Source organism: Eretmochelys imbricata, chromosome 10 (genome assembly GCF_965152235.1).
Source record: "Eretmochelys imbricata isolate rEreImb1 chromosome 10, rEreImb1.hap1, whole genome shotgun sequence".
In the NCBI taxonomy this organism is placed as follows: domain Eukaryota; kingdom Metazoa; phylum Chordata; order Testudines; family Cheloniidae; genus Eretmochelys; species Eretmochelys imbricata.
This window is the reverse complement of record NC_135581.1, coordinates 70,072,499-70,187,152: the sequence shown is the minus strand read 5'-3', so window position 1 is coordinate 70,187,152 and position 114,654 is coordinate 70,072,499. Positions and strand designations below refer to the sequence as shown.

The window sequence follows — 114,654 nt, the reverse complement described above, 5'->3', positions numbered from 1 at the left end:
TCTTCTCAAGACAGTTCACTTGTCCCACCTCAGATCTTCTCGACGTGAGGAAACCTAGGAACTCTGCAGCTCCACTAGTGGCAGCAAGGACGACAGGGACCAATAGTGAAAATGCCCAAGTCTCATCTACACTACAGCTTCCCTCCCAAAGCAGGGGGAAAGAATTGGCGCGGGGCGGGGGAGATCATTCTGAAGAGCAGCCTGTTTTGGGCAGCTTCCATTTTCATTAGAAAGATTATGCTACATTTCTCTTTTTCTTATTCTCCATACCATACTTATAGGCTGTATCGTAATATCCCGATTGAAACATTTCCCCATATTTCTGAAGGGAGCTGCTGACCAAGACATTAATAGATTCCCCTTTTCCCTTCACAGCCATCTAGAAGCCTTTGTATTATTGCTCTGCCCTCACTTGTGTCTCCAACTCCCCCCAGTTCAATATCGCTGCAAATTCCATGCATTCCTTGTCTTCCCAATTGCTGATTGAAGTGAAATGGACCCAGCTGTAGCACTGACTCCCTGGTGAACCCTCTCTACACAACTCAGTAATGGCTATTTATCCAGACAGTCCTTCTCTAGTAAAGTCAGCATGTCTGACCTGGAGCCATACAGGAAACAGATACTGGGAATGAGATGGTGCTGGTTTCACAGTTACTTTTCAGGCCCTCACAGCACTTGATATGAATAGCTTTGTTGATCATTCTGTCAGTGGCTATTTTTTTGGTGCCAAATTCCTGGACAGTATTTGTTTCTTCTTTTGCCCTTTAATGACATGGGGCCAACGTTAAAACACGGGAAGCAGCGTTCCCTCTAGGCGTCTTCTGGGAATGTGAGAGCAGCAAGGAAGCGTCTTAGGCACCGGTTGAACTCCCACTGGACACTGACTCATTTAGCCCCACCACATTCCAAAACGTTTCAGAGCACTTAGCAGGGGACAGGGGAAAGAACCTGATTCATTACAGGGGGGTCTGGTAAGCTAGGAACATACACATTTGGTTGCTTGCTTCCAGGGTTTGGCGTCCCACCTATTTTTTAGTGGAAAAAATGCTGCGGGTCACCCACATCTGGACCTGTTATGATTCATATCAATTCAATAAGACTTCGTTGGCATGACAAGCTATATGAGTGCTCCTAAGTGTAAGGCAAGGACAGAGCTCTCAGATATCCATCAGAGGTGAATATGACCCACCCTGGACAGAGTTACATATTGTAGTTACGGTTTGATCCCTTCTGTCCATACCTGATCTGCTGTCAGATTCCTACTTAGCATAAGGCCATCAGAGCTGTATCTCTCCTTCCTCCCAGGATCCGCTCATCACTTTTAGCCGAGACATAGAATCATAGAAGGTTAGGGTTGGAAGGGACCTCAGGAGGTCATCTAGTCCAACCCCCTGCTTGAAGCAGGACCAATCCCCAATTTTTGCCCCTAAATGGCCCCCTCAAGGATTGAACTCACAACACTGGGTTTAGCAGGCCAATGCTCAAACCACTGAGCTATCATCTTTTATGATGCCTAATCACTGGAAGAACTATCTTTTTTGCACATTCCTTGTACTACAGACATTTATTTCTGTTCTCTCTGTCTCTCGTCCCGCGCTCCCTGGCTTTGTCTGTGTGTTAGTCTCTCATCTGTCCTCTCTGCTAGGCCTGGCAGACTCCAAAACTAGTCACATCTGATATTGGGAAAGCAGGATTCATCCGATGAAGTGAGCTGTAGCTCACGAAAGCTTATGCTCAAATAAATTGGTTAGTCTCTAAGGTGCCACAAGTCCTCCTTTTTTTTTGTGGATACAGACTAACACGGCTGCTACTCTGAAACCAGGATTCAGAAAAAAAGGACAAACCAACAAGAGGGCCTTGCCATTTGCAGCTGGAGTTGTAGAGAAATCACCCTTTAACATGGCCACAGCCCTTAATTGCTGTACAATAGCTAATGAAACCTTCTTCATTTCTGTCTTTTCTTTATTCTCTATTTTCTCTCCTCTCTTATCTTCTTTGTCTTCTCTCTGTTTTCCTTTCTTCACTCTCTTTCCCCTTGTTTCGCTTCCTGTCTCCCCTTTTTATGTCTTTCCACGTCTTTTTTGCTAGTTTTTTTTCTTCTTTTGCTTCTCCCCCTGCTGTTTCCTGTCTCTCCTGCTAATCCCTGGTTGCTTCCTCTCTTGTTTCCTGCAGTTCCTCCCCACTCCATGTGCAAGACAGAGCAGGAAAGTGACAGTAACACCCTCCAATCACTGAAATGTGGGCATCACTTTGGACATCTTACCAATTTTGCTTTGCTGCTCCACTCGCACCTGGAGCAGAGGAGAGAAAATGTCTCTGGCATGCTGTGCTATTGTTTGTATCACTGTACCTTTCATGTTTCAGAGAAGCAGCTGTGTTAGTCTGTATTTGCAAAAGGAAAAGGAGTACTTGTGGCACCTTAGAGACTAACAAATTTATTTGAGCATAAGCTTTTGTGAGCTACTAGCTCACGAAAGCTTATGCTCAAATAAATTTGTTAGTCTCTAAGGTGCCACAAGTACTCCTTTTCTTTGTACCTTTCATGCACCTCAACGGTACCTATCGCTCCTCTAGTAAAGGGTGCCCTGTGAGCAGTCCAGCATTGAGGATGGTAACAAAAAAGCAGGATAAGATTGGTTTGGGCTCACAATGTGTAAGGATTACAGAATTTGGCCTGGATACTGGGGTTAAGATCCCAACTCTTGTAAAAGGCGCCAGGAGATCTTAAATGACTACAGTTGGCTAGAACTTTGGTTTTCCATCTCATCTCAAAGACAGCATCTCCAGGAGCCCCTTATTACTGCCTTGGAGCCTTAGCTCAATTCTGTCTCAAGAGAGAAGAGTGCAATTAATTGAGTCACCATCACCATTTCCTGCAGCATAGCACCCCCTAGCACTTGCTCTTTGCTAACTCAGAAGAGCTCCACCTACTGAGTCACTAATTCTGATATTTCCTGCAGTACTTTGCTTTTTCCTGAAGGGCTCTTATCCAAGTGCCAACCTGGTCAACCCTGCTTAGCTTATAAACTCTCTGATGATCAAAGTGAAACCTGGGGCGCGAATTCCACATAGATCACAAATAGGAAAATGTTCCCATAATCCTTGTGAGGTGGTAATTTCACATGGATTTCTGTGCTTGAACTGCCAAGCTTTTCAGATTCCTCAGTTTCATACAGACCTTTGCATGAGAATTGCCAAATTTCACAAGGACCCCTCTGTTTGAACCACTCCGTTTCACACAGACTCCTGCACGTGAACCATTGAGTTTTGCATTACTGCAATAATTATTATTTTAATATTATTCTAATAGGAATGTCTAAGGTGCCCATACTCATGATAACTGGGCAAGTTACACACGTTAAGATGAACATCAGTTCCATCCTGGAACAGGAACAAAATCCTCCATCCTCAATGAATGAAGTTGCTTAATAAGAGGAATTAGTAGATGATTAATCTCCTTGTGCATCTCATCTTTTAGGAGAAGGATCCCCAAAGATGATGAAGCTGGCATCATGTCCTAAATATAGTGAAACTTGGGTTCAGGTTCATGTCTGCTAGGAATAAATTCCAAACCTAATGTACCTCCACTGAGAGGATCCTGTTTGTAAGATGAAGTGAACTGTAGCTCACGAAAGCTTATGCTCAAATAAATTGGTTAGTTTCTAAGGTGCCACAAGTCCTCCTTTTCTTTTTGCGAATACAGACTAACACGGCTGCTACTCTGAAACCTGTTTGTAGGATCAGGATCTTAAAAAGAGCTTGGTATTGTTCTGGGCAGCTGTATGTTAAATCAGTTACAATTTCCAAATGATTTTCAGGGTTAGCCTTGCAAAATGGAGCATAACCCTGGCAGAGTCAGGTTCGCACTAAAATCAGTTTGCTACGGAGTCAGCTCCATTACTTATTTCTTCTGATTGCTGTATTAATTTGACCCAGTGGCAACATAGGCATCTGACAAAGTTTGCAAAAGGGTAACTATTACTCATGCAAATACAGATAGGGCTAGCTCCAGTCCTGTTGCATATTTCTGCAGCTACTCCATTGTACAGAGCATGGTGTGATTTCCTGGGATGATCGTTCTGCCCCCTGCTGGGATTTTGTGGAATTGCTTCAGTGAAAGAACAGGAAAGTTCCCTGGTATATTTATTATGGAAGATTTGGTAACACCTCCATAGTTCAGGCTGCACTGAGCTTTTCACTTAAGCAGGATTGAAATCCCTGTTTCACTCTCCACATTTACCACTATTCATATGGCAACTTTTCTAGAGACAATATTGACAAAAATCAATCAATTCAAAAATTTGGCACTGACAGTCCCACTCGTTTGGCTTCCTGTAGCTAGACAATCATAGTCATCCCAAACTCCCAACTTCATAGAAACACAGAACTATGTCAGCTAGGCCACTCAGAAGTAAGCAGAAGATAAATGGTGTGAGCGGTTCCATTTGGGTTTAGATGGAGCCTATCCCTCCTGTAAAGGCCAATCCTTCCCCAAAAGGTTCCCTGGTTCCTAATAAACTGAAATCCCTCCTTGCTACACGATTGACTCATCCATGCATTGAGACCTTGCAGTTCTGCCTGTCTTATCGGTGCTGCACATGGGGGAACCAGAAGTATTGTAGAAAATGCTACCATGGCTCGACTAGATACTTCTTTTTTCCACACACAATCCTATCTGTGAACACAGACTTTTTCATGTACAAATAGCACATTATACGCTTTGCACCCAGGCCTCTGTCTACAGGGCACACATCTTTATCTATCTGAGTAAGGATGTGCAGTGCTTGTGAAGAACTAGCCATGTGCGTTGCGTGTGGTTCTCTGCTGGAATGGTAAATGAGGCTGCTGAGGAATCTGGCTTGTGTGTCTGGGTGGTAGGGCCCACGAGCTGAGGTCGATGTGGAGTGGGGTGTTGGCTGAACGGATGTTTCCCTGGCTGTTGTAGTGGTTGCATTGCTAGGAAATACACCTGAGCAGAATGCTTGCTAGGTCAATGCTGGTTTTGGTGTGGCTTATCTCAGGGAAGGGCTGGGAGCAAACACCTCTCTTATTGGCAATGAAAGAGAGTCCTGGAAATAAACCAAACACTGTCACCCCAACACATTTGACTTATTAGTGCCACAGAGGCACCAGGCATTAGTAATTATTATGATGGATTTGTTCGGCTGCCAGGAGCACCAGAAAGCAGAAGCCAAGTGCATCACGGACACAGGAATTTGGAGGCTGCTGGTCCCGTGCCTATCTCTCCCACCCAGAAACACTGCTGAAGGCCACAGCAGAACCAGGGTGGGACTAGCCCTCTAAGAAGCTCATGCACACCCACCCACCTACCTTCCCTCCCACTTCCTCTACTTCCCCCAAAAAGGACTCAGCAGCAGTTGCTGCCAGGAGGACCTGGGAGTTGGGCCTTTCCTAGCTTGAGAGTCAGGAATCTGTGCCGGGGCGGAGTACTGACTTGCTGGCTCAGTGAAGCAAGGTCTGACACTCAACTGGATGGCATTTCTGTCTGTCTGTAACACAGTAACTTTTGAACGCAGCAGCCAATCAATTCTTAAATGTCAAAGAACATTCTGTGGCTCAGTGGGCAGAATCCTATTCATTCTGGGCTAAATCAGAAAAACGGAATGGGAGAAATGCGGAGCACAGGGAGCCATTGGCATCTGGTTAGCAGAGGCAGCAGCTTCAACTGTCTCCAGCATAGTGAGGAGAAGGGGAACCCCGGTCTGGGGGGCAGGAGGGATTGGGGGTCACACAGGGCCCTGGCACAGGTGAGGAAACTGAGGAATGTGGAGTGTCACGTTGTCTGGAGTTGGTTCTCAACCGAGAGTGCCAACCTCAGGACAGACTGTCAAGAAGCAGCACAGAGACCCCAAACTGGTTGTGTTTGTGTGTTCCATAATTAGATCTCACCCACCCCAAAACAAACGTGATTTCCTAAAGCACTATGACAGTCTTACCATAGAGTCACAGACAGTCCTCTTGGCCATTCCAGTCTGTCTTGCCCCCCCAGGCAAAACAGACTTAGTGTTAGTTGGTTGCTATACACCAAATATCACAAAATAATCAGGTTGCTTCCAGTCCCAAGAGACCAGTCACTTACCCCAGGTTAATTTGTACCTCAGATCTCACACCAAAGAAAATGCTGGTAACCACTCCTGTAATAAACTAACTCAAGGTTTATTAACTAGGAAAAAGAAATGAGTGAGTTATTACAAGGTTAAAGCAGGCAGACCTATATACACAAATGAGTTACAGGCTATGGTTTTAAAAGGTTCTAGTAATCTGTCAGCTCTGAATGACTTTTAGGGCTAACCCAGGTTGACCCTCGGGATCTCTGATTCTGTTTTGTAACTCCAGCCCTAGGAGAGTCCAAACAGCAAAAAAGAGATGAAAAATTTTCTTGTCACCTATTTTTATTTCCTTTTTCCAGAATTCAAGCTAATGGGACAAGCCCTTTTGCACATAGGCTCTTCATGGGTGTGAAGGGGCAATTAACAGTCTTTGTATTGTGATGGCCTACAATGGCCCATTTATTTCTATAGGCCTTCTTGATGGTTAGAAGATGAGCCCTCCTGACTGGGTTTACTGTTTCAGAGCAAACATTTTTACAGTCATAAAGCAAAAACTTAAATGTCACCTTATAGAATGTGATAACGATATTATAAGTGAGATTAATGCATGCAGCAACTTACAAGCATTTCGTATAGACTAAACACATTGTTGTAAGTCCAATATCCATCTTAACGATCCTAACACACAGGGGAAACAGACTGGTTTCCAGCAATGAATTTGTCAGTGCTCATCTGAGGTCTAAAGCCTGGTCAAGAGCTGCCAGCGTCCCGGGGAGATTGGGTGACACACACCTCTGGCATGAGGAAGTGGGATGGGGGAACGTTATACGGAGTTCCTGAAACAGAGGGGAATAGGAGAGTGCCACACAAGTTTCTTGTGGAGGGAATGGTGGAATGGAAGGAATCCCTGGTGTGTGCAATGAGCTCAGCCTACAGAAGCTACAAGGTATGTGACTCCCTAGTGAGGGAGACATGGGAAAGAGGACAGTAACTGAGTAGAAAGTTAGCTAATGGGTAATATAGCGAAGGGGATTTCTTCTGTGTTAAATCATGGGTTGGACTGGGGCGGAAGTGGGGTGACAGGGTTGGAACCTGGCAATGAGGAACTGGGTGAGGAGTGGTGAGAAACCATAGAATGGAGTCAACAGTGAGCAGGGGTGGAAATGGAAGAGGGAAAAGCACTAGCGAATGGGCCAAGAGCCACCGCATTGGCTGGTTTGTATGTTGCATCCCTTCTCCCATCCCTGGTCTGTGTCTGCAGACCGTACGCTCTTTGGAACAGGGACCTGTCTATTTATAGATCTCCAAAGTGCCCAGGAGCCTTTTGGGCTCTGTTTTAAAAAAAATGTGTACAGAACACAAAGAGCCCTGTGCATCAGCAGTCATATAGCTCACGATCCTCAGGGCTGTTTCACACTCGGCTCCCTAGCTGGGGAGCAGATATCCATTTCCCATGGCAAAGCAGGAAGAGTTGCAAGAAGGAAGAATCATTTCCTTTGAATAGCTCACCATTTTCATAGCTTTCTTTTTTTCGCATGTCACTGACCAGCACTAAATTTGCTGCCATTTGGCAACCAGGTTCCTGTCACAAGAGATTTTTCTTTTTCTGTTCTACTCTTGCCACATGTGTAGAGGTCTACCTCTCAGCACTCCTGCCAAAGGTGTGATGGGCTCCCAGAGTGAGGTACTCAATCAGTGGGCAGACCTGATGATTAGGAGAGAGACTGAAAAAAGCATAAAGAAAAGGAGTACTTGTGGCACCTTAGATACTAACAAATTTATTTGAGCATAAGCTTTCGTGAGCTACAGCTCACTTCATTGGATGCAAAAAGCATGGGACCTTTGTGCAAAGCAAGGTCATGGCTAAGAAGGAATAAAAATCCCCCATGGCGACAATAGCAGCCAAAGGAAAGAAGGAGGAGGTGAAAAATTAAAGATAAAGGTCCTCAAATCCTTACTTAGCTCTGTTCCCCTGGCTGTGCAGCTTCGGGCCTGATTCTCGCTGCTTTGCACCATGTGTCAACATGTACACTGGTGCATCATGGGTCTAAGGTGAACAATTCTGAACTGCAAACCTCTTTTCAGCCACTTCGCACAGGGGTAAAGGACCACACAAGATGCAAGACAATGAGAATCAGGCTGTGTGTTTTTTCTGTCTGTACAGCTCCTAGCACATTTGGGTTCTTCTGAAATATAAATAATTAACCAATAAGGCTCCCTCCATCCAAAGCATTTAAGCAAGAGAATTCTAGTAATAGCCACACATATCATACTGCCCCTCTGGAGGGAAGTCAGAAGCATGGAGCTGCTGGCATAGGGCAGCCAAACCCTTTCCAAGTAGGAAGGCTGCCTGGAAATCAGATACCTCACTCTCACTCTTCATTTATGAGATTCTTTTAGGCTGCTGCTCAGATGGCATTTCCTGAGAGCTGCACAGACTCAGCCTAGGCTCCTGGCCAGGCAGCTCCACCCGCCTGTACCACACTGCTTGTCAAAACACAGACAGGAGTAGTGCTGTGCTAATCAACACAAGGGTTTGACCTTAGCAACGTTGGCTCATGCCACGCATGGGGCAGAGGGGGCAATTTCCCCAACACACATGAGCTGTGGGGCCATTTTAACATCCTGCAGGCTCATTTATGGTCACACACCTGTTGCCTCCCTCCCACCATATCCTTGTTCCTGAACTGTGCCTGTCCCCTTGGAAAGCCATAGCAAACTCCCATTGACTTCAATAGGAGCAGGAGCAGGCTAATAATGCCCCTTCTCTGGGAGCATCCCTTCTCCTGCAGCAGAAGCACAGCGACCAGCTCCGCTCCTCCTGTTCTATAGATTGGGTCTTGACAACCTGCCATCTGTCAATATCAGGGTTTGTAGAGCTGGCTATTCCCATCTCTTCTTTATAGATTCCTACACTGTGCTCATCACTGTAATATCGGAGCACCTTCCAGCGGCAGTAGCTCCCAAACAATTTGGACCACGCTTTGGAAAGTTGCAGTACTGCATTAAGCAGTGTGATTAACAGGTCTCACACATTTGTTCTCTTATCCTCTCCCCTGGGGAAGAAATGTGTGTGGTGGGGTGTTTTGCTATATGTTTACGTTAGAGAAGATATCACCGTAGTATCTGGGCAGCTCTCACAGGTCAGCAATAACATAGATTCTTATAGTTAATGTTGAGAAGCCCTTTTTGTTTAAAGGCTGACTCTTCTTAGTACCCTAAAATCTGCACACTTACTCCGGTTGCCTTGAAATTTCATGTGCCTCATGGGGCACAGGATATGGGTAGTGATCCAAATTTGAGGTCATACGACCTGTGGGTTCCCAAGACAGCCTGCCGAAGTAAACAGCTTTTCGAAAGGTATATTCTGGCACAGGTTTTTTCTTTTCTTTTCTTTTTTTCTCCCAGATCTAGAGATCAAACCATGGCTTTGATCATGGCACAACAGTCTCACTCATTTGAGGGGTACCCCAAGGGAGTGCATGACACCCCCTAACCCTTTGGGGGAGCAAAATTCAGAACCTTATTCGCAAGAGTTTGGCTCTCCAGTTAGGCTCTTGAGGAAGGGTCAAACACCAGATAGATTACTCTTACCATGTGCAGAGAGTGAAGCCAAGAGGATCTGCAGGGGAAAAGATTTCACTACAGCTGGATAGCTTGCGGGGAGCAGCAATAAGCCTTTGATCCTGATGTTACGTAGTTTGAGTCCCACCTTGGGCACAGATCTGGAAAAGTCTGCAAGGCATATTGCTAAAATCTGTCCCTCTCTCATTGTTTCCCCCCACTTTGGAGAATGTAATAATAAAAATGCGTTGTTTTAGGAGTGATGGGAACAGGGTTAATAGGGGTTTGGGGCTGCATTGAAGGGAAGTGAGAACTGGGGGGGATAAATGAGGATGAGTAGTAGGGGAGGTCAGAAGCTCAGGGGAGGGACACTGGAAAGGGAAAATAGGCTGAATGACAGATGGGACTGGGGGAGAATGGGGGCAGCCCCACATTCTCCCCTTCTCTGTGTGTGCCAGGATTTGGGCAGCTCCTACCGCTCTAGGGGAGTCTGAACCCCTGTTCCTGTCCCCCACACTCATGTGAGCTGGGATATGGAGGTCCTCGCCTCTCCAGGGGTGTCTGTACCTCACTCCGACCCCCTGTGTGAGTGTGTGTATGTCAAATTCAAGGCAACTGCAACTGTATTCCCCCTCCATTGTTTCAGCAAGGGCACCCACCCTAGGCTTCCAGCTCCCCAACCACCACCTCTCTGCGGTAGAAATATGCGTCTCTCTCTCCCTCCTGACTGGCATATTTCCAGGCTGGGCAGTTCCTTGCCTACACTGTGAGTTCCCCAGCAAGTCGAACTGACTGAGCAGGCCTGCTATGCTTTTCTCCTCAGAGGCTATAAACAATGTAATTGCCCCCGGTTTTAAGCTACCACACAGCTTTTTTCTAAGCAAGCACATTTATTCATACGGTAAAAGCATTACAGAGAAAACATACCAAAAACAACAAAAGAACGGACGCATATGTTAATAAGCTTACCAGAGATCACTCCCCCCATCTCCACAAGAGCTCAGGTCAGTGTCAGTCCTTCCAACCCTTCCCTAAGGACTGGGGCCCTCCCCTTGGATAGAATGTCCTGTCCATTTGCTGGATCAGAAAGAAGACCTTGAGTCAGTTTAAACTCAGGCTGTTTATCCAAATGTCCTCTCTTTGACTGTTAAATTCTTTAATGAAAGCCTGAGTCACACTGGTAATCACAAACATTCTGAGATGTATGTATGGAAAATTGTGAAGCATTATGTATATATACTAAAAATTATGTGAAAGGTGATCCATGTAGTCCTGACAGGCAAAGGAGAAGACACTCACTCTGGCTGGTCACATGCAAACTGAGTATTTTTTTTACAAAGGATGCCCATTTATTGTCTGAGCAAAATGATAATCAAAAGATTTTTGGGGCTGGAGGAAAAAACAAAAACAGCAGGGGTTATTCTGTTTAGGAGTAAGACAATGAATTGTTTAAACTATATCTGGGGTACAGAAGAACCCCTAGTTATTCCTTCAGTCTGTGAGGACAAGCCACCAGCAGACTTGAGCTTATGTGATGGGGATGCATCTACAGGGGAATCTCAAGAAGGAGTAGAGAGGTTATTTTATCTCTATTTGGTACTTGTGTGACCATTGCTAGAATAATGTGTCCAGTTCTTTTGCCCGCAATTCAAGAAGGATGTTGATAAATTGGAGAGGATTCAGAGAAGAGCCACAAGAATGATTAAAGGATTAGAAAACATGCCTTATAATGATAGACACAAGGAACTCAATCTATTATTTAGTTTATCAGAGAGAATGTAACTTGACTACAGTCTATGAGCATCTGCATGAGGAGCAAATATTTAATGGGCTTGTGACAGGGTGCAGGCACTGGATGGGAAAGGATTAACTCCTTATTTTGGGCTGAAGAAGCCACATCCCCACTGGACATGCCTCAGGTGCAGCACTAGTATAAAAGGGAGCAGCCCAGCTCAGTCTGGGCTGACTGCTGAAGAAGAAGGATGTATGGTGGAGGCTCCAGCCCTTGCCTGTGGGAGCCAGAGATCCTGAGAACCACACTGAAGACCTGTAGCCTACAACTGACTGACTGGAATTGGAGTCCCAGGGATTTACCTGTGTCAAGGAACCTGGAGACCCCCGAAGCTATATGGACTATGACTTCAGGAAACAGGGTAAGAAGCGGCTTGTGGGGAGCGAGTTGTAAATCCCCACAAGAGCAGAATCAATGTGTTGTGGATTATGTGTTGTGGTAGGATTCCCCACTGACTACGTGGCAGACATGCTTGCCAGTGGCAGGGCCCTGGGCTGGGACACAGTGGAGCAGGGAGCACCCTGGATCCTCCTATCCTGGCCATCACCCCCTGAGATGGTGGCCCCTGACTCTGACTGTTGGGCCATGCAACCCTGAGGGAGAGGGCATCCATATCCACCCTAGCCATTTGGCCTTGCCGCCCTGAGGTAGATGGTGGCTCAGAGGATGGGGTTCGCTCACCCTGCCCCGGACGGGGTTCCCCTACCCATCACAGTGCATTTCAATCTAGCAGAGAAAGGTATCACGTGATCCAATGGCTGGAAGTTGAAACTAGACTAATTCAGCCTGGAAATAAAGTAATTTTTGTTAAGAGTAATTAACCATTGGAACAATTTACATTGTTGTGGTGGATTCTCCATCACTGACAATTTTTAAATGGTTTTTCTGAAAGTTCTGCTCTAGGAATTACTTAGGGGAAGTTCCAGGGCCTGTGTTATGCAGGAGGTCAGACTACATGATCACAATGGTCCCCTCTGGCCTTGGAATTTATGAATCTATGAAAAAACACTGGAAAAGGACTTGGCGTAAACAATCTTGTAGGAGATTGGGGAATGCTCATTAGTTAAGTCTAGGCTCTAGAAAGCATGTTACGATTTTATTTTATATTTAACCGATTGTTTCCAATATCCTCATTCTCTAGCACTTGAATCTCTGTTTTTAATAATAAACTTATTGTTTTCACTCTACATCTATCGAAGTGCTGTATGGTAAGTAGAGTGGTGATCCTGAGTTGAACCTTACAAGCTAATGTAGTGTGTCCTATTCCTTTCAGAATAATGAATCTGAGAGTTCAGTGGAACAGGGGCTGAGCACTCCAGAGGGACCATTGGAGGATGGTGGTTGGTGTGTGCCTATCGTTAACCCATACAGAGAGAGTGAGGCCTGCAGAAACTTGCATTGCCAGAGACTGGGGGTTTCAGGGAGCTGATCCCTGGCAGGCACAGCAAGACTTCCTCATGCTAAGGGCAGGTGGTGGCGAGGTGCCTCACAAGCCTGGCAAACTCTGGTAAGTGTCACGACTTGCCTTTCGGGGGTGGGAGTGTCTGAACTCCACTCCTTATCCCCTCGTGTTATCTGGGATATGGGGGGGGGCTTACCTCTCTGAGGGTGTTTGAGCCCCATACCCTCACCCCTCTATGTGTGCCAGGATCTGGGGCTTCCTGCCCAGCTACGAGGTCTGACTCCTCTCCATTCCTCCTATCATGTGAGCTAAATTTGGGAGAGACTTGCCTTTCAGGGGACATCTGAGCCCATCTCCCTACCTCACCCCACCCCCCTCACATGAGCTGGACTCTGCCATCCCTTGTTGAGGGGCATTATCAGAGAGCAGAGTTACGGTTATGTGGGCATTTACCTTAACTTGTTGTTTCCTAATTTTCCAAAGTTTGAGTTTGCTGAACTCTACATTTTGGAAGGGCATGAGCAGTCACTGGGCAACCTTGACTCTGTGTTAAGGTTTAATAGAGTATAAGGTGGGCAGGGACCACTGATCATCTAGTCTGCCCTCCTGTATGACACCAGCCATAGCACTTTACGGACTCCTGGCTCCTTTTTTCCTTTGGTGCTACAGAAAGCACTACTTAAGGACTCAGCTATGCTTTTCTAAAATAGTTGTCAAGCAGTTTGCCCTGTGTCCAGTGACTCACCAAACCATGCTTGAAATTGATTTGGCTGGAATCACATTTAACCAGGGAGGGTACAAACTCTGTTTTCAAACCTGTTTAAGGCTATGTCTACACTACACAGCTTGTAGCGACACAGCTGTGCTGCTACAGCTGTGCTGCTAAAAGGCACGCAGTGCAGCCGCTGTTTGTCGTCGGCAGGAGAGAGCTCTCCTGCCAACAAAAAAAATCTTCCACCCCCAACAAGCAGCATTAGAATTCTCGGCAGGAGAGCACTCCTGCCAACAAAGAGCTGTTTACTCCAGTTCTTGTCCTTGGCAAAATTTTTGTCTTTCGGGGTGTGTGTGTAGTTTTTTTTTTTTTTTTTTAAACACCTCTGAACGACAAAAGTTTTGTCTTTCAATTGCCAGTGTAGACAAAGCCTAAAACACCAGCACAGACAATATCTTAAGCCCATTTTTTAGCTTGGTTGTAAATATAATTTGACCACATCCCTACAAACCAGGCCAATTCAAAACTAACTCTGTTATAGGTTTCAGAGTAACAGCCGTGTTAGTCTGTATTCGCAAAAAGAAATGGAGTACTTGTGGCACCTTACAGACTAACCAATTTATTTGAGCATGACTCTGTTATAATCCACTTTGGCCACATCTGAGTTTAACCACCATTAGAGAGACAAGGTGGGTGAGGGAATATCTTTTATTGGACCAACTTCTGTTGGTGTGAGAGAGAAGCTTTCGAGCTACACAGCTCTTTTTCAGGTCTGGGAAAAATAACTCCCAGCATCACAGCAAAATGCAAGGTGGAACAGATTGTTTAGCATACATAATAAGGGCCCGTTCAAGGTAGAGTGGCCCGTTAACATCTCAGCAGTTATAGGACAAAAGGAGGGGTTAGTGGCTTACAGTGTCACATTTTGCCATGAGTTCCTTTCCCAGACCTGAAGCAGAGCTCTGTGTGGCTCAAAAGCTTGTCTCTGTCACTCACAGAGGTTGGTCCAGTAAAAGATATCACCTCACCTACCTTGTCTCTCTGGTATCCTGGGACTGACATAGCTACAATTACATGGCATTTAACCACCATTTTTTTCAGCGTGTAGGTAGATGCTTAAGAGAAGATGATAGGGACCCCAGAGACCACAGATCAATGGCTGATTTTCCAAAGTAAGTAGTGCAGGATTGGACTGTTAGCAAGGAATCCAGAGCTCATCACTGGCAAGGAGAAACCTCAGAGCCATAGTTAGGACTGCGGTTGGTTTTATGCTGAATTTTTTTCAATTGAGCAATTCCCTTTTTATCTGGTTCCAGAGCTATCTTCTTCAGGATGAGTCAGTTCTTACGAGTTAGTCATCCCTCCGGATACACACATCTTCGGAAAATTTGACTTGTTTCTTGAGCTTACTCTATGTGGGGAGTTTAAACTGTAAGTAAACAAAGGAAGAAAAATGTCTGAAATCAGGATTTTTTTCTAACTAATTTTGTAAAGTGACCATGATATTAACATAGCTGGAAGCAGAGGCTGTTAGGAATCTAATATTGTCATGCAATGGGGCCCTTTTGTGATGTTATAATCAGAAAAGTGGCATTGTAAACTTCATATTGTGGGCTCTTTATTTGTTTTCTCCCCTTGGCTTCCCGATCCTGTGGGCTCCCTTTATCTATCAAAAGCAGATTTTGCTAACAAGTTCCACCTGGCATCAGAAAACAAGGTCTCTTTCTGCCTCCTGTGTCATTGCCAGGGATAAAGATCCTACAGTCAGAACTCAGCTGTCAATTCTGTTGGTGATGCCTGAGACAGAATAGATCCCAGGTTGTTGTCCCATAGCTAGACTTTCAGTGCTACCAAGAGTAGACATTTGTGTGACAGTAATACAGTGAGTAGGTATGACTCACTTGTGAGAATACATGACTCAAAGACACATACAGGGACTGGTGCGTTGAATAAGCAGATGCCATTTTGACAGTCTCTATTCTGCCTACAGTACACTCAATCTCATTTTATGGGCTAGTAATATATAGCATTTACAACTTGTCTAGGGAATGTATATATCTAGTTTAAACCACACTGCAAACATTAATAAACCAATCCACTCTCACATCCCCCCAAATTAGTAAATTTTATCCTTGCTTTAAAGCTGGGGAAATTGAGACACAAGGGCTCTGCGGCTACATGAGTGAATTTCAGAAAATCCTCCATCTATTGCATCCCCATAGGTCGGGGTGGCCAACCTGCGGCTCTGGAGCTGCATGCGGCTCTTCAGAAGTTAATATGCGACTCCTTGTATAGGCACTGACTCTGGGGCTGGAGCTACAGGACCCAACTTTCCAATGTGCTGGGGGGTGCTCACTGCTCAAGCCCTGGCTCTGCCACAGACCCTGTCCCTACTTCACCCCTTCCCCCAAGGTCCCTGCTCCTTCCTGCCCCCTTCCCTGAGCCTGCCATGCCTTCGCTCCTCCCTCTCCCCCCAGAGTATCCCGCATGCCGCAGAAGGCATGGGGAAGAAGGGGGAGACACTGATCAGCAGGGCTGTTGGCAGGCAGGGGGGGGCTGATGGGGGGGCTGCTGATGTATTACTGTGGCTCTCTGGAAATGTACATAGGTAAATTCTGGCTCCTTCTCAGGCGCAGGTTGGCCACCCCTGCCATAGGTGGCAGCAACATTAGGAGCATTAATGTAGACATGCTGCCAGTCACATGATCACACTGGTTAAAATGCAAAGCCAGCAACAGTCAGTGTCTTATCTACACTGGGTACACTCACTTACTTCCACTGGTGGGATTGTACTCATGCTAGAACAGTGGTGAGTACAATTTGCCTAAAGTGTAAGGGGCTGTAAAAATGGGGGGCGGGGGGGGGGGAAGAGCTCCCTTTTGTGGATACTCAGCCAGCCAGTTAGGGATAAAATTCCTTAGTAGCTGTTCTCTACTTGCTTTACCTGTAAAGGGTTAACAAGCCCACAGGTAAAAGGAAAGGAGTGGGCACCTGACCAAAAGAGCCAATAGGAGGGCTAGAGGTTTTTTAAATATGGGGAGGGAAGGGAAGCTTCCCATTGTCTGTGTGGTGTTCTTCTCTGGGGACGAGGGGAACCGAGAGCAGTTATGCTATAAGAAGCTAAGCCGGGTATGATCCTAGATCATAAGATCGTACCTAGAACTACTTATTTGAAACCCCCAAATTTGTAGGTAGATAAGAAATCTTTGTAAAGATGTGATTAGGGTTATTTCTTATTGGCTTGTGGACTCCTCTCTTCTAACCCCAAATGTTTTTGTTTTGCTTGTAACCTTTAAGCTGAACCTCAAGAGAGCTATCCTGATGCTTTAATTTTTGTAATTGTTGTTTTAAGATCTAGCAAAAAGCCTAAGTTCCAAATGTATTTCCTTTTTGGGTTTAATAAAAATTACCTTTTTTAGAACAGGATTGGATTTTTGTGTCCTAAGAGGTTTGTGCACTTTAATTAGCTGGTGGCAACAGCTAATTTCCTTCTTTCTCAGCTCTCCCCCGGAGGGGGTGAAAGGACTTGAGGGTACCCCACAGGAAGGAATTCTCAAGTATGCCTTTTGGAGTCCCAAGGGGTTTGCATTTGGGTGGTGGCAGCATTTACCAAGCCAAGGTTTGAGGAAAAACTTCCAAGATTACAGCTTAATACAAGCCTGGAGTAGCAAGTATTAATTTTTAAAATCCTTGAGGGCCCCCACCTTCTGCACTTGAAGTGCCAGAGTGGGGAATCAGCCTTGACAGGGGCACTGCTCAAATCTACTTAGACTTGAATAGTCTTAACATTACAATTCAGATGTAACATTGCATTCAATTCAGATGTAAACTAAAAGATTCATTATCAGACAAGAACTGAATTCATTGCTCTGTTTCTCCAAAGCAGCTCATTGGAAGAACTTGTGCCCCAAAAGAACAGGATCAAGAGCAAGATACGCATTCTGTTCCCTAGCTGCCACTGACTCCCTGGTTGAGTTAGGCAAGTCACTTTGCCTGTCTGTGCCTCAGTTTCCCTCTCTGTGGATGGGGGACAACAATCATGACCATCTCCTGTAGGTAGCATGAGGATTAATCAGTGTTTCCACAGGCCTGCATCCACAAAGGCATTTAGGCTTCCAATTTCCACTGAAATCAGTTGAAGTTAGGAAATTAAATACCTCTGAGGATCTGAGCCAGAGAGCTTTGTGATCTTCAGATGAAGATAGCTTTGGAAATACAAAGCATTAATATTATTTAGTTTAAAAAATAGTATCAGAGGGAGAGAGCAATGAGAGGCACAGGCCAAGGAGGAAAAAAAGCTGAACTGAGCTGGAGGATCACTACGAAGAGGAAACGCCCAGGGAGGGAGTCTGTTCTGAACTTTCAGAGCTGCAGAAGGAGAAATGATCCTCACCTCATTCCCAGCTCCCTTCTGAGCTGTTTGTTGTTATGGTTCTCATTTGGAATCATTTTGGTCTGGGATGACGAGTGTTACATACTAAGTTCTGGGATTCACAGACAGGAATACAGGATGCCTGTTTTGGGGAGCCTGTAGCTTGTCTCCTCTAAGCACAGAGAATAAAAGTACCTCTGCCAAGTGCATCTGGATTCTGCTCACAGTAGCCACTTCCCTCACTGGAAGATCTCTGCAGGCTCACGTGTCTCTTCATTGGGATGAATAATCAAGCTGCTTGTCACTCACTGCTCTTTTCCCCACCTCACCCTGCAGCACATGGACTCTCTGTGCACAGAGGGGAGGAGACTGACTCCCATTGGACAGAACCCTTTCCCGCAGCACATGAGCTGCCACCTGCAAGAACTGAGCAGCTGCACTTAAAGGGGCAGAGCACAAACTGACCCGGGGAAACCCAATGTTCTAAGACATTGAAGAGGGGCCCGAGGGGAAAGTCCATGCTGATTCCTGAACCAAGCCCCTTGTCTGGGACCCCTCAGGCTGAAGTCCAATGCCAAACTCTGCAGACTAATGGGCTGACAGCAAACTGTTGTACTCTACGGGGACCCTGCAATCCAAAAGCTGATAGTAAACCAGGGCTCTTATCTGCAGGCTAAGGGCCTGATGCCAAAGCAGGATCCCTACATGGGATTGAGTGGGGTAAAGGATTGCCCCTCCATCATGACAGAGGGTGACCAGGCCAAAGCTGAACGGGTGGCATGGCGACCTGTTGCCTGGTCTGGCAGCACCACTCAGATCCGACAGGGCGGCTGTGCCGTCAGGAAGCGTAGCCAGACCACACATGAGCGGTGCTGCGATCCCTCACATCAAGTCGCCATGCCCAGAGCGGGAGGCTGGGCCCAGCTCTGCAGGACTGGGGGCGAGCGTGGGATGGGCTCGCTCTCCAGCCTCCACCCTGGGCCTCCCATCTGCAGCAGGCCCCTAAGCCAAAGGGGAAACCCTGGATTTAGGGTCAGACTAAGGGCCTGGCACTGAGCTGGGGCCCTCATGGGGGCTGGGCAGGCTGCAGAGCAGTGGGGAGCCAGGCCCCTGGGCTCTCAGCAGCCAGGTACATGGGGCCTGGCAGGGGGCAGCCCCGCCCGCAGGAAAGGCAGGGCGTGCCAAGTGACTCAAGAAGAGACCAGCTCCCCTGGCCTCTGCCCCTCCCTCTCGTCACGCACCCTGTCATAAAGCCACTGGCAGTCACCGCCCACCCCTGACTGACAGGTACTGAAAGCCAATGGAAGCCAAGGATCCTGCGCTACTGAGCCACAAGCTGAGCAGCTATAGGGTGCAAGCGTTTTCCCACCCCCACGCCGGCCCACTGGCCAACCTCAAGCCGCTTTGAGGGGAGAGTGGCGTGGCCAGTCCCCAATCGAATTGCACGGGAGGTTGCTAAGGGGTAGTTGGTAGCAGGGCCGGCTCGGCTGCGGATCGATGGGAACTGGTGCCGGAAGAGTCGAGAACAGCGACCGGGCTGGGCCTACAGGTGAGGCGGGCAGGGGCGGAGACCCCACCCCAAACAGCCCGGGGGCAGGGCGGGGAGATGGGTAGCGATCGGTTGCTCTCCCTTCTTCCCGCCCCCCCCCCCCCCGCCGCCGTCTCGTGAGGGGAGTGGGCGCCGGGCAGGGACCGAGTGTCCCCCACCCCACACCCACGGGCGGGAGAAGAGCCGGGCAGGGATCCAGTGTCCGCCCCCCTCACCCTGGCCCCGCATCCATGGGGGAGGGGAAGAGCCGGGCAGGGATCGAGCCCCTCCCCCGGTTCCATGATGCGGGGGAAGAGCTGGGCATGGATCGAGTGTCATTCCCCCTCCCCCATGATGGGGGGCGGGGGGAGAGCTGCGCAGGGACTGAGGTCCCCACTCCACATCCGTCTACTGGTGGGGAGCCAGGCAGGGATATGGTGTTTTTCTCATCCCTCCTTGCATCCATCTGTGGGGTGGGGGACTTGGGCAGGAATCAAGGACCATCTTCTTTTTCCCCCATCCGTTTGGCCCTCTCCTTCCCCTATGGATGATAAGCCCTTGCCTCCCACATCAGAGAAAGGGTACCCTCATTGCACACATTGACTGGTGCTCTGTGCAGCCCTGTTCAAAATTACCCCAATGTCACAGGCTTTCACCTGTATTTTACAGAGCCCATGCCTCATGTGGGTGCATCTGACCTCCAGAATGTTCTCTGGCATTCATTATCTGCTTTCTCCCTTTCTTAACGTGCTCTTCCTCCCCCATCCCCACGACAAAAAATTCTCACCCTTCCTGAGGCTTTACGCGCTCTGGATATTTGCAACCTGTTCTCATGTCTTGCCCTCTTCCCTTCCCCTGTTTCCATTTAGCTATGCTGTTTAGTTCTTTCTTTGTAGTTCAATCCCCCCAGTTTATGAGCACTTTTATTACTTCTGTTCATCAGCATCTGTCTGTGCAGTCTACCAGGTGCAATTATTTCAGTTCTATATAAAGGGACAGTTGCCTCCGAGTTTGGTGATCAGATGCCTCTGTATGTGCAGTCCAAAATTGCATTAGTCTCTATTGCACCCATATCACATTGCAAACTCATGTTTCGTTTGGTGTCCACTGTCACCCCTAAGTCTCTTTCAGCTGTTCCTACTTTCCAAGTGTCACCTTCCCATTAGAGAAAAAGGATTATTTGCCTTAGTCTATAAATTATAGCTATCTAAGTTGTATTTCCATTTTCCTGCTTATTCCGTTAATCTCTTGTTTTCCTTGTATTATTACTTTGTTCTCACTGGTGTCTGAAGTACCCTTCTAATTTGGGATCAGCAAATTTAATAAGCCATAATCTGCCTTTCCATGTCATTTAATAAAGATCCTAAATAAAAATGTGCATAATATTAAATGCTGCACCCCTCCCATCCTCCTGTCCCCAATAATATTTGGCATTGTTAGATCACCTCCTCATCCAGGGATCTCAAAGTGCTCTGCAAAGCTGGGGTAGTTTTGCTATCTGCATTTTACAGCTTGGAAACTGAGACATAGAGGTGAAATGACTTGGGTTGCAAGTTGGTGGTGGTAGACCTGGGAACTAAAACTCAGGTCTAACTTCAGTCTGTTATTCTATCTACTGGATACCTTTCCCTCTGCTACCTCCTTCCCTGGCCAACTCCTAGCACCTGATATATTTTTGAGGCAAGGTGGGTGAGGTAATGTCTTTGATTATGCACTGAATGAGGTACACCACGTGTTGTGGTAGGCATGGGTAAATTGTGGTGTGTGTGTGGGGTTCTTCTTTAAGTTTTTATTGTAGGTGGTATCAGAGTTGTCAGTTGGTCTCATTCACATAGTCACCACAGTTGAGGATTACGATGGCACCCTCTCTTTCTGCTGATTTGATCACTAGCTAGTGGTTAGATTTCAGGGACTATATAGCAATTTTCTTGGCAGTTTAGAGATTATGATGTTTTTAAGGACTTCACAGTCAATTTGGGGGGGGTCCAATACAAGATATTACCTCACCAACCTTGTCTCTCTAATAGCCTTGGGCCAGCGCTGCCATATTTCTGGCATTCTGTAACCAACTCTAGATGTCCTTTGACTACCACTTGCGGTCTGCTCAGTTCTCAGTCTGAGAGACAGTGCTCTATCTGAGTCAGTTTGGGTTTTCCAGGTAAGATTTCATGTTTTACACTGTCAAATATTGTACTGCCGTTCATGTGTTACAACTGTTATATTTCTTTCATCAACTGATGTAACTTATTTTTTTAAAAGCTCTTCCTTGTCTGTAGTGACTAGTTCTTTATTAAACCAACAGCTATACATACATAGTTCCCGGTTTCTTTAACCTCTAGATAACTACTTGTTTTGGTTTTGATTGAAGTTATAGTTGTCCTATTGTCATGGTAAGTACCAGGATTGCTATTTCTTTTTTTTTTTTCTTTTTTTTTTTTTTAAATATATAAAAGATGACTGCCATGCTTCCTTTCTCTCACGACTGCTGGTCTAGAAATGCCTGTGAGCCGGGCTTATTAATCGAATCAACTGACTGGTACAAAGTGTTCAGTTTTTCATTTTATTCCTTTTTAACAATAGCTGTTTTATTAAGCTAAATAGCTGTTACTGCTTAATTGTCGTAACTCAGTTTCATTGAGATGGGCTGTAAAAAGGAGCTCAGCCATTTTAGAATTCTCACTGTACCCTTCCTCATTTTATTAGACCTACTTTCTTTTGTATTTGGTTGCCACTTCTAACAGCTGGACTTTGGCTAGACCTACATTCTGCACGGTTTTTTGTTTGTTTGGTTTTTTTGGTCCCCTTCTCTCCATATTTTTTTTTTTTTTCCCTTTGCCAAACCTTAACTCCTGTCAGCATAGGTATTCCACCTCTCTGAGTGGCAATAGCTAACGGGAGAAGCTCTCCTGTCAGTATAGAAGGTACTGCACTGGGGGTAGGTCGGTATAACTACGTTGCTTGGAGATGTGGATTTTCCACACCCCTGAGAGACATAGTTATGCTGAAATAAGTTGTCATGTAGACTGAGTCTCAGTGGGGGATGGAAGTTGACCCAGGCTTTACTGGTGCTGGAGAGGGATAAGCTCTCCCTGTTTCCCCTGGTCATGAAGTAGCTTCTTACAGGAAGGGCTGTGGCTGTATATCCCTTCTGTCACCATCCCCCACTGTAAAACACAGCTTCTTCTGGATGGAGCTTTGGCTTTTGAGTGAACTTTTTCTAACCCTCTTTTTCTCTTCAGGTCTGGGCTTCCTATTTAGTGAGCTAATCCAAGATGCTATCAGGTTAGCATTGCTATAAAGCATCCATAGGTGCGAGAAACACTTGTGTGACATGTAAAGACGCACCCTCAAAGATGCTTCCCTATCCTGAAGGGCACACCATCTAAAATATCAACACTGTTGTGGGTGGAGGTAATCGTTGAGGTGGATGAAGTGATGAAGGAATAACCAGAAAAACACTCTGGATTTGCTTGGCAGGTACAAGTCAAGTTGGTTCCAAGTAGAAAAGATGGGGTTTAGGTGTCTGGCCCTCAGGTGCGGTGGAGACAGCTGTGAACAAAGCAGTTAGAAATTAGTAAGTACAAAATCAGTTCCTCTCTGGATTGGGATTTGTAGCATCCATTGGCTACCTGGGCTGCTTTGTATTTAACAATTGTAAGTAAAAAGTTTGCTAATTGCAGTAATGACTCCCTTGGCCTTTCTGTTCCTCTTTTGTGTTTACAAAAGATTGCCAATTAATTTTAGTGGTGGCATTAGGATTTTATAATAAACACTTTCAGTGGCCAGTAATACTGCCAGTAATACTTACCCAGGATATATCTTGACATACAAGGTCTCAGCCTGGGCACAAACTAGCTTTTAACCAAATTTTGCTTTAGGTGGCAGGTCTAGTGGTTTCACCTGCTCATGTGCCAATATGTTGTATGGAATATTAAGGTTTTCTGAAGTTCTGTTAGTGTTTTAGAGTTATTTTCAGTTATTGTTTTGGATTTGTTCTAAAGATTATTCAGCATTACATAAAAGTTAAAAGAAAAGGAGTACTTGTGGCACCTTAGAGACAAGTACTCCTTTTCTTTTTGCGAATACAGACTAACACGGCTGTTACTCTGAAACCTGTCATAAAAGTTAAAATAAACCTCACCTGCTGCTGTTAGTCTAAAATATGCATTAACTGTTTTAATATCTCCAAAAGTTTGAAATCTGATCATCTGCACAAACAAACATTCCCCACTCTTTCTTTAAAAGCCAAATCTGGTTAAAGGTTCATCTGATGGATAAGTTAATCGTGTATTTAAAAGGGTTGATGAACTTCAGTACCAGACAACCGATTTCAATGTCAACATGCAAGGAGGGAAACAGCCGTTTAAACTAAGCTCTTTGCTTTATTAAAAAAAAAAAGCAGCCACCGTTGTCGCTGGTACATCTCCAGGGGTAGCAATGATGGGAATGCTAATGGAAAGAGGGGTGCAGGCAGTTGGCAGCATTTTAAGCACAATTTAACACTACCCAAAGGACTTCTGTACAACATGGTGCTTACAATTCTGGTACTTGCTCCAGGGTAGCACTCCCATTGCTAACATAAATTCAGTGCTGCTAGTGCTAGCAGCCGTGGTAGGAAACAAACCCAATATGTCCTATGGTAGAGAAGGCTGTATTTTTCCCCTGTGTCATTGCATACATGCAACAGTAGAACAGCTGCCTGGTACTGAAGTTGCATCACACCATTAAGATATTTCTGTTTCAGCATCTGCATCACTTCAGTTAAACAGCATGAAAATAGGTAGTCGGAAGTGGAATCACGGGGAGATCTGTCCAGGGCATTGGCATTCTTTGTCACTTTAGATTGAGCTCTCAGGAATGCTAGACTCTTCAATAATGCCTCTTTAAAAGAGCTTTTGTTGTCACTTAAATAAGGTGTTTTTACATCTTTCAGATTTGTAAGACTGAGGAAAATTAAATCTAACCAATGTATCGCAATTTCAGTTGTTTGCTTTTTACAGTTTCAGGTTGTCTGCTCAAAAAATCCCAATAATCTTTAATAGCTGGAATCTAGTTGATTTCACTTTCTGCTTCTAAAGCATTAGCTCAGTACAGCAGATTCAGATGCAATCTTTCCACGGGAATAAATTCCAAACACATTTGTGTGTACTGGAAGTAAAAATAAACATGGAAACATTCTTAGAATTGTGACAAAACTCTGCCTTAAAAAAACTAATTTGGGGGTTGAGCTTGCACCATATAATGTCTATGGAAGGCATTATGTGTGTCAAAATAACTAAATGTAATGCACACCAGTACACTGACAGTGCAAACTATTTAATTCTAATGTATACTTAATCTACAATCATAAGCTACATACTGGATGTGTGCTAAACCTCACATGTTGTATAGTACCAGCTGATGCCTCTGACCTGGCTGGAGTCTGGGGTCCCCTGGCAATATGGTATGAATGTGCCCTTCTGTAGGCAAATTGTGGCAAGAATTGGTTGGGTCATGGGATGTGGCAGTGATATTTATCCTTTGATTCATACGTAGTAGGGACAGGGTTTCAGGTTCTGCCTGGCAAGGAAAGCCATTTTAATGAACTAGAAATGCAGAGTTTAGACTTATTAAATTTGTATTGTGGTATGACCTGGTAATCCTAGTGAGAATCCCATTTTTCTAGTTGCTGTTCAGACATGCATTAATATCTGAAGTGCATATACTGTGAGAAATATGCATGATTAGTTAGGCAGAACTAAGTTAAAAGTATTAAAGTGAACTAATTTTGGGGAGGAAAATAGGCACCTAAGAACCTTTCCAGGTTACAGTACTCACTGAGTTTCACTGGGAGTTTGGCATCTCACTGCCCTTTGTGCCTTTGCAAAGATTTTTGGGGGGGGGAATGAGAGGGTGTGGAGGGTGACATTTTCTAGAAACCCAAAGATCAATGGATGGAGCTCTCGACTGAGTTGAAGGCTTTACATATCTTGCATTCCTGGTCAGTCCTCACCAGAAGCTAAGAATTGCATGTGCCAGAAGCATTCTGTGTACTGTTCTTAACTAGCTGACTATGTGTTGGGCTTCTTTAAAGTGGTCCTTGTACTTCTGCTCCTCTCAGTCTTGAAATGATGTTGCCTTGCTTTTAGTTTTTGAATTTATGAATGTAAAACTTAAAATTAAAGAGCCCCCCTAGACTCGTGCTACTAGTTTTCATTGGCTGCAAACATGCTTTGTGTGAAGGGCTCTCTGCAAGATTCCTCTTCTCATGCATGGTCCCAGAAAATGGAATTCTCTGAGCACTATTGCTGCTTGAACATTTCCTGCAAGTGCTGGGAGACTGCACAGATAACCCCGTGGGGCTTCACAGGGAGATACTGTTCACTCTAATGTTGACTGTGTAGGTATTTTTCTCTAAATATATTTTGAGGCTGGTCAGTTTGCATAGTGCTTTTGGACTTTGTCTTTTGTTTACTTTGCAGAGGAAGCTCTGGTGAGTGCTCAGCCCTGGGTGGGATGAAGTGTATCTTATCACTCAGCAGCAACTCCTACAGCTGACCAAAGAGCATCTGCAATATGCTCTGTTTCCTGTCTTCTTGGCTGAAAACAGTTCTGATGTGGGGACTTTGACAGTGCAGAGAAGGGAATCCTCAGGCTCCCTACCAGGGAAAGGGCTCAATATACATAAGGCTTGGACAGTATGACTGTGCTTTTTTAAAAATACTGTGAGGGAACCTAACAGGCCTCCTAGATAGTTACACAGGTCCTGTTTAATAGGCCTAAAAGATCAGATTATAACTTCCGTGTTGCTTCGTGTAGCCGTGACTTGATGCCAGCAGCATCCTGCCCAGGTCTTTAATGAAGTAGCATTGCACTGAAGAGACTGACTGTGCAGTAATGGAGTGCTGTTGTAAGGTGCTCTGAGATTTGTGTATTTCCCTTGTGCTTAGTGTAACTCTCTCTCCAGTGGGTAGCATGTTAGATAAATAACTTGCTACACAGTATTACACACCTGTTGGAGGAAGGATTGGTCAGTACTTTATCCACATAAATTATTTGGAGACCTATAAGGTTGCCTGGGTTTTTTGTTTGTTTTGTTTTCTGTTTAGGCAAGTTATCTATCATAACTCACGAAGTATCTATGTTGCAGTTACCCTACAAAACAAGGACAAATATTGGTTCATTCTTTGGGGTTCCAGCACATAAGGGATTCTCTACTTATTTCAGTGTTGCCAATTAAATGGGGCAGGGGCCTTGGTTCTGCTTTAATCTGATGAATCAAACAACCTGCTATTACCTTGAAGCAGAGTAACAGACTCATATCTTCTGATCCATGCATAAAGGACTTCAGCAACATCTCCCATGTGACATATCACCTGCACATCATAGATCTTGTTTCCAAACCTAATCATAGTTTTAGATAAGATAGCTCTCCGTATTCTGTGATGTGGTCAGGCTGATACACCCTAATGCGGCAAAATGCATTATGATGGTTCTATACCGAGCCTTGATAAAGGGTATTCTCAAGAAAGAATGAATGTATTTCTGAATGCAGTCTGCTTATAGGCACTAGCTTGGTTTGTCTGGTTCCCTGCTATTTCATAAGCATGTTTGTATTTTGAACTGTGGGAGCAAACATAGGGAAGGCTGGGAATGTGCTTGAGTACAGGCGAGTTTCTTTGCTTTGTAAGATAAAGAGTCAGTTGGATGCACCTTATCAAGGCAATAGCAGAGCCCTAACGGTTTTATATCCGTGTACATTTGATCTGTACACCCTGTGGTTAAATGTACTGAAATTGCCATATTTCTTTTTGACAAGCAGGAATCTGCGAGGTTCCTTTGTGGAAAGTTAATTGGAGCAGCAGTTAATATTATAGAGAATCTGTCAAATGGGTTGTGAAAACTCCAGATTTGGAACAAGGAAGACAAAATGCAAGAGCTACCTGTGATGTGTTATATCTAAAATGGTTCTGTTGAAACATGCTGCTAAGGAGAATCAAAGCAGTTTCTTTTGGGAGAAGGGAAGAAAGATTCAAGAGGCTCTGGCTGCAAACTAGATTTAAAGGGTCTCTGTTAGCAAGGCCAAAAGAGAGTCCCTACTTACAGAATTATCCAAGCAAAGTTTTCAAAAGTAAATTTGCTTAGAACGCTTAAGTGTATGGGCAAATCTCTTCAAAGTGCTTAGCTCCAAGAGTCGGTCTTTTGGATGCCAGCTGCTCTCCATAAAATCAGATGACTTACTGAACACCCCTGTCCATCTGGCCCCAGCTAGATGGTGCCTTGTGCAATGTAAACACTCTCCCAGAACCTTACAGCACCTCTACACTTTAAATATCTGGCTTGTGTGCTATGTAATGAAGAATTCAAAATCCACCAAAGGCACTAGCCAGGAAGTTTCTGTCAGAACGTGATATGAGCCAGATCCTCTGTTCTGAAGGCTGACTGACTGACCAAGCAAATCCCTCCCTTGAGCCTTGATTTTGGCACAAGCTATGAGTGGTCTTTCAGCACTGAACTGTGTGCTGCAACTTTGATTTGTTCAGTTTGCCCTCGTAGAGCTTGTCTGTACAAGCAGTTAATTCACTGCAAGCTGGGATTTGAATCTGTCCAGCAGTAGCCTGCCACTGTCTGTCTGTGGGGACCCTGCTGACGCACATTAACAGTTGCTTAATGTGCTCTGAGTGGTCTCATTTCCAAGAGGATTAGATTATCTTCACAGGTGCTAAATAAGGGGACCCTGAGTGCAGGGTTTGTCTGAGAACATGCTTCTTAGGACTTCCTGCCAAATGATCAGAAGTTCCTTAGGGTGTTCTTTCAGCTTTTGGCAGGTACCCTTTTTGTGGCATTGTCAATTGACTTGAATCTCTGAGGAAAAGGCAGAACAAAAAGTTCTTATTTGTGCTGATTGTGGATGCAAACGTTTCATGTAATTGCATAAAATTTGAAATAGCAGTTGGATAGCTTGCCATCCACATGTTACTGAGTCTGCAAGAAACAGATGTACAGTTTTATTCTTCTTGTATTTAATGCAATCCTTCGTACAGCTTGCTATTGAGATGTACGGTAACCTGTCAGTAAGAGCGGAATTTGTCCCTTGTGGAAATTACAGGTATTTGTATGCAGAAGACACCATTTAATGCATTACCAACACCGCTCTCCCCCCCCCCCCCCCGCCACAAACCAAATCTACTCCTGACACGTTAATTCTGTATGCATGAGCATGCCTGAACATAAGCAAACAGACTTTTAAAAACTAGTATTCCTGCTGTAACCTCCAATATTTAGTGCAGAGTGTGCAATTACCTTCCACTTTGTTTTACTCTCAATGGCATGTTTTCAAAAACTGTCCTAATTCAGCAGTGCCTCCTGTGGGGAGGCCTGTTGACTTCTGCCCGTTTCTTTCTTTCTCACTGACTTCTGCTACTTTTTGCATGGCTTATCCTCATCTAAATTGTCTCAAAGACTTCTGTCCTATATTTGGTTTTTGTGGACTTATTTCTTAACAGAACCCCCTAGCATTTATAGTGCCTCCCTCTGACCTATGTACAGCAGTATGTCACACTCAGCTTGGTGTGACATACTGCTGTACGTAGGTCAGAGGGAGGCACTTAGACAGTCTTAACTGCTGCGCTAGCATAACATTTGACTTTGTGAAAACATGGTCAGGATGACGCAATCCTGTCCACATAATTCCTAGACTATTTTTAAGGCCAGAAGGGACCATATAGTCTATTATGAGCATATAGTCTATTATGAGCATATAGTCTGACCACCTGCATAATACAGACCATAGAATTTCATTCATTAACTACTGCATAAAGCCCATAATTGCTGGTTGAGCTACAGCACATCTTTTAGAAAGACATCTAGTCTATTTGAAGACCTCAAATGATGGAGAAACCATCATAATCATTTGATATGTGGCTCCCCGCAACCTTGTTTTAATGGAAATGTGGGTTAAAGCATTAAAAAATGTCACCACCTTAAACTTCCCTGGACTTACTTTCATCCCTCTTGTTTCTTACACTGTAAATATAGTTCTAGTGACATCTTATGCCTTCTAACATGCCAACTTGTCAACAGTTGGTCAAAAGTACACTGAAGTTCCTTTGAGAGCACACAAATTTAAGAGCTTTCCTGTAAAGACAGTTAAATATCATTGGTTGGACCCAGTGCAGGAGAGCCTGGCTGATGGAGTGTTCTCTAAAATAATACATGCAGAGCTGCTGAGTGGGTCGTGGAGGGTGGAAGACAGAGGTGTGATTATCTTCTCCAGAAGCTTGGATTCCAGATTGGTGTATATAGGGGATCGGAAGAGCTAATCGTGAAGTATAAGTGACTGGCCTCTGAAGCTATATCCTTTTCACTTGCCTTAATGCGGTGTCATGACATACTGGATTTTGCCATGAGTGTTGGCACACGTGTATACTAGTGTTAATTAAATAGGCATGTCTGGACCTCCTGATTGCTGTCACAATCTTGCTGAAGAGTGATATGCTGTAAATTGTGATACCAAAAGTGTGGAAGCCAAACAGAGTTTGTAAATGAGCTTCCATCTGTTAAAGTAAGAGTTCTCTTGGCTAAGCCTGTGTTAAAGCAATGGAAAGAATTTTTTCAGTTTGACAGCTTAGCAATTCCACAATGCTGGTGCTGTACAGTCTACAGAAAGCTGAGAAGAGGCCTGGTAGACCCTTGCAATGGCAGGAAATCCTGGGAGCTGTGTATGATCCTTGCACAGTACCACTTCTCATGTCCTGTCTTTTCAAATACAAGTCAGCCTTGCACTTGAGAGGTGCTTCTCACTTCCAGCATGTGTGAATTTACAGGATGCTGCAATGAAAGTGGGATCTGTCTTTTGCAGTGAAAATACTTACGTTGTGCAGTTCAAGGATTGCTACACAGGGTAGGTCAACTAGAGTAATCTGTGTTTGAAAAAAGGCTTCCATGAAGCAGATGTATCAAAGAGTACACTGTGTCATCATGACTTTCATACACAAGTTAATTACCATTATCTTTTTGCCTTGCAGACATTCTTGTCTGCAGTGGGACCTCTACACAGTAATTTGTGTTCTTTCTGTTAGGCTGCATATCTCTCTACTGGAAGTGGTGGTAATGTGATCTTTGTGGTTTTATTTTAGGGTAATTCTACTAGAACGTCGGTCTGAACAGTAAAACTCTGCTCCTTTGAGGACTGCCTGAATACTTCTAGCTCTGAAGACCAAGCAACACTGGTAAATATTTCTCTCATTTATTTGCATGAATTAATATTTGGCATGGGGAGAGAAGGGCTAAGGAAAAATTGCCCGCTTAGCTCTGGCTCTGCTTAAATAGATTCCTTTACCAGAACAGTAGCTAGCTGGAGACCTAGTATCAAGGTCCCTTCTAGTTCTGCATTTCTGTGATTTGTACATAGAGGCTGACTGTTGCATGTCTGCTTCTGGAGCAGAGGCTAGGCCAAAGTTGAAGACTCTCATAGTTTGTCATATACAGAGGGATGAAGGTGAGAGGTTTATTGCAGGAGTGGGTGGGTGAGATTCTGTGGCCTGCATTGTGCAGGAGGTCAGACTAGGTCATAATGGTCCCTTCTGACCTTAATATCTATGACTCTATAAGTGTGAGAGGTCCATGTGTTTCTTTGCATAATCTTGTCTCTAAGGAGTTTGTGTAGGGCTTGGGTTTTTAATCCCAATCTTGTCTCTTGGTTGCAGAACTACAGTAAGCCTAAGTGGAAAAATAACAAACTCAGTTGGCGTTTGATACCCAGATAGGATATTTGATACTATGAGGGGCAGATTATCCCATATCTGCCCACTGCATGGTTTCTGGCATCTCCTCCAAAGCCTGTGGTGTTGGCTAGCTCAGTGGTTTGAGCTTTGGCCTGCTAAACCCAGGGTTGTGAGTTCAGTCCTTGAGGGGGCCATTTAGGGATCTGGGGCAAAAGTTGGGGATTGGCCCTGCTTTGAGCAGGGGGTTGGACTAGATGACCTCTTGAGGTCCCTTCCAACCCTGATATTCTATGATTGATTATCCACTGTCAGGTTACTGGATTTGATGGAACTCTGGTCTGATCCATTCTGGCAATCCTTGTGTTCCTGGGCAACAATAAGTTAGGCTGTGAGTTTGTCTCAGAGGTCTCGGAAGTCATGGATTCTGTGACTTTCCAGGACCTCTGTGACTTCTCCAATGGCTGCTGCTGGGGCAGTCTTGGGCCACCACACCTCCCTTTCCCCCCCAACTCCCAGAGCAGCAGGAGTTTGGGTGTGGGTGGGGGCTCAGAGCTAGGCAAAGGGGTTGGGGCACAGGAGGGGGGTGAGGGCTCTGGGCGGTGCTTACCTCGAGGGGGAGCTCCCCAGAGGCGGCAACATGTCCCTCAGCTCATAGGTGTAGGCATGGCCAGGCAGCTCCCCATGCTGCCTTTGCCCACAGGCCCCATCCCCGCATCTCCCATTGGCCATGGTTTCTGGCCAGTGGGAGCTGCGGAGTCGGCGCTTGGGATGAAGGCAGCACACGGAGCCCTCTGGCCACGCCTCTTCCCACCCCCACCACACCTCCCGAGCACTCAAGATTTAGTCAGGGATTTACAGTAAATTCCATGGACAGGTCATAGGCTTTGAATTTTTGTTTACTGCCCATGACCTGTCCATAAATTCTACTAAAAATACCCGTGACTAAAATATAGCCTTAATGATAAGGAGGATTCAGATAACATGATTGTTTACTTTAACCTATCATGTAGTTCAGTGTGAGGAGTTCACTTTGACGCTATTTCATGGTAGCGTCATCATGTCAAACTTGTCTCTAAATCCACTGACCCACACTGCTCCTCCGGGGGGGGGTTCAGTATTTCTAAAGAATAGGTATCCCGTTACCAAACACACATTCCGGTGTCCTTATCTTCAAGCAATCTGAAGGATTTAGACTGTCCCTGAGTCCACTCGCTTCTAGGGCGCATCCTTCTGGCCGTGTCTGGGGATTAGCTCCACTCTGGTCCAACACTCCTTTCTGCAGTTTGCTACATGCCCTGCTGCTCGCTCTCTCTCACGCTCTCTGACTTGGGTGCTGCGTGTTTGTGGCTTGGTCCTCCGACCAGGTCACTGTGCGTTTTTTCCCTTCTGGGATATCAGTCTTTCCATAGTAAGGGTCCCAGGCAGTCTTCTCATTCGCTGCCCAGCTGGTACCACTTCCCCAGTGACTGGTAGGCAAACCCAGGCCTTCCTTCTACTCCTGGTTCCAGCTCAGGGACCCTCTAATCAGCAGCCAAGATCTGCACCATCCTAAACCTTGCTGCCTTTTCCTGAGCCTTTCCTACACCTTCTGGTTTCCCTCTGGGTTTGTCAGCCCAAACTCTATCCTCCCAAGGAGTGACTGCAGATCAGGGGTGCCGGAACAAAGGGGGTCAGAGGACCATGGTCCCATCACTTTTAAAAGTGGGAGGGCTATGCCCTCACACTTTTTACCAGCCATAAGGGGTGGTGGAGGAGAGGGTGGAATAGAGCGAGCAGAGAAGGGGCCTTGGGGGAAGGGGTGGCATGGGGGGGGGTCTTCCCACTTTTAGGGAGCTTCTGCCATTCTTGCTGCAGATTAAAACTCTGTAGGCTCAGACACACCGCCCTTCCCCCAGGGAGTGACTGCAGACAGCTTCCCTGCAGCCTCTTTCTGTTGCCAGCTTCCTGGTTTCTATCATAGCCCCTCCTGTTCCTTTACAGATGGGCTCTGTCCTCATTCAGGGGATTTTTTTTTTTAGTCCATCAAATTCCCCTCCACTGTGGCCTACCTGGTTAACTTCCCCCTTCTCAGACTCATTAGCCTCTTTCAGGCTGTTGTGGAGTGATACAGTGGTATGACAGTTCTAGGGACTTCATGTGGAATTATGGCTTATCCTACTATGAGGAGAAATTGGGCATGTCTTGGTTTCTCATCTCTTCCCAAAGCATGGCACCACCCCCAGCTTCAGTTGTGCCGGGCACTCTTTGGAGACATTGCAGTCAGCTAGTGGTTTCGGGATCTTGATAGTGTTTGATGCTTAAGAGACCCACGTTACAGAAATCGTAATGCAACACTGAGTAGGAATAAATCTCCCTCCCTAACTGATCGCCCTGTCTGTACCAGACCCACACAAGATGACTTGAGAGTCTTAAAATGCAAGGCAACTCCAGATGTGGCTTGTTTTGAGTGGACCCTGTCATGGGAGTATTTATTTGTGCAGCGAAGCGTTCCTTATAGCACTATCAGCGGGATTCTGTATTTCATACTGCAGCTTGAGTTGCTGTGTAAATGTGTCAATACGTTGCAAAAAGATTATTCTTCTTTGTCTCTAGATTTGAAATGAATGCAATGCTGGAAACCCCCGAGCTGCCAGCCGTGTTCGATGGGGTGAAGCTGGCTGCAGTCGCTGCTGTTCTCTATGTCATCGTTCGGTGCCTGAATCTAAAGAGCCCAACTGCCCCTCCTGATCTCATTTACCAGGACACTGCTCTGTCGCGCTTCCTGCTCAAATCCTGCCCGCTTCTGACCAAAGAGTGAGTGATAAATACAGCCTTACAACTAATTAACTGTTTTATGCCGTGAAGCGAAGTCAAGCTTAGCTATTCTCAACCCACTGCATACAGTTGTACAAGAACACCATAAACCTGGGTATAAATAGATGGCAGGGTATTCTTTTGAGTTGCAGAACTAAGGCAGGGACCTATTTTTGTTGGCATAAAAAAAGCCCCTCCAAATAATCGTTACAGTATTGCCCAGGATCCAGGCCTCGTTGGGCATGTCTGGGAGCAAACCCCTCAGCACGGGTAAACACAGTTATGCTAGTAGGGCTTGAGCTAGCCCACTAAAAATAGCTGGGCCAATGTAGCAGCACCGGTGGAGGCTCCAGGTAGCCGTCCAAGCTGAAGCCCACCCCGCTGCCTGGTTCAAGTTCAGATAGGTAGCCTGAGCGGCCGCCAGTGCCACAATGTCCACACAGTTCTTTTTAGCATGCTAGTGTGAGCTCCGCTAACCCAAGTCTTTCTACCTGGCGGTGAGGCTCACTCCCAGCTGCAATATAGGCACACCCATTGCGTTGTGTGCTGTACAAATGCATGGAAAAGTAGTTTCTGACCCAGTCAGTGTCCGTGTCTTGGCTTACATCATTGTGATGTGTTCCCCACTATGGAAGAATGGGGCCCAGCACAACATGCTTCCTCCTGTGGGAGGTGTAGGGGATATCTGTTGTAACTTCCTACACTCCAATGACTCAGAGCATTTTGACACTTCTAGAACTTGCAGTATAAGAGCTCTTCAATCCACCTGTCAGAGTGCCTGCCGTTGTCATTTCAAGATGGGTGAAACAATCAAAATGTTGAGCAAAACAGATCTCTTTCATAGCAGTCTAATAAATAAGAAAGCAACGACATGCTGGTTCTTGCCAGTTCTTCTTTGAGAGGGAGGTTTGTAAAACTAGCATCAGTTAGTTAACTGAAAGGAGTGACCCTTTAAGGTATCAGGCCAAAACTTTACCTACTCTGCGGTCTGCAAAGTCGACGTAACTTTTAAGAAGAGAGAAGTAAAATCAAATGCTTAATACTGGCCTATTACATTGAGGAAGAATCTACGTTAACTTGTGTGTGAGGCTTTGGAAGGAAACTGACTTCAGTTTAAAGCTTCTTAAGTGGTTATACACAAGGAAAGGAAAATATCTTGAGGTCCTTATTCTGAAACACTGTCTTGATTGACTGATTCAATCTGTGAGAATTCAGGGATTACTGAATTAACCTGAACTTTTATTTGGGAATGAAAAGAGTCTAATTGCTTCTATGCTGGCAGGAACACTGTTTGTATTCCAACAGGATCTAAAAGCCTCAACCAAGATTGGGGTTTCATTGTGCTAGGTGCTGTGCAAACACAACGGAACATATCCTGAGTCCTAAAAGCTTACAGTCTAAAGAGACAGAATAAAGATTGGGAGGAAGAAAGCATTATATCCATTTTACAGATTGGGAACTGAGGCTCCAACTAAGTGACTTCCCAAATTCATACACTAAACCTGTGGCAGAACTGTAGATTCAGTTCTCATCTCCAGAATCCCAATCCAGCGCTGCAGCCCAAGACCATCCATCTGTTCCCAGATTTGCAAGAAATATTCATTGGGGACAATGGATTATTAACATACTGTACTTGATCAAACACTCTCTTGGATTAGAGGTTCTACTCCAGTGATTCTGCTCACAAACACAGGATTATGCTGATCAGCAGTTCTGAAGGCACATGACTTGGGGCCTTCAGTGTTCCAGAGGAAGATGAAGTCCAGGTGGATGTACTCAGCGCAGCCTGTTGCAAGGGTCATTGGTCTTCCCCATCTGTCTCTGATTTTTATCTTTGTTAAAGTCTAGATCCTCCCTTTTCTAAGGCACCTCTAGAATATAAACATCAAAAACACGGATAATGCAACACTTAAAGGTTGTGATTCTGTTGTGCAATAACTGGGGGAAATACAAGAGTAAATTTTCCACAGAGCCTTGACATGACCGTAACAGCTTGTGCATTATTGCACTGTTTACTATCCACGTTCTCACAGAACTCACGGTGTCAAAGCTCTGATCTGAAAACTTTAGCGGTCAGTCTGGATTGATGAGTGGGGCTCTCTTCAGCATGTAACTATTGTCTAAAAGGAGGTACTCTCCCTTTGGGAGGGGTAGTGTGGATCTCTGACATCTTTTAATTTTAATAATGAAATACGTAGAGACAAGGATATATTTTAACTTCCATTTCCAGAGACTTACAGTAAACAAATATTTAAATTTCTGTTAATGTGCATGCAAATCATTCACAAGAGTAATTAATCAACACTACGTGGAACTTACTTGTGCTCATACTCCATTGTAGTATCCTGTAAGGCTTTATTAAATACTAACTGTTTTAGAGTGTAAGGGAAGCTGATTATGCAGCTTTCTTTTTTTCTTCAAACATGAATGCAAAGTAAGTGCCACAATTTCTCCTCCTTTAGTGTCTGTACTCACCTTCTGTTAAATCCCCCACTGGTGCAGCTATTTCTCTATAGTAGTGAACTGAAGATCACCCTTTGGCTTCCAGACATCCATAACTTCAAATTCAGTGTACATGTTGGAAAAGTAGTGTCCTGTTAACAGGTATTATTAAAGTGAGTGAGCGACTGGCAGTAGGGAGCTTTCAGGAAAGGGAATGCACGTGGGTAGAAATGAGAGAATAACTTGGTTGCTTTCTTTTAAAACCGTAGGAAATGCCTGAAGTGATTTCTAAGGGTTTGGTTTAGTCCCAGCTTCACAGCCTTCAGCTGCACTTATATTTTAAAAATCTTTAGTTACACTCATCAACAGAAAGCGTCTGTACACTTCATATATGAAGCTACTGGATCTGATTTTAGAAACTTGGCTGTGGCTAGTCCAACTCTGATAGAAACCTCAGTCCAGAGTGTCTTCATCAGACATGCTACTCATGTTCAGTGCCTTACTAAATGTAATCCTGTAGTGTTCCTCTTAGATTCTATTATTTTTTTTTCTTGACAGTCTTATTCTATGAACCACAAACTGGGATGTAAACCTAGTACCTGCCTTCAGTAGTCCAGCTGGTGTTTAGTGAATTAGTGAGGAGCTTCAGATAGTATAGCTGCCTGAGCCTGTTGCCAGTTAGATACCTGAGACTGGTAGATGCCAGTGGTGCTTGTAACAGGATCCCCAAATAACAGTTAGCTACAAGCTCTCCACTAATCTCTTGTGGACTCTCTTCGGACCCAGACAATGGAAAAGAATTAGATGTGGTGCATTGCTAAAATCGCCATTGGCCCTCCTATCCACCATTCCACTGTTTTCATTGTCTGGCTCTGTCTTGTTCATCAAATGGAAATACCTTGTAACCGATATTGTGGTAGCAGCAGGCTCTTAACACTTATAGTTTAAGGAGTAGTGTATCTTACTTTGAGACTCCTGTATCCTGATCAGTGACTGTCATTCCCTCCAGTGCTCTGGGATGACCAAAATTTGCACCTGTCTTTTGTCACCAGCTTCCAAACAAGTTCAGGTCAGTTAAGTTAACAACCTGCTGTCCCTCTTTTTCCTTTATAACTATAACTTGTTCTGTTGGCTCACTCTCACCTAAACAACATCTTGTGTTCGTTGTGCCTTTTCTGGGCTATGTTTTTTGGTAGTGTGGGTTTTCTTGCTGTGCCAGTATATCCATTCTCTGGTTTCTTGGAGTTGAGATTGATAATCACAGGAGATTTATTTCCTTCCCAGACCTCCCCTCCTCCCTCCCAAGACCTCTCATCAAGGATTTAAAACTGCAAACATTTTTCATTTTGCCAGGTTTAGGAAAATGACTCTGTAAAAAGCCTTTTAATACATGCTGAAAGCACACCCAGGAATACAGCCTAGGTTTTTTTATTCTTTGCCTATGTAGTAATTTTATATCCTAGTCATGCTGCCTGGCACCAGAATACTATTTCGCACTGTCATACTTTGTCCTTTTGGCTGCTTCCTCCTCCTGAAAGGAGCAAATATCAAGTTGTCTTATGCTCTTCTCCTCCCTCCATTCTCCAACAGTGGTCAAAGAAAAGATAGAAACACTTAGTGTTTTACCTAACACAAACAGTTGACAAATTAATTTAAAAGAGAAGTTATAATTTGGCAGCCTCAGAGACATGTGAACTAATCTGATGGTAAAGCGGGATGCTAATAAATAATCCACTGTGTATTTGTGAGAGATTTAGAACACAGGCCTTTTCTCTCCACTCCCCTCTCCCTATGGTCATCTAGCACTGACTTTCCAATCTTCCATATGCTTGGTACCATACTTTCATTCAGCAGCTTGTGTTCTCCAGAGGTCTACCGTGATACTCCACTTCATCAGTTTGGCTAGGAACACTTCTCCCTTGCCTCCAGTGCTAAAGCTTTTGGGGATATAGCTTATGAAATACACTGTGTTTATATAAAACTGTACTTAAAAAACAAAAAACTGAGGATGCAGCATAGCTGAGGAAACCCCTTTTGCAATGCAAGTGCTTCCTGTCTCTGTAGACAGCTTCCACAGACTAGATTTTTACTGTCTGCAGTGGCTTTTTTCACAGGAAGGCTAATATAAGTATGATGCTCCCCAAATAGCTTTCATTTTGGCTGTTGTATCCGATAGCTAAGACTCCAGATATGCAACAGGCCAGCTGAGCTGATGCAGGAAATCTGTTGCTAAATATTTAAGGGCTCTGAAGCCTTTTGGTTTAAGACAGGACTTTTTGAATCATTCCAGGGAGACTGAATAATCTTTAAGCTTCTCCTCTACCTAGGTAGTGAATAGGAAGCAAGCTTATAGACTTTAAGGTCAGAAGGAACCATCATGATCATCTAGTCTGACCTCCTGCACATTGGTGGTTACAGAACCTCACATACGCACTCCTGTAATAGACACCTAACTTCTGGCTGAGTTACTGAAGTCCTCAAATCATGATTTAAAGACTTCAAGTTACAGAGAATCCACCATTTACACAAGTTTAAATCTGCAAGTGACCTGTGTGCCATGCTATAGAGGAAGGCAAACTCTTCTCTGCCCTGGGTCTCTGTCAATTTGACCCAAGGGAAAATTCCTTCCTGATTCCAAATATGGCAGTCAGTTAGACCCTGAGCATTTGGGCAAGACCCACCAGCCAGACACCTGGGAAAGAATTCTCAAAGTGGTAGTGACTATAAAGTTTCCAAGATCAGTCTTCGTGGGAGAAAGCCCCAAAATCCTAAACTTGGACCACTTCTCTCTCCAGCCCCACCCTGAAAGAATGGGAACTGTAGCCTCTTAGCTACAACATGGGAGTTGGCAGACAGGACTGCTGGGTTCTAGTCTTGACCCTGTAGCAGACTTGCTGTAACCTGGAGCAGAGCACTTAACTCTGTTGCTTCCTTACCCATCTGTAAATGCATATAGTAACACCTCCAAGTAATGTAAGGGTTAGTGTTTGTAAAGCACTATGCTCCTCAGATGAAATGTACAGCACACAAAGTACAAAGTATCTCTATAGATATAAGCCTTTCTGTTGCTGAATGTCCACTTTTAAATGCATGAGAATCTGAACACTGACACTTCCAAATAAAAATAAAATAGTTTTGTGTGCTTTGTTTGAGCTGCTTTAGAAAAGTAGATTGCAGAACACCCGAAAAGTAGCATACTCTGAAAACTGTAATCTTCAGTCCACAGGTTTCAGAGTGGTCGCCGTGTTAGTTTGTATCACCAGAAAGAAGCCACCAAAACTTAATCTGGAAACTGCTTTGTTGGTATTGGTTCTATTAATACCAAATCATGTCCGTTTCTAACAAATATTTTCCTCTTGCTCTCCCAGAGGGACTGTTTGCTGCCTCAGTCACTGAGATATGGGGTTGGGTTTCCATTATACAAACACAAAGCGTATGGTGCTGAAAATAGGCTCACAAATCCTAATGGTGTTTATAGAACAGGATGTGCATGCACTCATCCAGTTCAGGCTAGTTATCAGTTTACAACCATGTATCTATCAGTGACAGGGCATCCAAGTCAGTTATTATAGTATGTAACCATCAATCCCAGACTTGCTTTCTTGTCAGCTTTGATTTGTAGTGTTCAGTTATTGAACTACATTAGTGTCTGTGGGTGGTGTAAAGTTTCATAAAGGATATTTATAGGGCATCTACTGGAAGAAGTTATAATGTGCTGCCTTGGATGTCTGTCATTGGTCAGGGTATTAGTAATCTGTAGCAGACTTGATCATAACAGGAGGTCATTTCAGATGAGCCAGAACAAGGGCCTGTGGTAAACCACCCTGAACTCATTAGTTCGACACTTAGTACCTTTTGGACTTGGATTCAAATCTGGCTGCTCTGGTCTTACTCCAGTAGTCATAAGTGAAAGTTTGCGTATTGGCTCGGAGGTTTCAGAAACTGTGTGGGTGCCAGCATAGACTTCTTTAGTTCTAGTGTCTCTATCCTTCCTTACAAAAGGAGAAATAAAACTGTAAACAGCCTATTGAAATGCTACAGTATTCTTGATCAGTACACAAGATTGTCAACACTCCTCGATACAGCGGAGAGACGTGCTACCCTACCCTGCAGAAGCTTGTTTAGGCTGGAGAATGAGAAGCTGCTTTCAGGGTATTTGTTTTCCTTTGGTTTATACTGGGGCTGCATTATGGAGAAGCTAAAAGGCGCCTTTGTCATCTCCTTGGACTCTGTAGTACTGTTTGGGAAATCTTAGTTCTTGTTCCCACTGGAAGACCATTAACTGTGTTGGAGGGAGCTACAGTATTAAAACTGGGTCTCCTACCAGGTAGGACTTACCATGATGAGCCCACTAGTATGGACTCCTGAATGAATTCTAATGGGTCGTGTCTAACAAGCCTCTCTGCAAGTGTACCCATTTTGCCTGCTCTAGAGGGAAGGCAAGGAATCTAACAAAACTATGTAGGTCTGATCTCTAGCCCATGTTTCTCTGCATCACGCCATGCAGGACCTATTTCCTTCATGTGCTGCTCAGTTCTAATGGGCTTTAAAAGCATCTGCCTGGGCACGTGCCCTTCTGTTTTGGTTGCATGTTGAGGTTTTGTGGGACCAGCTTTCTGTTGTAGCTGTTTGCTGTACAGAATACTGTCCTTCAACAACTACCTGATCCTCCATATTAAACAAAACTCTGGCTGTCTTTTCCCTGGATATTCATGCTGTACTATTAAAGGTGTTTCTGTCCAGCTGGGTTGAGTTTGCAAATATTTCCTGTGATGACTTACTATTTCTTATAGTGTTGTACAGAATAAAGCTGAAATCGGGTAGGCTATTTCTGTCTCTTGCAGAGGGTGGGGATGCTGGCACTTTAGGAACATAATTCTTGGCTAGCTGTCACTGTCAACGTATCCTCCTGCAGCAGTGGTGATAAACCGCAGTGCATAGCATGGACACTTCTTTATCATTTGTCCTGTGTTACTAACAGTAAAAGCTGAAGGTCACACCAATTCTATAAATAAAGATGTGTACCCACAGGACTGTCCTTGGCAGTCCTACATAGACTTTCACCACAGTACTGTTGTGATTGGTTCCCAAGGATTTTTTTTTTTAAAAAAAAAACATTAAGAGAAGCAGACAGCATAATTCTTCACAATAAGCCTTCAGCTGTTTTAATGAAGGCCTATCTAAAAAATGGAGAGCCAAGTGAACTTTTGACTGGATTCTTATAGCTCTGATATGTTACCATTTGTAAATATTTGTTCCACAGAGCAGACCGTATTTGGTGGCTGCGGTTGGCATGTTTGTGTTGCAGTAGCACTCAAGGCCTCAGTCAGAATGTGTTGTACTCTGCTCTGTACCAAGTCGGTAAAACAGCTCCAACTCCACAGAGCTTGCCATTCAAATTAAGACCCTGTCTCTTTGGTCTATAGTGTAAGTCCATAATTGGCTTAACTTGAAAACTTCAGTAGGTAAGAATTTGTGGTTATTGTAATAATATACTACTAAAGAGTTAGAAGGGATTTCCAAAAGGAAGAAATTCCTACCCTATTTATCAATATAAAGATATTTCTTATCTTCATAGCTGGTAGCTTAGAAGATTTAAAAAAAAAAAACCCAACCAACACCCCTGCATAAAGATGCTCCAGCTGTGCTAGGGTTCATTTAAAGATTTGACTCCTAGTTGATCACACCAAGAAAGAGGAAAAACAAGTTGCTTTCCCTCAATGCATTCCTGTCTTTAGCTACATTCCACTCACTAGTTAGGTTAATCTATAATGTATATAAATAATTTACCCCACAATTTCTCTGACTAGGACAAAAAAATAGTTTGTCTCTTGCACCATGTTGTAACCTTACTGCATACTGGTTGGAGGCTCTGGATTGATTTTCCAGTTATTCCAGCCTGTGACATGAGGCAACATAACTTACAGTAGTTCGTAGCTCTTTTACATGCCTTTTTTTGTAAAGCACTTTGAGATCTGGGGATGAAGAATATGAAGTATCGCTGTCCCTGTTTTTATGGGTAAATTTATAATCTTTTGAAATTAAATCCAGGTTTTTTTGCCCTTGTTTCAATGTAAGAGGATTTTTCTCCTTTTCCACTGAAGCATCCAACTTCTGGATTTCGAGAGATATTACCTAATGTTAGATCTTTGTTTCTATACCCAGATTATAGAATTCGTCTTCCTCTTGATATGAAAGAAGCTAAACCTTTAGGGTCTCTTCACTTTCTCCAAGATGGTACTAGCCTCCTTAGGCATTTCCTCTTTTCTTGGCCACCAGCTTCTGTGGCTTTGATTTTTGTGAGGGGGACTTTGTGCACATAGTCCCCTGACAGTGGAGTAAAAATGCACCAGTAACTACAATTCAGCACGAATGTCCCTCAGGATGTTTTGAAAACCAGTAAATAGTTGCTCAGCAGCCTGGACTCCTAGTATCTGAGAAGATCTTTCACCCCTGCTTGTGCCAGGGTGTTAGCTTGTTTTTGAGCACAGAACTTGCCCATCATTTACTAGCTTTATTGAATTTGTTGCAGATGGCTGGCAACTGCTCTGACCTCTTTGGAGTGACCAAGCTGCAAGAGCAGTTTTAGTTACAGCAGGTTAGAGGTGAATAATGGGAAGAGGATTGTGATGGAACTAGCATAAGTTTGCAGCTACCCTTAATCAAGGAACCCAGGTGTTGTGAAATACCTCTAGAAGTGTCTTTTTTCCCCCCATAGGCATTTTTATTTATATTTGGTTACAAGCTTGCCAATTTGCTATCTCAGAAGATTGACTTTTTTGTGTTTTGTAAATCTCTCTCCTTGTTGGCTTCTGGTGTGTGAAACTGTTTTTTTAGCTGCTTTAATTTATTTAGTCTAGTTACAGCTGAGACATTAAATCTGGTTTAAGTCGATTAAATTCCATGCATTTTTTAAAATAAACTTCTACTGAGCTGCTCATTTTGATCAGAATCTCCTTGGTCCTGCTGGGGCTTGGATATTTACAGAATCTTAAGACCTTCCCGCCACCCCCCCCCAGTCTCTTTTGACAAGGCTATCTGAGTAAGTGGGAAAATCCATTGAGTAAAGTGCTGAGGCTTTGGTAGGAGATGATTAAAATGAAGGCTGGGTACGATTGCGTTTTTACCTATTCTCGTAATGTTACCTTGATATAGTGGCTGTTGGACTGTAAAGGAGTCCAAAGCAAGTTATTTAAACTGCATATAGGTCCTCATGTGTTCCTAGGCTAGCTCTCTACATTTCCAGCAGAAGGAACCTAATCTTGGCATCAAAGTACTATTCTGGGTAGCCTGGTCATTCAAGGCTAGTGACTGCTTATAACTTCTAACAACAGAAGTGTAAACACATGACTAATGCTAAGATGTCCTTGCCCTAAGCAACGCAGCGTTATATTTCTAAATTCAACTCTGCTCAGCCACTTAATAGGTCTTCTGAAAAGCTGAGCATTTTGCATGCTACATTAAGGTAACGTGCCTAAAAAGGCTCTCTGTTTGCTCGCCTCTGAGAGCTTGAGTGAAATAGAAAGAATAAATCACTGTGCAGAGAGCAAGTTCTGCTTCCTGGACTCTGTGGTACAAGAATAGGATTTTGCAGAACCTCAAATGTTGTTCTGAATGAAGTGGGCATGAATTTCAAATGGAGACGTAGGGCGCTCGTAGGCAGCCTATGAACATACATGCACAGTCTCTGGGATCCCTGTGCTGCATCCTTTTACTTAATCCTTTCTGTTGAAGCATAAGATTGCTAAACATGCACATTCAGTGTGTACCGGTGTAAACTACCTCAGGGTTTGTGGCTGTGCAGGTTGAAGTGTAAAACTCAACTGGAGCTGTGAAACAAAGTGCCATTCTGGAGTCACCCCTCTTACGATCCGTGTTTACATAATAATTTCTAATGTGAAGGCAGCAGTATCAATCCTCAGAGGAATAGTTCCAAATTGACAGCAATAATCTAGGGTGACAGGATCAGAGGCTGGAAGCAAAGCATAGGTGGGGAGAAGGAATGGACTGTGAACCTAAAATAAAATTTGAAATCTTAAGCTCTACAGACACTGATGGGCACCTAGAGTGGTGTCCTGGCGCACCCCCTCCAGGCAGGATATGTGCTCTGGCACAACAGGGTCACCAAAGCTGTTACATCCGAATGACTGGATATGTGATAGTAACTGTAAACTGGGCTGCGTGTAAATAAGGGGAGAAGTGAAAATGGAGCTTGCTGCTGTCTTAGATTTCTAATTAAGAAGGCAGCACTGAACAGACTGTCAGCAACTGGACACTGCAACTATAGTTGCCAAGGGAACATTTTTTTTCTTCCAAACAACAACAAACTACTCCAGAGGCCTTAGCTGTTTGATTTCTCTCCCCCCCAACCCCCATACACACGTAATCCCATTGTAGAGTGGCTTGCTGCTTAATGCTGACCTTATTCGTCCCAAGTTTTGATGGGGAGGCAGGTAGGAATAAAGCAGAAGGATTTCCTCTTGCAGACAAGAATGCAGGATGACTTGGAATCGCTCTATTAGGGAACTGTTCTTAGTGCCATAGAAAAAGCCAGGGGTCAGATGCTCATGAAGTAGGATGTGCATTAGTCTCTTCAGGAACTCAATATCTTTGTTTAGTTCCACAAGCACATGCCAGTTCTCACAGGTAACATATGAACCATATTAAAGTTAAACAAACCACTTACTTCTCAACTCTAAGGCTATGTCCTTGGTACCTAAACTCTTGAAAATAATCTTTAATATAAGTAGTGTTAGGCCCAGCAAGCATATGGCTATATTTTTGCTCTTTCTATTAAAACTTATTTGGATAAAATGTTGTCCCAGAAAATCTTGGGCCTCTACAATCAGCGGTTACAACCAAGTAAACATTGGGGTGGGGCTGTGAGAAAATGGGAGTATGTAGGTCTTTGAACACATGCCTCTGCTAGACTAATGAGCCTGGTTTCCAACAGTATTATTGGGTGTGGGAGTGTGGAAAGCCAAGATTTGTAAGGGAACAAAATGCTGATGAAGATGTGGGAAGTAGTTCCATTGAGAACGCAGTTCCTTTTCCTGGCAGCAGCAACTTTCTGCCCCTGCTTGGAACAGAAGTGTAACAACTTCTCTCCCAAACGTCCCTGTCCCTTTTGATAATAGTATGGGGCCTTATCCTGTGAAATCCCAGTGGCTTGGGCTATAGCTGCTAATTGGTGCCAGTCCAAGGTTTTGGACTCTTTCATCCAGGCCCCTGTTCTTCAGTGCTTAAATATCTAACTCAAAATAAGTACTACAACCTCAGAAAATGAGTAAAAATACCAAATAAAGTACCTCCTAATGTGGAATATAGATACCAGAATTTGAGATCTTTTTACAAAAGCAGAATATCATGATTTTGAGAAAATAGTCAGCTTTTTCAGTGCCGGAAGAACTGGTCCTCATGTCTCATCAGCCATATCTCCAGCGATGGGTTGTGCCTTGCATAATATAACTTTTAGGGTTTTCATCCATCTCTCTGCCTATACCCTGCCCATGGAATTGCATACAGCTTGTGTACTACCATCTCAGTAATGCAGTTTCACATTCTTGTTTTAGCAAGTAATCTGGCGTTATAAAATGGGACTGTACAATAAAACTCAAACACATTTTTGTTTAGTTCCATCTTTCTTGGCCAGCATGTTCCCATTACCCAGATTCTGTCCCCACCTATGGTCCTAGACTTAAGTCTCAATCTGCTCTTACGTGCATAGTTGCTGAAGAATCTTGGGGTAGCTGGCATACTGTACACTGCTGCTGGCAGTCACCCAGAGCCAGTGCACCTCTCCTAGTATAGAGATGTCTGACTGATAAAAAATATATGCAATTAGTAGTCTTATAGCTTCTCTTAAAAGCTTCCTAATTGGATGACAGAATCTCAAAAATACCCTAAGGGATCATTTGCATGGTACAAGGTAACAGTTCTTTTGTAAACAAAGCAGTTGAGGCTTCTGTCCTTTGTTTTCCTTTTGGTAGAACTACCGTTTTTTTCAGTTGGAATCTATTTTTATGCCTTCTTGGAATTAACACTTGCAGGAACAACGTGTCTCAGTATAATGCCTTCCTTTTTTGTTTTGGGGTTCTTCAAATGTATCTTCCAACACTGTGCTGAGGGGATGAAGTGAGGGCAGTAAGCACAGGAGAACCGCAAAACATGTCAAACTGGATCTGAGCTCTTGAGAGAGAGACTGTGACATCCCATTGTCACTGAGCAGCTGTGCAAGGTCCTTGTTTATATCTAGGACTGCCCTGGAGGAGACTTCGATGTTTCCTGCTTTAGGTTAAAAAAAGAAAAGGAGTACTTGTGGCACCTTAGAGACTAACCAATTTATTTGAGTATGAGCTTTCGTGAGCTACAACCGATGAAGTGAGCTGTAGCTCACGAAAGCTCATGCTAAAATAAATTGGTTAGTCTCTAAGGTGCCACAAGTACTCCTTTTCTTTTTGCGAATACAGACTAACACGGCTGTTACTCTGAAACCTGCTTTAGGTTAGAGTTTGCATGTTTGACTCTGACATCAGTCACAAACAGAGTTCCAGTATTGGCCCTCTATCTCTTGGCACAAAGTCAGCAGCATAAATTACCACACCCTGATGTTAAAGCAGCATGAAGAAAAGTGGCCATGTATTGATTGTTATGTCCTCCTGCATGATTAAAAAGCGGTTAACTTCTGGACTTCTGAATGTATATTTAGAAACAGACTCCAGGTCCCCCTCAGTCTGTCGTCTGCCTTCAAAGTCTCTGCTATTTCCTGTTTCAGAGTAACAGCCGTGTTAGTCTGTATTAGCAAAAAGAAAAGGAGTACTTGTGGCACCTTAGAGACTAACCAATTTATTTGCGCATAAGCTTTCGTGAGCTACAGCTCACTTCATCGGATGCATAGTGTGGAAAGTGTAGAAGATCTTTTTATATACACACAAAGCATGAAAAAAATACCTCCTCCCACCCTACTCTCCTGCTGGTAATAGCTTATCTAAAGTGATCACTCTCCTTACAATGTGCCACAAGTACTCCTTTTCTTTTTGCTATTGCCTGTGTAGCTCTCGAAAGCATTTGGGGGTAGATGTATATGTGCAGTACTAAAATAGCTGTATTTAATTTCCGGTGCTGCTTTTACACATAGTTTGGAAAAATGTTTAGATCAATAAGGAGTAGGAGGACTATTGTGTGCCTTCAGATCATCTCAGGAGGCTGGTCTCAAAGAGTTAATGGTTGAGAGAGTTGGAGCAGTCGCTCTCTTCCTTGGGTACTTTTAAGGTACTGCTCAAGCAGAGCTTTCTTGCCACATTTGTAAAGGAGGTGGCATTTCCCAAGGAAGATGAGGCTTTTTATTGTGTTGGTTTGGGGACTCTCTACAACATCGTAAAGTGGAAGAGATATTCCCACAATTTATAGGGCTTCAGAATTACTGTGGCCTGTAGAAACTTTCATAGTAGCTGTAATCTCATTTTTTAATGAATAAAATCAGCTCTGATGGTCTGCTCTCCAGTGGAGAGGGATATGAACTCCACCTGATCAGCCCTTTCTTCGAATACTCTTTTCCCCTCTTCATACTCCTGCCCGTGGACAATGTGAATGGGTGCGATCGCAGTGGTTACATACTGCAGCTACTGAGAGCTAAGCTGTATTATCAGTCGCACAGATGTGAGCTGCTCCCCCTCCCAACAAATGGGAGGGATATATTTTGTGAGAAACTAAAATGTTCTGTATGTTTCTGGCACTGTACCATGGAGGGACTATAGCCCATATGAGCTAAGGTTCTGCTGAGATCTGCATTTAAAGCAGGGATTAAATCTGTATGTCTAAGTAATATATTTTCTTCCCAAAATTAGAGCAGTAGCTTTTAGAGTAAATCTACTAGTCTTACATTTGAATATGACCCTAGTCTCAACTAAAAATAATTTGAGATCAGGCTTTTCAGAGCCCTCTAGAGAGTTCCTCAAGCTTGAGACCTTTAAACTGACTCACTTGTAGACTATTCTGCAATCCAGTACTATTAATAGGAAGATGTGTGAACACTAATCATATGTTTCTATTTAAAGATAGTTGTTATATTTCTAATCAATACTTGTAGGGATAGAGTTAGTTGTGCATGTCCTGATGCTTGCTGCTCATATACACATGAGCAATTAGTTCCATTCACGTAGTATTAGAGTGAATAGAGGAGAGTCCAAGTGCTCCAGTCTGTGTAAGCAAAGGTATCAGTTTGACTGGTTTTTGGTGGTGGGAGGAGGGTGTTGGGGGCAGAGAGAACCAGGGCTATTCCTTACTAGTTTTCACTCCTCCCCACATGATGGAGGAGAAGCTTCTTTTCCAGCTTTTCCCCTTCTCTCCCGTGGCCAGCCACTCACTCACTCTCCCCCTCTCTCTCCTTTCTGGCTGATTCTCCTATTCTGTATGACTTCTCCAGAGCAGCTCCTCTTGCCTTTGTGGGAAAGCCCTGCAGGTGGCAGCAGCATTGGCTTAGAAGCTGCGCTCCCACATGCATGCTTTCAAGCTGTTCACAAGGGTCTTCTGGTTATCTGCCAAAAATCATACTTCAGAACAGAACCTGATATGATTTTTGGTAGTTAATCATATGTCAGAACAGAATAAAAATACAGCCAGACTGCTCAAGGAAACCACTTGTACTTTCAGTGCTGTCTCTTTGTTAGTAAGGTAGTAACTAAATAGGAGATAAAGCTGACTTCCTTTAATAGTCTGCGTGAAACTGAATGTGAAGATCAGTGTTGGAATTGTCTAGTCTTAGCTTGTGAGTTCAACCCCCTTCTATGTTTGGAGTTGTAAGAATTATATTTTTGATAGTATGTCTGTTGCATTGCACTTGGCAATCTTAACTGAATGTAACATTCTTTTGTTTGTTTTTAGTATTGAATCATTAGTAATAATTCTCTAGTTACGGTTGTATTAAGTTTTTTTTACGTGTATGTAAAATCCCTGTGTCTGCAATAATGTAAGTCTTGGCACCAAAGAATCATGTTGGGGAGAGTCTAATCTATATGTTCAGTAAGTCCACAAAATGTTCTTGTAGTAATAACTTTATTGCAGTAGTGCCCCTAGTGAGCTATGGGCTGTACAGACATAGGAAGACTAGATCTGGTTATCTAAAGATGCTACAAGCAAGGCAGTCAGGGTTATAGGAACATCTCCGTCTTCCTTATGTATCCAGTTTATATTTTATCAATTACAAAAAACTTAGTTTTTTGGGGGGGCACTCAGTGTTGAAGTGCAGAAGGGACTGTGGTGTGAAAGGGGAGGGGAAAGGATGGGGCACAGCTGTGAAGGAGCGCATTGGTATAAAAGGCTTTAATTCTCATTTTAATGAGTTATTACCTACTGCATACGTAGCAAAGTTGAATGGAGGAATCCAAGCTCTTCTGTTGCTTTTGGCAAAGCCTCCACCCTCTGCTCAAGAAAACAGGAACTTTGCTTCATATGGTCTGGAGCAATAAAAGAGGAAGCAAATGTCAAAAGTTCCTGAAAACATCACAGAGCTGGATTCCCAGGAGACTGTCAGCTGTTCTTTAAACTTGCTTTAGGAATGTGGCTCCTAACTGGGATGTGTGCTGACCTGTGTCCCCTGGGACTATTTTTTCCCCTTCTAGTTAATGAATCATATTCATGCATTTCATGTTAAGAGATGATTTGTGTTTGTATCCCTTTGAGACATGCGCTGAGCCTCTGTCCCCCTTGCGTAGTAGTGAGGTGTCTGACCTTTCATGCCCGTGCAGCTTTATGCCTCTCATTAACTCTGAATTCTTGCCAGCTGTTTTAATGTGTGAGCAAAAGGGATAAAACCATCCCCTTCCTGCCCCTCCCCCAAACCTCCACATTTTCCTCTTGGGTTCATGAGGAACAGTAAATCAGAGATAAAAGGCCATCTGCCCTGGCATCCAGCCCTAGCACGCTCCTGATAAGCTTAGTACAGATGTGCTTCCCTCTTTTGGCAGGAAATGTTTTATTTAGCTCCCTGCAATGAAGTTGGGTTGTGCTGGGTTTTTGGGCGTTTCTTTTTTGGGGGGTGTGTGTTCCCGCCCACACCTTTCAGGCCTATCTAGTGACAGGAGAGGCAGAGTGGCCCAGTAACATTCCTGCCACTAATCTAGCACTGTGCTCTTCAGAGTTCTGTACAAGCACTGAGCCACCACTTCCTGCCAGGAAGGCATGTGGTATACTAATGGACCTGGCATGGGACTGAGAGCCATACCCCAGAGTCCTAAAACTGGCTTGGCACTGACTTGCTATGTGGCCTTGCGCTCATGCTCAGTGAGTGTCTGTATGGGTCCAAATTTCTAACTGGCTTCATGCCTGTTGACACATTTAAAGTCTGTTTAAGCAACTTATATCACTTAAAACCTGATCTATACTGAAAGAGGTGGCCTTCCCCATTTTTATGGCACCAGTAGACCACAAGGGTCTGATTGGTTTCTGAAAGAGCATTTGTACACTACTTCTCTCACTAAAACCTTCATGTGCTGGAGCTTCTGGATCCTGACCTTTCTGCTGTCCGTGCTAACTAGACTTCAGTATAGAGAACGTTTCCTTTTCTTTTGTCTCTGAGCTGACAAAGCTGCTCATTACAGCACTGCCAATCATTGTAGCAAATATATTCAAACCTTGCTTTACTAACCGCGGAAGTAATGGAGGTAATGTCTCTGGTGTGTCAGAGGATTGTAAATTGACACTTAAAAGCTCAAGACTACAAAACTGAATTTACCTTCTCTCCTCACAGGTACATTCCACCCATGATCTGGGGGAAGAGTGGACATATCCAGACTGCTCTCTATGGGAAGATGGGGAGAGTGAGATCACCACATCCTTACGGTCTTCGCAAGTACCTCACAATGTCAGATGGAGCAACAGCAACCTTTGACCTCTTTGAGCCCCTGGCTGAACACTGCATTAGAGGTTAGTCAAACAACCACTTTGGAATGCAGGGTTTTAGTCTGTCTGATTAGTGACTTGTCTAAATATTTGTTGAAGTACACTTGGAAAAATTACATTGCTGTCCTGGAAAAACCTGGAAAGATTGGGGGCTAACTTTGACTCAATGGGTGGGGGAGATGAGGACTCATAGCCCCCCAAATTGGCTATTGCTTACAAAATCTGCACTGCTCTGTACCTATATACTGAACTTCAGAGCAGGGGCCGTAAAATGTCAGTTACAGATATTTGTGAAAACAGTGCTTCATGGCCTGTGGTTTAAATCTGGGAGGTGGCCATGCATAAATTACTGTCAGACTTGCACTTAGAGCAGTAAAGGATGTGTTCTATATTCCCAAGATTTAATGACTCTAAAACTGACAGCTTGCATTGTAGAGCCTTACATCCTAGTGTGGATAGGAGGGAATTAAATTTGGGTGTGCGTGCTTTCTCTCTCTCTCTTTCTTTTTTAATATATATGTATCTATAACAAGAAGTTTCAGAAAATAAAATGGGATAAGTTAGCAATAACTCCATACTATGACATATGCTCGGAGTTGCCCAAAGGGTCAAGGGGGTTGGCTTTCCTGGCTGTGGGTCAACCTTTTCTAAAGATCCCAAACAGTTAAAGTGCACAGATCAAGCCAAAACATTTTAGCTGCTGCTATGGGAACTGTTGAGTCCCAATGAAGTGGAAACACTTATTTAGAGGCCAAGCCTGAAGAACCATCATTAGTGACTGCACAAGCCAGATGACTTTTTATCTGAACAACGTTAGTACAGATCCCAGCTATCTCTAGAGTGAGCAAAGGGGAATCTCTGTATTTACAGCACTCTAAAAGGAGAGGATCTGATCATACAGCAGTTTAATTTAAAACTGTTTTCCAAAGTCATCCTAGACCCAAGACTGAATCTCCAAAAGAGGAGAACTTAAATAAGTATAGGGTACAAAAGAAGGTGATTCCAGAGATCAGTGGGTAACTATATTTGTAGGTTAGGCAACCACTGCCCTAGTGAATCAGAAATCATGAGCATCTTCATTTGACTAAACATTATGCTGTCAGGAGGAACTCGACCTTTCAGCTCACTGGTACCAGCATGATTCTGTTGAACTTGGATTTCACTGAAACAATGTGAACTCTACTTCTTAATAGCTGGCTTCACTTGCAGCCTGTGGCTCTATTTGCGCCCACAGAAAAGGATGTTTATTCTGTCTAATCAATTCAAAGGGATTCTCTTTGGAAACAAACAGGATCCTCACTTTGTGGTGGGATGCTCCACAGTGACCATCACTGTCATTCTGGTCCAGGTCATTTGTAGAGCTGGAGAGAAATTAATGGGAGACAAAGCTTTGCAATAACTAGAGGCTGTCAGAGAGCATGATGTAGAACTAAAGCATTCTTGTTAACTAGCGCTGCATGACAGTGTCTTGGGACCTCAATTACTGTTTGCTCACACACAAAGCACAAAAATGCAGTAGCTGACTTTCTGGAGATGTAACAATGTGCTTGTCCATGTCAGAGCATATCAAGCCCTTAACCTAATTATCTTTCAGCAGACCATCTATGGAACAAAGAAGCCGAATGGTGACAATAGTTGGTCATGAGTTCTATGTCAGGCTGGCCAAGTTCACTTTGGGGAATTTTTTGACGGTAGGGTTTTTAGCTAGTTAGTAAGTGTAGGTTCCCTCAAAGTAAGCAGAGACCTTTAGTCCAGCAGTTTGACATTGCTTTTGTCACTTAATCTTGGGGTTGATGAGGTGGTTTTGTTCAGTTGTTATTGTAGAATAAATTCTTCTGCTGTAGAAGCCAGCCTAGTCTAGACTTCTCTAATCAAAGGATGTCTCACCATGTTGACATATGCAGGAAATAGTACTTCCTGTAACCTGAGCCCCGCTGTCCAGGGCAGAAACCCTTGGGCTTTGGCTTCAGCCCTGGGCAATGGGGCTTGAGCTTTGGTTTCAGCCCAGGGCCCCAACAAGTCTAAGGCAGCACTGGCGACCCTATTAAAGTGGGGTCGCGACCCACTTTGGGGTCCCGACACACAGTTTGAGAACTGCTTCTCTAGGAGCTGTCTGTAGAACTGCTGATGCAAACTTTCATGAAGTCTCTTAAGAAATTCTGTGCAGCTCCCTTTTCAACAACAGTTGCATGTTTGTATTTTGTTTGCACTTACAGTTTTGCTACCCCACCTCATACTAGGTGAACTTCGTTTTCTTTGCTTGGTAGCAAAGTCATGTTCTAGCTGTCCTTATGTCAAAGCGTTCCCATTGATTTGAAATAGAATGCTCCTCAAAACTGCTTGAGTAAATGTCACTTCAACCTGTACCTGAGCTTTGTCTTCTTTCTCCCATTTATTACATGTGCAGAGGATGTCACAATGGTCATCTGCCCTGGAATCGCTAATCACAGTGAGAAGCAGTACATCCGTACCTTTGTTGATTACGCCCAGAAAAATGGTTATAGATGTGCTGTCTTGAATCATCTGGGAGCTCTGCCAAATATTGAGCTCACTTCTCCACGCATGTTCACATATGGTAAGTACTCCTCAGCTTTTCTAACTCATTTTCTAGAAGTTAATTGGTTTCTGAGGGTCCCCAAAGTTAGGCAAACTAGTCTTGGCTTCTCTTAGTTGAGGGGGAGAGAGAGTACACACTGAAGAGCAGTTGTGGCTGCCATAATTGCTTAAACTGGTCTGGAAAGATATTAAAAGGCAGGTGACTGAAGGGAGAAGAAGAGTGCAGGATCTCATGTTCAAGGTACAGCAGGTTATCCTAGGAAGGCATTCTCCTTGAGAGGTCTTGGAAAATGTCATGTAACATGGTGAGCTGCCTAGGAAGGTCAGATGCCTTTGGGTAGCCTGATATATCCCCATCCTGGGAAGAAAGATGGAAGAAATAGGGTACTGGCCCCTGGATGAAAAACGAATGCCAAGGAAAGCTCAGGTAATTTTGTGTCTTGCTGAATAAGTGACAGTACCAAGCTGGCTTGAATTTCATGGGCCTGCATTTTGGGTGTGGGGAAACGTTTCCGCTTTCTCACACTAAGGTAACACGGGGCTTATCAGCATCTCTCCAGTGCTGAAGTGCCAGCTATCCTGGGCTACAATCGCTGATTGTAGTTCAAACCCATGCTTAGACAGGTACAGCTATTTTAATTCTTAGTTGCTCATCTGTAACATGATCTCTCAAGAATGGAAGCATCTCCTAAGATTGGTTACCCAGGAATGCCGTGCAGGCAATTCAGTAACATTCATTGCCTCGGCCTAGCTCGTATGGCATGGGCTCCTTGTCTTGCCTCAGTTTTCTTTTGTACCCTTTTTATTGCGAACATTTGGTATGGTGGGAGTGAATGGAAATGCTCCATACATAGTGCTAGAGTGGAGGGTTATTAGTTTGTCTAAAACCCCTGTATCAGATTTCATTTTAGGTTGGTATTTAGCATGCAGACTTCTAGTCCGTGAGTGGTTTTTGTTTTATTTAAATTAGAAATAAACTGCAATATTCTTGAGCTTCCTGGCTGCTGCTTACTTGCTGAGCTAGTAATACCGCATTACCAGTATTAAACTTTAGAGATCTTCAAGGCCATAAAGTATGGAAAATGCTATAGAAAAACTAGACTAACTTTGGGGAGTAACAGATACTTGGGAGCTGCTGTTAAGAGAATTCAGTTCCCTCACCTTTCACCTGGGGAACCAGTCAAACCAGTGCTGTATGGATTGAGGTTGAGGTTTTCCTAGAGTATTGCAGTGTCTAAACACCCCACCAGGAGTCTGCATGTGGGCCAAGATTTTCAAAACTGACTAGTGGCTTTGAGTGTCTTGAATTTTGGCAGCCCAACTTGAGTCCTTCCAAGGGCCTAAGTCTTTCTTTCAATAAGTGTTGAGCACCTGCTCTCTGCAAATAAAGCCCCTTTGAGGTAGCAAGTCCTGTCTTCTTCCTCCTCCCAGCTACTAATCACTCTTGAAAATCTTGGCTGTGATCAGGCCAATTCTAATTTCAGGCCTAAGAATACCTCCTGAGCCTGGATTGGTCAGAATGGTGGCTAATAGCAGGAACATGAAGTGAAATGAAAATAGTAAACACATAACATTTAAATAGCTGGTATATTGTGTATATACATGGGCTCATTACAACTCCACCTAGCGGGGCTTACAAATCAAGGCCATATTCTTTAAACATGCAGTTCTATCTTCAGCTAGTGTCAAATCTGAGAAGCCTTAAAGGGAGTCTAGTCCAGGAGTTATCCAAAGCTTACTGAAGATAATGGCACTCTTTGCCTTGACCCCACTGGGTTTGAGCTCGGACCCAAGGGGATATTCTCTAGTGCAGCACTAGAAACGTGGCTCTTTACTTCTTCTTATAGTCGTGCAAAGGGCAAGGAATGCCCAGTATTTCCTCATGATGGTTCAGAAAAATAACTTCATTCAAAGAGTGCCCTGCAAAACAGTGAGTCAGGCAAGTCTAATAAACTCAGGAATGCAGACTTTCCTCTGACTACAAGCCAAACAGGCCAGCATCCTTGTAGGAATTCAGTGACAGCTAAAATATCCTTTGGGAAAAGGATAACCTTAAATCAGGGATCTGTTGAATTATTCATCCCATAGACCAGGCCTGACCTGTTGCTACTTGAGTTTAAAGTTTCTGAAGCTGTTGCTCACAGCCCGCAAGTCAAATGGTCAGAAATTATTTTGACTGCCAGCTTCTTCTAGAGGAAACCAGTGCAGCCCTGCATTTGTCATCCTGAGGAGAAACTGCTCATTAAGAATGTTAACACTGCAAAGTATTCTAAATCTGCTAAAACCAGACACAGCCCCAAAGCTTGCCAAGTTGAAAATAGCAGGTTCTTTGAAAATCCTAGCAAATTCTGAGCACTACAGTACACTTAGCTAGTCAAAACACTAACCTGATAATGTGTCAGAAATGACCATGCTGATTGGAGTGGAGCAGTATTAGGGCTTATCTACAAGGTGGGGTGAAGCACTCTATGGAAATGTGATTTACAAAGCACACTAATGTGTTGTGGATTAATTTGTTCATGTAGTCCCTGCTGGTGTGGACTGAAAGTTTCAAATAGCACTATGTAAAAGTGCACCAGCAGGGTCTATGTGGTGTAATGAATGGTGCACCATGTTAGTGTGCTTTAGAAATCACATCCCTGGAGAGTGCATTATTAGACGAGACCTTAGAGTTGGCATAAATGGATTTTAAATAAAAATTATTTGGACTTGCGTTGCAGGGCAGGCCTTGGGTTAGAACCGTAGTGCTGTGGCCCCCAGAGCAGTGAGGAGTTCTTCAGTTAAGCACAGCAGCTACTGAATTTACATTGGGTCAGATGTGTGGCATTTATTTTGAGGCTTGAGTCAGTGTTGGATTTCAGTTCCTCTTGTTGTTTGGGTTTCAGTTTTTAACTGCCTGGCCCACGGATGCAATGTCCTGATATATTCTGGTTTTGGCAGTGGCCTTCTTTCTCTGGAGAACTAGGAAGATGTTCCACTAGTTTTAAGAGGTACAAGGAGGAGATTTGTGAAGTATTCCTGGCTGTTTGATTAAAAAACAACCCTAACAAATGGTGTTTCAGAAGGGCACATGGAGGTGCTGCTCGAAACCCCCCTGAAGACAGGTGAAACTCTCTTAAATCCTGAGCAGCCCACAACAATCTGTTTCTAATGCACTTTAAGTGAGGCAGACCTGTTGGTTCTTACCAGCTTCTGTCTGATTCGTAATAAGGATCCTGGGCCTTTGCATGCCCACCCTTTAGCTAGCAGAATACCTGTTGCCTCACTTAGGCAGTGATTCGGGAGAGGAGCCAGCTCACCCCTGCACTTTACTGTAGGCCCTGGACTGCTATTTCTTCCTGTTAGAGCTTCTCTGTCCTCTAGCTCAGTTGTGCTACCACGAGAGCAGGGATTGGGAGCTCGTGATAAATACTAGGCTGAGTGCTGAGCTTGTTAGCCAGAGAGATCCATGCAGCTATGTCCCTTCCCTGAAACTGCAAAGAATTAAAAGGTCTAACAGGCTGTGGCTCTGCCTCAGAGTGAATCTATTCAAAATGGGGCATGTAGGACGAGTCTAAAGAGTATCTGTCACAGGGGGAAAATAGAGGAAAGTGTGAAGGAGGACGAGACAGAAAATGGGGAGAGGAGTTCTTCTGCTGTTTGGTCTCCATCAACTCAGTCTCGGTCACTGGCTATATCCCAGTAGGGCGTGATGGGAATATCCATAGAGCAACACAAGTTTACCTAAACACCCCATTCTAGGTTCTATCCAAGGATTCCAGTCTCAAAGCAAAGTGCCCAAGTGCTGGCTTCCCACTACCATTCTAGCTACAGATCTAGGTATCTGTTCTCTCTACCAAAGGTGGGCAGCACAACACATTGTATGTCTCCCAGCTCACTTCTATCTGAATATACCCAGAAGTGACCTGAAGAAGAGCTCCATGTAAGCTCGAAAGCTTGTCTCTCTCTCTCTCTCTCTCACCAACAGCAGTTGATCCAGTGAAAGATATTACCTCACCTACCTTGTCTCTTTAATACCCTGGGACCAACACAGCTACAACACTGCAGGTACCCAAAAGTGACTGTTGTAACGGCATCAGGAAGGCAGGCTGTAACAGATTCTGCATTCCATAGGTACTTGTCATGAGATCACCCCATGTACAGAGCACCCATAACAATACTTAGCACTCTTCAGCCACACCTTTCAAAATGCTGGCGAAAGGAAAGGCTGTATTTCACAAATAGGGCAGCTGAGGTAGAGATGAAGTGACTCGCTTAATGTTGATAAATAGTATAGTCAATTGTTTGACAACACTTTGGTTTGTTATGAAATATACGCAAGAAACCAAATAACAAATGTCAGGCAAGTTCATTGCTATAAGCCAATAATAATATAGTACAGGAAAATGGTCTCTGGAAATCTGTCTCAGGCCACATTCGCCTTATGCAGAAGGTATGCTCCCAAAGTTATGCATTTCAGCTGGTAGTATTTATAGGATGATTTTACAAGTTACATATTTCCTTACAAGTCATTAAAATTCGGCCCATCAGTTTGTCCCAGTTCCTTAACTTGTTGTTTTGTTCCTTTCTGTATCTTTGTTTTGGATACTAGAATGTCAGGTGCTGGTCCTTGAAGATATCTTCTAGGTTTGTACCAGGGTAGAACAATCATACACAGTAGAACCTCAGAGTTATGAACTGACCAGTCAACCACACACCTCATTTGGAACTCAAAGTACACAATCTGGCAACAGCAGAGACCAAAAAAAATAAATAAATAAAAAGCAAATACAGTACAGTTCTGTGTTTAAGTATAAACTACTAAAAAAAAAAAAAAATAAAAGGAAAGCAGCATTTTTCCTCTTCATAGTAAAGTTTCACAGCTGTATTAAGTCACTGTTCAGTTGTAAACTTTTGAAAGAACAACCATGAGGTTTTGTTCAGAGTTACAAACTTTTCAGTTACGAACAACCTCCATTCTGTCTTCTTCCTTTGGGATATTCCAATACTTACCTATGAGAATAACTCCCTACCTGTTACTATGGTAAAATACTCCTATGTCCTAATCCTGACAGCTTTCCTATCTACTTTAGCCAAAGTAAGCTTTGGCTAATGCAAGGTGTTATGGGATATGTAGCATAAGTGAACAGGATTATAGTAAAGGTATAGGCCAGTTTAGGCTATATAACTGCTGTATTACTGTGCTTAATGTATACTAGTATATATGGTGCAGATAACACATTCTTAATGAGTTTTAGACACGTGTGCTATCCAGCCTATATTGGTCGTCACTTGTGGTCACAGCAGGTGAGTAGCAGAGCCCAAAACAAAAACGCAGGTCTCCTGACTCCCAATCCTGTGTGCTAATCACGAGATCAGCCTTCACCTTAAATAAAGGACTGTGTCTCAAATGTAGAATATATATATTGGGACTAGAACACATGTTGTCTGAGCTTTGTTGAAGTCAGCCTCTCCCTCCCCATTTGGAAATAATTAAATGAAGTTTGAATTTGGACATGACCGTGGGGGATGGGCAGATGGTTAGTGATCAAAATGTGGCATTTGAAAGACTCTTTAATCTGGTATTGAAGATTCCTCCAGCTGCTGAGGATGATGTCACAGTCACTCCAGACTGCAGCAGACAGGTCATTCTTCCTGGAGAGCAACATATGTGAACTTGAGCACAAATGCTACTCTCTGCGGGCACTCTCCTGTCTGAATCCAAAGGGGAATGTATGCTCTGGTGGCAGTGCTAAAGCAGCCATTCTTCACAAATCATTAAAGGATACTGTTCCTGAAAACTGGAAGCTCTTCTGTTCAACTAGCAAATGGGGAAGTAATATTCTTGGATCTGTAGGATAGGACAAGACTTATGGCCCATCCATAAATACTATTAGCAAATATCTCCATGGCCAGAGATGGGACACTAGAGCGGGAGGACGCCTGAGTTACTACAGAGAATTCTTTCCCAGGTGTGTATCTGGTGGGTCTTGCCTATGTGCTCAGCGTCTAACTGGTCACCATATTTGAGTTGGGAAGGAATTTGCCTCCAGGGTCAGATTGGCAGAGACCCTGAGGTTGTTTTTTCTGTTTTGGTCAGTTGCTGGTTTGAACTAGAATACAGTAGAACCTCAGAGTTATGAACACCAGAATTACGAACTGACCTGTCAACCACACGCCTCATTGGGAACTGGCAGTACGCAATCAGGCAGCGGCAGAGACCAAAAAAAAATAAAGGCAAATACAGTACAGTATTGTGTTTAAATGTAAACTACTAAAAAAAGGGGGAAAGCAACATTTTTCTTCTGCATAGTAAAGTTTCAAAGCTGTATTTAGTCAATGTTCAGTTGTAAACTTTTGAAAGAACCATAACATTTTGTTCAGAGTTACGAACAATCTCCATTCCCGAGGTGTTCGTAACTCTGAGGTTCTACTGTAAATGGATCTCTGTAACTTCAAATCTCTAAATTAAGATTTGAAGACTTCAGTCATTCATCCAGATATTATGGGCTTAGTAGAGGAGTGGGTGGGTCAGGCTCTGTGGCCTGCAATGTGCAGGAGGTAAGCCTAGATGATCATGATGGTCCCTTTTTACCTTAAAGCCCATGAGTCTGAGAACTTTCTGTAGCAAGTGTTCGAGTGTATGTTCTAAACCTTAAGGCTTGAGTCCGAAGAGAGCTCCGTCTTCTAGATAAATACACTTGAGTTCAGGAAAATTAAATCTTTTGGGGGGATAGACGTAGGACACCTCTTATCAAAGCATCATTTTGTGTCCTGTCTTGTTGGAATATTGAACAAGCAACTCAATCTATCTGCTCCGTTAGGTACAACTCCAGAGTTATTGGTCATAGTCCCATAAGATTTTTAGTTATGTGACAAGCTTGTAACTTCCATCTTCTAAGTGATGTCTCTATCTTCAGTGGAAGGAAAGGAGATGATCCTTTCCTTCATTCAGATCTAATCAAGTACAAAATGAATTCAGTCTTGCTATTTCTGAAATGCTGGGTATAGCAAGATGCCCTACTCCAAACACAGTACTAGCTGAAACTGACCTTGGGATCCTTTGTGCTGAAAGGTTTCCTAGTGGGGTTAGTCTGTTCCCCTGCATTATGGGTAGCATCTAGGGCTGTTTCTGTCTATATGGGAAAACTTCTACAGTGACATGTTGGCCTCCATGCCCTGCACTTTGGCATGAATCTAGGTGGACAGTTGCACCCTCATACGATAGCGTGCTAAAGTATTGTATGTTCCCCAGCATGTGTGTTGCAAGGATGCTCCACCCAGCTGCTCTCTGGTACAGTCGTGCACATTACTTCTAAAGAAGTAGTGAAGTCTCTGACCAGCAGCATAACTGAGCTTGAGGTAACCAGGATTCCTCTACCCTCTGGAGAGTTTCTCTTCTGAAACCAGTGTTGGAAGGCACACAAACTTCTAGTATACTTGCTGTAGCTGCTTGAAAGCTGGAGAGGGGTCTAGCACTCAGTTTAAAACATTACTTTGAACTTGGCCTTTCTCACAGGTTGCACCTGGGAATTTGGAGCCATGGTTAACTACATCAAGAAGACCTTCCCTCTGACCCAGCTGGTTGTGGTGGGCTTCAGCCTGGGTGGCAACATTGTGTGCAAGTACCTAGGAGAGACCCAGGCCAACCAGGAGAGAGTGCTGTGCTGCGTCAGTGTTTGCCAAGGATACAGCGCGCTAAGGTAAGTCCACACGGCTTCCTGTGGAAGTACAGTGCTGGCAGCTGGGACACAAGCTGCTCCCTGCCCTGCCAGCGTGCATCACCCTGACCTCTACAGGTGATATACTCTGGACTCACTAAATGCTGCCTTTACCTTCTGTGGAGAGAGACTTGACCTCTCCGCCTTCCAGTCTCTCCTGGAGTGACCCATCAGCCAGATGGCTTGGGCTGTATGGTTGTTTATTGAGGAGACTCCAGGTTCACTAGCAACAACATTTCTGACTAGCCTGACCAATAGGAGCAGCAAGTATCTTGGGATTCATAATGGTCCCTTCTGGCTTTAATCTGTGATTTAGTCAGACTGGCAAAACAAGATGTGGTCTTCCAAATGGAAGCTTTAAGAGCTCCACCTGGTGTTAATAGTAATGTACTACAAGCCCAAGTTTAGACTGAGAGTGGGTGACGGTGAACGACAGCACAAAGTTATGGGCTAAAATGGCATCTCCGTGACCATTCAGTGTTTGTCTCATAATTGGGAACCAAGCACTGGGCAAGAGTCAATTTTGCTGGTCAGAGCCGCTCCACTGGAGAGAACACTAAACTCACATTTGCTTAGTGATTCCTGGCCCCACAAAGACTGCCAGAACTGACTCTTGCCCTCTGTGCCAGTTACCATGGCCTTCTAGTACAGAGCTCCTCTAGTAATGCAGTGTTCTCTGGAAGCTGGTAAGATTTCTCTTGTCACACAGTAAGACGAATAATTACTGACTCTGTCTCCATCTCGGCGGGAGGAGGATGAGCAACAGTGATCTTGCTGCTGCAAAAATGACTGTTCCCTACACTAAAGGATCAGTATAGCAAAGAGAACTTCAGCCCAGCCAAGAAACCTCGATACTTTGGGTTCACTACTCTGACTGCATGCATAATAATGCTGGTTTTGGTTAGGAAATAGTTACCTCAGTATTCAACCAAGTTTAGGGAAGAGTGCTCATGCAGTTAAACCCCTGTTTTTAACCTTGGGCTGCAGAAGCTTTTTAACAGTATTAAAACATTGCCCAAAGCTGGAATACAGCAATTTAAACAAATGACCAATTCATATTGGTCATACCTGGTGTGAGTCTCAGACTTCAGGTCATACCTGGTGTGAGTCCTAAGAAAGTGTGGGGCCTCCTATAAATGTTTACCCGCTTCCTAGTCCGAAAGGATTTCAGTGTGCTAGGGAGATGTCTGGAGTGTTGTGTGGGTTCAAGACCAGAAGATCAGTGCTCTTGGTTTACTTTGATGGCAGCAGCATAGCTGTGGAGGCTGGCTGTATAAAGGGCTTGCAAGTGCTGTTTTGCGCTCTAGTCCTTCCTTTTTTTGTCTATTAAAATGCATGCTAAATTTCCATACTTGAAGCCAAAACACCTGCTCAGAGTAGCTCTGTTCCCTGTGTGCTGGTGTTAGTAATATTCCCCTGAAGCTCTGGCAGATTGGCAGTCTACGACAGGACCTGTTAGCATGATATTGGACTCTGAGTTGTTTCATTGTGAAGTAACATCTGTTTCCTCGAGTGCTCCTTGCAATGCAGAAAACTAGCTGCTTGTTGAGCTCATGACTCCCTCTGCTGGCCGAGCTTGTTTTAGCAAATCTACGTTTATAGAACTTCTGTGCATTACTGTTCTTTTGGCAAGAGGGCTTTTCAAATAAGTCTCCCTACCTAACCTCCCTTGCTGTTTTTAAATGTTCATTAGCCACATAGCTGGTTGAAAGAGGGCTATTAAGAAAACTCCCTTAGAAGGAAGGTAGGGTGTGTGTTTGTATTGGGACACATGTCCATAGACCATTTCAGTCACTAGTGAACAGTATGTGGGTATGGGAGGGTGCAAAACGCCTCCAGTCTTAACTGCTAAGCATTACTCTCCCCCAGACCTGACCTAATTGGCCTCTTACATCAAGTCTGTATGTAAGCCCTGAGTACTCATGGTATAGATGGCTGGTCAGTCTAGATGGAGATCCCTTTCTTTTGTTGTACTGCCTCTAAGACAAATTCTAAGGCAGTTGGTTGATAGTAGAGAGAGACCGAGGTAAGACAAGGTAAAGGAGATTTGGGCTCTGTTGGGAAAGCCATTCAGATGTTGGGTGCTGCAGGGCAGGCTCTCCAGGGTTTCAACGGTGAGAAGAGGCTGCAGAGAGGAAAGTAGATAAAGGCCTTGTTTTCATCAGTTAACTTACATGGGGGAATTCAACCCCTAAGGCTAAAAGATGACATGCTTCTCTATTATGAAATCTCTGATATCTGTGTAGGCTTGGTTCTGCTGTTGAGTTTGCTCTCGACAACGTGGCCTTGCTTCTTGACCATGTGGAATGTGACATTCAGTGTGAGCTGTAGGCTGTGGCATTCCCATGCCCATGAAACCTGCACAGATCATTAAATACAGGAAATTGTTTCATTTTGCTCTCTGCTCAGGCTCTTTATAGCATAAGGCCTGCTGTCCAAAGCAGCAACTATGGAAAAGTGTGATAGCTCTAACAATTAACGTGGATTTAAATGACCTTAAAGATTGAGTTGCCTGCAAAGAGTTTTCCAATGAAATGTTGTCTCTCTTTCCACAAGTATATGGCAGATATATCCTGGCTAGACATGGAGATAAGGAAGTCTTGAGGCTAAATCCCATTCTTGCATTAAGCCCTGGTGTGTATTGTGCCATGAACAAATGTAGCTTATTCATTAACTCACTCTCTGCTAGGGATTTTATAGCCTTTGGCTTGAACCTAGGAAGTCCTGATAAAGCCCTCTGTTCTATTAGTTCCCATGGTGTTAATGTTTAAACTCCTGAAGTAGTCCGTATTGAACCTCACCCCAACCATTCTTGGATTGCTAAGTAAATAAGAGGGACTGTATATTTCTTCATTACTCTGTAACGGGGTTCACAGTAATAGAAATAACTTGCTTATGACCCTTGCGTAGCAAAGGGAAACATTTGGTTCCGGAAGAGCTCACATAATTTGGCTGACGTTAATAATTCTGTGTGACTGGCAATATGTTAATTTAGTAAGCTATGAAATGGAGTTCTGACCAGTCAGTACAGTTACAGGGACACCAGTTCAGAATGTAGCCATTTCAGGTACTTCATTTATCCCTGTGTCCTCCAGCCAATTTTTGTGGGTTGTGGAGGTCGACTTCCTATTTTAAACACTTCACAACCTTGTTGCAGCGCAGAAGAGCTGCACAAACAAGCAAAACTGACCTACAGAGGAAACATCCGAACTTGACAGTGCATAAAGTACTATGAAATGCAGTACCTAACAAAATAGTGAAACATTAAATCTCTTTCCTGCGTACTCTTCATATGTCATGGTTGTTACAAGGTAGGTAGATTGGCTAAATGCAAAGTCTGACTTAAGTTGAGTGTCCCTTTAAACCTCTTCACATCAATGTCTAAAGCTGCCCTGAGATGCAGGATGCTTCAGTGATGGTATAGTAGGTGACTAGCTGTTGCCTAGTGAGTCTGTGTAAACATCTCTTCTGACATTTACCAAATTCTTTCATCAGAGATTAAGCCAATTCCTATCGGGAGATTAAGCCTTTGGTGGGAAAGCCTATTTACATAACACCTTGTTATAGTGGCCTGGAGACCTGGTTTATTGCTCTGTTCCACCAAGATGTACACAGTTACTACCTGCTTTGATTTGTTGACTTATGCTTGTGTTTAGGGCACAGGAAACCTTCATGCAGTGGGATCAGTGTCGGAGGTTTTATAACTTCCTCATGGCAGACAACATGAAGAAAATCATCCTCTCTCACAGGTACAGTAGTAGGGTGTCTGCTCTGAATATTTACGTGGGCCAGCCAGCTTCAGCTGCAATAGCAGCACTGAATTAATGTGCAGTTCCATAGGGGATCATCCAAAGGGTAAAATTTAAATTAGAGCTAATCCATACCTAGAAATCTATGAATAAGTTTCAGCTTCCTAGAATGGGAGGATTTTTGCGAATGAAAGGGGAAGGGAAGCTTGCCCCAGCATCTCATTCATTCTTTGTCCTGCCTGTCAGTATAGGCTCCCATATAGTGTGTGTGTGGGGGGTTCCTTTTCATACATCCTGAGCCTGGCTGCTTATTTCTGCCTTCCAAGGAAGCTCATTGACTGAGCAAATGCAAAATGAGAAGTGCAGTGTTGGTCTGTATTCGCCAGCAGCCTTCCTTCCCTGCTAGATACACTGCTGGTGTCTGTCTGCCAAGGTATTTTGCATGTGTTTCCCTTTCAGCCAGAGACCACCTTATGCTCAAGGACGTGAGGGAGCACCTCTCTGTTGTGCTCTGCCACATACCTGAGCAGAGAGGTAGGATTGCTCTTGATATTAGCTTAGGAGTCATAGCATAGGGGTGTTGCCCTTTCAAACGCAATAGCCTGAGTTACAAAACCTAAAAATGCACAGCTAGAAGGAATGCTCCCACGTATTGCTGAAACCTATGTGCTCTCCTTACTCCCATGCCTTTACTGTGGGTGAGCAATAGGTCAGATTGAATGACTAACTCTTATTGGTAGCCCACTCAAATTCATGTTCGTTTCCCCCTGGCCCACTACCACAGCCAAAACTGCTTTGGATACTGATTGGGACATGTTGCCTTCATATGTAGATATCTCCTTGGCTTATTTAAGATGCCCAGAGACACTTGGGAGGTGGGAGAAAATTAAAAAAGCTAACTTATTCATGCCCATTTCAGTTGGCAGAGTTGAAATCTTGTAAGGAAAACTGTCATGTTCCATGCAGTGTGGAGAATCTTTCTGGAGGGAAGGAAACTCTTATCTGTGTGTACAGTGTGTGGGGATCCATATAATTCACCCCAGATAGCCAAATATTTTGACAACTTGACAAAACTCAAAATATATGAAGGGCTGTAATCTCCCCATTAAATGGGTACTCAGTATCGTAACCAGGAGAAACCTGATGCAGGCTTAAAGGAGGTTTTGTTATCAAAATATTTTGCTTCCATAATAGATCTCTTATGCTCTAGGGCAAGTCCCCAAAACAAACTCCATCTCCACCCTATAGCTGCCTCTTAAAGGGGATAGAAATCCTGCAAGCCTCCTGCTATCTACAGCTTGCAGTCTTTTTTGTTCTGGGGTCTATATGTTTCCTACTTGCCAGAGTAGAGTTTTGCTCTTGTGAAATAACACGTCCTCTCTTGGGTGTAATCTCTGACTAGGACAATGTCCTCAGTGAATAGCTTTCTGTTAAGGTAATGTCCCAAATCACTTTCTCTGTATGAACTAACATTGTCTCCACACTGGTGAGGCAATAGTACCAGATGGGGAAAGAGGTGCTACACCCATGATCTCTAGCGCTGTTACCAGAGCCACCCACGTCTTTGGTAAGAAGCCAAAGGACTCTGCCTTTAACTGAAAAAGCCTTTGCTCCAAACACCCCTAGTCCCTGGATATGCTTTGAAAAGTCCTCTCTTTATGCGTCTCTCAAATGCAGTTCTTCCATGTAGCAGAAAAGCATCTTTTGTCCCAGAGAGGGCCGTTAAGTTCTCAACTTACCTCCCTGTGCAGTCAGGCCAAAACTAACAAGCTATGCTCATGCATAAGTAAATCCTCACGGATGAGGGCTATAGTCCTCATTTGCTCGTATCAGCAATGGCAGATGCAAGCTTCTCTGGGTTGTCTGAGCAGAACAGGGCCTAGCTGCTTTTGTGTGATTACTGTATTTTCTGCTGCTGTGTGTTTCAGGCAAGTCCTGTTTGGAGATAGCGTTAAGCAGCCCCAAACCCTGGTCGACTCGGACCTGAGCAGACTCTACACAGCAACATCCCTCATGCAGATCGATGACACCATCATGAGGTATGACGGGAAGCATTTGCTGTAGCCCATCTTTTCTAATTTTCACTGATGTTGCCCTATTACTTACTTACTTGCTGCTAGGTGGGTAGAAAGCTCCTGAAATTTGCTACCATGAGCAACTTTGTTAAAATGTTGACTAACCCCCCAGTCTTTGCCAGCTTCTGATCCAGCGTTTGACAAGCTCTCTGCTACTTTCTTTTGTAAGAATCAAGCATCCAAAGCTGCAGTCAGGGACAGAGTCCCATTTTCCTGGGTGCAGTACAAAACCCAGGAAGACCGTCCCTGCCTAAAAGAGTCTAGAAGGATGAGAACCGGTGGGGCCTGAGCCATAAAGTGGTTGGGGAGGTGGTAGGCCCATGTTGGCTCCTACCAAATTATATTTAACCCTTGTGTTACATTCGATTGTGCATTTAAAACACACATACACCTCCTACCTTTACCACCTGCCTGTTCTCATTTTAGCAGACCTTATGGTTGGCTTATTTTAAACCTTGCTGCATTAATAGAGGTGACTTCAGCTCTTCGCTTTTATTGTTTAATATTAAACACCAGCCTTTTCTTGCCTCTTGCTTTTTAAGTATTCTAGCACTAATTCAGTCTATTTTCCAATGGCTTCATATTCTCCTTCTCCAGAGTCTCCCTTAAGACCAGGCACTGGCATCCACTTGCAAACACTGTAGCCACAAAATAATCACCCAAAGTCAACAGGTGGTAAAGCCAGCAGAGCTGCTAAGGGACTGAAGGTGTTTCCCTCTGCTGCTCCTGGGGAGACCTGGGCTTTGTAAGCTGCTCCCAAGCGAAGGGGATTCCTGTCCTATGTGCCCAGCAGGAAGTGAGGTCACAGAGATCCTGCTACCCTGTAGTCTTTCTGGAATGCGGCAGGGAAGGAGCAGGTCTCCCTAGTTGGGGCCTGCAGCTTAGCTGTGGCTTTTATGAAGTGAGAAGGAGGTAGTGGGATTGAATTGGACTCCAGCAGAAAAATGAGTATTTACCTTCTTCAGAAGTCTTATAACTGCCATGAGTTTCAGCTCCTAGGATGGGCCCTTCAGCAACTGCATTTTAAGGGTTCATAAGTAGCTGAAGATGAGATCCAGCAAGGCGTTTTGAGTAGGCCTACTAAAAGGGAGTTGTTAACGTAACCAACCTTAATCACTCCTCCAGTCCTCTCTCTGTCAAGATTGCAGATAACCAGGAAGGATGCTTTGCAAGACCCTAGGTGTGGCTAGGCTTTCTCATCCACGTCCTGCTCAACAGACACAAGTTAATGGTGTTTAATTTGCCATCTGTCATGCCTCTGGCTTGCTACTGTGCCGCAGTTGCTCTGCTCTCTCTCAGTGCTTTGGGGAACGGTTCACTCAGTTGGCAGGTTCTGTGCTGCCCCCTCCCCCCACTGGTCATGCTCTTGCGAAGAACTCTTTGGCAGAAGAGAATGCAGCATTTCATCTGTTGTGCTGTGTTGACGTTGGGAATTTACACTGAGATGGGCCTGAACAGATGGTCTCTATTAAACCACTGGAAGGAGGTCACACTGGGCAGCTCATGGCTTCTGCCGATGAAGTGGACTAATTCAAAAATGGCAGTTGCTCAATACTGAGAGTACGTGTTCTTGCCTTACAGTTCTTTGTTGTTGTTTTTTCCTCAGGAAGTTTCATGGTTACAGTTCCCTGAAAGAATATTATGAAAAGGAGAGTTGTCTGCATTACTTACACAGGGTGAGCTACCACGGTGGAGGTGGTTGTTATGCTTTCATTTTGCTCTTGGGAATGAAGAGGAATGTTCATTGGTTTCTGCATCACTGGTACCTAGATGTCATATCTCATTACTCCACAAGGTGTACAGTATGTCAGGGCTTGGAGTTCTAAGGAATCTAATGAGAGTTAAGCACCAAAATCCCATTGACATTCAGTGAGTTAAGTGCCCAACTCCTTTAAGCTTCTTTGAGAATCCTAGCCCTGATCTTCATCTGGGACTTCACTGTTGCTCCCCTCAAACCAAAGGCTGTCTTGGAAACCAAGAGGCATCTGTTTTACCCCAAATTCAGGCCTTCTAGCTTATATTACATGAAGCCAAATTGTGAGCCCCTCAGCGTAGAATTCTGTATTGGTGGTAGCAACACAGTGTTCTGAGCACAAAGCCAAACCTAGAGTTAAGCCCTCTTAAAGATATCAAATTAGTATCACTCTGATCTATACAATTCCAGAAACTTTTAAAATAAATCATTCCACTTCGGAAAGAGGCTCAGACACTGCCTCTCCGGTCAGATGATCAGACGTTGCACAGACCCAGGGCTGCGGAGGCAAAGCTGGGAAATGTACTAGTTATCCCCCTTAAGAGCCGCTGGATCAAAAGATAAAGGTGAATAGGCTACCAGAGCTCAGTAAAGCATTAGGGCTTCAAATATCCAAAAGTAAGTTTCTCCATTAGCTGCCTGTTGCACCGAATGTGTGGAGTAAGAGACTGAATCCTCTCAGCTAGCCCTTGGCAACTACTCAATTACTCCAGCTTCAGGCATTGGGTGAGGTTCTTTCTGTAGCCTTATACAAAGAGCATGTTGTAGTCCAACCTCTGTCCCAAAGGCAAGGGGGTGACAGTTACCAGGAAAGGGTGTCAGAGGAAAGTGCTCAGTTTGGCAGTATTTTTTTATGATGGCAGAATCCTATCATGATCATGGCTGACATCTGATCCTCTGATGTCAGCCTCTAATCAAAGACCATGCTTGGGCTGCATGCCACTCTGGCCTGCTTAAGCATCTCTCATCAACGACTGCAGGGAGCCTAGGGAAATTACATTCTTCATATCTCTTGCCCAAACCAACAAGCACAACTGAAGTTTTACTATTATTCTGTCTCTGCCGGTTTGTGATTGTCCCGTCTCGGATTTCAGCAGTGCATTCCCTTGGGTGCTGTACGTCCCCTTCGGAAGCCAGAGACAAATGTACATTTGATGACCATCTGCCTGGCAGTGATAGCTTAGATTCTCCATTCCAAAAGGAGAATGCAAATGCTCTCAAGTATTGGCCACACTAGATGTGTGCGGAATGCTATATGGATCCCGAGTACCAGTCATAAAGAAACTACCCCCAGTGTCACTGTCTGGAACTGCTCTGTTGGCAGGGTGTTACTGGTGATTGCCCTGTCATACCCAGCTTGTCCTTTAGGCAGTTCAGTTGAACCATACCAAATACTGCAGAGCAGCCCAGCAGTGACAGTCCACCTGGCATCGTTTTGATTGTGTGTGTTGTTACATTCCTGATTGTTGCTGCAGGTGTAGGTTCATCACAAGATGTGGCACTCAGTTGTGGATTCATAGGCGGGTTGTGAGTAGATGCCTTTTGTTGTTAAGAGAATTGAGTTCAAACCAGGAATCTATAACTCACTCGTTCTCCATTTGTTTCCTTTTCCTTCTTTCATGTTGCAGATCTATGTTCCCCTCATGCTGGTTAATGCTGCTGATGACCCTCTGGTACATGACAGTCTGTTATCGATCCCAAGAGCTCTGTCAGGTGAGTTGAATGCATTGCCAAAATTGACTATTGCTTTTGGATTCCCCCTTCATCACATTGTGAATTAACATGTATAGCAAGGTCTGAATGCAGACTACCATAATCTGGGGGATGTGTACTGTGCAACCTAAACTGCTTTTTAAACCACGATTCACTGAGGAGATTCCCAATTTTATTTTGGTAGAACCTAACTAAATACTGTTCAGCTGGCTGTGTAGCCCAAGGGAACTATCAGATTGTTTTCCCAAGAAATGCACGTTCTTGCTACCTCACTGGTGTTAATGTCAGGAAGCAAAATTGGAAATGGTTTAGCTTTAGATTAAATAGTCTCTGCTTTGCAGTGAACTGCTTCCTCACATCTTGGCTCCCCACACAGAATCAGTAAAGCAACAGGGCAAAACCCAGAAGGCTTTGCTAATAGTTCCTATGATGGTGTCTAACTGTTCAGGGCTAAAATTAACCATCACCTGGGGCAGCAAGTGTAGCACAGTGAAAGTGTCCTGCTTTGTGGCTGTGTGATCTCCCTCCATCTGTTGCTGGGGTCCCAATGAGACTTGGAATGAGAGATCCCAAGAGATCTATTTGCTGTTCCTTGGCCATGAAGAAGGCAAATGACCCTTCAAAGCCTTGGAATGGAAAAGAAAGAGCTAGTTCATGTCTCACTATTGAACAGAGCACATGTCCTAAAGGAGAACAGCAGGGCTTCTTGTTCCAGCACCAATAGCTATAAGGAGAAAACCTAGTCATAAGTGGTGCCCTGAATGAATTATGCCGTGAAGCAGCAGCCAGCAGAAGTGCAGCCAGAGTTCTGCAGTGTGGCCTAAAGCCCTTTTCATATGGGACTGTGCAGCCCATGGAGCCTATAGGTACCAGCCTGCAACACGCCTGAGTCAAAATGGAGCACTGCACGTTGGGACTGCTGGGCTTTATGGGTTGCACATCAGTCCCAGCCTGCAGTGCTTTACCTCAGCTGAAGCGGTTTGCTGGTATTGAGAGCACTGCAGGCTGGTACTTGTCTCCATGAACTTCCCAGCTATATGAAACGGGAGGGCTGCTGTAATATGTTCAATTAATTCAAATCCGTTGTGGCTCTTGTCAGCAAAAAGCTTGCATTCCTCTGCTGTGAAGCAAGTGTGTGTGCTTGCAAAGCCTCCACTGCCCAGATGGAGCACAGACACACCCTAACACATCACGGTGGGTACCATTGTCTGGGATGTTGCAGAGTTCTGCTGTTTAGTTTTTGCAGTTGGCTTCTGAAATCTCATGCTCTTTCTCTTTTAACCTTGCAGAAAAACAGGAGAATGTCATGTTTGTGCTACCACTGCATGGAGGCCACCTAGGCTTTTTTGAGGGGGCTGTACTCTTTCCTGAACCCCTCACTTGGATGGATAAGCTTGTAGTGCAGTACACAAATGCCATCTGCCAGTGGGAGAGGAATAAGTCTCAGTGCTCAGATACAGAGCAAGCGGCGTCTGGCCAGGAGTAACTGCCTCAAAGAGTCTCTCCAATTTGCTTCACTATATTTCCCCCTTCTGGAACTCTGAATTCCCTCACCTGCTGTTTCAGGTTTCCATCCTCTTTGTGACATCCTGGGCCTGGGGTTTGGCCACAATGTTTCCTTCTGAAAAGGAGCTACAACAGAGGGTAATAACTGGTTTTGAGCATATTTGTGTCTCCTTTTGGTTTGCAGTGCACTGCTGCATTTGAAGAACTGGCTTGCTGCTTTGGGTTGCTGGTTAGGGCTTGCTGCAGGATTCTCACACTAATGTGATGGCCTACTTAGAAAGTAGAAGTTCCAGTACTGCTGACCATCAGGTTATTCTTCCACTGGTCAAGACTCTTCACGGAGTTGCAGAACTTGTTTAGCTGTGGATGAATTGTGCTGGGAGTTCAGTTCCTCCTGTCTGGTCATATCTCTCCTAACACTGGGAGAACCCTGTATCAATCAATAGAAACCAGCAGTTCAGTCTGTAAGCCCCTTGGATGTGGCTTGCAGACAGGGTGAAACCCTTGGTGCAAGGCTGAAGCTGTACTTGTCACTCATCTGACAAGGACCTCTTGCCTTTTCTGGCAGTGCCCATACCAGGATTTAGCTGGGTTAGAAAACACTGAGCAACTTGTCAGAGCTTCAGCTGTCTTGAGGGTGGCAGTGCATTCTGATACTTCTGCATTTCTTTTCTGCTGGGCCTCTGTGTATAGATGAGTTTCACATTGGTCATTCTGTTGGATTTCCTGCTATGTAAACGTTCTCACACCAAGACAAAACAGATAGCCTTCTTGTGATACTTGCCTTTTTTTAATGTAAAGAGTTTTATTTTGTCACTGTATTTTTTTGTGTTTTAACCCAGGCCTTTTTGAAACGGGTTCTGGTAAATGCATTGGAACCACTGATTATCAATCTATGGGGTATATCCAATTTGTGAGAGTATTTCACAGAGAATTAATACACTGTTTCTTAAGGAGTGTCGGGGGGGAGGACATGTCAATATCAATTCTTGCTTCTTCTCTCCCCTTCTTGTATGTGCCAGGGTAGAATGTTCCAAAATCTCTCCCCTGAACTTTCAAAGCAATGAATGGTTTTGTTTTTCAGCCACATGACTTGCCTAGGAGTTGACGGGAACTGGATGTCTCTAGCCCTGCATAGCTTAAATGTTTATCTCTGTATGACTAACTGCTTCCACAGTTATTAGGATCTGGTAAGGCTGTCTATGTCCAGCTGGGCATTAGAGCCCTTCTGGCTCATTAAGTCTTTTCCCCACCCAGGATATCCAAGATCAACTTCAGTTAATGCACAAGGTGAAGTGTGGCAATTTGAAAGTCACTTGCATACCTCCCTCATCTAGGGGCTGATACTGCACTGTTGCCTAGAGGGCTCTTTTAAGATAAACACCCTAGAAGAAAAGCTCCCCCATGACAATCAAGGACCTTAATATAAAAATAGAAACAGTCTGTTGAGACAGTGGAACTTTGTGGTCAAACTTTGCTTTACTTTCAATTCCTTCAATATCATCATCTCATTACTCTGTCCTTGTAACTCCTTTCATCATCCATTTACTTCATCTCTGTTCCTGTCACACTTCCCACACCAATTAGCACTTTATTGCTTTAGCCCTGGTTTTGCGTTCTAGGCACTTTAGTTGAAGCTTAAGGGTAAAAACACCCTGCTGAATTTCAGTCCTGTAACACTAGTGGAATAAGCTTCCTGGGCCACACGATCTCTGAATTTCAGTAGATTGGAGAGATTTTTGTTTAATAAAGCAATAATTAACTACTGTAGCAAAGGTGCATTATCATATCAGGAAACACACTCCTTCGGTTTGCCTTAGGCCAGCTGCCTTGGCCTGTTTTAACAAACTGTGGTAACCTGTGCATTGTCTTGTTTAGAGAGAGAATTCAGGTTCTGCTGTTGTAGAAGTAGAAGAAATGACCAAGCAAAGTCATGGCAAGATTTGGCCGCTCTTGTGGCTGGCTTAAAAGATGTTTCAGGGCATCAGTTAGCAAGGGCATCCTTAGTTGGTTTTTGCGTCTGTCTTTGGGCTCATCCTCTTGTCCATAACTCATCCACAAATCACCAGACTAATCATACAGGGCATTCTGACTTTGGCTCTGTCCTCGCTGAAGTAGCTGTTGTTCTAAATTATGTCCTATGAATTATTTATACCATCTCTCGCTCTTTTAGAAGTTGAATGTAAGCCACTCTTATTTATACACGTTGACATAGATACATGATATAAATGTGTGGGGATGTGGCTCTTTATCTACAATGGGTTTGAACTTCAGAAGTGCTTAAACTCTATAGCCAGCTCTGTAGTTGCTGTTCGTAGGTCACTGGCTAGCCAAGAGACCAGATTGCCCTTCCCACAGTAAGGAGTTCCCTCTACAGATCACCGGGTGCATTCATTCCTCTAAACCCAGCTTAGCTGCAAGTAGGAGTCGTCGTCACTCCCAGGGGAACAGAAGTCATCCTTAGCACCCATCAAACTGTTGAGGCTTCAAAGAGCAGGCAAAACCCAGGTTACATGTTGATGTATTTGAAGCGAGAAATGTTTTTGCTGTTTCCCAAATAGTTGCTTTTTAAACAAAAATAACCTAAATTGTTTTCTCTAATAAAATTATGAACTCTACCCCTTTCCAGTGTAGCTGAGCCCTGAGTTTTCAGCAGTGCTAAACTAAGCCCAGTTATGTAACTCTTCCAACTTTTCTGTAAACGAGTTGTTTGCAGAGTATCAGTTCTCTGAAAGTAAGTGCTGAAGGCTTCCTTCCCCGATAGTGACTTGTAACCATTTTCTGACAGAAATCAAAGGGATCGTTGCTTTGGAGAGGCTTGTTTTGGGTGTTCAATGTCTTTGGCAGCTCTTTAGCTGCTGAGCTCAGGGATTCCATTACCATACACCTAAGTGTTGTAGAACCTGCCTGAAGGGGAGCTCTGTCTCCTTGGATTCAGTGAGGGAGGCTTTGACTTAGAAAGGCTTTGCTCCATGCTGTTAGTAAGATGATGGCATTTTGGTCTTCTGTTTCCTAAGGCGTGAGGAAGAATGGTGTTGTCTTCATCTCTTCAAACACAGAGAGATAGTCTACTGTAACTAATTGATCTTATTGTGGCAGATGACCAGTCAGTCAGTGACTTCTGTTCTTGCTGAGTACTAAACATAACTCTTCCCCAAATGAAAAGCACATCTGGGGGAATTCCCAAACCAATGGGAGTTGCTGCTTGTCCAGTCAAACTGGGCAGGCAGACAGGCAGAGATTCTGCTGTTGGAGAAGCCCAAAGGAGCAGATTTCACTGGGAAAATTCCAGTTCTTTCTTTCACCATTGTTGGCAGCTGAACTTTGCCATCCCCTCTTTCTTTGTGAGCTCATCCTAACTGCAGTGATTCCAAAAGAGAGACACCACATTTCTGTAGAAAGTAAAGCCCCTCCCAGGGTTAGACGGGATGCTACTGTGGAAGATCTCTAAGACTTAAGGAAACTGTTCATGATCAGCATCCATTCCTCTTCAGAGGTAGCACCAGGCAAGAACTCTTCCCTGTCCTGCTCCCTATAGAGATTTCCATAACACTTACTTTTCCACTACTTCTCTATCTGTCCATACATAGATGCACTACCCTTAGTCTGAGACTTCAGGAGCACTTAGCATCCCTGACGTTCTGGTGCAGTTGCTCGGGGTGGGGGATGGAAATGGACCTAAGACTTGGCACTCTTGTCACAAGAGTTCTTGCACCACCATCTGTATTCTCTAAAGCACTTGAAGCAGTTGTGCTTGTGTCTGGGGTATGATAAATGTTAGGAGGTGTGGAAGTTAGCTACTCTAGTTTTGGGAGAAAGGGAAGGAGTTGCTTAAGGCTTTTGCCATGGGCTTGAAGGGTCTCATTTGAGTTTTGAGACTTAAGTTCATCCCAACAAGATTTTTGTAGCTAGAAATGTTTAATAAAAACTCCTTCGCCAGTGTGACTTGCTGTGGCTTTGAATGCATGGACCAGGGACCAGTGATGTAAAATTTTAAGAGCTTCCCAGTCTGACTGGAAGCCATATCTTGCAGATCATTTCTTCTGCCTTCCCTCTAGCTAAAAATCTGCACAACATATGACTGTATTAAGGCTTCTGGAGAGGGGACTTCTGTATTAAACCCTATATCTGGAGGAGACAGTGCACACTGCCATAAGAGGGTCTGCCACTGTACATCAGTCCTAATTTGCTGTCCCCCACGCACTATGCTAGCAGTGATAGTGTGATGTGGGCATATGTGTGCCAGGGACCTTGTTGAGATCATCTTCATAATACCATATGACCGAGATCAGGTTTGAGCTCTTACCTTTTAGAGGTGAAAGTCATGAGTGTGCATTCCAGGCCTATAGAGACTTTTTCTGTTCCACAACAAGCACCTTCCAAAACAACCACACTAGCCATAGCAAGCATCCAAAGTGTAAGCTTCTGAATACATCCTGAAATAGCCTGATAATGCAAATGGAACACTGCAGCTCTTCTGTTTAGATCTGCTGTGTGAGATGGGAGCTAACAAGTGGATTTTCCGTATTGATGGTTTCAGATTGAGCAATGGCGGTAGAATGGAATAAAATTCACTAGGGCTCAGCTAACTAGCACTTAGTACCATAAATTTATGCACCCCATCATTGGATATCATTGGCACTTAACAGCAAATCACCAGAAAGGGTCTCTCCTAGTCAGGTTGCAACCAATTCTCCCTGAACGATTATACTGGTCCAGTCTTCCTTCCACTGCTACCAGGGTGTCTGCAGAGATTTGAATTTTGCAGGTGAGCAGCTGGGACCTGTTCTAAGACTAGAGATTGAGGAACTTGTTGTCTTTACATCAGACCTCCCAGAATCTTTAATAGCCAGTTTCTAATGTTCTCCTTTTGAAGCAGTTGACAGGATTTCCAGATGAGTCTGAACCTGTTGCAGCTGCATTGTGAAGGCACTTGAAAGTCTCCGCAGTCTCCTCCTCAGCACTTCTTGACACTGATTCTTGTTTTTTGAGAAGTATTTGTTTTGGATTGTGAGCATTATTAAAACATAGAGTACTGATGTCTCTCAGAACTTGCCTTTAGCCAGCTACTTTTTCTTCATCCATCCTAGTTCCGTCAAGCTTCGTAGAGGACAACCCTTCAGACACCTAGTGCCTTGCCCCTCGTTCCTGCCACTTCTTTCTCAACATAGCTGCATCTTTCGGTAACACATAGCTGCAGTTCTGCTGCTTGTCACTGTTCTCATGCAGAAAGCAAACACCCGACTTTCCTTCTTTGGAGTCAAAGCTAAAAGCAGCCTGTCTATGGGTGAAATGTCACTGAATGACAGGTGTGTACAGAGCTAAGAAAGAACCTTGGGTTTGGGCAGCCTAAAATTACCTATAGTGTATGTCTTAGGGCTTAAAATTATAACTAAATAAGCAGTAGATAATTTTACAACTGACTTCTGCCTATAGAAGTGGGGACTGACTCTCACAGCTATTGACTAAAATGTAAACTTGTTTCCTTTCTAAAATCCAAAAGATCCCATGTTCTAATGAGCTAACTTCCTCCGTCCACTAGCTTGTTGGCTCTGTAGTGTACAGCAGGAGATGGGCTGTCTCCTTATCCGATACATCAGGAGTGGCATTTGGAGGGTCTATTGCCAAATGTAGTGACACTGGTCACTGGGGAGCAATACAAGGAACCTCCTGGAAATGTTGTGCCTATCTGGGGTTTATTGGTGGTTGTAAATCTCCTTTACAAGAAGCTTAGAAAGGGACCCTGCCTGTGACACTAACTAATCGGAAGGCCGTATGTGTGCATTGCTTTGGTCTTGAGTCAGACACCATGTGTCCTTCCATTGGCAGGTCTGTGTGTTTGGGTGGCGTGCAGTAGCCATAGTGACTCAGAATAGCCATGTTTACTGCAGGGGTCCAAATTCTAGGCAGAAAGCAAATTGCTCTTGGTAGGAGTTCTTTTTTTTTAAAAGGCTATTCAGAACAGAGGTTAGGGTACACCAAAGAGCCTACGAAGGGGTGCCTTGATTGATGCTGGGATCCATGCCCCCTCTTCTGCAAGACATGCTCCTGCTGCTGTGTCCACTCTGTCTCTATCTGGACTTGTTTTCTTCTTTTGGCTGAGGGGGCTGAGGCATGCTGGCACCAGAGCGGAGATCAAATTATCTGGTGTTAATCATCTGGGTTGGGTTGGAAGGGTTGGGTTATCAAGAACTGTACTGTAGTTCATTTGAACATTTGAATCCTTTTAAAAATGTGTTGGTTGGTTAAATCCAAGGGCACAATCACTGTATTAAAGGGCAGCATTTACCACACTGGGGCTGTAAGAGGAGACAACCTTTTCTGAACAAGGCTCCTTCAAGAAGAGTCCCACTCTGCTTCCTCTGTGCGTAGGCTTGTTTTCTCTTCTCACTGCTAACTTCAAGCAGCCTGGTTAGTTCTAACCCTCTTGGGGAGCATCCAGGTTTCTTGAGTCCCATAGTTGGCTGTATAAGTAGGGGCATATACAGCAGTTGTTTTATGTGACTGGCAAGCTTTTGCAGTGCATGTCTTGTCATGCAGAGAACACAGCTACGATCAGAGGAGACAGCACATCATATCAGAGTGATCAGTAGCAGCATGTTTTACCAGAGTGCTAAACGTTCTGGTGGTAGCTGCCAACTGGGAGTCCTAAGAAACATGGCTGATGGGCCAGATTTAGTTCAAAAATGACTATTAAGTCCAAGTAACGTTCTCCCAAAACAGCTGTTCAGCGATTTGTCTTTAGCCCCAGAGGTTGGTTCACTACAAACCTGTGTTTCTGTTCATTAAGAAAGCACAATTTTTCAAGAAAAGCCCTTTCCCTTTCTCCCAGGTGTCCCCAAGCAGAGGGGGGTATTCCCTTCAGGAAGCCAGATCTGTACCTGTGCACTCTTTGATTTCTGCCAATGCAGCTGCCTTAGTGGAGTGGTTTGAGTGTAACTTTCTTGATGTCTTTGAACTCTTGCTGTTCAACCGAAATAAAAAAAAAAAAAAAATTATGGGAAATTTTGCTTCCGAATAGATTCTCTGGAATCATCACTTCCACATTCCTGATCCTTTTAACTTTAAATGCTGCCCAGAAAAGGTTGTGTTTGTATAATGAGACCTTCCCCCAGCTGCCAGGTTCTGAGTCAGATTCTTGGGAGCTGCCAGCTCCTGGGGAGAAGATTTGCAACTAGCAATGCAATTTTTCTATATCTGCTGACATTTACCTTTTAAAAAATTATAAAATGTGTCCTTGATATTTTTTTTCTTGTGTTTATTTTTTTTGTTCTTTATTCTGTGTGATGTTAATTGAGGTCATTGCAAAACAATGTAATTTTGTTATCTTTGATTCAATTGAATTTCTTTACTTAAAAAAAAATAAAAATAAAGGACTTTCTGAGTTCAGGTTTTGTGTGGTAGCTGTGTATGTAAAAGTTGCTCTTTATTAATGGGTTCATCTCCCCTGAATTCATTTTCCTTTGCTTTGGGAGACCCAACAGCAATACCCTCTGCCCATGAAATGGTGTAAAGTTAGGGGCTTTTCTGAAAGGGGTTACATCTTGTTCAAGATGGTATCCATAGCCTGATAAGGGCTCTTTGGAAATCCACCATTAAATAATGAGATGTGGAGAGTGGAGCCAAGTGCTTTGGAGTAGGGTAGAATCCTGTGTCTCCTTAGCATGTGTGTGAATTGCTGTGAAGTGGAACACTTCAGACAGTCTTCAAGATAAGTATCGGATCCACAGATGCCTCAATTCTGTTCTAAACTATTACTTTCCTTCCTCTCCCTACACCTCTCAGATGGTGTCTGGTGTCCATGGACATTCTAACTGTCCTTACAAAACTCTGAATTCCAGACTGATCCGTGCTCTAGGAGGGTACCACCTTGCCATACGGAAATGACTATATTGGAGCAGACCAGCAGTTTGCCTAATCAGATATCTGGTTTCTAACAGCAGCCAGCGGTAGAATTCCAACAATGTCTGGTTTCATTAAATTGCTGGGGTGGGGTAGGGCAGTATGTTCCTACACATTCCTGTTGGTTTGTTGTCTTATGTCCTGATTCAAGCCTTTAATCATTTTTGCTGCCCATCTCTGTACCTTTTTTTTTTCCCTGCTGAATTTTTAGATGAAGTGACCAGAACAAAATACAGAATTGCAGAGGGAGGTAATGATTTCATGCACTGCTACTGCTTTGGGGAAGTACCTTGTCCTGGGAAGTTGTCATGTGGGGTTTCATTAGCAACTGATGCTTGAAGTGAGCGGTGCATTTGGGAACTCTGGCAATGGGCAAGGTGGTATCTTTCAGACCATGTTCATCTCAAACTGCAAAGCTACTGGGTCCAGAGCAAGGGGCCTGGCTCAGGTCTGAAAAAGCTGCAGTGCAGAGAAGGCTCCTGCTGCAAGGTGGCAGTGCTCTGTCAACCTGCCACTTGAAAGGGATTGCAGGCAGATGAAATCAGGTAGGTCAACAGTCCTGCCTATTGAAAGGCCCTGGACTGCTGTCTCTCTACAGCCAAGCAGCCCTCCTGAGGGTTAGAACCTCTCAGTCAAAAGCAGCTACTTGCACCCTCATCCCTATCAGTCTGTTGGAGCGCACCCTGATTCTGCTCCTTATGCTGTATAATCCCCTTCTCCTTCCCCCAGTGGGTCTGATGCTCCTCAGAAGAGCACTGCTACCCAGCTTAGATCTACCTCCGCTGGGGCAGCTGAGGTACATATGTGGCACCAGCCTACCTGCCCTCTCAGCTGCTCAAAGCTCTCATTCTGCTTAGAATTGCCCCAGGCAGTAGATAATACCATTGGTACCCTACCCATCCACAGCAGCACTAGAAATGTCACAGAGAAGCTACGTGCCTCCATTTAATACCAAAGATTCCAATTTCTCACACATGACTGACTCCTGGATTAGGCTGTGCCCACCTTGGAGTCAGGGCAAGTGCTCTCCCCATTGTCTAGCAACTGAACACTGGCCTAGACACCCTCGTCCCAATCTGTCTTCTGGAGATTGCAATTGGCAGACTTTAGCATATTCTTCTGGCTCTATGGTCCTGCTTCTCCTTTTCCAGTCTGCAAACTCAGCCACTGGGCATTCCCAGCAGTCCCTGCCTCTGATACAGTACAGTGCCCCTCTCTCACTACAGTCTCCTCCCACTGGTCACCGCCATGACTTGCATAACATGGCCTAAGCTGCCTTCAGCCACTTGATGTCCTCTCTCCTGCCCTAGGGCATGTTGCCTTGTCCCACTTACCAGGGACATACTTGCACTACTCATCTGTCCTGTGCAACCTGACCAGCCCACACCTAAATCTATCCAGGACATAGCACCAGGGTGGGGGCTTGGAGGGTGGTATAGACTAGTGTCTCCTTGGAAAGCTGAGAATTCATAGGGCCTGGTTTTCCACAAGGGCCAAGTATCCTCCGCTCCCTCTGCACCATGAAAAGCTATGCCTAAAACATTAAATAATCCTATGTTAATCCCCACATGCTCCATAAGGGGAAATTCTATGTGCTCTATCAGCCAGAGCTGTCCTGGCTGGAAGGAACAACACATCTTAAGCTCTGGCTGGGAGTGTTCTGCTGCTGGATGCTGCAGTTTTGCCCTGGTTGTACACCATGCGTCTGTTCTCCTTTTGTGTATCAAGTTCTGGTTAAAGTATGTATCTTGCTGGGTCATCTTTTGCCCAGTTCATTCTGTATCCCCCTTCCTTGTTCTCCTGCCTGCTCTTTCCCCCACAATCAGAAGATGGCTGGGAGCTTCTTTGTGGAGAGATGATGATTTTGGTGCAGGTTTGGAAAGAGCAGGCAGGAGTGGTGAATGAGTCCTACATGGCTGGTGCCTTCTACACCATCCGAAAATGTGAATGCTGGCACATCAACCCCTTTCCTTCAGCCTGGAACCACGGTAGCTCCTCTCAGACCAGACGGCGGGGCTGCTGGCTCTTAAATCAGCCTGTCTGAAAGTGGTGAAGAGAGGGAGAAGGCAGAGGTGTCTTAACCTGTTAGGAGCTGGAAATAAATCCAGTCTCCTAATCGCTGTAGCCTGAATGTTTGGGAAATGACACCTCTGAAGAGTTAACCACCTGTTGGCTGACCCTACTGCATAGCAAAGCACAGTCAAAACCAGCCAGAGCCCCCTTCATTTGTTGGCACAAAATGCCTTCCTGTGTATTTCCTTCACTCAGACCACGGTGGCTAGTTGATCCTGTTTCATTTCCCCTGCAACAGGCTCCTGGCTGTGCAGCAGGTCTCCAAAATGTCTTGCATGGCGTGTAAGTGACAGGAGGGGTGGGGAAGTGCCCTCATTGCCTGCCTCTCGACTAGGATTTAGGTGCCCCCGTGTAAAATGAACTGTATTTGGCCGGAAGAGGGGTGTCGTGCCCTCTATTGAGTGAGAACCTCTAAACTCGTCAACAATTGCTCTCGCTTACAGTGTCTGCTACAGCTCAAATTCTTTCTTGCTTTGGGCAGAGCTCCTCTGAGCAATGCACTGACCCATCTGAGTCCAGTGCCAGTTCTTTCTCCTCCGAGGCACTGGCTTAATCCCAGCCTACGTCTGATTGTTTCCCTTTGCTGCGCTGAAGCTTACGAGGTAATCTAGTCATTTAACTGAAAGTAGATGTGAACAGCCCTAAATGTCGAGATGCCTTAAAATGGGGGCAGCATCCTAGCTAAGTGCCAAAAGACTTGCTATCTTCAGACCCTTGAATCCTCTGTTGATGGGCATGTTATGAGCTCTGTACCTGCTTTGTGGGGAAACACCTTCCCACCCCCTGCAAGGGGCCCCTGTTGCAGCATCACTGGCTTGGACTAGCTTGTGCTCTGCCACAGGTTGCTGGCTGTATGACCATGTGGCACAATATCTTTAAGATTGCTGCAGATACCAATCCCCACAATGAACTGGCTGACGCAAATTGAAAGGGGAGTAGTGGCTTCTTACCTGCCTGCTCCTGGCTGCCGCAGCAGAGTTTTGGGCTGTACTAAACCCTAGCAGGCGTGATCCTGTAGTGCAAACCGGGTATCAGTAAAGTAATACAGAACCAAGTCAGTTGACCACTGCCCCATCACCTCCTCAGGAATCCTGCCTGATGCTGATTCTGGGGCAGGTCTGGAGCTTGCATGCACAGATGTGCCGGGAGAATGGGTACTGTTGCTGGGGAAGGCTGATGTAGCCCCAGCCGTCTCTGTTCAGACAGGCCCCATTCTCCCTGCAGCTTCAGAGCAGACATCCTGTTTGGTTTGAGTCTGAGCCAGTGCCCTGATGAATGGACCCCTTGTCGGCATCCGCCATCTCCAACCATTTCAAATGGGCCCCTGCAAATTAAGGGTACTGGTGTGTAGCTGGAGAGCTGAGAATGGGAGGAGGGAAGGAAAGAGGGATTGGGCTATAGCCACAGCTTAACTGTTAGAGGGTGACTATGAAGCCTTTGGACAGAGAGAAACTAGCTTTTCTCCAAGCCACGACTCTCTTCAGGCTCCTCTTGTGCTTGTTGCCTGGAGGCCAATGAAGTCAAAGGGCCCATGATTAAGACTCTTAGTAGTCTGCTGGAGAAGGGAGAATAGGGAGCTCGGGCTCCATAGCACATTCCAGCCTTGGCCTCTCCAGTGAGAAGGGCTGTCAGCACCACTGGTGGGGGTGCTAGCATCAAGGACGTTCCACTGGCTGTTCCTGATGCAGCCTGTGTCCCTTCTGCTGCACCAGCTCCCCTGGCATCATTGGAGGAAGGTGGAGTGCTGTCTGCATCCTCTCCTTCTGGGCACAACCTTTCACCAACCCTTAGAAACACCAGTGCATGTAGTCTCTTCCTGGCCATCAATGACACTCCTCGGCCCATTTATGTGCAGTCCCTGCCCCTCCAATGCAAAGGGACCCAAAGCATCCCAGCTGTTGAGCACTTTATTTCTCTGTGTACATATTTCAAACAGCACTTCTTGGGGCTCTCCTGCGATGATGGACTCTGGCTGTGTCATCCACACAGTTGCACGTGATGCTCGGCGCTCTCTCCCTCCACTACCAGGGCCTGTCCTACTGCTTTCCCGCCACACTGCTTCCCTTCCTCAGCTGTAGCCACCCGTCACTAGCGAGGCCGCCAAGTACGCTGCTTTGGATGGGCAAATACTGGCCTTAGAGATCTGCTTTCCCACTGCCTCTCACCCTCACAAGCCAGGCCAGCAAGCACAAGGAAAGGCAGGCACTTTGCAACCACTACCCTACCCAGGCTGGAGGCTAGCAGGGGAGCAGCCATGGTCCAGTGTTCAGGTGAGGGGAGGGGTTAAGCAGTGGTAGTTCTGATTGCCTCTTCCAAGCAGCCTGACCCTCTCTTTCTTTCCCCATTCAGTTGCTGCTCTGTCCTCTCCTAGCAGTTTCAGGGCGTACTATGGAGCAGGCCATTTATGGGTTGCTTTCCCTGATGGACAACTGGAGAGAGAAGATCCTTCCCAAGACTCAGGGCAGCAGGCCCTGCTGCCTTGTGGGAGTTTGGATGGGTAAAGAGCATGCGTGGAGGTACGCACCCAGAGTTTATCATCACAAGCGGTCATGCGATCAATGCTACAGTAAGGGGGTGGTTAAAGGGCCACCTCTAGTCCTATTGTATAGGGAAGCAGGGAGGGGATCTGCTTTATAGAGCCGTGTCTTCAGCCTCGATCTGAGGCCCGAAAAGCTTCTCAGCAATGGCTTTGCCATCATATTTGGGCAGGTTACCACCAAAATCTGCTGGCAGGATGTCAGCATCGATCTCCTGGTAGAAGGACTCCAGCTCCTCCCCATGCACAAAGACCTGGAGTGAGATGGGAAGGAGGGACACAGAGCTGAGCACAGCCACGAGCTCAGGGGCTTTCAGACACACAAAGGGGAGCACATCCTCCTAGACAGCATGCCCCAGTCCTGAGGAAGCCAGATGATGCCAGTTGGATGGCTGGCGTAGGCCCTCAGCGGACTAACCATGAGCCGCCCAAACAGCTCTTCCTTGAGGGGCACTGCAAGTTTATCTTCCCAGCTGGTCCCCAAATGAAACAGCAGCGGGGGTGATCTTAGCACTGTCATCCACCTGGGCATGGTGAGCCAAATGCAGTGAGCAGGTGCCCCCACCACTTCATACACGCCTCCGTGTTCGACCCATTTTCCTACAGGACCCTGTCTGTGCATACCTGGCAGCTCCTGCACCCTGGCATTGCTGGGAAGAGCTCAGTAAAACCCTAACTACGGGCAACACTACAGCTCAATGGGAGGTCGATAAACCAGGTTTGAGCATGTTTATCCATTTAACCATTGACTGCGTTTCTCTCATTGTCTGGCAGACTGGCATCAGCAGAGTCCACCCAGGAGCAGAGAAGCCATTAGGCAGAGAAGCAAAAGACATCACTTTATCCCTTGGGTTTTCTTTGCTTTGTCCTGATTTGGGTCAGAGCCTTTGTGTTCCCTGGTCCCACACCTCTCTACATCTGCAAGGACAGTTCATGCTGGCCCTTCCCCCACACTCACCCTCTCCAGGAGTTTGCTCTTCAGGAAAGGTTTGACCACGTTGTAGGTGGTGGTGAAATACCAAGGCTGGTGGATGAAGTGAATAGCCTTGAATCGAGCTGGGAAGGAGTCCTACAGATCCCAAACCCATACAAAGAGTGTTACATGGGCAGCGTGGGCATGCCAAGAAAGCAGTATGCAGGCGGGGCAAGGCAGCCGTGGCATAGGTGGAAAAAGTCACCGGAGATGGGCTATTTCTTTCCTCCTCTCCTCCTTTTCCCATCACCCCATTCCCTGTTAAAACCCCACTTCTTGCAACCATCTTGAGGGCCCTTTTGTGTTACCCTACTACTGAGGGCTGTGCATCCTCTTCTGCCACCGTGCAAAGCCAATTGTGTGCTAAGGTGTTTCTAGGCAGCAGTAGCACCTCAAGGTCCACAGGAGAAACACCTCCCTACAATCTAGTTCTCCTGGCAGGAGCTGCCGGAGCCCCCTCTCTTTGGTCTTATTCCAAGAGCACAGGATCAGCCAAATTCTGGGTGGGAATCTTTGTCCGGCCCAACTAGTGTCTCAATGGGGGGAATGGTGGGGATGAACCTTGTGCATGGGACAGGACATCAGCCAGCGAACACAGTAGGGGATGGTGACTTCACTTTCAGAAGTAACTTTTTGGCGGGGCTGAGGGCATGAGAAGATGGTCTTGCAGAATGATGCCAACCACGCTTGCGCTGCCAAGCAGGGCAAAGAGCAGCCCAGGGAATGCCATGTCTGCTAGGTGGAGTTGCATCTTCACAGGAATTATGAACTTCTAATGAACCCATGACTAGGGTACCATTTCTGGCTTCAGCCTCCCTCTGCAATGTGCTGCTTTCAGCAAGGATGTTTGCATCAGTCAGCGACTCTTGGCTGCCCAGTGTAGTCCCTGCAGGGAGCCAGTACTGAATGATGAGAGCTCCAGTATGGATTTTACTAGTACAGTCGTGCCTGTCTACATAAAGGCATTTTCTATACCTAAAATACCTGAGTGCTGCTATCCTTGGCTTATCCCCTCCTTGGGCCAAGTGAACGCCTCATGGCCCTGCAGATTCCACAGGGTTCGTTTGCCACTGCTTTGAGTCCCATCTCCTATGGGCAACCTAAGCCTGTATCCCCCTCTCGTTGCCTACATGGGGGTAGCAGAGGGATAGCTTCACCTGCAGCATATCCACCATCTTCTTGAGTTCGGAGGGTTTGATGCCAGACGCCTGCTGCATGGTGAAGCCCTTGAAGTTCTCAATGATGCAGAGTCCGTTGATCTGGGTCTCTTCGTTCTCCAGCAGCTTCTCTAAGATAACGCAATATGCGCGAAGAATCTGAGCCAGAGGAAGAGAGACGGAGGTCATTAACATGCAAGTGCAAGGGCCTGGCCAGGTCCAGCTATTATGGATCCCCTAGCATATTTCCCCAGAATCAGAGTGTTATCCTCAACATCCTGTTCAAGTTCCAGCTCTGCCAATGATATTCTGCCTGCCTGAATTCTCCAGGTTTCTGCCTCACTTCTTATCCACATTATGCGGTGTTGCTGTGTGCTGTTAAACAGCTGCCCTGTTCCACCCTAGAGGCTGGTGCATTTCAGTGCTACATGAGCTATTCCCATAAATACAATTGGGTACCATATGAATCAAGATGGTCAAGAGAACGTGTAAGTTACATAGTGCAGATTCGTCTCACCTGCTGAGTGTGTTTGGGCAGATCCCTTCCCCTCTCTGTATAATGGGGATAGCAATAGTGACCTTGCTTTCTAAAGTACTCAGAGTTCTGCTGATGAAACGTGCTATCTGAATTCTAAGTGTTGTTAGCACTGTGACACCTGCTTCTTATGGCCTGTGGAGCGTGTTCAGGGTTCCCTTGGGCTGGAACATGCTCTAGCCATGCAAGCAGAGATATTACTTAGTAACATCAAGCCTGGGGGAAATAGCTTTGCTTAGACCTTGATCCCCAGAATGGGAGGGGTGGGACCCCCTGTTCTAACTGAGGGAAAGAGGAGCCCGGGATCGGATACCCCTAGGAGTGCATGGGGAGTGGAACTCTGACATGTCCGAGCAGCACAGCTGAGCTGACCTCGTCAAAAGTGATCTCTTCGTAGTCCCAGTTCTCAATGTTGAAGAGCATCACCACTCGGCCGTATTTGTCCCTGCTGGCCAGGATGCCGGGGTAGCCAGCCTCGATGGTGCTGCGCACGGCCTCGGGCGTCAGGTTATCAAAGAGCTCTGGGTACTGCTGGCGGAAGTTTACATAGCCTGGAGTCAGCAAGAGAGAGAGCGTATGCCAAGGTCCGGGATGAGAACAAATTCCCTTCCCCGATGTCAGCGCCGGGACCGGGCCCTACCCGCAAGCAGCTTGCACTGCGATGAGTGAAGGGCCAAGGAGTCTGGTTCTAGCTGCTGCTGGATCTTGTGTGTTCCCAATGCAGAATAAGGTGTGGTTTTGGACTGCACAAAGGCCCACACCCAGAGCTCCAGTCAGGCCTGGTTCATGTCAGCCACAAGAGGTTGGAGCACCCTAAACTCGCTGCACAAGTGAATGGTACTCCACAGGGCAAAGGGGAATCTACTAGCTGCGGTCAGGGCAGCGCCACACTCCACTCAGATGAGATTCAGAAGTACCACCCAGCACAGAACGTTACCCTTCTTTCCTGCTTGGTACTCAAGGATCTTGAAGGTACCCGGTTTGAGACCAGCATAGCTAAAAACCTGCTCCAGCCTGGCACATCACAGCTCTCCCCAACTGGGAGCCACAGTTGTCCTTCCCTGGCAGCATATTACCCCTCCTCATCTCGAGAGCCCCAGCTGACACCCCCATGTCCCTCCTCAGTCTCGGGAGCCTGATCAGTGATTTTGATGGTGTAGGTTGTTTCGTTCCTCCGCTGCTGGGTGACTCGCTGCACTCTCCCATAGCCAGCCCCGCCCCCAGCCCCACTTTTCCTGGCACCCTGTAGCCATTAAAGGATGTCAGGCATGAAATGAGGAAACTCGCCCTGGGAAAATGCCAGTGGACAAAATGCCTCCCTTGCCAGCGGCTTCTGCTTATCTTCCAATCCACTGCCACTAATTACGGCCTCGTTATCCCAGACACAGAAACAAAGGAGCCTGGAGCCAGAGCCAAGGCCTTTGTGGCCACCTCAGTCTGGGGCCACCTTTCCATCTCCCCCTTCCCTCCACCCCAACCTGTCTCAGCAGGTCAGCACACAGAGATGCTTCAGTTGTCACTGCCTGTTGGAATCCTAGGGCAAGAGCTCCCAGACGAGCTGAGCACCTCACTGCTCCTGCCTGCCCCACACTGGCCTCACCTGCCCCTCTGGCATCATCTGCTTGCCCCACAACCTCCAGTCCTTTCGCCCACCTCTTATCTTCTCCCCTTACATCATTCTTACACCTGGACCCTGGCAGCAGCAGGATACACTGGGGCAAATGGGGACATCAGCCCCACTCTGCAGGGTGTAAGACGGTGGGGATGGATGCTGCATGGAGCCCTATGTCTTACTTGACAGCAGGCCTGGGGTGGGACATGGGCTACTGTTGATGGAAGGGGGATATGGATCTGCCCACATGAGCGGGGGTGCCCTTCCCCCAGCTTGGGGACTAGGGAAGGTTAGTGGAGAGGAAGGGAGTGCTCCACCTTTCAGTAGGTCATAAGCTCTGTTGACGTCGAACTTGCGGGCGCGGATGAAGCGAAGGAAGAAGGAGTCATCCTTTCCTGTCACCTTCTCCGCCACTGCCTTGCACGCCTCCTCGCCCCCGCTGCCTCTCTCACGCACCAGCTCCCGGAGCTCCTTCACGGCCGACTCCCGCTTCTCCTCTGTCTCATTCAGCTCGTCCTTTGCCTAGGGCAGGGTGGAAGGAGATGGGCGCCTGATGCAGCAGTAGCACTGCTTAGAGGGAGCGAGGCTTCCGGACCCAGGACTGCACGGCCAGAACACAGGGCCTCCTGCCCCCGTGGCGCGGGCCCCTGCTAAAGATTTCATGTGCCATTTACTGCTGCTTTACTAGCCCCCAGGCTCTCCTGCTTCAGCTGCAGGAGAGACCAGGCCTGCCAGCCTGTGCAGTCACCCTAGGCCCAGGGGCTCTGTCAGGCCTCCAAGCCTCCCATGAGGGACTGACTCATCACCTGCATTAGTAGCAGCTGCAAGAGGAGTTAGCTTCAGATGCCTGAGCACCAAGAGGCGGTTTTAGGTTTGACATTAGTGAGGGGCTAAGGTACTGCTCATGAAATGGATAACTGGCCGCAGCCAGGCAGAGCAGAGTCCGGCTGTGCAGACTCTCCCCTCGCTGCTCTTTGAATGCCCTTCTGATTAACCTAATCTAGCCAAACGGGTTTCCATGGCACCTCAGGCCTGCCTTAAAGCACCTTCGCAGCCCCACATCTCTGCTGTCCCAGTCTTGGGATTCCACCCTGCCCTGCTGATTCCCCTCCAGCCTGCCTTGTACCTCCCCACACACCCCCTGCTCTCATTACTCCCCTTTCTTGAGTATTGTCAGATTGCGCAAAGACGTCTGCTCCCCATTTGCCTGCGTGGGCCCCGTGCTGGTTAGAGCAGTGTTGCTCTCCAGTCCGGCAGACCTTGGCTCTGCTCTGGGATGGAGGATTTGGGACGGTGTCTCTGCCTTGCTTGGCAGATTCCATGTCATCGCCTGGCCTGTTCTCTGTGAGTTGGCCTGTGAGCTGTTGGCCACATCGCTCCTCGAGACCCAGATTATGGAGGAGGGCAGCTGTGCCAGTTTAACTGTAGGGGCTTGGTGTCCGTCTCTCATCCTTAAATGAGGCTCCTGTGAGGAAGCTTCCAGACCTGCTCCCTCAGACAAAGGATCCCTTGGAGAGGTTTCCTCTGAGATCAGAGCAGATTAATCCCCTTCCTCACTCTGCTGGAGGGGACACATCCTACACCCCACAACTAAGCCTTATCCCCTTCCTCTATTACACCTCCCCTCTGCCTCCAGGTGGCTAAGACTTAGCCACCTGCCTCCCCCATACACTTGTCCCCTCCTCTCTCACTATCCGATGGGTTCGTTTGTGGGGGGCAGCCTGATCACACTGCCCAGAAACACCGCAAAGGGGTTGCATGTATCCCCTGGCAGGGATGGGGTTAAAGCCCCTCCCCAGACAACCATCTCTCCCTGTGCTCTGCTAACCAGCGGGGGCTCCTGGCAAGGAGCCTGAGGAGCCTCATTAGCAGGCAGCCAAGTGGCAGAGGGGTGGGGTACAAACCCCAGAGGAAGAGGCAGTCATGCAAATATATTGTATACAGCCCGGCCAGCCAGAGAAAGGCACTCGGCCCCGGCTGGGTGCTCAGTGGCATCTAGTGGCCAGCATGGTCAGCGGCCTCGTGGAGGTGGGGAATGACTAGGGTCTTGTCTGAGTAATGGGAGCAATGTGGGTCTGGGAACATTGATAGGTAGCAGGGGACGATGAGCAGGGGCAGAGGCTCAGCCTCAGATGGTTCAAAGGAAAATCCGTCCTGTTCCCATCTCCTTGGTACCTCCTGCCCCCTCACTTGCTCCCCACCCCCTGGTATGTGACCTCCCCGTGGGCCTGGCTTTCCTGCACCCTCTCCCATGCTGTGGCTCTCACCTTCTGAACAGTGTGTGGGGGGACTTTGTCACACTTTCCGAAGATGGGGCCATGGTCCTTAGTGGTGAGTCGCTCGAGTTTGGTGCGAAGGGCTTGCTCCTCCTCGGAGACGATCCGGAACGTTCCAGTCTGGGACCAAAACCACAGCTCGATGAGAAGACATTGCCAGGCTCGCCAGGCCCAGGCTGGGGCTGTTCATGCAGTGAGCCCTGAGAGCAGAGATGCCTACTGTGCCCACGGCAACACATGAGATGCCAGCTCCCTGCGCTGACTTATTCAGCAAAAGTAACAGGGTCGCCATGGGAGTCGCGGGGGGGCTCCCTTGGGCTGGGGGAGGTAATGGGGTCCGTGTTGGCGTTAGCAAGGGGAGGGCTCCCTCAGGCTAGGGGAAGTAATGGGGTCCATATTGGGCTCAGCAGAGGGAGGGCTCCCTTGGGCTGGGGGAGGTAATGAGGTTTGTGTTGGGGTCAGCAGAGGGAGGGCTCTGTCGGGCTGGGGGAGGTAATGGGGTCTGTATTGGGGTCAGCAGGGGGACGGCTCCCTCAGACTGTAAGAAGTGTCAGGTCTTGGTTCTGGTTTATATGGGGAAAGAGGTTGCAATGGGACCTGTGTCAGGGTTGGACAGGGAGAAGGTTCCCTCTGCCATTGTGTTTTGGCTCCTGCACTTATCGTGGGCTGACAGAATAAATCTAGTTTATATTTGAAAGACGCCTTCAAGCTCATGAGGTTGGCAAATGCCTTTACTCTGTGCACACAAATCCCCCATTAACCCATGTGATCACCTGGGCAAATGGCATGGTGCGATTTTGTGGGTGCCTTTGAGGAAACCCTGAGGAAACGTGGTCCTTGCTGTCTCACCGTGAGCCACAGGAACTGCTCAGAGAACACACATGGCCAGCTATGAGAGACTTGGTAGTGCTGCCACCCAAAAGTGTCCCCTTCTGTCCTCTTCCAGCTCTATGGAGAATGGGGGCGGGGGTCTGACTGTTAGCTCGGGAAACAGAAGGTGCTGGTGACACCCAGGAAGTGTGGGGGAGAGGAAGGCAGGAGGATGGGAGAAGTGATTAGGGTTGGAGGGAAGCAGGGGAAGGAATTTGGCAGCGTGTGACCTCCAGAAGAAGAAAGGGGAGTGTCCATGTACCAGCAACACAGACACAGGTAAGCAACCGTTTTCATGTTCTCTCCACAGGTACTAATGCAGAGAGTGGACTAGATGATACATCTGAGGGAAGGGAACAGAAGGAGACTCTGCCGATTGGAAGGCATGAGATGCACTGTCCTAGGGATGGGGGTTCCACGACCACCGCTCCCAAGAGAAGGAGGCGGGTGGTGGTGGTCGGGGACTCTCTCCTCAGGGGGACTGAGTGATCTATCTGCTGCCCCGACCAGGAAAACCGGGAAGTCTGCTGCTTGCCAGGAGCTAGGATTCACGATATGACGGAGAGACTGCAGAGACTCATCAAGCCCTCGGATCGCAACCCCTTCCTGCTTCTCCACGTGGGCACCAATGATACTGACAAGAATGACCTTGGGCGGATCACTGCGGACTGCATGGCTCTGGGAAGAAGGATAAAGGAGTTTGAGGTGCAAGTGGTGTTCTCGTCCATCCTCCCTGTGGAAGGAAAAGGCCTAGGCAGAGACCGTCGAATCGTGGAAGTCAATGAATGGCTACACAGGTGGTGTCGGAGAGAAGGCTTTGGATTCTTTGACCATGGGATGGTGTTCCATGAAGGAGGAGTGCTGGGCAGAGACGGGCTCCATCTTACGAAGAGAGGGAAGAGCATCTTTGCCAGCAGGCTGGCTAACCTAGTGAGGAGGGCTTTAAACTAGGTTCACCGGGGGAAGGAGACCAAAGCCCTGAGGTAAGTGGGGAAGTGGGATACTGGGAGGAAGCACGAGCAGGAGAGTGCGAGAGGGGAGGGCTCCTGCCTCATACTAAGAAAGCAGGACAAACAGTAAGTTATCTCAAGTGCCTATACACAAATGCAAGAAGCCTGGGAAACAAGCAGGGAGAACTGGAAGTCCTGGCACAGTCAAGGAATTATGATGTGATTGGAATAACAGAGACTTGGTGGGATAACTCACATGACTGGAGTACTGTCATGGATGGATATAAACTGTTCAGGAAGGACAGGCAGGGCAGAAGAGGTGGGGGCGTTGCATTGTATGTAAGAGAGCAGTATGTCTGCTCAGAGCTCCTGTATGAAACTGCAGAAAAACCTGAGTGTCTCTGGATTAAGTTTAGAGGTGTGAGCAACAAGGGTGATGTCGTGGTGGGAGTCTGCTATAGACCACCGGACCAGGAGGATGAGGTGGACAAGGCTTTCTTCTGGCAACTAACAGAAGTTACTAGATCGCAGGTCCTGGTTCTCATGGGAGACTTCAATCACCCTGATATCTGCTGGGAGAGAAATACAGCAGTGCACAGACAATCCAGGAAGTTTTTGGAAAGTGTAGGGGACAATTTCCTGGTGCAAGTGCTGGAGGAACCAACTAGGGGCAGAGCTCTTCTTGACCTGCTGCTCACAAACCGAGAAGAATTAGTAGGGGAAGCAAAAGTGGATGGGAACCTGGGAGACAGTGACCATGCGATGGTCGAGTTCAGGATCCTGACACAAGGAAGAAAGGAGAGCAGCAGAATACGGACCCTGGACTTCAGAAAAACAGACTTTGACAACCTCAGGGAACTGATGGGCAGGATCCCCTGGGAGAATAACATGAAGGGGAAAGGAGTCCAGGAGAGCTGGCTGTATTTTAAAGAATCCTTATTGAGGTTGCAGGGACAAACCATCCCGATGTGTAGAAAGAATAGTAAATATGGCAGACGACCAGCTTGGCTTAACAGTGAAATCCTTGCTGATCTTAAACACAAAAAAGAAGCTTACAAGAAGTGGAAGATTGGACAAATGACCAGGGAGGAGTATAAAAATATTGCTCAGGCATGCAGGAGTGATATCAGGAAGACCAAATCACACTTGGAGTTGCAGCTAGCAAGAGATGTTACGAGTAACAAGAAGGGTTTCTTCAGGTATGTTAGCAACAAGAAGAAAGTCAAGGAAAGTGTGGGCCCCTTACTGAATGAGGGAGACAACCTAGTGTCATAGAATGTGGAAAAAGCTAATGTACTCAATGCTTTTTTTGCCTCTGTCTTCACGAACAAGATCAGCTCCCAGACTACTGCACTGGGCAGCACAGCATGGGGCGGAGGTGACCAGCCCTCTGTGGAGAAAGAAGTGGTTAGGGACCATTTAGAAAAGCTGGACGAGCAAAAGTCCATGGGGCCAGATGCTCTGCATCCGAGAGTGCTAAAGGAGTTGGCGGATGTGACTGCAGAGCGATTGGCCATTATCTTTGAAAACTCATGGAGATCAGGGGAGGTCCTGGATGACTGGAAAAAGGCTAATGTAGTGCCCATCTTTAAAAAAGGGAAGAAGGAGGATCCTGGGAACTACAGGCCAGTCAGCCTCACCTCAGTCCCTAGAAAAATCATGGAGCAGGTCCTCAAGGAATCAATTCTGAAGCACTTAGAGGAGAGGAAAGTGATCAGGAACAGTCAGCATGGATTCACCAAGGGCAAGTCATGCCTGACTAATCTAATTGCCTTCTATGATGAGATAACTGGTTCTGTGGATGAGGGGAAAGCAGTGGATGTGTTGTTCCTTGACTTTAGCAAAGCTTTTGACACGGTCTCCCACAGTATTATTGCCAGCAAGTTAAAGAAATATGGGCTGGATGAATGGACTATAAGGTGGATAGAAAGCTGGCTAGATTGTCGGGCTCAAAGAGTACTGATCAATCGCTCCATGTCTACTTGGCAGCTGGTATCAAGTGGAGTGCCCAAAGGGTCGGTTCTGAGGCCAGTTTTCTTCAATATCTTCATTAATGATCTGGAGGATGGCATGGATTGCACCCTAAGCAAGTTTGCAGATGACACTAAACTAGGAGGAGCGGTAGATACGCTGGAGGGTAGGGATAGGATACAGAGGGACCTAGACAAATTAGAGGATTGAGCCAAAAGAAATCTGATGAGGTTCAACAAGGACAAGTGCAGAGTCCTGCACTTAGGACAGAAGAATCCAATGCACCGCTACAGACTAGGGACCGAATGGCTAGGCCAGCAGTTCTGCAGAAAGGACCTAGGGGTTACAGTGGACGAGAAGCTGGATATGAGTCAACAGTGTGCCCTTGTTGCCAAGAAGGCCAATGGCATTTTGGGATGTATAAGTAGGGGCATTGCCAACAGATCGAGGGATGTGATCGTTCCCCTCTATTCGACATTGGTGAGGCCTCATCTGGAGTACTGTGTCCAGTTCTGGGCCCCACACTACAAGAAGGATGTGGAAAAATTGGACAGCGTTCAGCGGAGGGCAACAAAAATGATTAGGGGACTGGAACACATGAGTTATGAGGAGAGGCTGAGGGAACTGGGATTGTTTAGTCTGTGGAAGAGAAGAATGAGGCGGGATTTGATAGCTGCTTTCAACTACCTGAAAGGAGGTTCCAAAGAGGATGGATCTAGACTGTTCTCAGTGGTAGCAGATGACAGAACGAGGAGTAATGGTCTCAAGTTGCAGTGGGGGAGGTTTAGGTTGCATATTAGGAAAAACTTTTTCACTAGGAGGATGGTGAAGCACTGGAATGCGTTACTTAGGGAGGTGGTGGAATCTCCTTCCTTAGAGGTTTTTAAGGTCAGGCTTGACAAAGCCCTGGCTTGGATGATTTAGTTGGGGATTGGTCCTGCTTTGAGCATGGGGTTGGACTAGATGACCTCCTGAGGTCCCTTCCAACCCTGATATCCTATGATTCTAAGGAACTGAGCTTCCTGATGGCTGGAGCTGTAGGCTGTAAAGTAGGAGAAGAAATGGGCCTGAAAGGCACATAGGCAGACAGCATGTTCTCACACAGTCACTGCAGCAGGATGCCAGCCAGTGGGACTTTTCCAGCCTGCTTGATGTTGCACTCTACTGCACTAAGATATTTCGATAGCTTCCATTGCGTGTGAGCTCACGATTGGTGCAGCGAACACTGTGTAAATACCTGCATGGCAAGCCACTAGATCACTGCCCTGACTATTCAGAATAGCATCAGTTTGTGTGTGTGCACATTAACATCAATGCTGAGCCAACCTGACTGCCAACCTTATATCCCCGCCCCCAGCTGGCTGAGAAACTGGGGAGTGAGGTTGTTGTGCACATCACCTGGGCCTGGCACTTTGGAAAAGGAATGTTTACAGCTCAGCTGGCTTTCCCCAGCTCTGTGAGTGAATGGAGAGCAATGGCCCATTCTTGGCCCGAGTTCCCTGTTAGTGCAGGGGAGGGGACAGTGCAGAACTGAACAATGGAAGTACTCACTATTGCAGACATGCTGCTTCCTTATCGTCCACTGGACACTGAAAGAGACAAGGAAGAATCCCACATTAACACTAGCTGGGAAAGCATTTCTAAAGCTTTCCCCTGCCCCAACACCAGCCAGGAAGCTGTGCCCTGGCCTGAACTCACCCCACTTGCTCTCCAGGAGTCAGGAGAAGGGGTGGAGAATTTGTCTGGAGATGGGATGTAAATGGGATTCGCCATCAGATGCCCAGCTCTCCCCTTCACTTAATTCAGATAATTAATGCCACCTTCTGTCCATGGAACTCAAGCGGTTTTATAAATATTAAGGTTAACATTTGCCAAAATAGCCTTGCAATTTGGGTGTCTTTATTCTGACTCCTGGGGACTGATTTTTCAGGGATGCTGAGGACTCCCAGCTCCTATCTGGGGTTTTGGCAAACTGTATTCTGAGCAATAAGGAGGTCTCAGTGGGCATCACCACAGACCCCCTGAGCTCAGTCAGTTAGGTTCTATCTTGTTCATTCATGGAAGACAGAAACACCTAGTTCCATTGTGGTCAGGAAGCAGATGGAGGGATTCTATGCAGCACAGCTGGTACCAGTGCATGGAGCCAGCTGAGAATTTCATCTGGCAACCAGTCCATAAAGGATCTGGTGAGAGTCACTTTGGCTGTGGAATACTCTAAGCCAGAGAACTGATGAAGGTTAGACGGGGCATGGATCAGCGTTCATGTCTTGCTCCCCGTCAGTAGTCGGCCTGGGCTGGGGAAGCTAATGATACAACCAGCGGACCAAATTTGGTGATGAATCCACCTGAGCTACATTTTGCATACACTACGAAGAAAGTCAGATTGTCCGAGAGAGGTTTCTGGTGGAGGTTTCACGCAGCTCTGTGGTGCCTCCATAAAGCTAGAAGAGTCTTTCCAGGATGGCCGGTCTAATGTCTTGTGCTGACAGCATTGCCTAGTAGGGTTGGACAATTCCCAGAAAGGTGCCTTCCCACTTCTAATTCTCTACTTGACTCCATGGCTCCCTGTTCTCTAATTCAAGGGTTACAGCTGGTCCGCAAGAGTCTTTGCAGGGACATGAAGAGGAATGCACAGAACCCCCTACTGTAATCTGAAGCGGTATCTTGAGTTCATGCTTTTGTTGTGAGAGCAGCTCTCCAGACCTGCCTGAAGTTTTATGAAGAGCAACAATACGTTCTATTTCTATCAAGCTCTTAATCCCAAAGGACCCAGAGTGCTTTCCAAACTATGGACCTACTTCTTGACTTTGCTGGGGCTGCACAAGTATAAGTGGGAGAAGAACTTGCTCCTCTATCTAGGAATCATTTCATCCCCCATTGACAAGCAGGTATTTCAGTTCTGGAGTACCCTACACAGTGCTGCCAGTGCACCTAGATCCTGAACTGCTGAACCTCCTGCTATTCCCATCCTGAGCCCTTCACTCAGCTCTGTTCTTGGACCTCAAACCACTGGACAGCAAAAAAACATAGCATCTCTTCCATGCATGATCCACTTTTTCAGGTAGAGGTTCCTCAATCCTCTGACAGGGAGATGCATCTGTTCCCCCTTATTGCCCAAATCCTAGCTGTGAAGGATCCTGTTTGAATGCACCAGACAGAAAATAATTCTCCTTGATCAACTTCCACCCACAGACAGTAGGACTCCTTTCATCATGCTTGTTGCCCAGCTCCCTGTTCCCTCCCGGAGGTGGGTTGATGTTTCTGCTTGACTTGACATTCAAGTCCTTTTTTGGAAAGTCAGATCCATTTCCACAGCGGGACAAGAGGTGGTGTTACGGAGGCTATCATATTGCCTGGGAAGAACCAGCAGGGAGAGTTCTGAATGGAGAAACAGACCTTCCCTCCTGAGAACCCAAATGCCCTGTTCCCAAAGCTCCCAGGAGCAGCTGCAGGTAACTTAAGCACTAATGAGCAGCCCAGATGGTCAGCCACTAAAGGTGGCTGTTTGTCAACACACAACAGGGAGGATGAGCTGCAAACATGAAGGTCTCCGCCAAGCTCCTCTGAGCAGCTTCTGCTGCAGGAGGGAGACTGGCAGGTTGGCAGCAGCACTGCATGGGGCTCTCCATCCTGTAGGACCCCCAGTCCCTCCTGTCAGTGAAGCCAGTCTCTCTAGAGCTGTTTAGATCCACTCCTGTTTAAAGCCACTCAGTCCATTACAGTGCTTTCCCCCGCCTGTTGTTTATCAGGCTGGGAAGGGAAGGAAGGGGAGCGTCTTGCTCAGGGCATTTCAAACTACAACTGAACTAAGCCCTGGAGAACTGGCTGTAGGGACCAATCCTGGTTGGCCCCCAGGAGCAGGTAGGGGGCCTGGTTTAACATCTCTGTTACTACGAGCCTGAGCCACGGAGTCCCGAATACTTACCGGGCTGCGAGAAGCCAAACCGTCCTGGAGGGGTCAGCGTGCGCAGTTGGGGGGCAGTGGAGAGGAGACCTGACACAGACAGCGAGGGAGTGAGCAGAGCTGGAGTGGAGAAGGGAGAAACCCAGGCGAAAGCTTTGTAGAGTCACCGGGTTGGGATTAGGCCGTCACAAGGCATCACTCACAGCGGCTTTTTAATTAAGTCCACTCAAAACAGGCAAGAGACCCCATTAAAAAATACAAAAGGCAGATGAGGAGTGGGAGGGGGAGAGCAAGTGGCCTCTTGGCTTGCGGGGGAGGGGGCGGAGAGAGGGGGGAGCCAGTGGGATCTTGGGCCGATTAGTGAAGCATAAAAGCTTCTTATTGTGTAACTGGGCCTTGCTCATTAGCGTTCGGCAGTGTGGAAAGGGGAGTGGGTGCAGAGGAAGTGGGCAGAGTGCCACTCCCCGCTCCTGCAAAAACTCCCTCTGTGTCCTCTAATGCAGAGAGACATGGCTCCATGACAGCGATCACTGAATAGAGGCTAAGGGGGCTGGGTGGGAGGGATGGAGAGGGGCAGGGCACTGGGTATGTTTGTGTCCTCCATGCTCTGGCTCATCCCTACTCCCACCCAGGTGCCCAGGGATAAAGGCAATCACCAGGTTGCTCCCAAGCCCTGCCCTTGGGCTCACAGATGCATTAGCTGTTAGAATTTGCGAGGGAATTTGGTCAGGAAAGCATGAGGAGCTGGCCCCAGGGAACAGAACTAGCAGAGTGCATGGAGGTGCTGGGCAGCCCGCCCCACACAGCTCTGCAGCTCCTCCACCCCAACCTGCACACCCCTTGCTGGTCCAGCACAGGTTCCCACATGCACAACTCTACCAATGCACCTCACCTACAGCACCCCCACTCCACCGCTATCCCATCCTGAGGCCTTGGCTGGGCCGCTGTGTGTCTGCCAGCGAGGATGAGCAAGGCACAGCTGCTCTGTGGTGTTTGTTTCTTTTTTTAAATTAAAATGTGGTTAGAATTTGTAAATTACCCTGGTGCAAACGCAGAGAGAGTGAACTGTGGATGCAACCCTTCCCTCTCGCTGTGGAGCATTACAGTGCAGGCACCGAGTTAGTAATTACCAAATATCCCAGCCTTGGTGCACAATGCCTCTGGGGTACAACTATAGACTTGGAACAGAGGCAGCCTTTAATGATGTTTATTGCCAAAGGCAAGACAGTAACATTGCTCACAGGAGGCAATCTAACTGCAACTGAACAAAGAGAGATCACCAAGGTAAATACACTCTGCCCTGGGGCCAGCTTGTACCTGGGGATCTCAGGTGAAGGCTCTTAGTAGTAACCTTTGGAACCTGAAATCAATCCACTAAAAAAGGACTTTGGAACCTCTTCCAAATGTGTAGAAATATGAAGAGGGGACAGGCCCAGATTCCGGGCTTTGGTAACTCAGCTGACTTCAGGGAGGCTTTGGGCCCAGGGTAGGCTGGATAATGGTGCCTCTTCATCCGCTTTGTTCAGTTGGACAAAGGTAACCCTCTGGGACTTGTTCACTTCTAAAAGGGCCTCCTGGTTTCTCATGTACTTGGGCTGCAGTGGGTTCCCTCTCCCATGCACCAAGCTTCAGTTTTTAACTGTGATGGGGTGGGCCCTCCTTTTCCTTGTGTTGTCAGACTCCCCAACCAGCTACGTTGACCAAGAACTCCAAGACCCACCAAGATCTTGCTGTAAAATGAGGCCGATTCTGGTTTGACCCTCACTCCCAAATGGCTGCCCCTTGGGACTTTCCCAAGGACAGTTCATTAACATGCCCATAATGTTTCTGGCCCATGTCAAAAGCAGTAGGGTGCATTCTGGAGCTGACTGAATTCCAGCCGTCTATGGGCATGTCCTATTGGCAGTTCCTCAGTCTCTGCTCCCTAGCCAGGAGATCTCTGAGGATGAAATTCCAATGGAGCCCAGAGATCTCCCACCTGACCTCTCTTTCCCAAATAATTCTCAGAGCTGAATGTGAGGACTCTTGCCAAATCAGCCTTTTGAATGGAGAACTTGATTTCAGTGATCACTGGGCATACCTCAGGCTTTTCTCATGTCAGCTGGGGGCGAGGGGAAGGGTATGATGGTCCCACTTGAACTCTGAACTCAGAGCCCTGGCACCCAGTCAGAGGGTTCTGTTAGCCAGTGAGTGAGTGGCAACGCAGTTGGAAGCCCTCTCCTTGGGTTGCTAGCCAACTTTGTATTAATTTGTGCTAAGGACTCTGCATCTTTCCATATCTTGAGGTCCTTTCACAGCTAGTGCTGCTGTGGACAAAAATCTCTTCTCTCTTTAATAAGAGGAGGGTCTAACTTCCCCTTGAAGGACACTTCATCCTTGGGAACAAGGTAAGTGAATACAAGGGCCCATTGAGAACCACTCAATCTTAACCAGGCTCTTATTCTGAAGGAGGTTTCTGAGGGGAGCTCTGACTAAGTGGCCGGTGCAGGAATGAAGGGTTTTACACAAGGCATGTTTTGTAACACTGCTGGGATTTAAGGATTTGAATTCCATATCATTGCACTGCAAACGGAATAGAAACCCTGCTGGGAAGGAGGAAGGAAGGAGACACATGACTCGGGATGGGGGCAGGCCTGGGGAGAGGTGGGGGAGGAATGGGCTTCTGCCAAAATCACTACAGTTTGATATTCCACCAGCCAGGGATTTGAAACTCTAGCATCTGCGGGTGCACAGTTCCCATTGTAGGCTCTAATGCTACACCTTGCCCACACTAAAATGTCTGGAGCATCCCCTACTCCTTTCTCACCCGCAGCTCAGCCCAGCTAGCAGGAAGATGCCTGATGCTAAGGGATATTGCCAGTGCTGGGAACGATATCTGCTCTGGGAAGCCCAGCCAAGGATGTGCATGTGTGAGGCTCTTCAGGGAGGGTTCCCTAAGGTGTTGGCTCCCCCAGATCCAGTCACAAGAGAGACTGGCTGGGAAGGTTCCGGATCCCTGGGAGTCTCTCCTGCTTCAAAGGGCGAGTGTTTCCCTCTTGACTTTAACAGGACCCGTGAAAAGCACCTTCCAGTTTCACCATCCTGCCCACTGAGCAGTGTCCATTTCCAGTACACGGTGGTCGGTTGGGTGATCCGTTTGCAATCGATGGTGCCAGTGGCTGCTTTGTCTGTGAATCAGTCAGAGCCCCTCACAAGCAGGTTGTCAGAGTGGAGAAACTGATGATGATAAAATGAGCATTGTTCTGTCTGGCAGCAAGTGCAAGTATCACTAGGGGCTGCATGAGGGAACACCGGGCTCCTTCCTGCAGCTGGGGTGGCTGGAAAGCCTTCTCTCTCTCTGGGAATCCCCGAGACACGGCAGAAAGGAGGGGGCCACAGGACCCCTAGCACTGCAAAGATCTTGTATTTATTGGCTCTTCTGTGGCGATTGTCACTATAGTACCTGAGCCTCATGCACGTTGGGAGTTGGGTCGGGATCCCGCTCTGGGAGCTGAGGCCCAGTGAGATCATGTGACTTGCCCATGGTCACTCAGTGACACTGTGGCAATTGGCCCCAAATCTCCTCACTCCCACACAACCTTCCTTCCTCTCGGAGATGCCGGGAGGCTGTGGTTCCTAAGGGGTTTGAGGCTGTGCTGAGTGGAAGCACAGAGCAGTGGGAGAAGTGAGGAGGGAAAGAAAAGACAATCTACCACTGGATGTAGAGGGAGATGGCGGGAAGGCCCAAGGTCTCCCTGGAATAGCAGACAAGAGAGACCAAGTGGTCCTAATGGATGGTCCTTGAGGCAGGTCTCTCCTGGCTGCTGCAGCACTTCTGTAGCTGTGTTGGGGAGTGAGTGTCCCCTGCCTGGTGGGTAGAGGAAGAGGACTCCAGGTTCCCTGCCAGTACAAGCTCTATCGATTCTGGGCTGAGGCTGGGCTGCAGTCAATACAGGACTCCTGCTCAGGGCAGCAGCAGCTGGGCCCCTCTCCTCTCCTGCTCCTGGGCAGCAAGGACTAGGAGGGTGCCTCACCCATGTGAGCTATTGACACAAATGGGGGTACAAGAGAGGAGTTCCCCTTGCAGCGCTCTGAACCTGAACATAGCCGGCCGAGGCATGCTGGGGCTGGTTAGAAACAATGTTTATTTGCCTGCCTCCAAACAGAACCAGTTTCTGCCCACGATGATCACAGGGCTGGGTGGAGAATTGTGGGGAGGGACAGGGAGAAGATCCTCTGGGATGCGCCTCAGATTTCACGGCTCATTTCCCCTGAGAAGTGCATTGGCGCGTGGACCGGTGAGTCCCTCAGCCTCTGCTGTAGCATGGAGCCAGGCTGCGTGTTCCAATCGTTCTTAGCTGTCGGTTTATTGATAGTTGCATTTTCAAGGCTTGTCTCAAGGAAAAGGATTGTTTTAAATGAACCTTCCTGGAGCCCCAAAGCAGCTCTGTTAACAAATGGCCCCTCCACCTCATCCATGCGTGCAGGGAACATGAACACCTCCGGCCAGTTGCTGTCCATGTGTCAGGGAAAGGAGCGTCTCTTTGTGACCCAGATTTGACCCAAAACAATCTTTAGAAAGTGCATGTGCATATTTCGTTATGGAGAGAGAGAATGTGGATGGTGGGGATGCTATGAAGTTTTTCACAGGAGAGGGTGTGTTGTGTAGTAATCAGTGCTGGGGTACTAGGAGTCTCACATTCATAGATTCTCCTCCTGGCTCTGCCAGTGATTTGCAGTGTGATCTTGGACAAGTCATGTCCCTGTTCTGTGCCTCAGTTTCCCCATATGTGAAATGGAGACAGTAACACATATCCACCTCTCCAGGGTCAAGACTGAGGTTTTAATGAAAGCTTCTAAAACACAGTGTGATCTTCAGATGAAAGGTGCCAGAGATTTGGAATCCATTGTAACATGTGGCCTGGTGTGTATGTTGCAGCCCTGCCTGCTCCTGGATAGAGTCAGAGCTGTGCTGTGTGTCATAGATGCTAATAATGCTAACAAGTAATGGAGATTCTCCTTTAGTTCAAGTGGCAGGGGGAAAATCTGGATGCTATCTCTACAGTCATAGTGAAGCACAAGGACAGCCAGGAAATCCCAGGTGTTGCAGTATATTTAATGCATATCCTTTAAAATCCTTGTCTGGACCCTCAGTGACACTACTAGGGTGCTGCTGAGCTCCCAAGAACAGAGATAGTTCCCTCCGCCATCCCCAGAGAAACAACCTCGAAGGAAGGGGTGTTGGGGTGCTGTCAGACCCAGAGGGCAACTGTCGAGTGCTCTCAGCTGCATCGTGCCTGGAATCCTTTGGGGATAACGGGGCAGGCCGCATGTTGTGTGAAGCAGACTCTGCCAGGAGTCCTGAGTGCTACCCATCTGGATCCCTGCCTGCTGAGGACCCCTGAAGTATGTGAGCTGGTGAGAAGTCAACCCCCATTCAATGTTGCTCTTTTCAGTGGCTCCTGTCCCTGATTAACACAGGGCTTACAAAAGCCCTAACTCTATGTTTGCTCTGTGTACCGATCATTCCACTAAATCCTGGCTACTTAAACACAGGTTAAACTCCCTCACGCAACAAAAGCTGCCCCTTGTCTCCTTTTGCTTAAGGAGTTTACACAGACTGATCCCAGCCACACGTGAGGGGAGACTCAGAAGAGAAAGTGCAGCTGGTGCAGAGCAGCGGGGGCCAGGGAGGGCTTCCAGAAGTCCCAGAATCATGAATGGGAACTTTGTGCAGGGTCAGCCCCTCAGCTCCATACTTCCTTACTCTGGCCTCTCCATGTGTCTGCACCCTCCATTCAACCGTAGCAGAAGGCTCCTGTATGATACTCACAGAGGACAATCTAGGGGCACTTCTTTCTCCAGAGGAGACCGCTGGGCAATGTGGGACCTGCCCAGGCACTTCAAAGCACCTTCTTGCAGGTGGCTTGTGTGCCCACCCATAGCTGGTGACAGTCAGGCCCATAGCTGATCCACACAGGGAGTTTCCATAGCAGTGTGAGTGGCCCCGTATAGTCACACTTTATATTTACTGTGCTATACAGGCAATACCAGTGTTTGTGTGGCTTGCTGTCCCCAGCTGGGACTCTGCTCTTTGCAGGAGGTTCTCCTCCCCTGGAGAATTTATCTCTGGCTTCCTGTTGGGGAGCAGGCTTTAGAAATGAGTTCCTAATAGGCAGAGCCCCTGGGATTCCCTGCAATGTCTGGTTAGGGAGAAAGCCCACCAGGATTCCCTTAAAGGGGAGTTCTTACTCCCTTGTGTTGGTGCATGGTCTGAGTCACAGTCTAGCCCCATGATTCTATAGAGATAAGGTTCCTTTCCCTGCCTATTTTTAGTTTTCCTCTTGGCTAATAAAACTCCCTTTCCCTTCTGTGGTAATCTGCCTCTCACCTGGGCTTCATGGAATGGACACAACTCCATCTGTTTGCTGATAGTTTTGTGAATCAGTATCAGTACCAACAGGCTTGATCCTGTGCTCACTGATGTTGATGGTAACTACTGATGGATTTCAGCAGTACAGGATCAGGCCCAATGTCAGCACATGACCAGTAGGGGCTGGCAGCATATATGTCTGAGCACTCTGCCCCAAGGACCTGGACAGGTAAGCTCACACGCAGTTCTAGGGAAAATGTCTGCTAGAGAAATTCTGCTGCTTCCACATTTGGAGACTTGTCCTGTGTCACATCATGATGCCATCACATTGCAATGTTGTGACAATACTGCCTGTCACATGCAAGATCTTTTCCCCCTTATAGATTGATGCTGATTTATTATGAACTATATTTAAATTAGGGATTTTTTTAGAAATAACATCCTGCAACTTGTAAGAGAAACCTTTCAAAATCAGAACTGTCACTAGAAATCTGGAAGAGGTGGCAACCTAAGTGGACCCACAAAGAGGAGCACAAAGTCTGGCATCCTCAGGTTCGGCCGATTGCAGCTCCCACTGGCCACGATTCACCGCTCCAGGTCAATGGGGGCTGCGGGAAGCGGCGCAGGCCGAGGGACACGGCAGGTAAACAAACTGGCCTGGCCCGCCAGGGGGCTTACCCTGGTGGGCCGCGTGCCAAAGGTTGCCAATCCCAGGTGTAGGCCCTACAAGAACAACAGCTTTTTGATTTCTCTGTGATCCCCAGAAACTAGAGAGGATTTCCCATTGGATAAGAACCATTTTAAAGCCAGTCACATTTGAACTTAAATGACTCGACCATGAGTCTTTCAGTTAATATGAAAGAATAATGGGTGGTTTTTGTCACCTGGCTGTTAATGCTGGTGAAGAGATGCCAATTGCTCATTCACGTCCCCTGTGGGTAAAGTATTAGAGTAATAAATATCTAATCACAGGAGGCTGAACTGAGATTTTTATTTTAGCCAACGTTTGCTGCCTTCTGATGGTACAAAATCCATGTGAACCTCTCCTGGAGCAGCCAAAGCTTCACTGCCCTTCCCTTCCTTGTTTTCAGGCAGATGTATAAAATCGGTGATGGGGACTTGGGCCTGCTTCTCCCCCTGGTGTCACCATTTAGACCTGTGCCAAATGGGGGGTCAAATGCTTCTGAGTCAGGATCCTCTCCTTGATCACTCCACTGAGAGTGCATTACACCCTCTGGGCCCTTGCTTTGCACAAGTGTGAACGGTGACACAGGCAGAAAGATATGGCAGAATCAAGCCCTTGCTGACTAAAACCACACTGCTGACTGCTTTTGGGGACCTGGTTTTGCCATGCAACACACACCTGTGGGTCTGTAGAACTAACAGGTCCTTATGGTCCAGGTTCAGCCAGGCCCATCACCCAAGCCTGGAGTGCTCTGTTCCTACAGCATGGGGGTGTGTAGGGGACAGAGGTGCTGTGCTCCCTCACACCGGTCACTAGAGCCCATCCTTACAATATTTTATGGCCCAGAGGGATTCCTGACAGTAATTACCACCCTATGCCCAATTGGGACCTGTCTGCACTGGGGCAGGACGAAGGAGGGTTTGGGCTACCTTCCCCTCCCCTTATTCACACCAGGATCTGCTTTGCAGCCCAACCCAAGCAGACTCAGAGCTCATCAGGGAGAAAGGTAATGCCTGGGAAAGGTGGTGCCCTGCCCAGGGTAACTAAGGAAAGATCCTCGAATGTTTGATCGGTGTCCACAGAATGTGGGATGGGCCTCAGAGGCACTGCAAACACTGGTGTTTTGGGGAGGGTGAGTAGCATATATACAGTATCTTGGGAGTTGAGGGTTAAATACACTACCTGCCTACAATGATACCTTCCCTGGCTTAGGGCTCATGCGGGAGGTGGGGGTCGCTGGCAGATTGAGTCAGGGAAAGGCAGAAGCCCTGGCATCACTGCAACTCAGTTGGCTTTTATCAGCCTTCTCTTTAAGAGCTCCATTGTTTCAGAAAAGTAGCTCAGTGCTAGAGTGCCCTCTGCCGGCTGCAGCTGCCATGAAACAGCTGAGAGGAGCAGAGGCAGGAAAGCCTGGACAGAGAGAAAAGAAAAGCTTTTGTGGCTTGTTTTTCACCAAGTCCAGGCTTCTCACCTCCTGCTTCCCCTCCATTCAAAGGAATCAATCCCAGTACTTTGTATTGCAGGAAAATGATTGTGATGGATACATCCACCTGATCCTGACGGAGGGTCCCAGCTCAAAGCACAGAGAAAAAGGACCTGCTGCCTCACCACCATGCCCACCTTAAGATCCTACAGTGCCATCGGTACAGTTCCTTCCTGACCCCAGATCTGCTCATTTTTAGAGGTGAGAACTACCTGAGTTATACAGGAGTCACTCTGGAGAAGGAATCTGCCTCTGGGATCCACTGCACTGTAACAATTTGTTACCTGACACAAATCCCTCTCATTAAGGGAACAGGTCCCAGATCACTTCTGCACAGCAGGACTGCAGCCACTTTGGGTACCAGTGTGAACCTAACGTTATTAGTCAGGCTTATGTAGGTTGGTTCTCTGGCCCAAAGATCAGGGGACTGTCCTGGTCCTCCAGGGTCCCTCTCTCAGCTTGAGAAACCAGCTTGTGGGATCTTTACAGAGTCTTCACAATTAGTATAGGTTGGATGTTGCACTGGGATGTTGCATGAGGACACAATGACACACTGTTAGCACCAAGTAATGCATGTTGTGGCATATATGTATATGTGGCAGCCAGCTTGGGACTGCTGGGGAAAGGAGCGGATTAGAAGGCATCTGCACTTCTATTCAGCCTGAACAGGGATTGATAGACTCTTCAGGATGACCCAACATACAGTTTTCATCTCTGTGACATCCTGACCATTAATGCATGTCACATTTATTCAAATTACTCTTATTAAATCTGAATCAGAATGCACACATCACTACAGCTTTGTTTATCTGTAGGGCCTACATTATAAGCAGTGTTGTTTAGTTTGGAACTGTAATAGATTTCAAGACACATAAAAGAAAGTTACAGGTCAGCAACAAACTCCTTTGTGATGACTTATTTTTCCTGTGGCATAGAGATCATAGAGGTACAATGGCTTTTGCCACCCTATAATGTTTAAAGTAAATTGGAAAGGTTGCCTAGCAATTCACTGCAAAGAAATTACAATGCAGAGCATGTGGTTTCTCATTGTTAGTATCTCCCAGCTTGAGAAATCTGTTTCAGAACAAAACAGAGCTAAGAAGTGTGATGATGATTTAGTTGGTGTTGGTCCTGCTTTGACCAGAAGGGTTGGACTAGATGACCTCCTGAGGTCTCTTCCAACCCTAATCTTCTATGATTCTATGAAGTGGGGGGATTTTCTTAATGTTTTGTATGAATACTGTGCGTGCCTCAGTTTTCCCTATATGTTGCACGATTAACTAGGTGGTGGGACAATGGTGCTTGATCTTTACAGTGAACCCTAGGGGACTAGATGTGTCTGTTGTCGAGCTTCCTGGGCCCAGACAATGACTGGATATTTCGTAAATTAGCAACCGATGGCCGGGGAACCCACCTTCTGCAAGAAGCCAGATGGCGACGAGGAGTTGGAGAACAAAGAGAGAGGTGGAGGCCAGGTGACCAGTTTTGCTTGGGGAAACACAGTAGAGGATGGAGGAGAAGCAATAGGATGTGACTGAAGGTGGGCTGTTAGAAACAGGACACTCTACTGGTTTGGGTCTTGGAAGGTGTCGGGGGGGGGAGGGAAGAGCCAGGGCTCTGGGTCTGACCAAGATGGACTTAGATATAATTTTCTGGTTTCTGTGAGAACAAAGAACTTTCCTACGCTGTATTCCAGACAACTAATAAACACTTCTGTTTCACCACGCTGGCTGAGAGTCACTGCTGACTGCAGAAGTTGGGGGGCATGGCTCCTTTGGGGATGTGTAAGGCTTCCCCAGGTGTCCTATTCAGGTAGACTCACTGGCATGGAACAGGGTAGATGAAGGCTCTGAGGTCAATCCCAGGAGGTTTATCCTAGTGACAGTGTGCCCAGAGGTGTCATACTGAAGGTCCTGCCTGGGTTTGATTCAGAGCTGTACCAGAGCACTGAGCCTGTGCACCTGTGACAGGAGCCCATTAGCTAGAAATGGAACCATTTATGAAAGGTGCCAAATATGTGGGGCCACAATAATTGCTAATGCCCTGCCAAGGAACAGCATGTGCTGCATCTTCTCCACAGGACATTGAGGCAACCTATTCTTCCCTGGAAGGAATGACACTAGTGTCTTGGTTGTCATAATAGAAGTGTCAGTGCCCTGTCAGTGTTCCCTCCAGGAGGTGACCTGACAAAGCAGAAAAAACTCCTGCTGAATCTTAAGGCACAAAAGCAGAAGTTACCAAAAAGAAAAATGTACATAGCTTCCCTGTCCTGAGTAGAAACCCACTGCATCCTGCAGGCTGCCACCTCACTAGACAAGGAGGGTTCAGCAGGGCCAGCAGCTCATTAAAGGCTCTCCGCTGTTTTCAGAACCTGCTCGTGATGCCCTGTCACCTGCAGATCCCGCAATGACATGCAAGGCTGGAGGTGAGTTGCACACACCAGGTCTCAGCTGGTATTAGGACCATGCCCAGCAAAAAGGCAAGAGGAGAATGATACTTTAAGTTTGTATTTAACAATTTTTCTGGGAAGAGAAAGTGTTGATGCGCCCCAGGGATAAAAGGGCTTGAGAAAATACAAAGGGTTAGAAATTACCTGACACACAAGCCTCCTGTGGGCTTTTCAGCAGAAATATATGGTATGGTGTGTGTGTGTGTGTGTGTGTGTGTGTGTGAGATTGAATGGGCCCATATCGAAGACAAAACAGAACCCCTGTTGAACTGTAAGGTACGCAGCTTCCACTGAGAAACATCTTCCCTGGGACTGTCCGTCGCCTGAGTTTTTCTTTGGTAGCATAGCCTTGTACTCTTTCAACCACTCAGACCCCATTTTGGCCAGTTTCCTGATTCTTTCACCTCTTATCCTTGCTGCCAGTTGCAGGAGCAGCTGGAAACATTCATGACTCCTTTGTGTGGGATGCATTTCCTAGTCATTACTTTCCCCCTCCAGACCATATCCTCTTCTTATCTCATGGACTCCATAGAGAGGTCTGTAAAAGGCATTTCTGCCTGCTTAGTGATTCATGATGTGCTTCCAAAAGCTCCATAAGGATGCGGTAGGAGACACGTTTCCTTGTGCATGCTGACAGCACTTCCAGAAATAGCCTCATCAAAAACAATACAGTATTTGACAGTACCAGCCCCCTACACTTTATAGTTGTTGTTACTGCTTTGGTACTACTGTGAACTGCAACTTAGAGTAAGTCTAATTCTAGCAATGTTGTTGTAGCTGTGTCCATTCCAGGATATTAGAGAGAGACAAGGTGGGTGAGGTAAAATATTTTATTGGACCATCTTCTGTTGGTGAGAGACAAGCTTTTGACCTACATTGAGCTCTTCTTGAGGTCTGGGGAAAGTACTTAGAATGTCACAACTAAATACAAGATCAAACGGTTTAGCAAAAGTAGTAGGCCAGGGATCGGCAACCTTTGGCACGCAGCCCATCAGGGTAAGCCCTGGCGGGCTGGGGCGGTTTGTTTACCTGCAGCATCCGTAGGTTCGGCCAATCGTGGCTCCAGGCCAATGGGGGCTGTGGGAAGCGGCACCCTTCCTGCAGCCCCCATTGGCCTGGAGTGGCGAACTGCAACCAGCGGGAGCCATGATCGGCCTAATCTGCGGACGCTGCAGGTAAACTAACCGTCCCGGCCCACCAGGGGCGTACCCTGATGGGCCGCATGTCAAAGATTGCCAGTCCCTGAGTTAGCACCTATTCTAAGAGACCATTCAAGGAGACGCTTGTCTCTCTAACTAATAGAAGTTGGTCCACTAAAACATATTACCTCACCCACCCTGTTTCTCTATTATCCTGGGACCAACTCGGCTACGACAACATTATATAGAACTCCAGCCAGTAATTTCATCACTTCTTCAATCTAGTAAGCACTGAATAATGTGAAATAGTTAATGGTTCCAAGAAATCTCAAGATGAAAATCCTAGCACATTTCAAATCTAACTGGATTCAGAGTGGTTCTATGTTCCTGAAATTTGTGTGCTCCATTGCCCCCTGAGGGTAAAAGAGGGGGTTTATTTGACAGTGTCTGTTCTAAGAAAGCCCAATTGAGAGCAGATGTTGAAATGCATGTAGATGTGGTGGAGGTGGGGAAAATGCATGAAAAGCAAGCTTTTGGGATCCTGACTTACAGAGGATGAGCATTTCAGGCCCTGCTAGGAAAGCCTCAAAGCAGAAACAGAGCAATAAGTGGAAGCCAGGGAGCTGTTACTGGCTGGGGTGACTCTGAGAGCAGGATTGTTTAATTCTTATTAAGACATGGGGCGCCATAATGTATCCAGAGAGGCGGACATGTGTGTGACTCCTGTCACCCCCCTCTCCCCCCAAGAGTGAAGAGGGTTTGGGGTGTGTGTAAGGAAGCACTGAAATAGCCTCCCCTGTTTTGTTATTGAAAGTTAATCTGGGAGATTTTTTTGTTGAATTCCATGCTGGCAAAAGGTGCCAACTTTAGGGCCCTAAAAAAAGAGTCCTCTATAGACCCACTGACCAGGGATGGCACCCCCTTCCACTGCCAAGCCACTCCTTAGCTCGGCCTTTATGGCCCCTTCAGTCCTTGGCCTCTCTGCTGAGAGGGTTTTGCATAGGGTGACCACAGAGCCAGCCTTAGGGAAAATAGCACCCTGGACAAAGTTTATTTTGGTGCTCCTGGCCCCCGTCGGCATGGTGTCCCCTCCCATTGCCTCTGGCCCCCATGGCCTCCCCACCCCCGCACACCTCTAGCCTCTGAATGGTGCCCCCTGTGCCCCTAACTCCTGCAACCCCCTCCTGCACCCATGTGGGGAAACTGATCTGGGTGCATGGAGCAGCTGGCTTTATTGCTTTCCCCCCCCCTTGAACACTGCTCCTCTGTGTCCCCCTAGGGGGCTGTGGGGGGGGGGGAGGAGTGAGGAGCGAAGTCAGGGCTCCCTGCATCCAGGTCACTGTCCCCACGGGGGCTGCATAAGGGGAGGACAGGGGAGCAGCAGCTCCTGATGCCCGCCTCACAGCACCGCCCAGGTGGGGGCAGTGACCTGGATGCAGGGAGCCCTGATGCCCCCCTACAGCCCCCTGGGGGGGGGCAGGGGACCGTTGGGGGAGTGGGGAGCAGTATCTGTAGGGAACCGCTCACCTCCCTCGCACAATGGTCCTTCACCAGGAGGAAGCAGGGAGAAATCTGGGCCCCCCCACCCCACCCACGTGGCACTCCCCTGCCAGCCAGGAGCAACTTGTGACTTGCCACATGGCGCCCCCTTGACCACGCTGCCCCAGGGGTGGTCGCCCAGGTGACCCACCCCCTAAGGCTGGCCCTGGGTGGCCACATTTCCCAAATGGGACACCGCAGGGAGCTAGCCGCCGCCGCCCGGGGCTGGTCCGAGAGCCCCCCGCTCCCTCCACCAAGGGGCTGCCCTGGCGCTCCCGTGAAGACCTGGCCGGCAGCAGCGCGCCCCAGACAAAGGGGGCGACCGCTGTAGCTGGCCCTTGAGTCCGAGGGGGGCCCGGGGTAAATGAGACGCAGCCGCCGCCAGCCCAGGCTGGATTCAGAGGACCGGAGCCCCGGGGCTGTGGGCGCTGAGCGGCCCCCTCCTCACGCCAACTTCCGCCGCAGGGGCCTCGCGCCGCGGACAAGGGGAGATTCGAACCCGCGGACCAACTCCCGCGGAGAGTTCTACAGCCCACTCGCCCCAGCCCCAGCCCCCCCGGGTCCCGGCCCTCTCCGATGGGCGGGGCTTGAGGGCGGGCTCTGTTGGCACGGGCCGCGGAAGTGAGCACGGGGAGGCGGGATCTGTTGCCAGGGGTAACGGATGCGGAGTGCTCGGCGGGAGTTTCGGAGCCGGGGCCCGAGCGGGCGCGAGGCGGGAGCGGCTTGCGGGTGAGCACGGCTTGGGGAGCGGGGGCGGCAGCGAGCGCGGGGCCGGGGAGGGGAAGTGCCTGGGGCGAGGGCAGGGTGAGAGGCGGTGGCTGCTGGCTGTGAGGGCTTGTGGGGCTGCCAGCGGGGGGGTTAGAGAGGAGGAGGGGGCTGGCATTTTGAGTTGTGGCGAAGGTGCCTAGAGCTCAATGTGGGGTGGTTTACAAAAAACTCTTGAAAACGTCTGAAAAACCCCGACTCAGGTGCCTTCCTCCGCTCCCCCCACTTGTCTCCCTGAACTGGGGTTGGGTGTGTTATTTGTCTGGTGTCACGGGGGAATGAGAGGTCTGCCCACAAGTCTCTGTGTTGCTTTGTCCTTTATTATCCCTGGGAATGTTTGCCTGGGCAGACGGGTTTTTGCACCTTTCACCATCGGGGCTGTGTCGTGTTTTATTGTCAGCAGAGAACTGTGCAAGATAATATGTATATTCATAATAAAAATCCAGCTGCTAATTCTGCACCTGAAATGTCATTCTTCGCGGACATTGCAGATGTTTCTCAGAGATTGGGCAGCTGGGTTCTTAGGGAGCAAAGATCATGTTCTCATGCAAATATCCCTCCTGATAATTATAATTTAAAATAATTACAATGAAAGCTCTCTCTTCCCCCTTTGTGCTGAGTGCTTCCTAATGCGAATCTTCTGGTTGTTTCAGAGGTGATGACAGCTCTATCTGGAATAAAGCTTTGAAATCTCTACGTTTTTGTGAGGCCAGTCTTGTGCTCCTTTGTGTTGTCTTTTCTGTTTCTTTTCTGTTCCATTTTTTGTCATTCCACCTCCTTTCGAACTTTCAGGCCAGAGATGTGATGGCCAGCCAATTAAAAAACAGAATGTTAAGGGGTGAAACTCCAATAGACTCCCCTATACCAGTCAGACTGTCCTAACCGAGAATGCTGCTGTACTATGAATGACTTATGTTAACGGGATGCGTGGTTGGTACTACACTAACATTCTGGTTACACTAGTTACAATTTTGCTTCAGTGATTTCTCCCCGTACCTCTTTGGTGCTGCCCTGTGGTTCTCAAACTTTTGTACTGATGACCCCTTTCACATTAGCAAGCCTCTGAGTGCAACCCCCCTTGTAAATTAAAAACACAGTTTTATATATTTAACACCATTATAAATGCTGGAGGAAAAGTGGGGTTTGGAGTGG

At 46.4% G+C, this 114,654-nt stretch overlaps 2 protein-coding genes across 4 annotated transcripts; one reads left to right on the top strand and one right to left on the bottom strand.

Annotated features, from left to right (window-relative positions):
* The first annotated feature begins 19,357 nt into the window (after positions 1 to 19,357).
* On the top strand, positions 19,358 to 107,752 carry ABHD2 (abhydrolase domain containing 2, acylglycerol lipase). Of its 3 annotated transcripts, XM_077829003.1 has the most exons (12): positions 19,383 to 19,462; positions 21,469 to 21,599; positions 30,559 to 30,651; positions 33,739 to 33,939; positions 51,128 to 51,303; positions 53,687 to 53,854; positions 61,334 to 61,517; positions 65,192 to 65,284; positions 67,213 to 67,323; positions 68,966 to 69,035; positions 70,741 to 70,825; positions 72,115 to 79,720. In XM_077829003.1, the coding sequence occupies exons 4-12, from the start codon at positions 33,746 to 33,748 to the stop codon at positions 72,309 to 72,311; spliced, it is 1,278 nt and encodes a 425-aa protein (XP_077685129.1). In that variant the 5' UTR covers positions 19,383 to 19,462; positions 21,469 to 21,599; positions 30,559 to 30,651; positions 33,739 to 33,745; the 3' UTR covers positions 72,312 to 79,720. The 3 variants fall into 3 exon arrangements, with proteins under 3 accessions (XP_077685130.1, XP_077685128.1, XP_077685129.1); XM_077829004.1 differs by lacking the exons at positions 21,469 to 21,599; positions 72,115 to 79,720 and adding an exon at positions 107,651 to 107,752 and having other exon boundaries at positions 19,358 to 19,462; XM_077829002.1 differs by lacking the exon at positions 21,469 to 21,599 and having other exon boundaries at positions 19,358 to 19,462.
* RLBP1 (retinaldehyde binding protein 1) lies at positions 84,938 to 96,749 on the bottom strand. Its single transcript, XM_077829162.1, has 7 exons — positions 96,738 to 96,749; positions 91,387 to 91,515; positions 89,437 to 89,641; positions 87,880 to 88,058; positions 86,973 to 87,131; positions 85,801 to 85,911; positions 84,938 to 85,096 (listed from the first exon to the last, which is right to left on the bottom strand). Exons 1-7 carry the CDS (start codon positions 96,747 to 96,749, stop codon positions 84,938 to 84,940), a joined length of 954 nt encoding a protein of 317 aa, XP_077685288.1.
* Positions 107,753 to 114,654: the final 6,902 nt, after the last annotated feature.

What these genes read in the sequence shown, in the direction of transcription:
- RLBP1 (XM_077829162.1), bottom strand. An exon ending in AGATGGTGGATATGCTGCAG is followed by an intron (nt 85,912 to 86,972) that starts GTGAAGCTATCC and finishes TGGGATCTGTAG; the next exon opens with GACTCCTTCCCAGCTCGATT. An exon ending in AGAGCAAACTCCTGGAGAGG is followed by an intron (nt 85,097 to 85,800) that starts GTGAGTGTGGGG and finishes ATCTCACTCCAG; the next exon opens with GTCTTTGTGCATGGGGAGGA.
- ABHD2 (XM_077829002.1), top strand. Translation starts at nt 33,746, where the DNA reads ATGAATGCAATGCTGGAAACCCCCGAGCTGCCAGCCGTGTTCGATGGG. An exon ending in TGCCCGCTTCTGACCAAAGA is followed by an intron (nt 33,940 to 51,127) that starts GTGAGTGATAAA and finishes CTCTCCTCACAG; the next exon opens with GTACATTCCACCCATGATCT. An exon ending in TCCACGCATGTTCACATATG is followed by an intron (nt 53,855 to 61,333) that starts GTAAGTACTCCT and finishes CCTTTCTCACAG; the next exon opens with GTTGCACCTGGGAATTTGGA.